This window comes from Scyliorhinus torazame, chromosome 29 (genome assembly GCF_047496885.1).
Source record: "Scyliorhinus torazame isolate Kashiwa2021f chromosome 29, sScyTor2.1, whole genome shotgun sequence".
Lineage (NCBI taxonomy): Eukaryota > Metazoa > Chordata > Chondrichthyes > Carcharhiniformes > Scyliorhinidae > Scyliorhinus > Scyliorhinus torazame.
This window is the reverse complement of record NC_092735.1, coordinates 33,003,924-33,144,295: the sequence shown is the minus strand read 5'-3', so window position 1 is coordinate 33,144,295 and position 140,372 is coordinate 33,003,924. Positions and strand designations below refer to the sequence as shown.

Genomic DNA, 140,372 nt, shown 5'->3' with positions numbered 1-140,372 from the left:
TAGCTAATGCTCTCCATACCGGGCAACATCCTGGTAAACCTCTTCTGTACCCTTTCCAAAGCCTCCACATCCTTCTGGTACTATGGCGACCAGAATTGTAGCAATATTCCAAGTGTGGCCTAACTAAGGTTCTATACAGCTGCAACATGACTTGCCAATTTTTATACTCAATGCCTCGGCCGATGAAGGTAAGCATGCCGTATGCCTTCTTGACTACCTTCTCCACCTGTGTTACCCCTTTCAGTGACCTGTGGACCTGTATGCACAGTTCTCTCTACCTGTCAATATGCCTTCGGGTTCTGCCATTTACTGTATATTTCCCACCTGTATTAGACCTTCCAAAATGCATTACCTCATATTTGTTCAGATTAAACTCCGTCTGCCATCTCTCCGCCCAAGTCTCCAACCGCTCTATAATCCTGCTGTATCCTATGACAGTCCTCATCGCTATCCGCAATTCCACCAACCTTTGTGTCGTCGGCAAACTTACTAATCAAACCAGTTACATTTTCCTCCAAATCATTTACACGAACAACAAAAGTCCCAGCACTGATCCCTGTGGAACACCACTAGTCACAGCCCTCCATTCAGAAACACACCCTTCCACTGCTACTCTCTTTCTTCTATGACCGACCCAGTTATGTATCCATCTTGCCAGCTCACCTCAGTATGACTTCACCTTCTGTATCAGTCTGCCACGAGGGACCTTGTCAAAGGCCTTACTGAAGTCCATGTAGACACCATCCACTGCCCTACCTTCATCAATCATCTTCGTCACTTCCTCGAAAAACACGATCAAATTAGTGAGACATGACCTCCCCTTCACAAAACCATGCTGCCTAGTTTGAATAAGTCCATTTGTTTCCAAATGTGAGTAAATCCTGTCCCTGAGAATCTTCTCCAATAATTTCCCTCTCACTGACATAAGGCTCACCGGCCTGTAATATCCTGGATTATCCTTCCTACCTTCTTAAACAAAGGAACATCATTGGCCACACTCCAGTCCTCTTCTGGGCTCTCACCTGTAGCCAATGAGGATACAACGATTTCTGTCAAAGCCCCAGCAATTTCCTCCCTTGCCTCCTGTAGTATTCAGGTGTAGATCCCATTCGGCCCTGGGGACTTATCTACCTTAATGCTTTTTAAGACGCCCAATACCTCCTCCTTTTTGATACCAACATGACCCAGACTATCTACTCCCCCTTCCCCAGACTCATCATCCACCAAGTCTTTCTCTTTGGTGAACACTGATACAAAGTATTCAATTAGCCCATTTCCTCTGGCTCCTAGCATAGATTCCCTCCCCTGTCTTTGAGTGGGCCAACCCTCTCCCTGGCTACCCACTTGCTCTTTATATACGTCGGGTAGATGGGTTCTTGGTAGGTGTCCGCTCTCCCTCTGGCACCTCAACTTCACCTCCTCGCATTCCCGACAAAATCTCCCGACGCGTTTGGTGTCTTCCCGAATGAACCCTCCCCATTTTGGTCGGTCCCAAGGGACTCCCATGACTTGACGGGAAGATGTGACCTCATCAGGGATGGTTGAGGACATCCCTTAAGCATTTCTGTCGTCGACCTGGGGGTTGCTGCCGTAACCGGGTTTCGAATGAACATAACATGGGCCAGCAGGTTGAATCTCAAACTGCAAAATCCTTCCAAACACGCCAATGGCTGGCGGTGAGAGCGGGAGAGACTCCTGGTCAGCCACTCTTGCTGTGGAGTTGTGCCCCTCTATCTATAGGCCCCTGGCGACAGACACTCTAGGATTATCTAACTATGGAAACAGGAGAAAGAAGAAGATTTCCCCATTTCAATCACTGTATTTTCTGATGGTTAAACCAGCAAGTACCTGGGACAGCTTTTCTGCTGTGTTGATTAATATGGCAATAATGTTGACTCAGTATTCTGGTTAGCAACACAATTCAAATCCTGTTGTAAATCACAGCGTAAAAATAATTAACTGATTAGATCAACCTTTGGAATTCCATGTTTGAACCTTCGCCTTGTGGACCCGGCAATTAATTCCAACTTTATCCCTCGTAAACAACGTAAATTGTCCACTTCTTTCTCGATCTTTTTGCAAAGTTCTACTAAAAGATCCATTGGGCGGGATTCTCCGCTGCTGAGACTACGGGCTGGATTCGCTGCCGGCGGGACCCTCCGTTTCGCCGGCAGCGCACACACGCCCGGGGATTTCCCGAGGGCATGGGGGTGCCCACAGTGGAAACCCCATTGGCCGGCTGCCAGGACGGAGAATCCTGCCCTAAGTGTTGATGCCAGGGCAGGATTCGTGGACTTCATCAGGGTGGTATATACCCCATGCCAAGTCAATAGATTTCAGTTCAAGGATATTGTTTTTGTTGTGTTGCTATCTCATATGTAATGTTTTGGAACAACTTTCCAAATAGCAGAGGAAGTTGCTCTCAATGTAGACTGCCAATAAAATTACTAGTTTTTAAAAAAATGTATTCTTTCATAGGACAGAGGGCATTTCTGGCTGGACCAGCATTTACTGCCAATCTCTAATTGCCCTTGGTCTGGAGTCACATAAAGGCCAGACCAGGTAAGGACAGCAGATTTCCTTCCCTAAAGCCAGATGAGTTTTTATGACAATTGGCAATGGTATCATGGTCATCATTTAGACTTTCAATTCCAGGGGCGCGATTCTCCGACCCCCCACCGGGTCGGAGAATCGCCGGGGCTGGCGTGAATCCCGCCCCCGCCGGTTGCTGAATTCTCCGGCACCGGATATTCGGCGGGGGCGGGAATCGCGCCGCGCCAGTTGGCGGGCCCCCCCCGGCGGTTCTCCGGCCCGGATGGGCCGAACTCCCGCTGCTAGGATGCCTGTCCCGCCGGCGTGGATTAAACCACCTCTCTTACCGGCGGGACAAGGCGGCGCGGGCAGGCTCCGGGGTCCTGAGGGGGGGGCGCGGGCGATCTGGCCCCAGGGGGGGCCCTCACGGTGGCCTGGTCCGCGATCGGGGCCCACCGATCCGCGGGCGGGCCTGTGCCGTGGGGGCACTCTTTTCCTTCCGCCTTTGCCACGGTCTCCACCATGGCGGAGGCGGAAGAGACCCCCTCCACTGCGCATGCGCGAGGATGCCGTGAGCGGCCGCTGACGCCCCCGCGCATGCGCCGCCCGGCAATGTCATTTCCGCGCCGGCTGGCGGGGCACCAAAGGCCTTTCCCGCCAGCTGGCGGGGCGGAAATCAGTCCGGCGCGGGCCTAGCCCCTCAAGGTTAGGGCTCGGCCGCTCAAGGGGCGGAGGATTCCGCACCTTTGGGGCGGCGCGATGCCGGTCTGATTCGCACCGTTTTTGGCGCCGGTCGGCGGACATCGCGCCGATACCGGAGAATCCCGCCCCAGATTTTGATTGAATTCAAATTTCACCATCTGCAGTGTCGGGAATGGAACCTGGGTCTTAGTATTATTAGTCCAATGACTACGCCACTGCCTCCTCCCTGCCCGCCATAAGTTCATAAGGTATAGGAGCAGAATAAGCCCATTTGGCCCATCGAGTCTGCTCCGCCACTCGATCTTGGCTGATCTCATCCTGGCCTTAACTCCACCGTCCTGCCCGTTACCAATTAAAAATCTGTCTAACACCTCCTTAAATTTACTCACTGACCCAGCATCCACTGCACTCTGGGGTAGTGAATTCCACAGATTCACAACCCTTTGCACGGTAGCATAGGGCAGCACGGTAGCACAGTGGTTAGCACAATTGCTTCACAGCTCCAGAGTCCCAGGTTCGATTCCCGGCTTGGGTCACTGTCTGTGCGGAGTCTGCACGTTCTCCCCGTGTCTGTGTGGGTTTCCTCCGGGTGCTCCGGTTTCCTCCCACAGTCCAAAGACGTGCAGGTCAGGTGGATTGGCCATGATAAATTGCCCTTAGTGACCAAAAAGATTAGGAGGGGTTATTGGGTTACGGGGATAGGGTGGAACTGAGGGCTTAAGTGGGTCGGTGCAGACTCGATGGGCCGAATGGCCTCCTTCTGCAGCTGTATGTTCTATTTTGGAAAGTTCAGTGATTTTTAAATTGTAAGTTGCCCCTGGATGTCAAAGTAGGCACTCAGTGGTACACCCGTCAGAAAGAGTTTAGGGAGAACTATTTCAGCGAACTGGTCACCGGCAGATGTTAGGGGGAAGTGGGGGGTGGGGGTTCTGGCTACGTTTTGTTTGCTTTTGAGGGGATCGTAAGCTCAACTTGAAGATGTCCACAGTTTGGAATCTATAAGATTTGGTGGTTTAGAGTTGTATTTGTGAAGTGGATTTGCTGTTTTATAATGGAAAATGTTCTCACTAAAAATATTTTTAAAAAGAGGATTCAGACGGAACATTGATCACAGAGTGTATGTCAATCGTCCCTGATTGTTCCTCATTGCCAGTCAGGACTCTGTGTTACTGTTATTATCTCCAATTTTGCTAATCCAGTTCCCTCAAGTTGCTGAGTCACTCTGAGTAACACGTCATTCGAGTTTGCAATGTCACATTGTTGAAATGTCAGGAAGATTCCATTAGATTTGGCAATTCTGGGTGCATCGGCAGCGCGATTGTTTTTGTGGCCTAGCAATTTTTTTTTTTAGATTTGAAACCGTGGACATCTTCGCGCTGAGCTTACGGTTCCCACAGAGGCCGGTGCAGACTGCCCCTCAGTTGGAGAAGATGAGCCAACCCGCCCCGCTGGTAAAGGACTTAATCTCCACCGTTGACATCTCGCACCAGAGTCCCGGGTGCCACTTTACTCCTCTGCCCAGCCTGTACTGTTCTGCCGTTCTTGGTGTCTGAAGGTGACACGGCGACGTATACCTGCAAGCCCGTTTCCAGTTTGGGGGAGGCGGATAAAAGATGGGACGAGTGCAGAAGGTGACCTGTGAGCAGCCTTTCATGAAATCTTCCACCCTTACGCAACAGGTTTTTGTTATTACAGATCCTCACAGGCAGACTGTCTAAAAACACGTCAGCGATGAGTCATTGCCAGTAACTGTCAACACTGACTGTGCAATTTTTGTGTCAGCTCCAGAATGCAATGTTAAAACATTTTAGCTAAAATCTAACACCACGTTTGTTTCAGAATCAGCTCCTACATATGTGCAGTGTGTCAATTAAGGGGCAACAATTTCCTCCCATTTAGCCCTGTACATCTCATACATATGTGGGTCTCTGCTTGTATGTGTGTGTGTGTATATTTGTGTGTGCATGTGTGTGTGTATATCTGCTTGTATGTGTATGTATCTGCTTGTATGTGTGCGTGTATATTTGTGTGTGCATGTGTGTGTGTGTATCTGCTTGTATGTGTATGTATCTGCTTGTATGTGTGCGTGTATATTTGTGTGAGTATATGTATGTGTGTGAGTGTATTTGTGTGTATCTGCTTGTACATGTGTATGTATTTGTGTGAGTATATATGTATGTCTGTATATTTGTGAGTGTATCTGCTTGTACGTGTATGCGTGTGTGCATCTGCTTGTATGTGTGTATATGTGTGTGCGTGCATTGCTTGTATGCGTGAATGTGTTTGTATGTGTGTAAAGGTCTGTGTGTATGTATCTACTTGTATGTATGTGTATGCTTGCATGTGCACATGTGTATGTGTATGCGTGTAGGATTGTATGTTTGTGTGTGCTTGTATATGTGTTATGTGTTTGTGCATGTATGCTTGTGTGTGTATATGCTTGTGTGTGTGCATATGCTTGTGTGTGTGTGTATATGCTTATGTGTGAATGCACTAGTGATGTCTCTTGAACATGTAGTTAGGCCACAGCTAGAATCCTGTGTACAGTAAATGCTGTACAAGGAGGATGTGATGACATTAGAGAGGGTACGGAGGAGATTTGCAAAGAGGCAGCAATTGGAGAATCTTCACTATGAAGAAATGTTGGTTAATGCTGGGACCAAGGAAGCTGAGGGAAGATTTACTTGAGGTGTATAAAATTATGAACAATCTAGATAGAGTGGACAGGAAGGTTCTGTTTCTATTAGCAAGGAGCTCAATCATCAAGGGCCATAGAGTTAACAAAACTGATCGAAGAGTTAGAGGGTTGCCAATCCTCCAGGATTGTTGGCCTGGAGTCTGCCGGAATTGAAGATCGATCTCCAGAACATGGCTGTGCGCGAAAAATCATCGGGACATTAAGAAATATGTGGGGGGGGGTTTCATTTCCTTTGAACATTTCTCTTTATCAGATTTTTAAACTATTGAAAATAGGAAATAAAGGCTGTTTCACGGACAGAAGAGCATCGTCCCATTGGGTAATGAGTCTCTGTTTTCCGATTGGCGAAGGAAGGCCGTGCGTCACGAGGGTGGATGTGTTGGCGGCTAAAGGGTGGAGCCTGGGGGCAGGTCTTGTGATGAAACCTCCAGGAATACACTTGGGGGGGGGGGGATTGTCCCACCTCCCAGCCACATGTCTCTTGGCAACGGGAGCCGGCACGCCATTCGCTGGAGACTGGATTCTCTACTCCTGCCGCTGCCAATGGGATTTCCCATTGATGCCACCCCACGGAGCCGGGAAACCCTCGGGCGGGGGTGTGTTCCCGGCGGGAACAGCGAATCCCACAGTCAGCGAACGGCCGGTGGATTCTGGCTTTAATCACAGTTGGCAACCTGGGTATCTGTGCCAGTGTAACGTGCACACCAAGTTTTTTTTTCCAATTAAGGGGCAATTTGGCGTGGCCAATCCACCTACGCTGCACATCTTTGGGTTGTGGAGGTGAGCCCCACGCAGACACGGGGAGAATGTGCAAACTCCACACGGACAGTGACCCGGGACCGGGATCGAACCCGGGTCGTCGGCGCCGTGAGGCAGCAGTGCTAACCGCTGTGCCACCGTGCCGCCTCGTGTACGCTACGATAAAGGGAACAATTCCTTCCAATGGCTTGAGGGAACCCCACCACCTGGAGGGTCCCCTCCGAGTCACTCACCACCCCGAATTGGAAATATATCAGCCGCTCCTTCACTGTCGCTGGGTCAAAACCCTGGAACTCCCTCCCTAACAGCACGGTGGGTGTACATACACCTGAAGGACTGCAGCAGTTCAAAAGGCAGCTCACCACCACATTCTGAAGGGTAACTAGGGATGGGCAATAAATGCTGGGCCTAACCAGCGACGTGCACATCACGTGAATTAATTTTTTTTAAAGATTCATCGAGCAGGCCTATGCTTCCGATTCACTAAACAATTGGTCATCTCTGATTCTTCGACCCCTCTCTGGTTTTTATTCTCACTTAATTTACTGTGAGATCAAAAGTCAACTTCCCGACGTCAGAATTAACTTTTGGAATTTTGATCTTGGGACCACAATAATAATCTTTATTAGTGTGAGTATTTATCATTAGTATTATTATTATTATTCGTGTCACAAGTAGGCTTACATTAACACTGCAATGAAGTTACTGTGAAAATCCCCCAGTTGCCACATTCCGGCGCCTGTTCGGGTACACAGAGGGAGAATCAGAATGTCCAATTCACCTAACAAGCACATCTTTCGGAACTTTGTGGGATGAAACCGGAGCACCCGGAGGAAACCCACGCAGACACGGGGCGAACGTGCAGACTCCGCACAGACAGTGAGCCAAGCCGGGAATCGAACCCGGATCCCTGGCGCTGTGAACATTGAACATAGGACAGTACAGCACAGAACAGGCCCTTCGGCCCTTGATGTTGTGCCGAACATTGTCCGAAACCAAGATCAAGCTATCCCACTCCCTGTCATTCTGGTGTGCTCCATGTGCCTATCCAATAACCGCTTGAAAGTTCCTAAAGTGTCCGACTCCACTATCTCAGCAGGCAGTCCATTCCACACCCTAACCACTCTCTGAGTCAAGAGCCTACCTCGGACATCCCTCCTACATCTCCCACCCTGAACCTTATAGTTATGCCCCCTTGTAACAGCTACATCCACCCGAGGAAATAGTCTCTGAACGTCCACTCTACCTAACCCCCTCATCGTCTTATAAACCTCTATTAAGTCGCCTCTCATCCTCCTTCGCTCCAAAGAGAAAAGCCCTAGCTCCCTCAACCTTTCCTCATAAGACCTATCCTGCAAACCAGGCAGCATCCTGGTAAATCTCCTTTGCACCCTTTCCAATGCTTCCACATCCTTCCTATAATGAGGTGCCCAGAACTACACACAATACTCCAAATGTGGTCTCACCAGGGTCATGTATAGTTGCAGCTGTGCTGCCATATCGCCATAAAGGCAGGCTAAAGTGGAGTCAAATTTCCTGGCAAACAATGTCGGGGAAATTTCCTTCCGCCTGCTTTATCATGTCGTGCTCGCTCTTTGAAAGGTCACCTCTCCGGAATTAATTCATTTCCCCGCAAAATTAATTCCCCGCCTGTGGGAAATTGGGATCTTCATTGTGTGTAAATGGTGAGCACCTGGCAAGTAGAGGCTACGTTCGCATCCCATGAGGTAAAGGTGGGGAGGGCAACATCTCACCCATCGGTGAGGTTCGCCGTGGTCCGCACTGGTGCATTAATGAGCTGAAGAGCGCAAGATCGCACGTGTCCAGCCGTTCTGCGTCCCCAGGAGCAACCATTCCTACTTAAACGCCTGGTACCAAATTTAGATTTCAGAGTGTAAGATTCCACCCAATGTTGACCCTACATCAGATCAGATCAGCCATTTACACATTCTTTATACTTTCTAATGGTTTTGATTAATTCAATGTTTCTACCGACAGCTGAGTTAAAATTTAATCTCAATCATTTACATTTCCTATTATTATTTTTTTAACATAAATTTAGAGTACTCAATAAATTTTTTCCAATTGAGGGGCAATTTAGCGTGGCCAATCCACCTACCCTGCACATCTTTGGGTTGTGGGGGCGAGACCCATGCAAACACGGGGAGAATGTGCAAACTCCACACGGACAGTGACCCAGAGCCGGGATCGAACCTGGAACCTCGGCGCCGTGAGTCATCAGTGCTAACCACTGCGCCATCCTGCTGCCCCCACATTTCCTATTATTAATTCGAGTAAATCAGAGTTAATTCCTGTCTCTATCATTCCCTTTCACCTTGTTTACTCAGTACCCATCTCTTTCATAGACATAGACATAGAATTTACAGTGCAGAAGGAGGTCATTCTGCCCATCGAATTTGCACCGGCCCTTGGAAGGAGCACCCCACTTAAGCCCACACCTCCGCCCCGTACCCGTAACCCAGCAACCCCACCCAAACACTTTGGATACTAAGGGCAATTTAGCACGGCCAATCCGGGGAACACAAGGACACAAGAACTAGAAGCAGGAATAGGCCACCAGACCCTTCAAACGTGCCCCGGCATTTAATACGATCATGGATGATCGAGGCCTGCCTCAACTCCTTTTCTGTGTCCCAACAGCCCTCTCCGTCTATCAAATATTTATCCGCCTCCACTTTAAATACTCTGAATGATCCAGCCTTCATCACCCTCCGGGGCAGGGAATTCCAGAGATTCACCACCCTCTGTGAGAAGAAATTTCTGCGCACCTCAGTTTTTAATGACCAGCCCTATATCTTGTCGCTCTGTCCCCTTCTTCGGGACTCTCCCACTAGTGAAAACATCTCACCATCTACCCTGCTACAGCCCTCCCAGGATCTTATCTGTTAGAATCAGGTCACCCCTCACTCTTCTAAACTCCAAGGATTACATACCCAGACTATTTAGTCTCTCTTCATAGAATCATAGAATTTACAGTGCAGAAGGAGGCCACTCGGCCCATCGAATCTACACCGGCTCATGAAAGAGCACCCTACCTAAGCCCACACCTCTACTCTATCCCCGTAACCCAGCAACCCCACCTAACATTTGGACACTAGGGGGCAATTTAGCATGACCAATCCACCTAACCCGCACATCTTTAGAGGAACCCGGAGCACCCGGAGGAAACCCATGCAGACACGGGGAGAACGTGCAGAGCGTTTTACAATTCATCTACATTGGTGGCACAGCGGTTAGCACTGTTGCTTCACAGCGCCAGGGTCCCGGGTTCGATTCCCGGCTTGGGTCGCTGTCTGTGCGGAGTCTGCACGTTCTCCCCGTGTCTGCGTGGGTTTCCTCCGGGTGCTCCGGTTTCCTCCCACAAGTCCCGAACGACGTGCTTGTTCGGTGAATTGGACATTCTGAATTCTCCCTCTGTGTACCCGAACAGGCGCCGGAGTGTGGCGACTAGGGGATTTTCATAGTAACTTCATTGCAGTGTTAATGTCAGCCTACTTGTGACACTAATAAAGATTATTATTATTAATTGGCCAGTTCCTCTGTCTTTTCTCATCGAGGTTAGACTGAAGGTTTCAGAATGCAAGATAGGTGGTATCAGTTGATAGCCGGGGAAAATCTAGTCAGCACTGGAGAAGGATGTCAGCATGATTCAGCGAAAACGTTATGCGTTCAAGCTCCACTCAAGGACTTGCCCGAATAACAAAATTCCCAAATAGTGCCGATGCTGATAATCTGAAAGAACAGAGCATGCTGGAAAGACTCAGTGAGTCCGGCACCATCTACGGAGAGAAGGTATGGTCAACGTTTGAGATCGAAAGGTTATCGATCTGAAACTTTTCCTCTCTCCTTCAAAACAGCTTGGCGTGCTAGCGCTCCCTGGATGATCTATTTTCATTTCAGCATTGAAAAATTGTAAGATTGAGGAGTTTTAAAATTTATTTATAAATTCAGAGTACCCAATTCATTTTATTTTCCAATTAAGGGGCCAATCCACCTACCCTGCGCGTCTTTGGGTTGTGGGGGTGAAACCCACGCAGACACGGGGAGAATGTGCAAACTCCACGCGGACAGTGACCTGGGGCCGGGATCGAACCCGGGTTCTCAGCGCTTAGGAGGCAGCAGTGCTAACCACTGCGCCATCCTCAGATTCAGGGATTGGGTGGAGTGTTCATCCAAAGTGTTGTCAGTATTGTGAGTATTGCGGATAAAAAAGGCCCGCTGGTGAAGTTTTTCATCTCGCACTCGACAGGACAGACGCGAGAATACCAAATTTCAAAGGGAACAACAATTTATACCGCATGAGCAAAAGGATGCTGATTGGTTGGCAAGTCAACTCTGGTTGGTCAAAGCATCGCCATGGAGAATGCACCAGGGAACTATTGTCCCCAACACTTTTGTTTAATTTAAAAAAGGCACAATATCTGGACATGTTCCTTTTGCCTGCACAGGACAGGTCTCTGCGTATGAATATGTGTAACTTCCAGCAAGAAGACGTGAGCCACATCAGAAACCCGACTGATAAACTTAAATTGGTTATTAGCGTGAGTCTTGGCACACTCAGGATTGCTCAGCATGTGCTGTCCAATCATGAAATCACATCTAATGTTAGACATTGGCCGGTATTCACCAGCCTTCCCGTGGTGGCAGGATTCTCCGATAGTGCCGGCAGTGGAACTTCGCCCGCAGGTTTCCAGGTGGGGTGGGGTGGCTTAAAGGGGAAGTCCCATGGACAGCGGCGGGAACAGAGAATCTCGCCACCAGCGACCAGCGTGTCGCCTCCCGCTACCGAGAAACACGCGGCTGGGAGGCCGGACAATCCCACCCACTATGTTCTGAGGGGCTGGTTGAGTACAGTCAATATTCTGCCTTTGCGGACATTCGGGTTCTATTCTACCAAGTGCCTACTATCCGTGAGGACTTCGTTGAGACAGGAAGGTTGGAATCGCCGAAGGATAGTTAAAAGGCATTTTGTTTAACTCAAGTAAGAAGATCCACTGATATGACACATTATTATGTCTTGTGCGACGATAAATAGTGCCGAGTCTGACCATATCTATTCTGTACGTTCAGTTTATTGTGAGGTAAAGGAAAATGGTGGGCCTCAGTTTAACAACTTATTTGAAATGAGAATAAATAAGCAGTTAATTTATTTCAGGTGATGTTGATTCGGGGGGGGGGGGGGTGAGTGTTGGGCTCTTCGAGTTCCCCACTCTTTCTTTTCAGAGTGCCGTGGGGATCGTTTATTCCGTGGACATGCAGACAGGATTGTGGGGTTAACGGCTTGGCCAAACGACGGCACCTCTGACACTACAGCACTCCCTCTGTACTGCACCAGAAACCATACTTGGATTATGTGGCCACGCCCTCGCTTAAAGCTGCAACTCATGATCTTATGACTCCCCGATAGGAATTTAAGAAACCGAGACATGCTGACGGTCCTTTATTTCTCAATGCTGGCTCGGCAGCTGATATCAGTCAGATTGCACACTGAAAATTATGGACTTAATAAAATAGGGCATATTAAGCGGCGTTATATGTGCTGGTGACCACCTGTGTGTTAAACATGTTTGCAATCACATACGGCACCCACTGTAAATATTTACGACCCATTAATCAGTTTTGTACTCTGAACATTTGTGTTTGCTGCTGACACAGTCACTTGGCTCGGATATCTTTAAGGAAAGAATATTAAGTGCCTTTCACATCCTTCTGCCACCTCAAAGTGCTTCACGCCCACTAAATTATTTTGAAGTGCCGTCTGTTGTTTTATAGGCAAGTGCAATAAATCAAAGCCTCTGGGGCAGCAATTTGATGAGTAACCCCATTATTAACCTGGCCCCGTGCTTGTGGGATAAACGTTTCCCACAAATTTGGGAGATCCCCCCCTCTCGTTTTTCATTCCTGGTCTCTTTTGTATCCCAAGTTTCAAGTTGCCGGAGGGTATCTTATAAAAGAAGAAAGGTTTACATTTAGAAAGTACCTTCCACAACCTGAGGATGTCCCAATGGTCACTTTTGATGTGTAGTTACAGTTACAGTGTCAGAAAAGTGGCAGCCAATTTGTGCACAGCAAGCTCCCACAAACGGCACTGTGATCATGACCTGATATTCTGGGGGGTTTTGGATTGTTCACTGAGGGTTTGGCCGGGAACTGGGGAGCACTCCCCCGCTCTTCTTCCAAAATAGTGTCATGGGGGTCACTTACATCCACTGAAGAAAATGTCCCAGAAACAGCACCTCCTACAGTGCAGCACTCCCTCAATGCTGCACTGTCAGCTGACATTTCAGTGCTCAATGATGCGGGACTTGAACTAACAACCTGTACCTCATTGGTGAAAGAGCCGCGCACCTTTGTGACGCAGCTAACACAAATCATAGAATCATCGAACTTACAGTGCAGAAGGAGGCCATTCGGTCCATCGCCTCTGCGCCGGCCCTTGGAAAGAGCACCCTATTTAAGCCCCCACCCCCACCCTATCCCCGTAACCCAGTAACTCCACCTAACCATTTTTGGACACTAAGGGCAATTTAGAATGGCCAATCCACCTAACCTGCACATCTTTGGACTGAGTCTTCATTGTGATTGGTCAGTCTATAAGTGGTCAGAGCCTCACGCTTTTATGGGAACTGGACATGTTGCTATATTTATTTAACCACAGTATGACCCAGAGGTGCATCCATTTCCCCATTCTGCTTGCGTATGTGATATTTTTCAGTTATGTAAAAAGAGAGAAAATTGCTTAATGCTTATTCTGACGGGGGAAACAGCTTCTGTTTAGAGTATTAACCACCTTTTGTCCAGATACTTCATTTTTTGAACTTGCAAGGATGCACTTTGCTTAGAAGAACTCCTAGGTTGAACATAGAACATACAGTGCAGAAGGAGGCCATTCGGCCCATCGAGTCTGCACCAACCCACTTAAGCCCCCACTTCCACCCTATCCCCATAACCTTTTTGGTCACTAAGGGGAATTTATCATGGCCAATCCACCTAACCTGTACGTCTTTGGACTGTGGGAGGAAACCCACGCAGACACGGGGAGAACGTGCAGACTCCGCACAGACAGTGACCCAGCGGGGAATCGAACCTGGGACCCTAGCGCTGTGAAGCCACAGTGCTATCCACTTGTGCTACTGTGCTGCCTAGGTTGGAAGTAGCTAATTTCCCCCGCCGAATTGAAACAGCAAGTCCTGACTCATTTGATAAATGAAGCATTTTAACAAACCCTCTTTCTCCCAGTTTGACACTGAAGGTCAGTCTAGATCGGGAGTGGGGGCCCAGGGGCCACTCACGACCCATCAGGGTTCCGAGTGTGGCCCTTGGGACATTTTGCTGACAGTTGCCCACGCGCAGAGTTGCAACATTCCGCTTGTTTCCACCGTGTAGCTCTTTTCATCCCACGTAAGGTGATACGCAGGTAAAGCAATGGGAAGTGAAGTGAGGTGCGCGCTGGTTGCTCCCAACATTGACTGTGAGAGGCGTGCGCTCCCTCTGTGCAAAGATTTCTTTTGTTTTTACCACTGGACTTTGATGACGGTTCTATTTTTTAAAAGAATATTTGTATTCTCCTCCATTTTCACATTTTCTCCCAAATCTTCACCCACCAACAATAAACAATAAGCAGTAACGAATATAATGTCAACCCCCATATCAACAACAACCATCCCATCCTCCCTGCCAGCATGTTAACATAAACAAATGATAAAAAGGAATCAGGAATCGCCCATAGTCACCATTAACACACACCGCCCCCCTCCCCCCAACCCCCCTAATGTTCGGTGTTATCCAATTCTTGAAAGTGCATAATGAATAACTCATGCCCATGAATTGTAGAACCCTTCCATCCTTCCCCTCAGTTCAAACTTAACCTTCTCAAGAGTCAAGAATTCCAACAGGTTCTGTTAATATATGAATGATTAAGCATTTCCTATAACTTGTTCTGAAATACCCGGCGTGTATTTAATCTTATTCATAGGGTCATGGTTCGTGTACAAGCCCCGACGTCAATCTTGCGGCCCGCTGCGAGGGAGGGCCGTTTGTGCGGCCTACTCACTGGCCTAGGTTGCTGATCCCTGCTCTAGATTTACAGGTTGGGGTTAGGCGGAAGGGGGCTGGTATTTACAAATGACACCTGCTCTGTTTAGAAGGCAGTCAAACGTGGCAAGGAGCAGATAGGTCCCCTTCGGAGGCCGAATGTGCTCCTGTAAATGGGTGGTCAGCACTTTTTCATGCCCGAAATCAGCGCGAGGCTACAGGCCACATATTCTTGGTCATTCTCGCCTTGATTAGTCACAGTTACTCAGATGTTTTATGTGAATGCAGTCTGGTGTCACTTGAGGGCAGGTGCGATCCACTCTGCTGTTCTTTCATAGATAGCTGCCTTACCCCAACCTTCACTACTGTTTGGGGCGTTGCAAATGACTCATGGAGTCCGAGTTGCGGTGGCAACGCACACTTTTCAAATCCATCTGGAGCTGGAGATAGTGATGGTAGAATATAGATTCATAGAATTTACAGTGCAGAAGGAGGCCATTCAGCCCATCGAGCCTGCACCGGCCCTAGGAAAGAGCACCCTGCTTAAGCCCACACCTCCACCCGATCCCCATAACCCAGCAAACCCACCTAACCTTTCTGGGCAATTAAGGGCAATTTAGCGCGGCCAATCCACTGAACCTGTACATCTTTGGAATGTGGGAGGAAACCGGAGCACCCGGAAGAAACCCGCGCAGACACGGGGACAAAGTGCAGACTCCGCACAGTGACGCAAGCCGGGAATCGAACCTGGGACCCTGGAGCTGCGATGCAACAGGGCTAACCACTGTGCTACCGTGCCGCCCAACATTCGTTCCATCGCACGGCTGACCTCTGTCATCCTTACTGTCTGCCCTTGGTGTGTGTTGGAAGGATTTTCAGGTGGATATCCCGTTTGACCGGGGTATGTACACAACCTCCCGTGGCGATTGAGACCTGGGGTGGGACTCGAACCCGGATGTGATTGTTCCCAGGTGCTGCTGTTCCTTCGCTGTCGCTGGATCAAAATCCTGGAACTCCCCAACAGCACTGCTAGTGCCACCACACCACAAGGACGGCAGAGGTCCAAGAAGGCAGCTCACCACCAGCCCCTGCGCCTCCGCCACCGACAAATCCCACATTGCCTGCCATCTACAGAAGTCAAACAATAACAGAATTAAGAAGTAAAATGAATGTGATATCCCGCGCGGGATCTGCGGGGTGAGAATGCTTGTTTTCCCTGTGCTCCTTGCGGAGGCCGAGCTCTCCCGGCTAGAGGGTGGGATATCTCTATTGCCCAGTGTGTATAAGGTCGGGCAGTAAGTCACCGACAAGAGAAGTACCCAGTCGGGATCAACCAGGGGGCGTAAATATACTGTTTGTAAATAAAACTTTTTTCTTACTTTCACTTGGTTTAGATTCCCGTGTCCTCATTAAAATGATGAGATTTAAGAATAGCCCAATGCCATATCCCAGGGACCAAATTAATCAGCTCTAATGATAAGGCAGCACGGTGGTGCAGTGGTTAGCACTGCTGCCCCACGGCGCCGAGGTCCCAGGTTCGATCCCGGCTCTGGGTCACTGTCCGTGTGGAGTTTGCACATTCTCCCCGTGTCTGCGTGGGTTTCGCCCTCGCAACCCAAAGATGTGCAGGGTAGGTGGATTGGCCACGCTAAATTGCCCCTTAATTGGGAAAAATGAATTGGGTACTCTAAACGTACAAAAAAGATCAACTCGAATGATTTTTAAACATTGAACCCTGACCTAGACGATATTTTACTCTGCGTTTTTTTCTACCTTCTACTGTGTTTTTTTCTACCTTCTATTGTTTTTTTTATATTTTACTTGGGAAAAATGATTGATTGTAAAATTTGGTCCTCGCCCACGATGGAAGTTGATTTTAACTGAAGAGATGAATGACACGGAAAGGGTCCTATGCCAGGCAAAAGGGCAGCAGTTTACAAGCAGAATTAGTTTGCAACTTTCAAGTACAGATGAGTACAGTGTGCCCGTTCACACTGGTTGGGGGGGGGCGGGGGTAGCCAAAGCTGTTTCTTCCTGGCCCACAAATATATTGTGGATAGCCACCCACCTTTACCCCTGCCCGCTTTTTTATAAGGAGCAATTTAGCGTGGCCAATCCACCTACACTGCATATCTTTGGGTTGTGTGGGTTGTGGGGGTGAGACCCACACAAACACGGGGAGAATGTGCAAACTACATGCGGACAGTGACCCAGAGCCGGGATCGAACCGAGGTCCTCGGCGCCGTGAGGCAGCAGTGCTAACCACTGCGCCACCGTGCCGCACACTCATTCCCACCTTGTAATACATACGAACATACATACAAATTAGGAGCCAAAGTAGACCACTCGGCCCCTCAAACCTGCTCCACCATTCAATAGGATCATGGCGGATCTGACTCCCAGCTCAACGTGCTCGTTAAGTCACTGGATATTTAGTACCGCCTGGGTAGCTCTTACTGCCTCGAGCATTTTCTGAGCACAGGGCGGTTTGCCGACTGGATTCTGCAAATGGTTTGGGTCAGAGCAGAAGGTGCGCCAGCCATTTCACACCCCTTTTTGAGCATAGATCTAAAATCACCGCTGTTCACCGAAATCCTCGAGTGGGTCTTGAACACCCACTCAGAGGTAAAGGTGAGGCAGACCAACCCAAGCGTGCCTGCCTCGTACTGGCAGCATCGCAGCAGTGATTTAAAAAAATTCTTTCTTGGGATGGTAGAATTCCTGGCAAGGTTGGTATTTATCGCCCGTCCTTAGTTGCCCCGTGAGAAGGTGGCGGAGAGCCACCTTCTTGAACCGCTGCAGTCCTTGTGGTGTAGGTACACCCACAGTGCTGTTAGAGAGGGAGTTCCAAGATTCTGATCCCGCGATGCTGTGGGAATGGCTGATGTGTTTCCAAATCAGGATGGTGAGTCGTTCAGAGGGGAACTCACAGGTGATGGTGTTCCCCAAGCATCTGCTGCCCTTCTCCTTAATAATTATTAACAATAATCTTGATTAGTGTCACAAGTAGGCTTACATTAACACTGCAATGAAGTTACTGTGAAAATTCCCTCGTCGCCACATATCCGGCACCTGTTCGGGTACACTGAGGGACAATTCAGGATGTCCAATTCACCTAATCTGACTGCATCACAGCCTGGTATGGCAACTGCTCGTCCCAAGACCGCCGCAAGAAACTTCAGTGAGTCGTGAACACCGCCCAGTCCATCACACGAACCTGCCTTCCATCCATTGACTCCGTCTACACCTCCCGCTGCCTGGGGAAAGTGGGCAGTATAATCAAAGACCCCTCCCACCCGGCTTACTCACTCTTCCAACTTCTTCCATCGGGCAGGAGATACAAAAGTCTGATAACACGCACAAACAGACTCAAAAACAGCTTCTTCCCCGCTGTTATCAGACTCCTCTTATGGACTGACCTGATTAACACTACACCCCTGTATGCTTCACCCGTGCCGGTGCTTATGTAGTTACATTGTATACCTTGTTTTGCCCTTTTATTTCCTTTTCTTCCCATGTGCTAAACGATCTGTTTAAATTGCTCGCAGAAAAATACTTTACACTGTGATGCACGATCAATCACTACTGAGGCGAGATTGTCGTCCAATTGAAGGCTTTAATGAACAAGTAGTTACCCCAGCAGCTCTGGTATAGAATGACTGCTGTGGGTGAAACACAGACTCTTATGCTCCGCCTGCTGGGCGGAACCAGCAGGCAGGTTCTATCACTCATACTACAGTATAAGGTACATCCCACCTAGGTACCGCGATACCCCTAATATAGCCTACCACACACTGTACCTCGGTACACGTGACAATAAACAAATCCATCCATCTTTCAGGACTTGTGGGAGGAAACCGGAGCACCCAGAGGAAACCGACGCAGACATGGGGAGAACGTGCAAACTCCCCGCAGACAGTGATTCCAAGCCGGGAATCGAACCTGGGCCCCTGGCGCTGTGAAGCAACAGTGCGAACCACTGTGCCACAGTGCCGCCTTGTAGGTGGTAGAGGCCATGGGTTTGGCAGGTGCTGTCGATGGAGGGTTTGCGCTGAGTTGCTGCAGCGCATCTGGGCGACGGTACACACGGTAGGCACGCTCGGGTCCGATGACACCGCTGTATAAGAGGCACATATCAGAGCTGCAAATAACAGTAACCCTGTCCCCACCCAGTGGGTTAAAGCAAGGAAGTCAGAAACCCAGCACTCGAAGAGTTAACCAATTTGTGCTGAATCATCCCGGTGGGGCGGGAACAAGGTTGTAGGCGGCGACTTGCTGGACATATAAGAGGTGTTGTTGGAGGAGCAGCAGCTCAGAATCCGGGTTGTATTCTTGCTTCAACAGTGTTTGAACGGAATAGAACCCAAACTTCGATACCACGAACTCCCCTTTTAGTTTGAAAAAAACATTTTTTTTTTTTTCAACACTTTGCCAACAACAACAACAGCAGCAGGATGGCTTCTCAAATCCGCCAGAATTATCACCAGGAGTGCGAGGCAGCGATGAACCGCCAAATCAACATGGAGCTGTACGCTTCCTATGTCTACATCTCGATGGTGAGGCCAGAGACACTTACAATGTGGAGAGACGGGGGATTCTGAATTTTGGGGGGGGTTATTGAGCTGGCTGGGGCATTCTGTTCAATTGTAACCACCGACTGCAGGGGGTGGGGTAGGGAGAGTTGGATCTTGCGGGGAAACCCTCTTGTCTCGAAGGGCGTTGTTGCTTTTGTCTCCAGTACAAAGACTAGTCCCAAGGCAGCAGCCTGGTCGGCCTCTCGCACAGAAGGTGCGTGTTTAAAGCTTTAAAAATACTCAGGTGAAAACCCTAACAGGGTGGAGAGCTGTGGCTGGGCTTGTATCAATCCCACTGGGTCAATTTCAGTGAAAACCTTAACAGGGGTGGAGAGCTGTGGCTGGCCTTGTGTCAATTTCCGCTGGGTTAATTTTCAGTGGATTGGGAAATTGAACGAGTCTCCATGGCATTTGGAGGAGTGTGTGTGTGTGTGTGTGTGTGTGCGTGCTAGGTTCCAGACAACTCACTTTTTTTCTCTTTCTCTTTGTCCCTCTCCCTCCCTCCCAGTATGCCTTCTTCGACAGGGACGATGTCGCCCTGAAGAACTTCGCCAAGTTCTTCAAAAACCAGTCCCACGAGGAAAGGGAACATGCAGAGAAGCTGATGAAATTCCAAAACCAGCGTGGGGGACGTGTTATCCTGCAGGATGTCTCGGTTAGTACAAAGGACTGACTTCCCACATGCCATGCCTCACTCGAGTCTGACTCTTGTGTAATCTGAATTTTTTTTCTCTCTCTTTCTTTCCCCCCCCCCCTTTTAGAAACCTGACCGTGATGAATGGAGCAATGGTCTCGAAGCCATGAGGTGTGCTCTTCACTTGGAGAGAACCGTGAATCAGTCTCTCTTGGACCTCCATAAGCTGGCTTCTGACAAGATCGATGCGCAAGTATGTATGGGCCTCCTTCTGATTCCTTTGTTCTACCCAAGGCCAGTTCTCGTTTTATTTTAACCCCTCCCCCCCCCCCCCCCCCCCCCCCTCCGAGGTTCAGTGTGGACTGTAGACTTTTTTTTTAAAATCCAGCAAGTTTGTAAAAAAAAAAAAAATGAGTACTTTTTTTTTTACAATTCCGTGTGGCCAATCCATCTAACCTGCACATCTTTGGGGTGTGGGGGTGAAGCCCACACAGACATGGGGAGACTGTGCAAATTCCCCACGAACAGTGGGCTGGGATTCGAACGTGGGTCCTCCATGCTGTTGTCCCAGTGCTAACCATTGTCACCTGCTGACCTTTACCTAGCAAGTATTGTCTTTTTTTTTAATAGACTGTTGTTTTTTAAAAAAATATCAAGCCAAGGGACCAGGCTACTATCTACTTGAACCCAAGATTTTTCTTGAAGCAGAGGTTGGAATAATGCTGAAATTGTTTAAAATCCATCATTTTATGCTGACAAATCTAAATTGTCTTCTCAGGACATTAAAGACTAACTGGTTATGTGTTGTCCAGCATTTAATCAAAGACTTGATTAAATACTGTACTAGCTGAACAATAAGTGACTGAGGTTCAGTAAAGCTGTGCATATTAACAACAGACTTTCTTTTTAAATTTCTTCCAGATGTGTGATTTTCTGGAGACTCACTACTTGGATGAGCAGGTCCAGGCTATTAAGAAGCTTGGCGATTTCATCACCAACCTGGTCCGTCTGGGGGCTCCCCAGAATGGCATGGCTGAGTATCTGTTTGACAAGCACAGTCTGGAAGAGAGCAGTTAATGCCCACTGCCTGGAGATCAACAGTGTGCCTACGTTGCCACCATTTCTCTACTATCAATGCTTTTTCACTTATTGGGTGACTGTCTACCTTTTTTGTTTGCGTCAGTTTTGATACTATCTTTAATGGGTTATTAACTTGGTTGTGAATTAAGCTTGTAAAGGTTAAAATCGTGTCTGAAGTGTGGATTGTAACGTTTCTATCAAACTGTAAAACTGGCACAACTGGATAAGAAAATAAAAAGCTGTCAAGTGTTAAACTGTTTCTTGTAGTCTTTGCTCTTTTGGGGAGGAATCATTCTCTCAAACCCCCCCCCCCCCAAGCTAAATTAAGTGCTACTATATACACAAGCTGTAGATAACTCCACAATCTTGAGTTCCATGGCTTTGACCCAGTGAGGGAATGGCGAGTTCTGATTTCTTGATTAAATATGGGGATGAGAAAAATATCAGCCATGATTGAATGGTGGAGCAGACTCAATGGGCCAAGTGGCCTAATTCTGCTCCTGTCCTGTGCAGTTCCAGGGTTTTGATCCAATGAGTGCTCCAGTTTGCTCCCACAGTACCAAAGATGTGCCGGTAAGGTGAATTGGCCATGCTAAATTGCCCCTTCAGTGTCCAAAAGGTTAGGTAGGGTTACGGGGAGTAGGGTGGAGGTGTGGACTTTCCAAGACACTCTAAATAGTTCATTTCATCAACCACCTTTTCTTTCCAAGTGCCATGGGTGTCACTGTCTCGGATGGCATTTGTTGCCCATCCCTAATTTCCCTTGTACTGAGTGGCTAAGAGTCAACCACATTGCTGTGGGCCTGGAGTTACGTTGGGCAGACTGGGTAAGGATGGTGGATTTCCTTCACTGAAGGTTGTTAACAAACCAGATGGGTGTTTTTAAAAAAAAAAAAAAAAAAAAAAAAAAATCAAATGATTAGTTTGAACCAGTGTTTTCCTGAGCGTTAGTTTTGGTCACTGGATTACTAGTCCCAGTGCCATTACCACTACAGCATTGCATCCAATGTATTTATGCATATCTTGTGCAAATAATTATTGCGACTGCTTGTCCAAAGATGGTGGTTAACGGTTGGTTATTAATCAAATGGAGTTTAGAACATTACAGCGCAGTACAGGCCCTTCGGCCCGCGATGTTGCGCCGACCTGTGAAACCACTCTAAAGCCCATCTACACTATTCCCTTATCGTCCATATGTCTATCCAATGACCATTTGAATGCCCTTAGTGTTGGCGAGGCCACTACTGTTGCAGGCAGGGCATTCCACGCCCCTACTACTCTGAGTAAAGAACCTTCCTCTGACATCTGTCCTATATCTATCTCCCCTCAATTTAAAGCTATGTCCCCTCGTGCTAGACATCGCCATCTGAGGAAAAAGGCTCTCACTGTCCACCCACTGTCTCCTCTGATCATCTTGTATGCCTCAATTAAGTCACCTCTTAACCTTCTCTCTAACGAAAACAGCTTCAAGTCCCTTAGCCTTTCCTCATAAGATCTTCCCTCCATACCAGGCAACATATTCTGGTAAATCTCTGTACCCTTTCCAATGCTTTGTTACGTATCAGCAAAATTGTACTGCGTGAAGCCTGTTACAAACATGCCTGGGTAAACTGTTCAAATCTTACTTTCCACAAATCATTTTCCTGTTTGAATGAACAGGCACTTCTAAACGTTTGCGAATCAGTGTTACCTGATTGTTCCTGAGTGACTTGCATCTTTCGTGTTGGTAAAACTAGCTTTCCAAACCTGTGACCTCCACCACCTGTTCGTTCAAGCCCCACTCTAGGGGTAAGTCATGTCTGACACTCCCAGTGCAGTTTGGAAGGAGTGCTGCACTGCCCATGCAGCTGTGTTTGTGGACGTTGAACCTCAAGTGGGCATCGGGTGGTTGAATTCCCCTAGTGTCTTGGCCAACATTCGTCCCTCAAGTATCATCTAGTCATTTATCTTTTTGCTCTGTACAAACTGGCTTCACCCCTGGTCATTTATCTTTTTGCTCTGTACAAACTAGCTTCACCATTTACCGACAGAAGTGTCACACCACTTCTACAGTTCTTCATTTTTAAAATTCATTTGCAGGATGTGGCCATCGGTGGCTAGGCCACCATTTATTGCTCATCCCCTAATTACTACAGTCCTTGAGGTGTATATAATTCCAAGGTTTTAAAAAAACTTGAGTATCCAATTAATTTTTTCCAATTAAGGGGCAATTTAGCGTGGCCAATCCACGTAGCCTGCACATGTTTGGGTTGTGGGGGCGAAACCCACGCGGACACGGGGAGAATGCAAACTCCACATGGACAGTGACCCAGGGCAGGGATCGAACCTGAGACCTCAGCGCCGTGAGGCATCTGTTAACCACTGCGCCACCGTGCTGCAATATAATTCCAAGTTGGCTGTGAAAGACTTTTATACAAGTGTAAATTCTTTTGAGTTGTAAGTGCAGGTGCCTTGTTTCTTTAAGCATTCTGGCAGGGTTCCTAAGTGCATTGTTAGGTGTGAGACAGAACCATATAGATCAGGAGGTTTTCCAGTTCAGTTTCACGTCTGGTGTGCACATAGTAAGTGAGAGCACAAGGTGGGCCAAGTACCCCCGAGGTTTGTGTGAAATGGGTTCAGAAAAAAGCACACTTTCTCGATCACTGTATAAAAAAAATGACAGCCCGAAAAGACAGGAGGGATCACCAAAAAGGCTGGTTGTTTGGGCATATTACAAGAGGACAACTAGCACTGATGCTTCACAGCACCAGGGTCCCAGGTTCAATTGCCGGTTTGGGTCACTGTCTGTGCGGAGTCTGCACGTTCTCCCCGTGCCTGCGTGGGTTTCCTCCGGGTGCTCCAGTTTCCTCCCACAAGTCCCGAAAGACGTGCTTGTTGGGTGAATTGGACATTCTGAATTCTCCCTCAGTGTACCCAAACAGGGGGCGGAATGTGACGACTAGGGGCTTTTCACAGTAACTTCATTGCAGCGTTAATGTAAGCCCACTTGTGACAATAAAGATTATTATTATTAGCTACCCAGTCAAGCACCTTCAGGGGGAGCTCATCCACATTCTCGGTAGGTGCAACGCTCTCCATGTGAAAAGGGACCCAAGTCTTTCCCTGTGGATCTGAGAAACATTAAGAGGCAAAAACGGCGACGGTTTAAGAACTTTTATTTGGGAACAGATTGTAAAGTTGTTCTTTCCAGAATGATTGTCCAGTGCATTTTTGTGGCCAGATGGGATCAGTTTAATGCCACGGCCATTTTGGTAGAAACAGTGTTATAACTTAACATAGAGGACAACTGGATCGATCGCCCTGTTGAACAATGGAATCCCTTCTGACCAATCAGGATGGCGAGCTTGCAAAAAAAAACGAAGGAAGGCAGACCTAACAGATGCAAGTCTAATGAACCAAAGTTGGCCAAACATAACCTCTCCTTAACTGCTCTCCCCCAGGGTGTGCTTGTCGAACAGGTACTCCCCCATGCCATTCTCGGGAGCTCCCAATCGCTTCAAGTTAGTAATATGCTCTCCAAGTCTCCTAATGGCCACAATTTGTTCAGTCAAGTAGTTTGATTCCAGGAATTCGCATAGCTGAAACAGAAAGGAAATGCGGTCTCTCTCCATACTGTAACTTACTTCGCCAACCTGGCACACTCCAGCTTACAGCTCCCAGACCCTGCTGATGGGTTTGGGGTTACCAGCCTCAATCCCAATTACGTTATCCAGTTGAATAAGGAAGCAAATTTCAAGGCAGGAATTGTTCACAGCCAGTTAGATGGTTCTTTACGACCACATCCAGCCTCTGAGTCTCCCAGTACGGTAAAAAAGAACCCTTGGAGGTCTTGACTCTCCTCCAATTCTGGCCTCTTGCAAACCCTGATTTCATCACTCCAACTCTGGTAAACCCTCAGCTGCTTCGGCCCCAAGACCTGGAATTCCCGCCCTTAACCTCTCCTCCTTTTGGATGCTCCTCACAACCTCTTTAATTTATTCTTTCACGGGCTGTGGGTGGCGCTGGCAAAGTCGGCATTTATTGCCCATTCCTAATTACCCTTGAACAAGTGACTTGCCAGACCATTTCAGGGGACAGTTAACATTGAACTGGAGCCATGTGTAAGCCAGAGCAGGGAAGGACAGCAGATTTCCTTTCTGCCAGGGCATTAGTGAACCAGAGACTTTTTTTAAAAAAATAAACTTAGAGTACCCAATTATTATTTTTTCTTCCAATTAACGGGCAATTTGGCGTGGCCAATCCACCTTACCTGCACGTCTTTGGGTTGTGGGGGTGAAACCCACGCAGACACGGGGAGAATGTGCAAACTCCACATGGACAGTGACCCAGGGCCGGGATTCGAACCTGGGTCCTCAGCGCCGCAGTCCCAGTGCTAACCACTGCACCACCAGAGACTTTTATGACAATTGGTGATAGCTTTATGGTCAGCATTACTGAGCCTAGCTCACAACTTGAGATTTTATTAGCTTACTTTTTGAGATTTTATTGATTGCATCTTTTTAAATTTAGAGAACCCAATTAATTTTTTTTCCAATTAAGGGCCAATTTAGCGTGGCCAATCCACCTATCCTGAACAACTTTTGGGTTGAGGGGGCGAAACCCACGCAAACACGGGGAGAATGTGCAAACCCCACATGGACAGTGACCCAGAGCTGGGAATTGAACCCGGGACCCTGGAGCTGTGAAGCAACAGTGCTAGCCACTGTGCTACTGTGATGTACAGGTTGGATGGTTTGGCCATGCTAAATTGGCCCTTAGTGTCCTTAGTGTGCAGGTTAGGTTACAGGGATAGGGCGCGATGGGCGGGGGAGGGAAGTGGACCTGGGTAGAGTGCTCTTTCGGGCCGAATGGCCTCCCTTTTTACTGCTGGGATTCTGTGGTTATATATAAATGAAAGCTGTTGTATTTGCCCGCATGTGAATCCGCGTTTGAAGCAGGTTTGTTAATTCCTGGGTGTGACTATGTGGGGGATTTCCGCCCTTTCTCAGTGGAACGTCTCTCCACACCTTACAAAGTAAACGACGGACAGGATCATGTGCTCCCCTTCCTGATCCACCAGCCATCAATCAATCACGGGGCATTTTAATAATCTTTACCCTATCCAAGAGGAGCAAAGCAGGGCAGTCACAAAGTATACTCTTGGTTAGATTCTCCCCTCTTATGTTTAATATGAAAGCTCTACAGGTGAGGATGAGGCTGTTCAGCCTTTCGCCCCTGTGCTGGCCCGATGGGCGAGTTATCTAATTCCATCCCACTCCCCTACCCGTTCGCCGAACTCCTTCGAAACTTTATTTTTTCAAGCATTCAGGTAAGGTAAGGCCGCACTTGGAATATTGCACACAATTCTGGTCGCCACACTACTAGAAGGATGTGGAGGCTTTGGAGAGGGTGCAGAGGAGCTTTACCAGGATGTTTCCTGGTCTGGAGGGTGTTAGCTATGTGGAGAGGCTGAATAGACTCGGACTCTTTTTATTAGAAAGACGGAGGTTGAGGTGCGACCTGATAGAAGTCGATAAGATTATGAGGGGCATAGATAGAGTGGACGGGCAGGTACTCTTTCCCAAGTGGAGGGGTCAGTCACCAGGGGGCATAGGTTTAAGGTCCGTGGGGCAAAGTTTAGAGGAGATGTGGGAGGTAGATTTTTTACGCAGAGGGTAGTGAGTGCCTGGAACGCGTTGCCGGGGGAGGTTGTGGAAGCAGATACATTTAACGGCGTTCAAAAGACATCTTGACAAACGCATGCATAGGATGGGTAGAGGGATACGGCACAAGGAACTGCTGAGGGTTTTGGCAAAGATTGGTATCATGACCGGTACAGGCTTGGAGGGCCGAAGGGCCTGTTCCTGTGCTGTATTGTTCTTTGTTAAGTAAAAAAGCAAATCACTGCAGACGCTGGAATCGGAAACAAAAGCAGAAAATGCTGGACAATCTCAGCGAGTCTGACAGCATCTGTGGAGAGAGAAGGGAGCTAAAGTTTCGAGTCTGGCTGACTCCTTGTCAAAGCCAGAGAGAACTGGGACTGGGCTGAGATTTATACTGTTGTGGGGAAGGCGTGAGCAGTCGGGGCAAATCATGACTCGCTGCCTTAAATGTCTTTAATCCTCATCTACCCCTGTTTCTTTCTTTAATTATCTTAAATCTATGTCATCCGGTTACCGGCCCTCCCGCCAGTGAAATAGTTTCTCCTCATTTATTCCACCCAAACATCTCATCATTTTAAACACAAGAGATTATTGTGCAAGATTAAAGCGCATGGGATTGGGGGAAGTGTACTGAGGTGGATAGAAAACTGGTTGGCAGAGAGGAAACAAGGAGTAGGAATTAATGGGTCCTTTTCAAATTGGAAGGCAGTAACCAGTGGGGTGTCACAGGGATCGGTGCTGGGATCCCAGCTATTCACATTACATATTAATGATTTGGATGAGGGAACAAAAAATGTAACATCTCAAAGTTTGCAGATGATACCAAGTTGGGTGGGAGGGTGAACTGTGACGAGGATGCAGTGATCCTGCAGCATGATCTGGACAGGTTGGGTGAGTGGGCAAACCAATGGCAGATGCAGTATAATTTGGATAAGTGTGAGATTATTCACTTTGGAAGCAAAAACAGGAAGGCAGATTACTACCTGAATGGTGGTAAATTGGGAGAGGGGAGTGTGCAGCGGGACCTGGGTGTCATTGTGCACCAGTCGCTGAAGGTAAGAATGCAGGTGCAGCAGGCGGTAAAGAAGGTGAATGGTATGTTGGTCTTCATTGCGAGAGGTTTCGAGTACAGGAGCAGGGATGTGTTGTTGCAGTTGTACAGGGCCTTGGTGTGGCCACACCTAGAATATTGTGTGCTGTTTTGGTCTCCTTTTCTGAGGAAGGATATTCTTGCTCTTGAGGGAGTGCAGCGAAGATTTACCAGACTGATTCCAGAGATGGTGGGACTGTCACATGAGGAGAGAGTGACTAGGTTAGGATTGTTCTCGCTGGAGTTCAGAAGAATGAGGGGGGGATCTCATACAGACTTATAAAATTCTAACAGAACTAGACAGGGTAGATGCAGGGAAGATGTTCCCGATGGTGGGTGTGTCCAGAACCAGGGGTCACAGTCTAAAGATTCAGCGTAAACCATTTCAGACAGAGACGAGGAGACATTTCTTCACCGAAAGAGTGGTGAGCCTGTGGAATTCATTACCACAGGAAGTAGTTGATGCTAAAACATTGAATATATTCAAGAGGCGGCTAGATGTAGCACTTTGGGGCAAATGGGATCAAAGGTTATGGGGAGATAGCAGGATTAGGCTATTGAGTTGGATGATCAGCCATGATCGTGATGAATGGCGGAGCAGGCTCGAAGGACCAAAAGGCCTCCTCCTGCTCCTATCTGCTAGGTATCTATGTAACATGTCGATCATATCTACGCAGAACCTTTTCTGCTTTTAAGGTTGGCAAATTTATACATCAAATCCGGGTGCCCAAGGTTTGGCGAGATTTGCACAACTCACAGAATGATCATCCTGGTCAGATGCCAGTTTGTGTAGGTCCAGGATACACTGGTTCACTTCCTTCTCCAGGTGCAGGGCCTGCTCCATCGCCTCTAAGCCGTTGCCCCATTCGTCCTGTTTGGGTTTCTGGAAATAAAGACAAAGTGGCTCATTGGAGCTGAAGGACATTTCTTAAAGTTGGGTGAAGCGGGTGGGAAGGGAAAGAAAAATGGACGGAGAGATCTCCCTCCCGCTAACCTTGATGTCCTTGAGGATGATGCGGCCTCCGCGCAGATTCTGAAACTTCATCAGCTTCGCAGCGTGTTCCTGCTCCTCGAGCGACTGCTCCAAGTAAAACTTGGCAAAGTTCCTCAGAGCGATATCATCCCGCTCAAAGTAGTAGGCCTGAAGCAAAAAAGGCAAGGGAGTGACGGCGGGACTCAGGGCACCCTCACTTCCATGGTGCGCACCCTCCCGACATGTACCCCACCCTTCTTTCTTTCAAACCTTACACTACCCAACACGATTGCTGAGCACGGGGACCTTCAGCCCTTCAAAATGCTATCCCACATCTTCTCAGGGCAAATAAGAATGGCTAAGGGTCAGCTGTGCCTCAGTGGGTAACCCTCTTACCTGACTTAGAAGGTTGTGGGTTCCCACCCACTCCAGAGAGGTGACGTTCCCCTTGTAGTTTGGAGCACTGCATTGTTGTGAGACACGAAACCGAGGTGGAATTAAAAGTTGCAATAGCGCTACTTTGAAGAGCATGAGAGTTATCTCTGGTGGCCTGGCTAATATTTATCCCTCAACCAAAATCACTCAAACAAATTCAGATTACATAGTCTTTCTCTCACTGATGTTTGTGTAAGCTTGCTGTATGCAAGTTTGCTGGTGAGCTCCCTACATGATAAGTGGTGACTTATCTTCAGTAAAGTACTTAATTGGCTGCTAAGTGCTTTGGGAATATCCTGAGGTTGGGAAAGAAGCTCTATAAATGCAAGTTCTTTCTTTAACAATGGAGGGGCAGGGGGCAGCATGGTGGCGCAGTGGTTAGCACTGGGACTACGGTGCTGAGGACCCAGGTTCGAATACCGGCCCTGGGTCACTGTCCGTGTGGAGTTTGCACATTCTCCCCGTGTCTGCGTGGGTCTCACCCCGACAACCCAAAGATGTGCAGGTTAGGTGGATTGGCCACGCTAAATTGCCCCTTAATTGGGAAAAGAAAATAATTGGGTACTCTAAATTTATTTTAAAAAAAAGAAAAACAATAGAAGTGCCGATGTAAACATGCCACACTGCTGTTACACCTTCCTGCCACTGGAGGCTCTGCATCTCTAGTAGGCGGAAGGGTGTATGTACAACATGACGAGCTTTCATACCTTATGAACAGGACATCGACCTGGGAGGAGTGTGAGTTGATGTAACAATATGAGGTAGTCCCCCTTGCAATTAAGGACAACAATACATTTTCCTTCCTCATCCCTTGCTGATTCTTGTACAAGGACATCCAGATCCCTCTGCACTTCAGCAGTCTCTCACTAGTTAAATAATAGTTTGCTTTTCTGCCAAAGTGGACCAGCTCATATTTTTCAACATCATACTTCATCTGCCAATTCTTTTGCCCACTCACTCAGCCTATCTAAATCCCTTTTCAGATTGTACCCTCCTCACATCTTGCATTCCTACTGATCTTTGTATCATCAGCAATTCTGGCTACGCCAGTCCCTTCATCCAAGTCATTAACATAGGGAGTAAATAGTTCAGGTCTCTGTGGCACTCCACTAATTAAGTTTGCCAACCTGAAAATGACCAATTTATCTCGATTTTCTTTTTCTTGTGTGACGATTGTAAGATGTTAGTAAAATTGGATGATTAATGTAGTGTGCAATTTAAAGGGTCAAACGCCTGGGGTTAGAATGTGTTTCTTTAAAAATAATTCTGTTCTGCGGGGCCCGGGTGGTTTAAGCGGCCAGCAAGTGAAATTGACAGAGGAATGTGTTTGTCAGTCTGGGTTAATGCATCATGGTTTGCCTGGGGAAGTTCCTGCGGAGTTAATGTGCTTTGCAGCTTGCACAGATAAACTGTTTTTCAGCTTGGAGAGATGAGGTCATTTCTGGCTGGAGCCCAGGAAGGCAGAGAGAGACATTTTGAAAGCATTAGAGAGGCAGCTGGTGGAGAAGCTCTTTGGAGAGAGGAGTTGCATTCTGATCTGCCTGATACCGAGTCCACAAATCTCCCGCGGTAAGTTAGATTGAGATCTGTATGTTTCTTTTCTTATTGTTTAATCGGAAATTGAGTAGCAACATTCAAGTTGTAAATTGTAAGCTGTTCTTTCTGGGTGTGAAGTTAAAATGTTTTAATATTGTAGTTATAATAAAGTTTTAAAACTAACCAAGCACTTCATGCAATCACCCCTGGAGCGAATCATTCTTTCCACAAATTAACTAAAATATTGGGGATTCGGTCCAGTATCCTAGCCACTGTTGGGGTCTGATCTGGGATCGTACTACTGAATCCATGCTAATATATCAACCACAAACCATGGGCCCTTATCTGGTGCAGTTACTTTTTACCTGGCACCTTATTGAATGCCTTTTGGAAATCCAAATACATTATATCTACTGGCTCCCCTTTATCCACCCTGCTTGTTACATCCTCAAAGAACGCTAATGAATTTGTCAAATGTTTCCCCTTCCACAAAAACGTACTGACTCTGCCTGTTGCATTTAGATTTTTCTAAATGCCTTACTACTATGTCCTTGATAATGGATTCCAGCATTTTCCCAATGATAGATGTTGGATTATAGTCTCCACCGACTCCACCCCCTCTCTTCAATAGTATACAAAACGCTAACTCTGTTTCTCTCTCCACAGATGCTGCCAGACCGGCTGAGTTTTCCCCCCAATATTTCCTGTTTTTATTTCAGACTCGCAGCATTAGAGGCATTTTGCTTTTATTATGGTTTCCTGCTTTCTGTCTCCCTCCTTTCTTGAATAAAGTAGTTACATTTGTGGTTTTCCAATCTGCTGGCTCCTTTCCAGAACCTGGGGAATTGTGAAAGATCACAACCAATGCATCCATTATCTCCACAGCCATTTCCTTGAAAGAAAAATCTAGGGTATGGTCATTGGGCGGAGGTCTGACTGGGTCCCTGTGCGGAGAACTTGGACTCTATGATGGCCATCAGGTCCAGGAGATGTATCAACCTTTAGTGCCATTAGCTTTCCTACTAGATCCGCTGTGCTGAGCGTATCTGTCCTGTCCCCTGCTGTCTGTCTGTGAGAGGGGGGGGGGGGGGGGGGGCAGTGTGTGTGAGAGAGGGGGGCAGTGTGTGTGTGAGAGAGATCCACTTGGGCAGCACGGTAGCATTGTGGATAGCACAATTGCTTCACAGCTCCAGGGTCCAAGGTTCGATTCCGGCTTGGGTCATTGTCTGTGCGGAGTCTGCACATCTTTTCCTTGTGTGCGAGGGTTTCCTCCGGGTGCTCCGGTTTCCTCCCACAGTCCAAAGATGTGGTTAGGTGGATTGGCCATGATAAATTGCCCTTAGTGTCCAAAATTGTCCTTAGTGTTGGGTGGGGTTACTGGGTTATGGGGATAGGGTGGAGGTGTTGACCTTGGGTAGGGTGCTCTTTCCAAGAGCCAGTGCAGACTCGATGGGCCGAATGGCCTCCTTCTGCACTGTAAATTCTATGATCATGATTGTTGTATGTTCCTCCTACCATTTGCCTTTTGATTACCAACTATTATTGGTATGCTTTAAGCAGATACCAAATATTTGTTCAAAATCTCTGCCATTTCTTTGTTTCCCATTATTAATTCTCCAGTCTCACCTTTTAAAGGGCCAATGTTTACTTTAGCTACTCTCTTTCCTTTTTATATATTTGCAGAAACTGTAATTGTCTGTTTTTATATTACTTCCTAATTTTCTCACATATCCCAATTTCTCTAGTCATCCTTCACCAGCTTCTAAAATGTTCCCAAACTTCTGGCACTAATCTTTCATGTTTTCTTTCAACTTGATACCCCCCTTAACCTCCTTCTACAAATGATGCACTTCTCGTAGCATCTTTCTTTATCAATGGACTATATCTTTCTTATGAAATACCTCCTTAAATGTCTGCCACCCCTTTTCTACCGTCTAATCCTGCACTGCTGGCCTCGCTCTGCATCACAACGCAACTGTCTAGCCAACTGAGCTATACAGCCCCCATACCGGCTGAGATTATTCATGAAGGTCCCACTTCCTCAACCTTGCCCCTCACCTGACGTGTGGTGATCCTCAGGTTAAATCACCACCAGTCAGCTCTCCCCCTTAAAGGGGAAAGCAGCCCGTGGTCATCTGGGACTATGGCGACTTTACTGTACCTTACAGTCTAACCTTTTAATGTTTTTTTGCCATTTCACTTTGGCCAACTCTGTTCTCATACCCTTGTAATTGCCTTTATTTCAGTTTCAGACAGCAGTTTCAGACACAAATTTCTCACCCTCAAACCGAATGTGGAATTCCATCATGTTATGATCGCTCTTACCTAAAAGATCCTTTACTATGAAGTCATTAATTAATCCTGTCTAATTACACATTACTAAGTCTCAAATGGCCTGTTCCCTGGTTGGTTCCAGAACAGCCCGGTAGCACAGTGGGTAGCACTGTTGCTTCACAGCTCCAGGGTCCCAGGTTCGATTCCCGGTTGGGTCACTGTCTGTGTGGACTCTGCACGTTCTCCCAGTGTCTGCGTGGGTTTCCTCTGGGTACTCCGGTTTCCTCACGAAAGACATGCTATTCGGTAATTTGGACATTCTCCCTCTGTGCACCCGAACAGGTGACAGAATGTGGCGACTAGGGGCTTTTCACAATAACTTCATTGCAGTGTACTGTAAGCCTACTTGCGACAATAAATATATTGTTCTAAGGAATTGTCGCAATTATACTCTGATGAACTTCAGGCTACTTCTGCCAATTTGATGCATCCAATCTTAAACAGTGAAGATCTGCTGGGATTCTGTCCTGAGATGTGTCAGTTGAATGGGATCTGCTGGATTTTCTCCTCACATAGTTAGGATTTTTTCATGGGACATCTTGGATTGAATGGAATACTCTGGAATTCCCTCCTGGAAAGTGTCACAGTTCCTTCTTGGGACGTGCTGTGACTGACGCATGTACTGGGATTTCCTGCTGGGAAGTGCATGCTCCCTTCTGTGGTGTGCTAAGATTCTATATTGGAAGGTGCTGCAATTCCCTACTTGGATAACCCTGAATTCTCCACTGGGATTCCCACTTCGGATGTGCTGGAATTCCCTTTGGGATGAGCTAGGATTCTCCATTGGGATTTGCTTGGATTTCCTGTGGGGATTCTTTATTGGGCTGTGCTGGGATTACCTGTTTGGATATGCTGGGATTGATATGCTCTGTTGGGATGTGATGAAATTCTGCTGGGGTGTGGCAGAATTCTGTTATGGCATGCTGGGATTATCTGTTGGGATTCCCTGTTGGGACATGCTTGAATTGCCCGCTGGGTGTACCGGGACATGCTGGGATTCCTTGTTTGGGTGCACTGGGAATGCCTGCTGGGCGTGCTGGTGGGGATGTGCTGGGATTGCCTTCTGGGTGTGCTGGGATTGCCTGAATATGCAAGGTAGGATTGCCTGTTGGGTATGCTGTGATTCCTTGTTGCAGTATGCTGGGATTCCCTGTTGCAGTGTGTTGGATTCCCAATTGGGGGTGTGCTGGGATTGCTTGTTGGGGGTGTGCTGGATTCTCTGTTTGGGGTGTGCTGGGATTGCCTGCTGGGGGCGTGCTTGGATTGCCTGCTGAGGGTGTGATGGGATTGCCTGCTGAGGGTGTGATGGGATTGCCTGCTGGTGGTGTGCTGGGATTGCCTGCTGGTGGTGTGCTGGGATTGCCTGCTGGTGGTGTGTTGGGATTGCCTGCTGGTGGTGCTGGTATTGCCTGCAGGGGATGCTGGGTGTGCTGGGATCGCCTGCTGGGGGTGCTAGGATTGCCTGCAGGGGGTGCTGGGATTGCCTGCTGGGAGCGTGCTGGTATTGCCTACTGGGAGTGTGCTGGTATTACCTGCTGGGGCTGCCTGCTGGGAGCCTGCTGGTATTGCCTGCTGGGAGTGTGCTGGTATTACCTGCTGGGGCTGCTGGGATTGCCTGCTGGGGGTGGGCTGGGATTGCCTGCTGGGGTGTGCTGGTATTGCCTGCTGGGGGTGGGCTGGGATTGCCTGCTGGGGTGTGCTGGTATTGCCTGCTGGGGGTGGTCTGGGATTGCCTGCTGGGGTGTGCTGGTATTGCCTGCTGGGGGTGGGCTGGGATTGCCTGCTGGGGTGTGCTGGTATTGCCTGCTGGGGGTGGGCTGGGATTGCCTGCTGGGGTGTGCTGGTATTGCCTGCTGGGGGTGGGCTGGTATTGCCTGCTGGGGTGTGCTGGGATTGCCTGCTGGGGTGTGCTGGTATTGCCTGCTGGGGGTGGGCTGGGATTGCCTGCTGGGGGTGGGCTGGGATTGCCTGCTGGGGTGTGCTGGTATTGCCTGCTGGGGGTGGGCTGGTATTGCCTGCTGGGGTGTGCTGGGATTGCTTGCTGGGGGTGCTGGGATTGCCTGCTGGGGTGTGCTGGGATTGCCTGCTGGGGTGTGCTGGGATTGCCTGCTGGGGGTGGGCTGGTATTGCCTGCTGGGGTGTGCTGGGATTGCTTGCTGGGGGTGCTGGGATTGCCTGCTGGGGTGTGCTGGTATTGCCTGCTGGGGGTGTGCTGGGATTGCCTGCTGGGGGTGGGCTGGGATTGCCTGCTGGGGGTGTGCTGGGATTGCCTGCTGGGGGTGGGCTGGGATTGCCTGCTGGGGGTGCTGGGCTCTCACCATGGACAGGTAGACGTAGGAGGCGGTCAGCTCCTGGTTGATCTGTCTGTTGATGCCATCCTCACATTCCCGCGGGTACTTCAGGCCGCTCCCTCCGCCGCACCGATGGCGCCCCTGCGGCCCCCTCCGGATCAGCAGCTGCGGACCGGCGGCGGGGGAGCGGCAGAGCGAGAGCGGGCCCGGCCGGCCCTGGAGCCGGCTCAGGAGACGGCAGCCGGGCTGCAGGCCCAGCCACAGGCCGGGGAGGAGGCCGCGCAGGCTGCCCATGGGAGCGCCGACAGGCCGCGCTGGGGGCGGGGCGGGCCGAGCGCGCGGCCGGCGGGGCTGTCGATTGGCCGCTGAGGCGGGCGCCATATTGGGAAGGGTGTGTGGCGGCGGGGCCGGGCGGCCGCCATTTTGAGCGGGACCACCCAGAGGGTCTCCTTCCTTCCGCCGTGTTGGGTGTGGCACACCCTCCGCCATGTTGGGTGTGGCAGACCCAGCGTCATGTTGGGTGTGGCACACCCTCCGCCATGTTGGGTGTGGCAGACCCACCGCCATGTTGGGTGTGGCAGACCCTTCGCCATGTTGGGTGTGGCAGACTCTCCTCCCAACAGGTTGGCCTCTGGCTGCTCTATGGAGAGGGCCACAGCACAGAAGGAGGCCACCCGGCCCGTCGTGTCCACGTCAGCTCACGGCCTGCGCAACTCACCCACACCCGCCCACCGCCCCGCGATCTATTTCTCTCCCAGAGCCCATTCAATTCCATTTGAATAATCACGATCGAATCTGCCTGTGTTCGGGCATTGCGCTCCAGATCTACATCACTTGCTGCCCGGTGAAAGTATTTCATAGGAATTAGGAGCAGAAGTCGGCAAATCAGCCCTTGAGCCTGCTCAGCCATTCAATCAGATCATGACCGATCTCTTCCTGGTCTCAAATCCACCTCCCTGTCTGTTCCCCAAAGAACAAAGAAAAGTACAGCACAGGAACAGGCCCTTCGGCCCTCCAAGCCCGTGCTGACCATGCTGCCCGTCTAAACTAAAATCTTCCACACTTCCTGGGTCCGTATGTATCCCTCTATTCCCATCCTATTCATGTATTTGTCAAGATGCCCCTTAAATGTCACTATCGTCCCTGCTTCCACCACCTCCTCCAGCAGCGAGTTCCAGGCACCCACTTACACTCCACTTCCAGGCACTTTTACACTCTGTGTAAAAAACTTACCTCGTACATCTCCTCTAAACCTTGCCCTTCGCACCTTAAACCTATGCCCCCGAGTAATTGACCCCTCTACCCTGGGAAAAAAGCCTCTGACTATCCACTCTGTCTGTGCGCCTCATCATTTTGTAGACCTCTATCAGTTCGCCCCTCAACTTCCGTCGTTCCAGTGAGAACAAACCAAGTTTATTCAACCTCTCTCCATATGCCTTTAACCCGTTTGAAAAAATTCAGAAACATATCTCCTTCTAGAAACCATTTAATGACTCAGATTCCACCGCATTATGGGGCAGTGACTTCCACACATTTACCACCCTCTGCGAGTAGTTCCTCCTCATCTCAGTTCTAAATCTACTGCCTTTCAACTTATATCCGTAACCTCTCGTTCTAGATTGCCCCACAAGGAGGAACGTTCTGTCTACGTTTACTTTATCAATCCCATATAGTATTTTCTAATAATAATAATCTTTATTCTCACAATTAGGCTTACATTAACACTGCAATGAAGTTACTGTGAAAATCCCCTAGCCGCCACACTCCGGCGCCTGTTCGGGTACACAGGGAGAATTTAGAATGTCCAATTCAACTAACAAGCACGTCTTTTGGGACATGTGGGAGGAAACCGGAGCACCCGGAGGAAACCCACGCAGACACTGGGCGAACGTGCAGACTCCGCACAGACAGTGTCTCAAGCCGCAAATTGAACTTGGGATTCGATCCCCTCTCATCTTTCTAAACTCCAGCGAGTATAAGCCCAAACAGTTTAAACACTCCTCATACCTCAACCCTTTCATCCCCGGAATCAATCTGGTGACCCTCCTCTGAACTGCCTCCAATGCCACTACACACTTCCTCAAATACGGAGACCAAAACTGGACACAATACTCCAGATGTGGTCTCACCAAGTTGGTGCCGCCATCGCTTCCTTGGACCATCATCTCGAATCGGTGTCATAGATTTCATAGAATTTACAGTGCAGAAGGAGGCCATTCGGCCCATCGAGTCTGCACCGGCTCTTGGAAAGAGCACCCTACCCAAGGTCCACACCTCCACCCTACCCCCATAACCCAGTAACCCCACCCAACACTAAGGGCAATTTTGGACACTAAGGGCAATTTATCATGGCCAATCCACCTGTCCTTAGGCTTTCAGCCCTTCTGCCAATGGGAATTCTCCCCACCTCCTCTGTCCATTCACCTCCTGATTTTGAACACCTCCGTCAAGACTCCTCTCAACATTCCTGAAATGAATGATCCAGGTTTGTCCAATTCAACCGCAACACACTGAGGCCGTGGCCCCTTTCCTGCTCTAAAGAAGAGGTGTGCGGACTTGAACCACTAACTCTGCTTGTCTCTCCACGGGCACCGACAGACCTGTCGAATTTGTCTCTGCCCTCATGTGATTCTTGTGAATCTTCTCCGAACCCTCTCGAAAGCCTTCACGCATACCTCCTAAAGTCTGGCGCCCTCAATTGGGCACAATACTCCATCATCATAATTTCCTTTCTCTTGTACTCGATTTATAAAGCCCCGACACCATATTGCTTTTTAACTGCTTTCTCAACTTGCCCAGTCACCTTCAACAAGTGTCTCTGTTTCTACAACCCCTTTAGAATTATACCCTTTAATTTACATCGCCTTCCTGTCCTTCCTGTCAAAATGGTGTCACTTTCTCATTTCGCTGAATTACATTTCATCAACTACGTGTCCACCCATTCCACCAGCCTTGTAAAGAACTAAATTCAATGTTTGTCCTTTAAAATCCAAAAGGAATTTGTGTCAGAGCCTGAGGAAAAGTAAGCACCATCTTGAGGTACGGACTCCATTTCAGAGGACCATAAAGAGTCATAGAATCATAGAATTTTAGAAGGAGGCCATTCAGCCCATCGAATCTGCACTGGCCCTTTGAAAGAGCACCCAACTTAAGCCCACACCTCCACCCTACTCCTGTAACCCCGTAATCCCACCTAACCCAACCTTTTTGGACATTTAAGAGCAATTTATCACGGCCATCCACCTAACCTGCACAACTTTGGACTGTGGGAGGAAACCGGAGCACCCGGAGGAAACCCACGCAGACACGGGGAGAACGTGCAGACTTCGCACAGACAGTGACCCAAGCCGGGAACTGAACCTGGGACCCTGGAACTGTGAAGCAACAGTGCTAACCATAAGAACATAAGAACTAGGTCATCTGGCCCCTCGAGCGTGCTCCGCCATTCAATGAGATCATGGCTGATCTTTTGTGGACTCAGCTCCACTGAGCTACCGTGCTGTCAACCATATTGCCGTGGATCTGGTCAAGAGACACATGTAGGCCAGACCAGATTTCCTCCTCTAAAGGACATTAGTGAATCAGATGTTTTTTTTTTGTAACGAAAACTGATATGGTTTCCTGGTAACCATTACTGAGACTAGCTTACAATTGCAGTTTTTAAAATTAATGAGTTGAATTTGATAAATTAATTCAAACTCCCGTCAGCCGCTGAGGTGTGATTTGTTCCCCAGACTGCCGGCTTGGGCCACTGGAGAGGTTACTCTGCATCCACCATCTTTCCCACATGATAGACAGACAGGAGGAGCTGAAAAGGACCTTCATGCAGCCTCAGGATAGTTCTGGAATGTCAATCGGAAGGCAGTGGGGTGGTTTGATACATTAGGACATGGCCAATAAAACAAGGAGCTGACATAGAAAGTTGCTGAGCTCAGTATTCATTCAAAGACTGCTGAAGCATAAACGCAGCCCAGTTTGTGCAAAACTACACAAAGGAATCTTTATATTTGTAACTTCTGCGATTGGGACATATCTTTATCTTGTAGACACATGCGATGAGGTGACATTTTTTAAAGAAAAGGTTAATTAGATGCAAACAATGCCCAAAAGCACCAAATATTGTGTGACAGGGGAATGGGCAGGTTGATAGCTCAGAGGCATGTTCAATTAACTGCTCAATGATCCCAACAGTACACTAAAAAAACAATTTGCGGACTTAATTTAGTTTAAAATTTAGTATTGTGTCCAGTTCTGTGCACCAGTCATTAGGAAGGATGTGAAGGCATTGGGGAGGTGGCAGAGAAAAGATCGTAAGATACAGGAGCAGAATTAGGCCATTCGGCCCATTGAGTCTGCTCCACCATTCGATCATGGCTGATATGTTCCTCATTCATGAGAATGGATCCAGGGTTGAGGAAGATTGGAGACGGTGGAGCTGGATTCTCTGGTGCTTCCGTTCACTGGGAATCCCGCCGGTTTTCATTGAAGACCATTCCACCGGGCGGGGGCGATCTGCCGGCAGAAATCCCAATGGCCAGAGAATTCCGGCTGTCGGGACTGTTTTCCTTAAGAGAAGGCTGAGAGGAGATTTTGATATTAGTATTCCAAACCATGAGGGGTGTGGACAGAAAAGATAAGGAGAAAGGGTTCCCATTGGCGGAAGGATCCAGAATCCAGGCCCTTTAAGATAATTGGCGACATGAGGTAAAACCTTTCCGCTCGGCGAGCGGTTAGGATCTGGAATGCGCTGCATCTGAGATGCTGGATCTGAGAGTGTGGCGGAGGCAGATTCAATCGTGGCTTTGGAAAGGGAATTGGATCATAGTCTAAAAAGGAAAGATTTGCAGGGTTCCACGGAAGAGGCGAGGCGTGAATTGCTCCTTTCGAGAACCAGCGTGTACACGACAGGCCAAATTGCCTTCACCTGAGCTCCATCCATTCCGTCATATAACACAACGCCTGTTCAAATTAGTAGACGTTCTTGATTTGTCTTTGAGGAACATTTATATGTGAAAAATTTGAACTCAACTTCAAAAAAAAACTTAAGACATGTTGTGTTTTGTAGTTTTTTAGGCTTTCCCCTTGCTGTTGTTCTGGACTCTCCCTAACTTATCCATGCTAAACGAATTCTGAGTTATACAGGGGAAACAGATGGCTGGGATCAAAGTCTATAGACCACTGGTTGACCATGCCTGTGTACAATGTCCAATGCTGCCCCCCGATATGCAAGACGCAGCGATGCAGAGAGGTGCCATAAGCCTGATTTAAATGCTGAGTGTCGATTGAAGAAACCTGTGCAACTCAACCTAGAAAGGGCAGCACGGTGGCACAGTGGTTAGCACTGTTGCTTCACAGCGCCAGGGTCCCGGGTTCGTTTCCCGGCTTGGGTCACTGTCTGTGCGGAGTCTGCACGTTCTCCCCGTGTCTGCGTGGGTTTCCTCCGGGCGCTCCGGTTTCCTGCCATAAATCCCGAAAGACGTGCTTGTTAGGTGAATTGGATATCCTGAATTCTCCCTCTGTGTACCCGAACAGGCGCCGGAATGTGGCGACTGGGGGATTTTCACAGTAACTTCATTGCAGTGTTAATGTAAGCCTACTTGTGACAATAATCAAGATTACAATGTGAGGCTGCAGTGTTAACCCCTGTGCTACCATTATATGCTAGTGGAAAATCGCTGAGCATGCTAACATGGTATTCCTCTGTCCATTCTTTAGGGGATGGTGTTAACTGAATTAATATAAACTAGTCAATGCCTTTGGTAAGGTGACCAACCAGAACACTGTCACACCAATATATTGTTCCTTTCCTGCTGATTTCACCAGGAAATAATTATTTTCCAAACTTTAATCTAGGCAAAATGACAAAATAAAAAATTTTCCTGCAGGCCATCACAAATTAATTTTTAGCCTTACAGTTTAAAATAAGAAGGGAAGACTTTGAGATTCTCCATGCGGAGACCTCCTGAGCAATTAGGCAGCAAGAAGAGAATTAGGAAGCAGCCAAGCAGACGTGCCACTCACTTCCAATCCCTCGCGCCATCGTCCCATCCCTCCCTCCTGTCAGCACCTGAGCCAAAGCAGCTGGCCTATCGGCCGGAGGAGCTGCCTCACACAGAGCACGCAGCAACCTATGAGTCAAAGCCGATGCTGTACCTGAACAATATAAATTCAGGTGTGCCTGAGATACACTTTCACACTGCTGCCTCTGAAATGCCCCTCAGCTGCAGCTAGCGATCTCTGTCACGCCAGAAGACTGTTTGAACATCGGTTATTTTATCCTGCATTGAAAGCGTGTTCAGCATGGACCACAATATGCGTTTGAACTACCACAAGGACTGTGAGAGTGCTGTCAATCGCATGATCAACATGGAACTCTACTCTTCATATTTTTACCTCTCCATGGTGAGTTCTGCACCCAAAGCAAATCTCTTTGAGCTTGAAGCTTGAGTGAGTTCATGTAGGTGTTTTCAAAAAGTACCGTTTCACTTTAAAGAGCGTGATGGCCTGCAGGAAAAGTTTTCATTTTGCCTAGATTAAAGTTTGGAAAATAATTATTTTCCGGTCCTGTCCATGTGGTTAACTCCGGTTGCCCACTGTTTGGGGCGATGACAAAATCTGGGAAGAATGCATTCCGAACGTCGAAACTGTTTTTAATGTACTCATCCTTGGGTGTGCTGTTTCACACTGTAGCTAATGTCAGGCAGCTCCTGCTCAAATTAACATTCCAGGGACATTACGAGTGTGTTAAATGGTCAAACCTTAATCTTGCTGATCAATCTTGCAGATCAGTTTATCTAAAGTTAGGAATTTTTATTCCTGTGTCTTCAGTAAAAAATTAAACGTAATTATAAATTGCAGAATGCCCACATCACAGCCGTGACTATACGGGGCTGGTTTAGCACAGGGCTAAATCGCTGGCTTTGAAAGCAGACCAAGGCAGGCCAGCAGCACGGTTCAATTCCCATACCAGCCTCCCCGAACAGGCGCCGGAATGTGGCGACTAGGGGCTTTTCACAGTAACTTCATTTGAAGCCTACTTGTGACAATAAGCGATTTTCATTTCATTTCACATGTCAAAAAGCACTTCCTAAGCACTACCCGGTGGGGTAAAGCGGCGTAGTAGTATTGTCACTGGACTAGTAATTCAGAGACCCGGGGTAATGCTCTGCGGTCCTGGGTTCGAATCACACCACGGCAGATGCTGGAAATTGAATCCAAGAAATATCTGTAATTAAAAGTCTAATGATGATCATGAAACCATTGTCGATTGTTGTTAAAAACCCACCTGGTTCACTAATGCCCTTTAGGGAAGGAAATCTCCGTCCTTACCCGGCCTGGCCTACATGTGACTCCAGACCCACACACAGCGATGAGGTTGACTCTTAACTGCTCCCCCTCCGAAACGGCTGAGCAAACTGCTCAGTTCAAGGGCAATTAGAGACGGGCAACAAACGCTGGCCCAGCCGGCGACGCCCATTTCCCAAGAATGAATTTTTAAAAAAAGAAACTATGTAAATGCAAGTATTTATTTTTCTTTCATGCTGCCTTACACCCACGAATTTGCCTACGTGACGTAAGGAAGAAGATCCTCCGCTGATCGAAAATCCCCCTCAAAACAAAGCCAATCCATCTAATGATCATTTTCAAGCAATGTGTATTCTCAAGCCATCATTTATGGATGTAATTTTCCCAAATTCTGAACAGAGTAACAACTGATCAGTGGGGGAAAAAAAATCCAGTCTTCTCTTAATAGGTCGTGTCATGTTATGAACTAATTTAGTCACCTCACGAACTGGTGGAGGTTGGGTCACTCTTGTCGTTATGTCTTGGTAATCATCCATCAATAATATCTGCTCTAATAAAAACAGAAAAATCTGGATAAACTCAACAGGTCTGGCAGCATCTGCGGAGAGAGGAAACAGAGTTAACATTTCGGGTCCAAATTATTCTTCTACATAATAACTAGGGTGGCAAGGTGGCGCAGTGGTTAGCACTGCTGCCTCACAGCTCCAGGGTCCCAGGTTCGATACCGGCCTCGGGCGACTGTCTCTGTGGAATCTGCATGTTCTCCCCGTGTCTTCGCGGGTTTCCTCCAGGTGCTTCAGTCACCCCCCCCCCCCCCCCCCCAACCCCCCACCCCACAGCCCAAAGATTTGCAGATTAAGTGGATTGGCCATGATCCAGGCGTGGGGGTAGGGTGGGGGAGTGGGCCCAGGGTAGAGTCCTTTTCTCGGTGCGTCAGCTGAATGGCCTCTTTCTGCACTTTAGGGATTCCACGGACTCTTCCCGATATAATGAGTTGACAATCTAATCACAATTACTGAATATGAAGATTTGCGGCTACGTCTCCTTACGTACTGATCCGAGCACGTCATGGAGACATAGGGCAGGATTTTCCAGCCGTTCCTACCAGCGGGATCGTCCGGTCCTGCTGAAGACCCCCCCCCCATCCCCCCCCCCCGCTTTATTTCCATATTTCTGTAAGTATATTTGACTGACGAGTCTGTCATATTCCCTTTCGAAATGATTGACCACCTCTGCTTCCTCTTCCCTCCTAGGCAACAAGTCCCAAGTCAGTATTATTCGCTGCATTAAAGTTTCTGTCCCCTATCCCCCCCACCCCACCCAACCTCCAGCTCAAAACCAGAAATCTGTGTCCCGCAGAACCATCAGCTAATTCTTACTTTACCAGCCAAACCTGTAATTATCTTGACCAGCTCTATCAGATCACCCACGTTCCAAGGAGAACGACCCCAGCTTTTGCGACCTAGCCTTTTAGGGAAAATCCCTCATCCCTGAATTCCGGTATATTTCCCTCTCCTCCCTTTCCTCTTTAGAAAAATAATTATTTTGGGATGTGGGCATGATTGGCCTGCTGGCATTTCCCCCCTCCCCCCCCCCCTCCCCCCTCCAATTTAGCCTGAGAAGGTGGTGGTGAGCTGCCTTCTCGAACCGCGGCCGACCATGTGACGTAGGAACACCCACAGTGCTGGTAGAGGGTGGTTTTGGGATGTCGACCCAGCGCCAGGTCTTTGATATTCTCCGGTGCTTGAACCTGCTGGGCATGATTCATTTGGCGTCAATGGGGCCATTTCTGCCACTTTGTATTCCACACTGCCCCCCCTCCCCCACTCCCCCCCCCCTTCCGCCCCCCTAAATCCATGAGTTAATTTGGGTACATGAAGAAATACATTTCTCATTAAACTGGAAACGCTTAATTCTTCTTCTGAACACTTGAATTTACCAGAGAGTCACACGGACAAAATTCTAGAAAAAGGACACATTTTGAGGCCTAACCTTCGCTCAGAGAGAGCACTGGGTTGTGGGTGGGGGGTGTGGGGAGGGGGTGGGTGGGTATTGAGATGGTTACAAATAATCAAAAGGCTATGTCTGTGTGGGTCTCACCCCCAGAACCCAAAGATGTGCAGGGTAGGTGGGTTGGCTACGCTAAATTGCCCCTTAATTGGAAACTTTGTTTTAGAGAAAGCTAAGTCTACCTAGTAAAGGAAAGTCGCCCAGATGACCATAGGCTGCTCTTTGAGGGGGAGAGCTGACTGGTGATGATTTAACCTGAGGGTCACCACACCTCAGGCGAGGGGCAAGGTTGAGAAGGCGGGGCCTCCATGAATAACCACAGCCGGTACGGGGATTGAACCCACGTTGCTGCATCACGAACCAGCTGTCCAGCCAACTGAGCTAAACTGGCCCCCTGATCTTAGCTCTCTGAGACAACACTGCCTGAAATAATCCTTCCCTCTTCTTGCTCAGCTGATAGGAACTTGGTTTTTTGAGAACAACCTTTTCTCCTTTCTCATTGGACAAACTAGATGTGCATCCGTTGGAGTTTAGAAGAGTAAGAGGTGACTTGATTGAAACATTTAAGACCCTGCGGGGCATCGACAGGGTGGATGTGGAGAGGATGGTTCCTCTTGTGGGAGAGTCTAGAACTAGGGGCAACTGATTAAAAATAAGGAGTCGCCCATGTAAGGCAGAGGTGAGGAGATTCTTTTCTTCTCCGAGGGTTGTTGGACTTAGGAACTCTCTCCCTCGAAAGGTAGTTGAGAATGAGTCTGATCATTTATAAGGCAGAAGTAAATAGACATTTGGTCACCAAGGGGGTGAAATGATATTGAGGGAGGGCAGGTACCTGAAGCTGAGGTTAAAATTAGATCTGCCATGATGATATTGAGAGGCAGAGCACGCTGGAAGTGTGGGTGGCCTACTTCCGCCCCTACTTCATAAGTTTGTATTGACCTAACAGATCCTAAAGTTGTCAAAATCATCTCCAATGCTTCGACTAATACAAAGAGAACCTCAGACCACGCCTGTGCATTTTAAAAACTGGCTGTCCTGTCACAGTTGAATGAGAATGAGAAAGTCTTGTTAGTAATTAAATGGACATTGACCTATTTTGGGCGTGTGCTAATTGTATGAATTCCCAGTAGCATGGATAGGGTCGGGTATATGTTTCTGAGATGGGCAGAACCTGACTAAATGATAACAGCTGGTGAGCACCCCTAGACCCGAGGGAGCAGGGACATTTTTGTTTTGATATGTGTTGTGATAATTAGCTGACCATTAATAATCTTAGAATCCCCACAGTGCAGAAGGAGGCCATTCGGCCCATCGAGTCGACACCGACCCTCCAAAAGAGCACCCTTCCTAGACCTGATCCCCCGCCCTATCCCCGTAACCCCACCCAACATTTGGTCACTAAGGACCAATTTTTTTTTTTTAGCACCCACCTAACCTGCTCATCTTTGGACTGTGGGAGGAAACCCACGCAGACACGTCGAAACATGCAGCCTCCGCACAGACAGTCACCCGAGCCGGGAATCGAACCTGGGACCCTGGAGCTGTGAAGCAACAGTGCTAACCACTGCTACCGTGCCGCCCATCAAGATACTACTGAAATGTTCCTGATTCTAAAAGAGCATTCATTTCTTGATAATGAACAATAGAAATGCAGGGAAATCAAAACATTTTATTTTGCTAATTCCCCAATCCAAAGACATTTTGCAGAACAGTGATAAGACGTTTATCATGGAACAAAGGAACAGTAACATAATGATAATGTTATTAGACTAGAAGTCCTGACTCCCCACTAATGTTCTTGAGACATCAGTTGAAGTCCCGTCATGGCGGAAGGGAGAATTTAATTTCAATTAATTAAGAAATCTAGAATAAAATGCTAGACTCAGCAATAATCATCATGAAACTGCTGAATTATTGTGAAAAAACCCACCCCATTTGGTTCCTTAGTGACCTTCCGAGGTGGGAAATCTGCCAATCTCACATGGCCTGGCCTACATGTGACTACAGCCGCATTGCAATCTCTTACTTGCCCCCTGCACCACATGGACGGCAGTAATTTGAGAAGGTACCTCACCAATACCTACTCGAGTGCAATTAGTGATGAATGGTGGCCTTTTCAGTGACATTCATGTTGCACGATAAAAGTTGGAAGCTTTGCAGCCCCCTCTGTATTCTTCTATTCTGGGAAGAAGATCATCTCATTTTAGTAACCCACTGGATGCAGTTTTCATTCATCTTTCACCCCCTCCCCGTCCACTATTTTGCAGTCATATTACTTTGACCGAGGTGACATTGCTCTGGACAACTTCATGAAGTTCTTCAAGAAGCAGTCAGACAAGGAACGTGAGCAAGCGGAGAAGCTGATGAAATTTCAGAATCAGCGAGGAGGTCACGTTGCCCTGCAGGATATCAAGGTTAGTGTGTAGAAAACAACTGTTTGGAATGTGCTTTCGTGACATCTGTCCTGTTGAGTCCTGGGTAAAAAACTTTGACAGCACGTCTCTTTTCAGCAACAATAATCGTATTCTGTACTACCAAGTGATTCAGCGTCTACCTACTTGTCTCAAAGGTCGGGAGCCTCTAGTACCGCCAAAGTCTATGGCTGTTTATGGTTCTCGCCGGCTGCGGTACTGGGGAACCGTCCGTGGGTTGCTCTCCTGGGATAAGCATTTTGGTAACAGAAGTCCCGTGCTTCCTCTGTTTTCAGAGAAATCATAGAAAAGTTACAGCACAGAAGGAGGCCATTTGGCCCAGCCTGTCCATGCAAGCCCTCGGATGCCCAGCTGCCCTTTCTAATCCCATCTTCCAGCGCCCGATCCATAGCCCTGTAGGTTAGAGCACTTACGGTGCAGATCCAGGTTCTTTTTAGAAGAGTTTGGACTCTCTGCCTCCACCACCAACTCGGGCAGCGAATTCCAGACTCCCACTGCCCTCTGCCTGCCTGTCAGTGCCCCTAACTATTGAATCCCCGATCACTATAACCCTGCCACTTGCTTTACTCCCACCCACCTGGGCAGAAGTGCCACCCACGGTGCCATGGATTTGGCTGCTGTTGCTTTCCCCTGAGAGGCCATGCCCTCCCCAACAGTGTCCAAAGCGGTATATCTGTTTGCGAGGGGGGTGTCCAGATGGGGTCTCCTGCACTGCCTTCCTGAGTCACTTACTGTCTCCTCCTCTGATGTAGTTCACCACTGAATTTCCGTGTTATTTCTGCTTTCCATTCGACTGGAACAGCGCATGTGGGGTTTTGAGATTTTGGTATCTAATTGTAAGCAAAGTGGGAAAGCTTTCATTCCACAATGCTCCTGCCCACCGCCTCAAAGTCTACGCATTTACCCGCACCATAAAGCTAGCTGTGACAATGGATAAGATGCCCATGTAGGAACATAAGAAATAGGAGCAGAAGCAGGCCATTCAGCCCCTCGAGCCTACTCCACAATTCAGTAAGATCTTGATGGATCTGATCTTGGCGTTGACACCACTTCCCTACCTGCCCGCCCACCCTCGTTATCCTTGGCTCCCTTGTAGATCAAAGATCTGTCCAACTCATCCTTGAATATATTCAATGCCCCAGCCTCCACTTTGAGTTATAGAAGTCTAAAGATTAACAAGCGACCCTCAGAAGGAAGAAATTCCTCCTCCCTCATCGCTGTTTTAACTGGGAAACCCTTTATTTTGAAACTGGTGCCCCCTAGATCTAGACGAGGGGAAACATGCTCCCACCTTCTACCCCTCCTCAGAATCTCATATGTTTCAATATCTCATCCTCCTAAACTGTACAGGCCCAACCTGCTGAACATTTCTTCATAAGCCACCCCCTTCATTCCTGGAATCAACCAATTGAATGCGGCACGGTGGCATAGTGGTTAACGCTGCTGCCTCACAGCGCCAGGGACCTGGGTTCAAATCCGGCCTTGGGTGACCGAATGTGTGGAGTTTGCACATTCTCCCCGTGTCTGTGTGGGCTTCCTCCGGGTGCTCCGGTTTCCTCCTACAGTCCAAAATGGGCAGATTAGGAGGATTGGCCTCAATTGATCAAGTGTCCTTTAGTGTCCAGGGATGTGTAGGTTAGTTTGAGGGGTTATTGGGATAGGGTGGGGAAGCGGTCTTGGGTGGAGTGCTCTTTCAGAGGCTCGATGCTGACTCGATGGGCTGAATGGCCTCCTTCTATAGGGATTCAACGATAACCTGGATTCCATGGAATTTTGTGCTTCCTTGAATGCAAATCTGACTACTACTAACCATGCTATACTACCCTGTCTAGAGACCAGATCAAGAAGACTGGGACAATGGTCTTCAGGCAATGCAATGTGCTCTACAATTGGAGAAGAACATTAACCAAAGCCTGTTGGAGCTATACAAACTGTCCAAGGATAGATCAGACCCGCATGTAAGTATTCAGAAAATAAAAAATCTGGTTTTGGGAATTCAACATGCATTCTGAAAGATGTTGGTGGAAAGAAATTTAGATTTATGTCCAAAATTGATGCGGCGACCATTTCCGAATTCCTTGTTACCAGGAGTTCAGAATTCTGCATTGGGTGCAGTTTTGGAATTGGTTCTCTTTTCGTTGTAAGTTCAACTGCGCCGACAAGGCACAGGAGCTTTCACAATTAGTTACTAAATTAGAGAACTCATTGGGTTCTCTAATCTCATTTTAACTCAACATGTGAAGACGCGCTACCCCGTTCGGCCTACTCTTTATTTGGACAAGTGAACCGAATGCTTTACTTGATGTGGGCTAAGGAGATGTAATATTTTGGAATTAGCCAAACGTGGTGACAGCTGTGTTCTAAAACTGTTAATTCGGTGATAAGTAGAACGCATAGGCGAATTGGGCGGCACGGTAGCACAGTGGTTAGCACTGTTGCTTCACAGCACCAGGGTCCCGGATTCGATTCTCGGCTTGGGTCACTGTCTGTGCGGAGTCTACACGTTCTCCCCGTGTCTGCGTGGGTTTCCACCGGGGGCTCCGGTTTCGCCTCACAAGTCCTGAAAGACGTGTTTGTTAGGTGAATTGGACATTCTGAATTCTCCCTCTGTGTACCCGAACAGGCGCCGGAGTGTGGCGACTAGAGGATTTTCACAGCAACTTCATTGCGGTGTTAATGTAAGCCTACTTGTGACACTAATAAAGATTATTATTATAGTAGAAATTACCAACGAGGTTTATTTCAATACAATTCGAAGACTCCTCCACTCCCCAAAGGGTCTCTTTCCCCGACCTGCACCTGGGCCGTGTTTTTATGCAGCTGGGGAGGGAAAGCCCCACCCCCTTAAAGGGGAAGTTCATATTCCGGGGAGGTCATGGGAAATCGTATTGTCCTGATCCCAGGACCTCCAACAAAAACGTAAGGGCTTTTGGAGGGAGGAAATATTTTGTTTGACACCAGATGTTAGATCCGTTGTTTGAGTAGAATGGGCCTGTAATGGTTGAGTAGAGTGGGATTATATTCTTTGAAGTTTAGAAGAATGAGGGATGACCTTATTGAAATGCACGGAATTCTAGTGGGCTTGACAGGGTGGATGCCAAGAGGCTGGTTCTCTGGCTGGTGAGTGGAGAGCCAGGGGGGGGGGTGTGGGGGTGGGGGGGGGGGGGTCATAGTCTCAGGGTCAGAGGTCAGCCATTTTGGAATACGGTGAGAAGAAATTTCTTTACTCATAGGATTGGGAATCTTTGGAATCCTCAACCTCCGGGATCCATGGATGTTTAGTTGTTGAGTATATTCAAGACTGAGATTGTTAGACCTTTGGGCATGATATGGAGATAGGGCAGTAATGTGGAGTTGATATGAAAGGTCAAGAATGATCTTATTGTCTGCTTGAGCAGGGTTCAAGGGGCTGTTTTGTCCTCACCTGCACCTATTTCCCTTGCTCCTCTCACAATACGAGGCATGAACAAACTTGTATAATTTGCCCCGAGTGGATCACGCTTGAACAACGCGATTATTTTTCAGCCGCAAAGCATTTAATACTTTGCGCACAATAAACTGTGCCTGGTTTCATTCTCTTCCAGTTGTGTGACTTCCTGGAGACTCACTATTTGGAAAAGCAAGTGAAGACCATCAAGAAACTTGGGGACCACGTCACCAACCTGCATCGTCTCGGTGCCCCCCAGAATGGCACGGCCGATTACCTGTTCAACAAGCACACCTTGGGGGCAGAGTAGATAACGCGACAGCCCGGGAATATCGACTTGTCAACAAACGTTCTCCAGGTCCCCCCCCACCCGAATAAATATTGACTAGTTCCAGAATTCTCTACCATTTGATGTCTGTTACAAAATGTCTCACTGTTTAGCAAAGTTTACTTTTGCAGCTACTATTGCTGGGTTGTATGAATGCTCTCGTTGTCTAATTTGGCAGCAAGGTCAATACAAACCCCTGGAATTGGACTGAATAAATAAATGTCTCACATCGCACATTCGAAGAAATGTTGCCAACGGTTACAGGCCAATAAGAAGCACAAGACATATGCTCAGGTGTAGACCAAGTGGACTCTCGAGCCTGTTCTGCCATTTAATATGACCGATCTTCCATCTCGCCTCAATTTTCCTGTCAGCTACTCAAATCTCTTGATTCCCTTAGGCCTAGAATTTCAGATCCCGCCCACCGCAGGAATTGTCGCTGGCGAGATGGAAAATTTGACGAGCCGACTAAACATCCGTTGACTGGGGATTGCGGGTCTCGTGACAAGCGGACTGAAAAATCCTGTCCGTGGCGTCCACGGACCTATCCATCTCAGTCTTGAATGTACTCAATGACTGAGCTTTGATGCCCCTCAGTTGCAGGGAAAATTGGAAGAGGTGTGCGTGAAGCCGCTCACCCACAACTTGACCTGACATCGAGGGCATGACTGACAGCTGTTCTCTCCCAGTTGACTCTAACCTCGTCCTACCCTGTCAAAATTGATTAATAAGGGGATCAGGGGTTATGGGGAGAAGGCAGGAGAATGGGGATGAGAAAATATTAGCCATGATTGAGTGGCGGAGCAAATTAAGGAAATTCGGCATGTCCACATTAACCCTTACCAACTTTTACAGATGCACCATAGAAAGCATCCTATCTGGCTGCATCACAGCCTGGTATGGCAACTGCTCAGCCCAGGACCGCAAGAAACTTCAGAGAGTCGTGAACACCGCCCAGTCCATCACACAAACCTGCCTCCCATCCATTGACTCCATCTACACCTCCCGCTGCCTGGGGAAAGCGGGCAGCATAATCAAAGATCCCTCCCACCCGGCTTATTCACTCTTCCAACTTCTTCCATCGGGCAGGAGATACAGAAGTCTGAGAACACGCACGAACAGACTCAAAAACAGCTTCTTCCCCACTGTCACCAGACTCCGAAATGACCCTCTTATGGACTGACCTCTTTAACACTACATTACACCCTGTCTGCTTCATCCGATGCCAGATGCCAGTAGTTACATTGTATATGTTGTGTTGCCCTATTATGTATTTTCTTTTATTCCCTTTTCTTCCCATGTATTTAATGATCTGTTGAGCTGCTCGCAGAAAAACTTTTCACTGTACCTCGGTACACGTGACAATAAACAAATCCAATCCAATCCAATCCAACTCGATGGACCAAGTGGCCTAATTCTGCTCCTATGTCTTATGGTCTTATGGTCTAAAATTGCAACATGGAAACAGACCAGAAGGTCCATGTTGGTGTTTACACCCCCTCCTCCCTTCCCCCAGAAGTAACAAGATATATACTTTATAAAATCCAGACGGTGATGCCAGTGTAAAATTTGGATGTCGTGCCAAGAGAGATCACTAGACCTGTAACCAGTAACGAAGCAATCACTGCCATCAAATGTAATTCAAAGAATTTATCAATTAAAACCGGGCCATGGAAGCTTTGTTGTTGAGTGTTTATTTTCGGTAATATGACCTGTTGCTGTAAACGTTCTTGCCTCCATTACCTGTTGGTGACTTGATCGGGTAGAATTGGGTCACTGTCCGTGCGGAGTCTGCAAGTTCTCCCTGTGTCTGCGTGGGTTTCCTCCGGGTGCTCCGGTGTCCTCCCACAGTCCAAAGATGTGCGGGTTTGGTGGATTGGACATGCTAAATTTCCCTTAGTGTCCAAAACAGTTGGGTTGGGTGGGGTTACTGGGATAGGGTGGCGCTTAGGGTAGGGTGCTCTTTCCAAGGGCCGGTGCAGACTCGATGGGCCGAATGGCCTTCTTCTGCACTGTAAATTCTATGATAAAGTCCAAGATTAGTCATGGCATCTCGCGGCAGAGTATCCACACCATCGTAAACACCGTCGCGTTTTACGACGATGTGAGTGGACCGTTGCCAGGAGTAATTCTGGCCCCTACAGGGGGCCAGCACGGCGCTGGAGTGGTCCGCTCCATTCTGTTTGCCTACACCTTATCCTGTACAGCTCTGAATCAGGAGGATACAAGAACACAAGATATCGGAGCAGGAGGAGGCCATTCAGCCCATCAAGCCTGCTCTGCCAAGATCATGACTAATCTTGGCTTTATCATAGAATTTACAGTGCAGAAGAAGGCCATTTGGCCCATCGAGATTGCACCGGCCCTTGGAAAGAGCACCCTACCTAAGCCCCACCCTATCCCAGTAACCCCACCCAACCCAACCTTTTTGGACACTAAGGGCAATTTAGCATAGCCAATCCACCTAACCTGCACGTCTTTGGACTGTAGGAGGAACCCGGAGCACCTGGAGGAAACCCACGCAGACACGGGGAGAACGACCTGATAGAAGTCTACAAAATTATGAGGGGCATGGACAGGATAGATGGTCAGAAGGTTTTTCCCAGGGTGGAAGAGTCAATTATTAGAGGACATAGGTTTAAGGTGCGAGGGGCAAAGTTTAGAGGAGATGTACGAGGCAAGTTTTTTTACACAGAGGGTAGTGGGTGCCTGGAACTCGCTGCCGGAGGAGGTGGTGGAAGCAGGGACGATAGTGACGTTTAAGGAGCATCTTGACAAATACATGAATAGGATGGGAACAGAGGGAATCGGGACACAGAAGTGTAGAAGATGTTAGTTTAGATGGGCAGCATGGTCAACGCAGGCTTGAACCCAAGTCCTTGGCGCTGTGCTAACCACTGTGCCACCCGAAGGCAAGAGACTTAAATCTGATAAGCTCTAGTTACCAACTTCTGCCAATGCAAATTGTTTCTCTTCCAAAATCCTTCCGAATTTTGAACGCCTCTATTAAGTCTGCCCTTAACCTTCTCTGCTTTAAGGAGAACATCTTGTCCAGTCTTTGCACATAACTGAAGTCCCTTAACCTCGCTACCATTCTAGCAAACCTCCTCCCCACCTTCTCCAAGGCCTTGACGTCCTCCAGGCGTGGCACAATAATTCAGCTGAGGCCTAATTGCCAAAACTAATGATCGTTTTATTTGCTAATGGCTGGTTTCTTCTGAGATCCATTCTCATTCATCTTGGTGAAGTTTATTTTCCAAATTTCTTATGAATTCAGATGGTTCATCCCTCCGCACCCACGGAGAGCTGTCACTGCTGTGGCCCACTGGTGTCAAGTCAATTACTGCCGTGACTCTGATGGCTGGGTTTCAACAGGAGCTCTTTGTTCTTAATCTACCCTTAAGGTCTGATGATTGGAGGGTGTAGCTAATTCTGTTCTAAGGTTCCTTAATGTGCCGGATATTTGGAACTCATTGCATTGACACCAACGTCATTGGTAATTCTGACATGACAGATTGATATTTATTCATTTGAACATCTTACCACATTTTTCCAAGTCTAGTTTTCAAAGCTACAAAAAGAACACTATTATTTTAAACCTTTCATGGAAGGGCATCACCGTTAAGGACAGCATTCATTGCCCATCCCTAATTTTCCTTGAGTGGTTCACTCGGGCGAGAGTCAACCACTTTGCTGTGTGGCTGGTGTCATAGGCCAGACCGGGTAAGGGCAGCAGATTTCCTGCCATCAAAAATGCATGAATGTACCAGATGGCTTTTTACGACGAACCAATGACAGTTTCCTGATCACCATTACAGAGACTTTCAATTCCAGACTTTCAGAAATTAATTAATTGGATTTAAATTGCACCAGTTGCTGTGGTGGGATTTGAACTCGCGTCCCCAGACCTTTCACCTGGGCTTCAGGATTACTAGCCCAGTGACATTACCATTAGGCCGCTGTCTCCCCTAAATTGTTCTGTATGTGGTGCTGTGCCTCACTCTCTATATTCTTCATTTTCTGTAGAGATTTTTGACCAGGCTGTGGATAGATCCAAGAAAAATTACAGTGGGCAGGGACATTTGGCCCAATTGGTATTTACGCTACTTACAAGCATCCTCCCAACATCTCACTCTATCGGCATATCCTTCCAGTCCATTCTACCTCAAATGCTTATTCTCCGCGGTCACGTGAACACCTCCATGTTATTCACCTCAACCGAAAACAGAGGCGCCTGTGCAGATTCTGCACGTTCTCCGTGTCTGTGTGGGTTTCCTCCGGGTGCTCCGGTTTCCTCCCACAATTCCTGAAAGACACGCTGTTGAGTGGGAATTCCGAATGTCCAATTCACTTGTGCACCCGAACAGGCGCCGGAATGTGGGAACTAGAGGATTTTCTCAGCAACTTCATTGCAGTGTTAATGTAAGCCTACTTGTGACACTAAGAAAGATTACTTACAGGAAACAGAAAGAGACAGGGGCAGCTTACTATTTTTGCAGAACTTGTAAATTAATTTACTGGATGAACTGATAGTCCGCCCCCCAGATAAACTTTCCTCCCCCCACTCCCCCAGATAAACTTGAAGTATTTGCCAGCTGCTTGTCAAATCAATCACTCTCCCACTGTGTTGAAGAACCTTTCGGCAAATGGAATTTATGATTTGAAGGTTGGGTATTGCAGGGTGTAACCATTTTTTGATGCAAGCATGAATAATCAGACAAGATTTGGCAGACCCACTAATTGCAATACCAACATTACACATCAGGTTGTGATATGTGAAGGAGCCCTTTCAAGTGCAACTAAGTTTTGAGAAGATTGCTCAATTTGGTAAAGATCTTGCTGTGGAGATATCAGAATGAATGTTAGTTCTCATCAACACTCGGACCGAAGCTGAGTATGTATGCTTGGTGACCCCATAGGAGTGTTAATACTGGCTAAGCATTTGTACCATGTCTGTGGGCAATGCCATCAGCCCCATGCAATGTGGGCAGAAATGCCACAATGGCCAATGCAAGGCCAGATCTATTTGATAGTCTGGCAGCCCCTGCCCTGTGTCAGCTACAGCCGACTGGTCCACCACCACAGCAGACCATTCAGCACCAGTAGCAAATCAAAGGGGTGTAGGGTACAGCCTGGAAAGGGAGAAAATGGCATCCTGGATATAAAAACTCCAGAGCATGATGAGTAAAAGTTTGACAAACACAATGAGGTCTGCATTCATCCTTTATATGGCACAGCAGGAAGGGCCGAATGGCCTCCTCCTGCACCTATTTATTTTCTATTCTCCATACATTTTGCTTCACTAACAAACGACATACTCCACAAACAAACCTGCTCACTGTGGAAGCGGTCAGCAATTGCATTCATGTGTCAAATCAAATATTCCATTTGTCAAAGGCTTTAAAAAAACAAAACAAATCCCAATTCGAGCAGCATCTGTAGAAATCTTGGATGAATAGAAAGATTGGATACTAGGCCAATTCCAATTAACTAGTATCACCAGTTATCATGTTTCCCACAAAAGGAAAACTTCTAGCCCCAAAATTAGACATTCCTAGTCATGGAACAGCAAACCAAGAGAATATTTGGTAGGTTAAGAGTCAAGAGAAGACACTGGTGTAGTGGCAATACCACTGGACCAGTAATGATTCTTGGGGAGATTTCTGCAATAGCAGATTCAATAACTCAGTGAAATCTCGGGCCGTCTGCCCCACCCACAGCAAGATCGCCACGGGCGAGATGCAGACAATGGAAAAGTCCATGGACTTCTGCTCTCCAGGTGCACGTGACCAGAGAATCCCACCCTAGTCTCACACAAAGACCTGTTCAGATTGTTGGAAAACCCATCTGGCTCACCTATGCTTTAAGGGAAGGAAATCCACCACCCCAACTTGGTCTGGCCCACATGTGACTCTGGGCCCACAGTAGTGTGGTGGACTCCAAAATGGGCCAAGCAAGCTACTCTGTTCAAGGGTGATTATGGATGGAGAACAGTTCTGGTTTTTAACCAGCAACACCCACTGACCACAAGAAAGTACTGTAGAGATACAGGGCAAGACCATCATCTCAAACCAAATGTGGTTCAATAAGCTAGTTGGGAAGACTTTGGGTTAGAATGATAAACCCACGAGAACAATTGAGATATTTTAGGAGCAGTGAAAACCAGTAATATCTATGCTGGAGAAAGTCACGCAAAACGAAAGTGCTATAAACTCTACTAAACGGATTGAAATAATGTTCAATTGCTTTTATTTTAAACCTATTGACAGTTGGAAGCATCTCCCAAGATACTGTTCAGTGATTCAGGTGGCCATTCCATTATAGACCACACTCCTGCAGTATATTTAGTCAGTCACACTTCCCCAGGGTGAGCTTGTCAAACAGGTACTCTCCAGTGCCATTCTCAGGGGCTCCCAGTCTCTTCAGGTTGGTGATGTGATCTCCGAGCTTCTTGATCATCTTCACTTGCTCATCCAAGTAGCGAGTCTCCAGGAAGTCACAAAGCTGAAAAAGGAAGAACCAAATGAGCCTTGGAAATAGGAGTACACCATCCAATTTTAAAAAGTGGGAATCCTTTTTTGCTATATTTGACAGACTGCTCAAAATGATTGAATAAAGAATAAATATTGCACAAGTTTGCCAATGGTTGTACATTTAAACAGTTGTATTCAATGGCTCAAAATGACAAGCTGCAAGGGCATAATCAATCAGGAAATCTCAATCAGTCAGAGCATCAAACACTCACATGAGGGTCGGTGTTCCCAGAGGAGAGTTTGTGCAGATCCAGCAGACTCTGGTTCACATTCTTCTCCATCTGCAGAGCTCTCTGCATTGCCTCCAGACCGTTGCTCCACTCATCCTGCTCTGGTTTCTGAAAATAAAAAAATAAAAAAGTTATGGAAGGTTCTACTGCAAAACTATGAATTTGAAGACTGCAACAACCGCAAAAAAAAAAGGTTCCTATCTAAAGCAGTGGGTTACAGAAAGGAGGCTAGTCTAATGGAGTAGATGATTGGGAACAGCGCAATCTTAAATGAACCTCAACTCCAGCATCTCGAAGTGCATGGGTCGAAGATACTTAAATCTCACTGGGGAAAATGGGATGTGGGAGTCACTGGCTGGGCCAGCATTTATTGTCCATTCCCAATAGCCACACCCCCCCCCCCCCCCCCCCACCCCACCAGAGAAGGTGGCGGTCAGCTGCCTCTTGAACTGCTGCAGTCTGTAGTATAGGTACACCCAAGTGCTGTTAGGGAGGGAATGTGGCCCAGCACCAGTGAAGGAACAGTTTGGCAAACAAAACTTCCTGCTGCTCTTGCTCTTCTAAATGGACATGTTCATGGGGCAAATGGGTGCCAACCAAGGCGGCTTTCTCCTGGAGGTAGTCAAACTTCTTGTGTCACTGGGCACACACCCAGGAAAGTGGAGTGACTTATACATGGGTGGGACAGGCAGGTGGAGTGTTAATTGCACAGGAATCCAAACCTCTGACCTGGTCTTGTTGCCACAGTATTTATATGGCCAGTCCAGTTGAACAGTAACCATAATGGCAGGTTCAGTGATGGTAATGCCATTGGATGGTCAAAGGGTGATGGTCATTACCCAGCATAAAAACATCCTGACAGCCCAAGACACATATAAACCCACGGAGAATGTGAACTCATGGTCAACATCAGCAAACATCCCCACCCATGACCTTAAACAACAGTCATTGATGAAGCAGCTGGGCTGAAGACACTATCCCAAAGACTCAATTGGAGCATGGATTCTAGAATCAACTTTGCAATAGCATTGCTGTTTTAGACTCAAAATTGAAGTTTTCCCCACTCCCAAAATTCCAGTACAAGATAAGGAAGCTTAAAAGGATACCTTTATATCCTCCAGGATGACACGGCCTCCACGTTTATTCTGGAATTCCATCAGTTTCTCAGCTTGTTCGCAGTCCACATGTGACTGTTCCTTGAAGAACTCAGCAAAGTGACGCAGGGCAACGTCATCCCGGTCAAAGTAAAAGGACTGTGGGGAGAACAGAAGTTTACCCAGGGTAAAATGTCACAACAGAAATGGTGGTGTAGTGACCACTTACTAAAATGTTTGATCAAAGAGGTTGAATATTCTTACCTTCACATTAACAAGCCGACCAATTTAGTCAATGGGCAACTTAATTGGAAAACCAAGGCTTCAGTCAAACCTTTTCCACTAGTGGAAAGTAAAATTACTACGGATTCCAGATTTAAACTGGGAAGGAGCAAGTGTAAATTCACCAATTCCCTGCTGCAGGAAGTTTATAACTAGTAAACTATTCTCAAGCTAGACTAGCCAGCTTATGAGTAATTGCAATCACTAATTGAAACATTGCCCTTCTAAAAAAGTGACATTAATTTGGATAAACCTCCAGTCAAACTAGAAGCACATGAAATGGTTCCCATTGCAAGTTTTAAGTCCCCATGAGGCAACATCTACATTTCCAATGTAAAGGCTGGCTTGAGATGGAAGTCACTCAATAGAAAAATGAAAAGTTACCTACCATGGAGAGGTAAACATAGGAAGAATAGAGCTCCAGGTTGATCTGCTTGTTAACAGCATCCTCACAGTCCTTGTGGTAGTTCTGACGCACTTGGGAAGCCATTGTGCTGTCTAGTGGGCTGATCAGATCAGTCTACTAACCCAACTTATCCACTCCAACCATTATGGCAGTAAGAACCAACATATTTAAACACATGGGCTAGCCAGAATTTGCATAACAGATGAGTGACAATTATTGGGAGCCAATCACTAACACACCTCAAGCAAGCAATCCTCAAACTTATTAATTAATGAAGTGAGTAGCATCAGAACTTTGAAAGTAACTTTATCTGTTAATTATTCAGTTGAACTACCCGAAAACATTCTGCCCTTCAAAATATTTTGTTTAAAATGTCTTGAACTTATTGAATATATAGTTCCACCTTTCTGCTGGCAAATCTGTGAGTTTAGGAATTCAGCTCAATTTGTGAGAAAACTAGAGATTTGCTTTCTTATTTTGGGTGTCAAAGCCACAGTGTAATATCGAGAGGTGTCCCAGGGATTGTCTGCACTATCAGCAGATAAAGAAGAAGGAAATTAAATTCTAAATTTGTCACAAAAATACCCGATGTGCAGAGAGGAAGTAAGTTGTTGAGTATCTTTCTTTCAATTTAAGACACGTTTTATGTGGTGCTTAATCCAGTATAGGTTTGTACTTGGGTTAGGTTCACAGCCTGTGACTAGGAGGAGAGGGTAGTGTAGTGGTACCATTATTGCACGAGCAACCTCGTGGTTTAAGGTGGTGTTTGTAGGTTCAAATCCCACTACGCTGGTGTCATTTAATTATTAACGTTTTGAGAATTAGTCTTAGTGATGATGCAGCTATAGTTTATTGTTGTAAAAGTCACAGTAGCACAGTGGTTCGCACAGTTGCTTCACAGCTGCAGGATCCCAGGTTCAATTCCCGGCTGTGTCATAATATCCACGCATGTATATAATGAAGTGCAGACAGGCAGTGATTGACACACAGGATGACCAGTAAGCACACAGCACAGTGCAGCCAATCACCAGACAGGACACTACCACTATAAAGCCAGAGGTCACTAGGTTTCCCGCTCCCTCGGGACCCAGCCACTGAGACAGTCAGAGTCCACGAGCTAGCACAGTGCAAACACCATGCGGTAGCTAGTAAGTCTGGTCAGGCTACTACAAGGTCTTCAGTCAGTTCAGTATAGTGTTGACCCACAGTTAAATATGTATGTTAGTTCTATCATTCAATAAAACCGTGTTGGAACTCTACAGTGTTAGAGGTCTGTTTCTCGCATCGCTGCACCAAGTGCAGTCCACACCGAACCAACCTGCGTAACACATCATGGTACCACGGAATGATACTGAAAATTGACGGACCAACCTTGAATAAAGCAACATCGACCAGCAGGCAGCCATCTGATGACATGGAAAACATCCAGCCTCCTCCGCAGCTCCACATCTCCGGCAACCTCGGCGCAAATTGGAAGCGCTTCAAGCAAAAGTTCCTCTGGCACATCGAGGCCTCCGACCTCGAAGCAGCATCGGATGCCAGGAAGATCGCGCTATTTCTCTCCAACGTGGGGGAACCACGCCATCCACATCTACAACTCCCTCATGTTCGCTGTCGGCGAAGACAAAATGAAATTCGAAACAGTCCTGCTGAAGTTTGACAGCCACTGCGACATTGAGGTGAATGCGAGCTTTGAACGGTACATTTTCCAGCAGAGGCTTCAGGGTAAGGATGAACCCTTTCAGTCCTTCGTCACCCATCTCCGCATCCTCGCGCAGTCATGTAACTATGACTCGACGGCTGATTCCATGATCCGGGACCAGATCGTTTTCGGGGTCCACTCCGACTCTCTTCGGCAGCAGCTCCTGAAAGTCAAACAGTTGACCCTCTCTGTCGCTATCGAGACGTGCGTTGTCCATGAGCATGCTAAGAATCGTTACTCCCACATCAGGGCGGCAGAAACTGCGAAGCTGGCCTCCCACGAGGCGGAATGGGTGCAGGCCATTGCACAAATGCAGGGCCTGAGCATTGAGGAAAGTGGTCGTTTCGCACGCTTTTCCCGGGTCCCTGCACATGCGCGCCACGACCGAGTGGACCACGAGCCCGACAACCGGACTGCGCAGGTGCGTACGTTGACCAACCGCACTGCGCATGCGCGATGGCTCGCGGAACGCCGCTGACGTTGGCGTCATGACGTGTCTGAATTGTGGCTCCGCCCATTTAAAGCGGCAATGTCCGGCAAAAGGACGCCGGTTCTACAGTGTGGCAAGCTTGGCCACTATGCAGCCCTTTGCAGATCTGCTCCACCGCTCAGCAGCCAGCGATCCCAGCTGCGGCGCAGAAGTGTCCGCTCAATACAACAAGGCATGCCAGATTCTGATCCCGACAGCCCAACGGACCCTGATGCTGACTGCCTCAAGTCCCCATACAGGGTGGGCATCATAACTACACATGAGCTGGCCTCCACCACACCTACGCAACGCCTCTCGAACTTCAGTGTGGATCCCTTTGACAAGTGGTCTGCTGTCCTCACAGTGAACCAGTCCCGCATCCGGTTCAGACTGGACACCGGTGCATCGGGGAACCACATCACGAAATCCGATCTCGACACCATCCGCGCCAAACCAAGCATTCGTCCACCGGCCTGCCAGTTCCTTGACTACAATGGCAATGCCATAGCTGCCAGTGGCGAATGTCAACTAGGGGTATCCAATAAGGCGATCAAGGTGACGCTGCGGTTTGAAATCGTCGGGCCTGACAGTGCGTCCCTGCTCGGTGCTCGCGCCTGCAAGCTCCTGAACCTGGTTCAGCGAGTCCACACCATGTCATCGTCACCGGCGACGGCCTCGCCCGATGGAAACTTGCAAGCCGACATAGATGACATCATCACGCAGTACCACAGGGTGTTCGACGGAATGGGTACGCTCCCATACCGATACAAAATCCTGCTCAAGCCGAACGCCACCCCTGTAATTCATGCACCTCGCCGGGTGCCGGCACCCCTTAAGGATCGTCTGAAGAAGCAATTACAGGACCTCCAAGACCAGGGCATCATATCAAAGGTTACAGAGCCCACAGACTGGGTCAGCTCCACGGTCTGCGTCAAGAAGCCGTCAGGGGAGCTTCGCATTTGCATTGACCCTAAGGATCTAAACCGCAACATGAGGGAGCATTACCCAATACCAAAACGAGAAGAGTTGACCAGTGAGATGGCTCATGCCAAATTCTTCACTAAGCTGGACGCCTCCAAGGGTTTTTGGCAAATACAGCTGGACGCGTCCAGTCGCAAGCTGTGCACGTTCAACACCTCGTTTGGTCGCTACTGCTACAACCGGATGCCTTTTGGCATCATATCTGCCTCCGAAGTATTTCATCGCATCATGGAACAGATGATGGAGGGCATCGAGGTGGTGCGATTGTACGTTGACGATGTCATTATCTGGTCCACAACGCCCCAGGAACACATCGCTCGCCTCAAGAAGGTATTCCAAAGAATCCATGAACATGATCTTCAGCTCAACAGGGCCAAGAGCTCATTTGGTCAATCGGAGATCAAATTCCTCGGTGACCACATCTCGCAGCAGGGCGTACGGCCAGATGCCGACAAGGTCTCGGCGATCAACGCCATGCCGACCCCGGAGGGCAAAAAGGCGGTCCTCCGCTTTCTCGGAATGGTCAACTTCCTCGGGAAATTCATTCCCAATATGGCATCCCACACCACGGCCCTCCGCCATCTCGTCAAAAAATCGATGGAATTCCAGTGGCTGCCCACACATGAAGCGGAATGGCGTGAGCTGAAAGCAAAACTCACAACAGCCCCAGTTCTAACGTTCTTCGACCCAACCAAGGAAATCAAGATATCAACTGATGCAAGCCAGGACGGCATTGGGGCGGTGCTCCTTCAGTGGGATGACTCCGCGTCCTGGGCCCCAGTGGCGTATGCCTCCAGGGCCATGCCGCCCACTGAGCAACGGTATGCCCAGATTGAGAAGGAGTGTCTGGGCCTCCTAACAGGGATAGTCAAGTTCCACTACTATGTTTATGGCCTGCCGAGATTCACGGTAGAGACGGACCACAGGCCTCTAGTCCACATAATCCAGAAGGATTTAAATGACATGACACCTCGGTTACAGCGAATTCTTCTAAAGCTACGCCGCTACGACTTCGAACTGGTCTACACGCCAGGTAAAGAGCTGATCGTTGCAGATGCCCTGTCCAGGTCCATTACCACACCGCATGAACAAAGTGGCTTCATCTGCCACATAGAAGCGCAAGTGCAGTTGTGTGCCTCGAACCTTCCGGCCTCTGATGAACGGGTGGTCCAAATTCGTGAGGAAAGGGCCAAGGATCCTCTGCTGCAGCGCGTGATGCAGCACCTCAGCAATGGCTGGCAGAAGGGACAATGTCCCCAGTTCTATAACGTAAAAGACGACCTGACGGTGGTGGAGGGAATCCTTCTGAAACTCGACATGATCGTAATTCCTCAGAGTATGCGTGCTATGGTGCTGGGCCAACTCCATGAGGGTCACCTTGGGGTCGAGAAATGCCGACGCAGAGCTCGGGAGGCGGTTTACAGGCCGGGCATTAATCAGGATATTGCCGACACAGTCCTCAACTACCCTACCTGTCAGAAGTTTCAGCCAGCTCAACCCAAAGAAACGTTGCAGCAGCATGAGATTGTGACCTCTCCGTGGTCCAAAGTAGGTGTAGACCTTTTCCACGCCAAGGGGCATGACTACATACTCCTGGTCGACTACTTCTCCAGTTACCCAGAAGTGGTGAAACTGTCCGACCTCGGGTCGAAGGCGGTAATCAAAGTCTGCAAAGAAACGTTCGCCAGGCACGGGATACCGCTCACGGTAATGAGCGACAACGGTCCTTGCTTTTACAGCCAGGAATGGTCTGACTTCGCACAGTCCTACAACTTCCGGCACGTTACCTCCAGTCCCCACTACCCGGGAAGGCCGAAAAAGGGGTCCACATTGTAAAGCGGTTGCTGTGCAAAGCTGCAGACTCAGGCTCCGACTTCAACCTGGCGATGCTGGCATACAGGGCAACCCCACTGTCCACTGGGTTGTCTCCAGAGCAGATGCTCATGAATCGCACTCTGAGGACCACAGTTCCAGCCATCTACGTTCCTGACCTTGACCACCTCACGGTCCTACAGAAAATGCAGCAGTCACGGGCCCAACAGAAAGCCACGTACGATGTCCATGCCACGGATCTGCCCGAGCTGGCCCCAACTGATCATGTTCGTGTCCAGTTGCCTGAGGGCGGCTGGTCAGCCACAGCTGTTGTGATCAAACAAGTGGCCCCAAGATCGTTCCTTGTCCGCATGGCTGATGGCTCCCTGCTACAGCGCAACAGACGGGCACTGCGAAGAATTCCACGCCCGCTACCTGACCGAAGTGCCCCGCCGCCTACGATGCCTCCTCCGGACGTACCCGTCCACGAGGCCACCAATCTACCAGCAATCCTGCCGGTTCACGCGACCACCGCGTTGCCAGCGATCCCGCCTATCCAAGCGCAGGCGGCTCCTAATCCGCCTCTGCGGCGATCAACAAGAATTCGTCGCCCACCACAAAGACTAAATCTATAGACTGAGCTTTTGTACATTTTTGTGACTTCATCGATTGGACCGTTCTAAATATCGTTTTGTTTGCCATGTATCTGCACTATCGCAACCTTCCTATGTATATACGTTTGTTTAGACATCTTTCTATATATAGTCAGGCACATACACATATATATATATATTTATAAGCAGCCACACCTTAGTATTTTTTTTTTAAAAGGGGGGGGAGATGTCATAATATCCACGCATGTATATAATGAAGTGCAGACAGGCAGTGATTGACACACACGATGACCAGTAAACACACAACATAGTACAGCCAATCACCAGACAGGACACTACTATAAAGCCAGAGGTCACTAGGTTTCCCGCTCCCTCGGGACCCAGCTATTGAGACAGTCAGAGTCCACGAGCTAGCACAGTGCAAACACCATGCGGTAGCTAGTAAGTCTGGTCAGGCTAGTACAAGGTCTCCAGTCAGTTCAGTATAGTGTCGACCCACAGTTAAATATGTATGTTAGTTCTATCGTTCAATAAAACCGTGTTGGATCTTCTACAGTGTTAGACGTCTGTTTCTCGCATCACTGCATCAAGGGCAGTCCACATCGAACCGACCTGCCTGACACATCAGGCTGGGTCACTGAAATGAAATGAAATGAAAGTCGCTTATTGTCACAAGTAGGCTTCAATGAAGTTACTGTGAAAAGCCCCTAGTCGCCACATTCCGGCGCCTGTTCGGGGAGGCTGGTACGGGAATTGAACCGTGCTGCTGGCCTGCCTTGGTCTGCTTTAAAAGCCAGCGATTTAGCCCAGTGTGCTAAACCAGCCCATGTCTGTGTGGAGTCTGCACGTCCCCCCCCGTGTCTGCGTGGGTTTCCTCCGGGTGCTCCGGTTTCTTCCCGCAGTCCAAAGATGTGCAGGTTAGGTGGATTTGCCGTGCTAAATTGCCCTTAGCGTCCAAAAATGTTGGGTAGTGTTACTGGGTTACAGGGATAGGGTGGAAGTGTGGGGTGAAGTAGGGTGCTCTTTCCAAGGGCCGGTGCAGACTCGATGGGCCGAATGGCCTCCTTCTGCACTGTAAAATCTAAAGCCTCCATTATGTTCACTATTTCCACCTCGAATGAAGAAAATCTGACACCTGGTCTGGCCTCCATGTGACTCCAAACCCACAGCAATGTGGTCGACTCTTAACTGCCCTGTGAAATGGCCCAGCCAGGCACTCGGTTCAAGGGTGCACGTCCATGAAAGAATTCTAAAAGGTGTGCTGTGGCCAGCCTGGTTAATAAATCTTAACCCTTATTGTCAAATGCCCAGGTCTAAACTTGACAATATTTAAAAAATGTATTTACTCATTCATAGAATTTGGGAATCACCAGCTAGGCCTTCCCTCTTCTGCTCTGGCACCGGTGATGGTGAGCAGTAGCTCTGTCTTTTCAGCATCGGCCACGTCTTGTAGGTCGGCGGCTACCAGGAAGATTTCAAACTTTTGCCGGAATACCAGCCAGTTTTCGCGGAGATCGCCGTGGCACTGGCGCCGCTGCGGAACCTGGATCTCGAACATCTTGCCTGGGTATCGTTGCTGGTTGTCACTGTACGCTGAGGTATGGCTATGTGGATTGAAACAGTTCACTGCTGGTACCATGTCTTGTTATGCTCTAGGTGTAGCATAAGCAGCTTCCTTGTGGTGCACATGCCCGCCATCCGATGGCCACCCCTACTTTGGCCTTGAAGGCGGTGGTGAACCTTATTCTTGACCTGCTACACCTCATGTGGCAAAGGGACTGGCAACAGTGAAGGGAGCTCTGGGAATTTAAGCCAGGGACAATGAAGGGACCTCTGGACTGGTGAGGGCGTTTGGCCCAGCTCTGTGCTGGACATCCAATGTTACGAAAAACCTTCTAAAATGTGTGTTGGCGGTTTAAAAAATATAAATTTAGAATAACCAATTCATCTTTTCCAATTAAGGAGCAATTTAGCGTGGCCAATCCACCTAGCCTGCACATCTTTGGGTTGTTGGGGAGAAACCCACGCAAACACGGGGAGAATGTGCAAACACCACACGGACAGTGACCCAGAGCCGGGATCGAACCTGGGACCTCGGCGCCGTGAGACAGCAGGGCTCACCCACTGCACCACCCGGCCGCCCTTAAACTGAATATTTCACAGGGCAGCAAAGAGTCAACCATATTGCTGTGTGTCTGGAGTCACGTGTAGGCCAGACCAGGTAAGGAGGGCAGATTTCCTCCCCTAAAGGACATTCGTGAACAAGGTGGGATTTTACAACAGCCAATTAAAGTTGTCATGCTTGTCATGATATACATCAGCATATCATGGTGCAATCACACACACTGATGGACACAGTGGGACCAACCAGCATACACAACATCGCAGCCAATCACCAGTGAGAGCACACGCACTATAAAGACAGGGGACACCAGAGTTCCCGCTCATTCTAGCAGCAGCCAGCTCAGAGCACAGAGCTCACAGCCTGCCTCTCAGACATTCACCATATGCGGAGTGCCTCACCTAGATAGTGATAGGACAGGGTCCACAGATAAGCTTGGGTACGTGCATTACCAGCTTATGTTATTACAGTTGAGTTGTTTAGAGTTACATCATCCCCAGCCGTGTTGACCTGTTTGTAGACCAGAACACCCAACACGACAATGCTCGCCCCCTTATTCGCACACGTTGAAGTTGGAATGTGGAATGTATCTAGACTAGCTGAAGTTGGGATGTATCTAGACTGGCTGATAACACCAAAATGGGCAGGAAAGGCAGCAGCAAAACATTAGGCAGATTTTATACAAATAGAGGTATGAATTAGGCCAGGTGGACTAGAATGTGGAGAAAATGTGAACTTGTCCACTTGAGCAGGTAGAACAGGAAAGTAGCATATTGTTCAAATGGCAAGCAATTGCTGAGCTCATGGTATGGTACAGACAGATGTGCGGGTCATGGTACATGAATTACAAATGTTAGCATGAAGGTACAGCAAGTGATTAGGAAAAATGAAATGTGTTTACTGCAAAGGAAATCGAATAAAAACACAGACTGGGTGGTAACAAATTGAGTTTTGGGTTACAGGAAGGTTTGGCTGGGATGGTTAAATGGGCGGATAAGTGGCAGGTGGCATTTAATCCTGAAAATTGTGACGTGATACACTTGAGGGGTAGTAATTTGACTGAAGTATTCAATGAACGGCATGACCGTCCATAGATCTCTGAAGGCGGAAGGGCAGATTAACAGTGGTGAAAAAGGCAATTGAGACACTTGCCTTTATCAATCAGGACATAAAAAGCAGGGAGATCAGAGTTGTATTGAACTTTGGCAAGGCCAAACCTGGAGTACGGTGTGCAATTCGGGGGGGAGGGGTTGCCACATTATAGGAAGGATGTGATTGACCTGGAGGTACAGAGGCCATTCACCAGGATGTTATCTGGGATGGAATGTAACATTAAAGTTTTTAAAACTGTATTTTTTTGGGAGTACCTAATTTTTCCTTCTTCCATTAAGAGCCAATTTAGTGTGGCCAATCCACCTACTCTGCATATCTTAGGGTTGTGGGGGGTGAGCCCCATGCAGAATATTTGCAAACTCCACACAAGACTGTAGAACATTGGAGTAATAGAGTGGAGTTGGTTCCATTGGAGCAGGGAAGACAGAGGAGTGACATGGTCAAGGTGTACAAGATGGGAGGGGCATGGACAGGGAGCAGCTGTTCCCTTAGAGAATGAGGGGACACCTTCAGGCAAGGGAATTTTAAAAGAAACCCAGAGGATAGTGACAGTCTTGAACACTGCTTGGGATGGAGAGAGAGGCAGGTTACCTCACATCCTTCAAGTACCTGACGAATGTGATATAAAATAGTTACTTTAGAGTTACTAGTTAATGTAATGTAGAAATAAGCCACTTTGATTCTGGCAGTTAGGGACAAAGGGGTTTGAGACCGCATGGAAAAAGCAGGAAGAGGTGTGTCTATGAGAGTGATGCTGCATTGATAGGGGCCAGAGAAAGGGATTGGAAGTGAGCCAATCAGAATAGATCGAACAGGTCAGGAGGGACAGAGGCTGACCTATGTCCGTCGAGTATGTGAAACTTGATACCATTTGAATTGATTTTGCAGAGATCCCTTTGTCTTTTAGTTCAGTCGTTTTCTGGGGTGTAAGAGGCTGGATGTCTCTTACGTTTCTGTAAGATGATTCAAGCTTGCAAGCTAAATAAATAACTTCTTTTTACGTGCGAATCCATCTCAACTTTTATTGAGGCCAGACTGACAGAGAAAGAAATTTGGGGATCAACATTTGGTGCCGAAAACCGGGATTTCTCTGGGCGATCCTGATCCAACTGCGAAATCAGAATTAGACTGATTATGAACAGGAGGATGGGGAACAAAGGGCCCTCAATATAGAACTGGAAAACGACCGCGCATTGATTGTTCCCCTCTTCTTATCGTCTGATTAGTCTGGTCACTCGCGGTTGGCACAGAAAGACCGCCTCGACGAAATCACAGGTCAGTCTGGGGATTAGCACTTTAATTGATGGGATTTCATATTGTTGTTTCGGCTTGGGTTAGGGTTTTGGGCTGATGGGACTTTAATAATGAAGGTTCAGTCTATTATATGGGTTCAGGGGCTGATGTGACTTCATTAATGAAGGTTCAGTCTATTATATGGGTTCAGGGGCTGATGTGACTTCATTAATGAAGGTTCAGTCTATTATATGGGTTCAGGGGCTGATGAGACTTCAATAGATGGAGGTTCAGTCCAGTATAACTGTTTTTAAATCTGAAGATGGTTCAACTCTATGTGTGAGTGTTTTAAATATATAGTTGATTAAGCTAAAATTGTCTCCTTGGACTGTAAAGTTCCGAGGTCTAGTTGAGATTGTGAGGAATGCTGCATATTGGTTGAAGCAGAAGTCTCTCAAAGGGTTAACAGCAGCAGGCGGAGTTGAAAACAGACAGTGCTTCTCACTCAGGCTTTGAGATAACAGCAGCAGCCGTAGTGTAATCGGATACCTTTCCTTTGAGTCAGTGAACACCAGCAAAGTTACGTTTTGAATTAATTAAAGGAAACCAGTGGGTTTCTCCACCTCTTTGATAAAAGTTATTATTTTCGAAAGCAATTGATTGAAATTGCCAGAATCTTAAGTTTTACTTACTTGAAATAAGGTTTATCTCATTTTATCTGGAGATTAATAGAAACTTAAAGAAGATCATGGACACCATTTTAAAAAGTGTCAATCTGGAGATGATAGTTGATTTTGCTAATACTTATGTGTATGTAAAAGAAAAAAAACTTGTTAAAAGAAAAATTGTTAAGATAAAGAAATAATTAAGTTGTAAATGTTATACAAGTTTGTGTTAAGCAAATTGTAAATTTAGTTCTGAGTTGAGATCAGAGCTAAGCTTGCAAGTTGCAGTAATTCAATTTGAATTTTCAAACATTTTTAAGTTTTAAAAAAAAAGAGAGCAAATAGAGAAAAGAAGGACACAGATCTTGAATGCGTTGAATAGCACATTTCAAAGGCCCATAAATCTTTCTGTTATCTTAGACCTAAAACCTAGGAAGATTGACGAGCCAGAGGAATTTCTGGAGCGTTTTAATGAAATCTACCGGGGGCAGTCAGGCGATTTGCTGTATCAAAATGGTCAGAATTCCCCTCAATACTGTGCTATGTTAATGCATTGCCTACCACCTTCTGTGGTTACTGCTGTGAAATGTAATAACATGAATTGGACAGAGAACGACCCTTCCCAGATGGCAAGGGCAGTCAAATTTTACTGGAAGGAGGGTGTAGGCCAAGAAGGAGGCTCAGTTACAAAGGTTAAGACTGAGTATGTAATGAAAAAGGATGATCTGCGACCCCAACAAGCGGCAGAAATGGTAGTTTACCAGCAGGAGCTCCAATATAGTGACTTTGGGTGGGTGGATCAGCGAAGAGGAGGATGAGACAACAGTGCTATATTTCTATCACCCCCCAGTGGTGGACGTTAGACGTTGAACAGTCACTGCATCACGTTACCCTGGCCTATGACAGAACTGGACGAAACAGGGAGTTGGAGGACAAATACCGGCCATTACTTGAGACCGAATGGCCAGTCAAGGTTACAGCCACAGTCACGGGAAAAGAAGGTACAGCCGATTTTGTTACAATATCACCACATTTATGGCCACAGTCAGCTTCGGTAAGCCCTCATATTACACGTCAGGTCCATGACCAGTACCATGCCAGGGATATGGGGCGAATGGTCAGCATCTTACCGCAGCTCGTCAGAATAGGTATGAGATATACCTTTTGAACAATCCACGTCTGACATTTAAATACTGTACCACTATCAATCCAGCCTGTTTTCTTAGTGGTCCCCCTGTCCATGAAGACGCACCTGGCCACGACTGTTTAGCCTTGATTCAGGAAACTACCACAATAAGGGGCGATTTGAGTGACATTTCGTCAGAACAACCTGACATGATTATGTGTGGTCAAATATCCCACCGGGGTTTAGTTAATGACCTACTGCAGGCCCTCCTTATGCCCGCGCAGATTTCCGTTATTAAATGCGCTGCCCACACGAATGGTACAACCCCAGTTGACGTTGGTAATGAACGAGCAGATCGTGCAGCGCGCACAGCTGCACAAATTCAGCAAGTGATGGTGCCTAAAATGTTAAGTCAGACTAAACGATCTACTATGAATATGTCTGCTTCTGACAAGCGAATGCCAACCATCCAAGACGTCATAAGGTTACAGGAGGACGCTCCTGAGAGTGATAAACAAATGTGGAAACGGTTAGGTTGTACATATGATTCTGTTTCCTCTTTATGGACCACGCCTGCACATCAGACTTGTATGTCTGATGCGCTGGCTTTATGGGTCATTGAATGTGTACACTTTGCAACTCATTGTGGGGCTCGAGGGACTAGTGATTTGTTGCTTGACACTTGGTGGCACCCTAAAATGCAGGGGTTGGCCCAAAGTATCAGTAATCAGTGTTTGATTTGTCAGCAATATAACACCGGAAAAGGTATCCCTTGTGGGAAGGGGCAAACCCCATTGCCCAGTGGTCCCTTTGAGACGCTCCAAATGGATTACATTGAGTTGGAAAGGTGTCAATGTTACAAATATGTTTTGGTGTTCAGCAGATGGGTCGAGGCGTATCCGACTATCTATAGTAAAGCTGCTCCTGTGGTTAAAGTCTTGATGAGGGAAATCATTCCCCGGTACGGTATACCAGCTCAGTTAAGTTCTGATAATGGGCCTCATTTTATTGGACAAATTAACAAGGAGTTTTGCTCCCAGTTGGGCATACGCCAGCAGTTACACTGTGCTTACAGACCGCAGGCGGCCGGGTTGGTTGAGAGACACAATCAGACCCTCAAAACTAAATTGGCAAAATTAAGAGCAGACACGGGACTGACATGGCTTAAGTTGCTCCCCGTTGCCCTCTTCCAGCTGCGGGTTACACCTGCGGGACCAGCCCGGCTCTCTCCCGCCGAGATTCTTTATGGCAGGCCTCTTAGAACTCCCTGGAGCCTGCAGGTTCCCAGACTGGTTCAGTTTCATCAGATGACTGAAGAAATGACCACCTATGTTCTAGCCCTTACGCAAGTGCTCAAGGAACTCCATGGCCAAGTCCGCGCGGCTCACCAGCCATTGCCCCAGTACCTAGCTCACTTTCAGTCCAGCCCGGTAGTTATGTCATGGTCAAAAATTGGACTAGGAAGGGGTCGGAGCCGCGATGGGACGGGCCCTTCCAAGTTCTCCTTACCACCCCCACAGCAGTTAAAGTGGAGGGGCGAAGTGCTTGGTTCCACCTACATCACTGTAAATTGAGTCCATCTCCACTACTGTAAAAGGTCGGATACTAACCTGCCTCCCTTCTCCAGTGCTATTTTACAGGTGTGGAGCATGATGGAGTGGCTACGCATCGTCTGTCTGATATTTGGCCTCACTTCGCTTGGCGTGTTATTGGCGATGGATATGGAAAAGGGGAATATTATGTATCTGTGTAGCCCCAACCAATCTACAAGGATACATCACCTATGCAAAGGTGATGTTCTTCGCTGCCCCCATATACGAGGACATGGTATCGACTCATGGAAGGTCATCAAAGTTAAGGAGAATGCAGGAGTCATGAAGCAGCTGCACCGGTCCCGGCGATGGGAAGGGAACATTATATGGACATTGCCTTGTTTTTGGAATACAGGTAAATTTGATTTTGGATGTGTTAAAAGTGGTACAATAAAAGGTAAAATCAGGCTGTCAGAAGTGTAGGAAGAGACCATGAGAAAGAGAAAGGGACTAGAGAGAGGACGGGGCGTGTGAGAAGGGAAGTACAGCTAGAACGTAGGTTACCGGGAGATACACTTAAGTTAGTTAAAGGCCAAACTGAGGAAAACCCGGGTAGTAAACCTTGGGAGCCCTCGGGGCAATAACCAAGGAGTTGTCTCAGCTATGGTTGTTTGCAATGCAGAACCGGCATGCTCTTGACTATCTTCTGGCCCGTGAGGGTGGGGTATGCGCCATAGTACAGGGCAAGTGTATCATGGGTGTTCAGGACTTGACCGCTAACATCACTAAATTTATGGATCGCATACGGGATCACTTGGACGGGATGCAGGATCCTGACTCTTGGGGTAACTGGGGATTTGGAGGATGGAAGGACTGGTTGATAAATATGGCCATGTATCTAGTGGTAGCTATCGGCTGCATCTTTGTGGGCCTGGCCATCCTTAAATGTGTGATGGGTAGAATGCGGGGTGCACTAGATCAGATCACCGCCCCAATCACCGAGAAAAAAAATTTAACTGTTAAAATCCATGAGGGTGAGGCAGATGAAGGGGGGCTAAGACAGGAATTGGAAATGCAGCGACGGATCTTTTTAGATGAGGAACCGTAGCTATGGATTGGATAGTTCGGTTATCATGGAATGATAAAAGGAGGGAATGACGAATGTGATATAAAATAGTTACTTTAGAGTTACTAGTTAATGTAATGTAGAAATAAGCCACTTTGATTCTGGCAGTTAGGGACAAAGGGGTTTGAGACCGCATGGAAAAAGCAGGAAGAGGTGTGTCTATGAGAGTGATGCTGCATTGATAGGGGCCAGAGAAAGGGATTGGAAGTGAGCCAATCAGAATAGATCAAACAGGTCAGGAGGGACAGAGGCTGACCTATGTCCGTCAAGTATGTGAAACTTGATACCATTTGAATTGATTTTGCAGAGATCCCTTTGTCTTTTAGTTCAGTCGTTTTCTGGGGTGTAAGAGGCTGGATGTCTCTTACGTTTCTGTAAGATGATTCAAGCTTGCAAGCTAAATAAATAACTTAGTTTTACGTGCGAATCCATCTCAACTTTTATTGAGGCCAGACTGACAGAAAGAAATTTGGGGATCAACATACCTGGATGAGCACTTGGCTCATCTCCTTGAATGTCACGTGCTGGTAAATGGGATTGGTTAGGTACATGGAGCTATTTCACTCACGGAGCTATTTCACTCACAGGATGAAGTCTTATCCTATAATACCCAAGTTTAGAGCAATTAAGAGGGAATCATTGAAACACAAGATCCCAAGGAGACTTGGTGGATATAGTCTTTTGGATAGAACTTGGTTATGGTTATGAAGCCCAGACAGATTAAGAGTGGAGAATCAAAATAGGCATCATTGTCAATGAGCCCAACATTTTGCAATTGGGTCACCACCTCAAATTCAGGACTAATGCAAGTTTATCAAATGAATGATCAGCTGCATTAGCTCACTGCCAGCCTTTACAAAATTAATAATTATTTTGTAACAAAAACAGTCATTCAGCAATGGTGAATAATGTCATAGGCCTGTGCATGTTGGATAGGAATAATTAGTTAGCGCACACTTACTGCCTCAATCAAACCACTTCAGCACATGTCGAGATGAATCCTTAAAGCACATTGAAGAGGTTCAACATTTAATAGCTTTTATTTGCAGCAACAGGTCACCAAGATTACAGAGTGAAAAGCCAATCCTCATGTACGAGAGAGAACCTATAGAAAACAAGCTGTTGGATCTTACACAATGTAGACCCAGACCTGTGGCAAGTTCAGTCACTCTCCCCCAGGGTGAGCTTGTCAAACAGGTACTCTCCCGTGCCATTCTCAGGGGCTCCCAGTCTCTTCAGGTTGGTGATGTGATCTCCGAGCTTCTTGATCATCTTCACTTGCTCATCCAAGTAGTGAATCTCCAGGAAGTCACATAACTAATATGGGGCAAGAAACAGCAAATTTAATCAACAGTTCATTTTCCTCTTTAGTTTTAATAGCTTAGACCCATATTACATCCACATTATTTCCCCAAAGCCTATTGAGCAAACCACAAGTGGCTTCAAAACAATTTGTTCATGGGACATGGTTGGTTGCTCATCCCTAGTTGCAAGTTAAGAGTCAACCTCATTGCTGTGGGTCTGGAGTCACATGTAGGCCAGACCAGGTAAGGATTGCAGATTTCCTTCCTTAAACGACACTAGTGAACCAGATGGGGTTATGACATCAACCATGGTTTCATGGTCATCATAATTCCACATTTTTTTTTGATTTCAAATTCCATCTGCCATGGCAGGATTCGAACCCAGGTCCCCAGATCATTATCCTGGGTTTCTGGTTAATAGTCCTGTGATAAAACCACTGCACCACCACTACCTCCAAGAATGCAGGAGACCTCCATCCAAACATGAAGCTGTCAGATGTTTTGACAAGTGCAAGCATAGCAATATTCCAGTCTTCCCAGCATCTCACATCAAGGCATCAAGAACTTACGTGAGGGTCAATGTTCTCAGTGGAGAGTTTGTGCAGATCCAGCAGACTCTGGTTCACATTCTTCTCCATCTGCAGAGCTCTCTGCATTGCCTCCAGTCCATTGCTCCACTCATCCTGCTCTGGTTTCTGAAAGGGGAAGGCGGACAGGTCATTATAGGAGAATAAAAAAACCTTCAAATGAAATTGGTGGGAGAAGTGGCCAATGACCATTTCCAGCCTTCTTTTAAATATACAATTGCAAATGGTGGCCACTGCTACCTTTTAAATGAGAAAGAAAAGAGGCTGTGTGCAGCCTCCTGGCCAGAGGTGGCAGCAGTGCACCATGTATGGGTGGGATTCTCCCAGCTTGGTGCCAGGCCAGAGAATCCCTGCAACTGGGCCACACTGCCCCAACACTGGCACGTTTGGTGTGGCACCAGTTGCGGGCCACTGTACACGGCCAGGCTGCCAAGGCGCAGCCGCTTGGCCCATCCGCTCTAAAAAGGCAGAGTCCTGCCGGCGATGTCCATACCTGGTCGCAGCAACTCTGCCTGCGATCAGGGCCCACTGATCGGTGGGCCGGCGTCGCTCCCTGGGCCTATTTTCTTCCACACCGGCCCCTGAACCCCCGTGCCATGTTGCGTTGGGGCCGGCGCGTTGAGGGAGGCCATCGCGCATGTCGTAGTTTGCGCCAGGATGAGGGGCTGGAGCAGCGCCGTGCTGGCCCCCTGTAGGGAAGTCAGTACTCCTAATGGCCCATTCACAGTCATGAAACGCAACGGCGTGGACACTGCCGCAAGATGGGAGAATCCTGCCCCTCGTAAATTTGGTGCCAAAATACAGGAGAACCATTTTCTAGCTGCTAGCAAGTAAAGAGGACTGAAAATTACAGTTCTGCTACAGAGACTCAAACTGGCCAGGATCTGGAGCACGACACTCCAGGTGTTAGGGCAGGGCTTACAGTCAACAAGATTTTGGGATAAAGATGGATCCCTTATGGATGGTTTTGTTAATTGTGCCAATGCAAATGTAGTTTCAGATTGTAGTGAAAAATGGAGATTGGAGAGAGCCAGTTTATAACTTAGTTGACTCCAATGGAGACACTACGGCACTGTACCCGACCTGAACACAAGCCCCAACATTCTGGCGTAGCATCTCCCAGGCATCCAGTGCTGTAAAACAACAGCATTTTGGCCAGCAGTGGCACAATGGTTACTGCTGCTGCTTCATGGTGCCGAGGTCCCAGGCTCAATCCCAGCTCTGGGTCACTGTGGAGTTTGCACATTATCCCCATGTTTGCATGGTTTAGCCCCCACAACCCAAAGATGTGCAGGGTAGGTAGGTGGATTGGCCACACTAAATTGCTTCTAATTGGAAAAAAGGGATTAGGGTACTCCAAATATTTTTTAAAAACAGCTCTTGCTCTTCACAATGGCCAACAAGAGGTTAGATTTTCTATTCTCAACAAAGATGACACACAAAGCAGACCGACCTCTGCACGCTCTGTAAACCCAATTAGAGTGAGCTCGTAAGGACCAAGCATTAAAGGGGAGCCAAGGGCAACCAGTAGTAAAAGAGGGTCCCAGGAAAAAAAAAAAAAGATTGAATGTGAAGAAATTAGGACAGGAAGTGTTATTCATAAAAATCCAACCTTGATATCCTGCAGAATGATCCGGCCTCCACGTTTATTCTGGAATTCCATCAGTTTCTCAGCATGTTCCTGTTCCTCATGTGACTGCTCCTTGAGGAACTCAGCAAAGTGACGCAGGGCAACATCATCCCGGTCAAAGTAAAAGGACTGTGGAGAGCATTTAAATCTTACACCAAATTAAGATCACCAGAAAAAAAACCTTCCCCTCTTTGGGAATTGGTGTCACAAGTAGGCTTACATCAACACTGCAATGAAGTTCTGTGAAAATCCCCTAGTCACCACAAATGAAAATCACTTGTCACAAGTAGGCTTCAAAGTTCACATAACAACTGGGCTATTCCACATTGGGTTGTGCACACTATTCTTCACATTATACCAGAAAAACACATGGGCAAGTGTTCCAAATTACCCTCATTTATCAGTTTATTCCAATAGTTTAGCAGTGGTTCCAACAGTGCAAACACCAAGGAGCTCCACTTCACAACTTAATGAGTCAAGTCATTCACCAGCCTGGTCATTCTATTGAAACAAAGCTTTTACCCAGTTTTAACAATCACAATCCTGACCAAGTGCTAATATTGATTCATAAGGGGAATGAGAAAAACATCAGCCAAGACTGAATGGTAGAGCAGACTCAATTAGGCAAATAGCCCAATTCAGCTCCTGTTTTATTATGGTCAAATCATTAAGTTACAAACTCCAGGAGCAGTTGAGCCAACTTCATATTAAACACCACATAAGAGAGCAGCTGTTAGAGAGAGTATCCATTCACTGAAAGTCACCCCATGTTACACACACTGCTCAAAAGCCTTGTTCCTTCAGGTTTAAAAAAGAATACATGGTATAAAGCCAGCTCTTTTAGTGGAAATAAAATCCATCATCACAGGAATACAAAACTCACCATGGAGAGGTAAACATAGGAGGAATAGAGCTCCAGGTTGATCTGCTTGTTAACAGCATCCTCACAGTCCTTGTGGTAGTTCTGACGCACTTGGGAAGCCATCTTCACTGTTGTTATCGCCTAAAAAGTTCTAGAACTGGCCCTGCCTAACCACAAGCTCTTGTATTTATACAACTGGGAGAAAATGTCATCACCAATGATGATTGCCAATTCCTGATAGCCAATCAGGAATCTGACACGAATTCCAGGTACCAATTAACAAATAAGAGGGTGCTGGAGGGAGGGGGAGGAGGGGGAAAATGAGTCTCAGGGCCAATCAGAGCTTTGGAATGCAGACAGGGTTGGCAGATTAGTCTTGACAATGTCACAATCTTTGACCACATTGACCATCTTCACACCTGAAATAACCTGATTAATGCTAGGGACCCACAGCTAATAATAAAGTGTTATCTTTGCTGAAGTAGTTTCTTCAAAATCTAGTCAAGTTTGTTACTAAGGAACTGTAAAGCTGATACCATTTTCAAAGCAATCAAGTCGCCTTAAATGAACTTGCAAACCAACCATTGGATAGGGAAATGGGAATACCACTCTGCAGGTAGTGAGAACTAGCTCTGGTCCTAATTTAGGGAATGGGCTTTCTGTCTGAGGATTGGCTGCTTGGAGGTGTTAACTGCGGAAAGGATAGTGGGATGCAGCAACTTTATTTTATATTCTGATGAGATGCTGTCTTGTCAAATTCAGCGAGTATGAGAGGGAGTGAACATCACTGAAGCCACTGTCACCCACAGACTCCATTTCCTGCACCGTGTTTTTGGACAAGCTTGATGGAGCAGCTGTGCTTTTCCTGATTGTTGTAGGTCAGATGAATCCTTTTATATAAATTTTCAATGTGGCTAAAGGTTATTTGAATCTGATTGAAATGATGAGATTCGGATGTTCCCGAACTCTCAGGCTCATCTTGAACTCACCATAGATTTATAAAGTATTGAAAGGAGGCCTTTCTTTTTTAAAAAAAAAATATATTATATTCAAATTTTTCGGTCAAACAAAGACAGTACAAAATTTTCCCCTTTTGCAACTTTAAAACAATATAAATAATAATGATGACCGTTTTTTAAAAAAGAATAAATAATATATTAACTAGATGGCAACTGCCAGCAACAAAAATAAAAACTAGCCAATATCCAAAATAATAAAGTCACAAAAACCAATATAAATAACTCATATACAAACACCTGTACAAAACCCCTGAGGGCCTGGATGGGCCCTCCCCTCCCCCCCTCCCCCCTCCCCCCTGGGTTGCTGCTGCTACCTTTCCCATTTCCTTTATCGTTCTGCGAGATAGTCGAGGAACGGTTGCCACCGCCTGGTGAACCCTTGCGCCGAACCTCTTGGTGCGTATTTTATCCGCTCCAGTTTTATAAACCCCGCCATGTCATTTATCCAGGCCTCCACTCCTGGGGGTTTAGCTTCTTTCCACATAAGTAATATCGTTCGCCGGGCTACTAGGGACACAAAGGCCTAAAACATCAGCCTCTCTCGTCTCCTGCACTCCCGGCTCGTCCGCAACCCCAAATATCGCCAACCCCCAGCCTGGCTCGACCCGGACCCCCACCACCCTTGAAAGCACATTCGCCATCCACACCCAGAACCCATGCAGTACCGGGCATGACCAAAACATGTGGGTGTGGTTCGCTGGGCTTCCCGCGCATCTCCCGCACCTATCCTCCACTCCAAAAAATCTACTCAGCCTTGCTCCCGTCATATGCGCCCTGTGTAGAACCTTGAATTGTATCAGGCTGAGCCTGGCACACGAGGACGAAGAGTTTACCCTACTTAAGGCATCTGCCCACAGCCCCTCCTCAATCTCTTCCCCTAGCTCCTCTTCCCATTTTCCCTTCAGCTCCTCCACCATCGTCTCCCCCTCGTCTCTCATTTCGCTGTATATATCTGACACCCTACCATCCCCCACCCATGCCCCCGAAATCACTCTGTCCTGAATCTCTTGCGCCGGGAGCCGCGGAAATTCCCTCACCTGTTGCCTCGCAAAAGCCCTCAGTTGCATATATCGAAATGCATTCCCCGGTGGCAACCCATATTTTTCTGTCAGTGCTCCCAGACTCGCAAACGTCCCGCCTAGGAACAAATCCTTCAATTTCACAATCCCTGCTCTCTGCCAGACTTTAAATCCCCCATCTATCTTCCCCGGGACGAACCTGTGGTTGTTCCTTATCGGGGACCTCACCGAGGCACCCGTCACTCCCTTATGCCGGCTCCACTGCCCCCAAATTTTCAGCATTGCTACCACCACTGGACTTGTGGTGTATTTCTTCGGGGAGAACGGTAAAGGCGCCGTCGCTAATGCTTTTAGGCTGGTTCCCCTACAGGACGCCATCTCTAGTCTTTTCCACGCCGCTCCCTCCCCTTCCCCCATCCACTTGCATACCATTGATATGTTGGCGGCCCAATAATAGTCACTTAAGCTCGGCAGTGCCAGTCCCCCCCTATCCCTACTACGCTGCAGGAACCCCCTCTTCACTGTTGTGGTCTTCCCAGCCCATATAAAACTCATAATGCTCTTATCCACTTTCTTGAAAAAGGCCTTTGTAATCATCACAGGGAGGCACTGGAACACAAAAAGAAACCGCGGAAGGACCACCATTTTAACTGCCTGCACCCTACCCGCCAGTGACAGGGGCACCATGTCCCATCTCCTAAAGTCCTCTTCCATCTGCTCCACCAATCTGACTAAATTAAGCTCATGCAAGGTTCCCCAGTTCCTGGTCATCTGGATCCCTAGGTACCGAAAATCCCTTGTTACTCTCCTCAACGGCAAATCATCAATTCCCCTGCCCTGTTCCCCAGGGTGCATCACAAACAGTTCACTCTTCCCCATATTCAATTTATATCCTGAAAATTCCCCAAACTCCCTGAGTGTCTGCATTATCTCGGGCATCCCCTCCACTGGGTCCGCGACATACAACAACAAATCATTCGCGTATAGTGACACCCGGTGCTCTTCTCCTCCCCTAAGTACTTCCCTCCACTTCCTAGAGCCCCTCAGCGCTATGGCCAGTGGCTCAATTGCCAACGCAAACAGTAACGGGGACAGAGGACATCCCTGTCTTGTCCCTCTGTATAGACGGAAGTGGTCAGATCTCTGCCTATTTGTAATCACACTTGCCACCGGGGCCCTGTACAGGAGCTGAACCCATCCAATAAACCCCTCTCCAAATCCAAATCTCCTCAACACTTCCCACAGGTAATCCCACTCCACTCTATCAAATGCTTTCTCTGCATCCATCGCCACCACTATCTCCGCCTCCCCCTCCGGCGGGGGCATCATCATCACACCCAACAGCCTCCGTATGGTAGTGTTCAATTGTCTCCCCTTAACAAACCCCGTTTGATCCTCGTGAACCACCCCCAGGACACAATACTCCATCCTCGTCGCCATCACCTTGGCCAGAAGCTTGGAATCTACATTCAGGAGGGAGATAGGCCTGTAAGACCCGCACTGCAGCGGGTCTTTGTCCCTTTTCAAGAGCAGCGATATCGTCGCCTCCGACATCGTCGGGGGCAACGTCCCCCTTTCCTTGGCCTCATTAAAGGTTCTCGTCAGAAGCGGGGCCAGCAGGTCCACGTATTTCCTATAAAATTCCACCGGGAACCCATCCGGTCCCGGGGTCTTCCCTGCCTGCATGCTCCCAATCCCTTTTACCACCTCCTCCACCTCAATCTGTGCTCCCAGTCCTGTCCTCTCCTGCTCCTCAACCTTCGGGAATTCCAACTGGTCTAGGAAGTGCATCATTCCCTCCTTCCCTTCCGGGGGCTAAGCCTTATACAGCCTCTCATAAAATGCCTTAAACACCCCGTCCACCCTTTCCGCTCCCCGTTCCATCTCACCCTCCTCGTCCCTAACCCCTCCAATCTCCCTCTTCCTCAGTTGTTGGGCCAGTAACCGGCTCGCCTTCTCTCCGTACTCATACTGCACTCCCTGTGCCTTCCTCCATTGTGCCTCCGCCTTGCCCGTGGTCAACAAATCAAATTCCGTGTGCAACCTTCGTCTTTCCCTGTATAGTCCTTCATCCGGGGCCACCGCATACTGCCTATCTACCCTCAAAATTTCTCTCAACAATCTCTCCCTCTCTTTGCTCTCTTGTTTCCCCTTATGGGCCCTTATGGAAATCAGTTCCCCTCTGACCACCGCCTTCAGCGCTTCCCAGACCACTCCCACCTGAACCTCTCCATCGTCATTAATCTCCAGATACCTTTCGATACATCTCCTTACCCTTACACACACCCCCTCGTCCGCCAACAATCCCATATCTAATCTCCACAGTGGGTGCTGTTCCTTTTCCTCTCCTACATCCAGATCTACCCAATGTGGGGCATGGTCCGAAATGGGTATAGCCGAGTACTCCGTCCCGGCCACCTTCGGGATCAGCGCCCTTCCCAGGACAAAGAAGTCTATCCGAGAATACACCTTGTGGACATGGGAGAAGAAGGAGAACTCTTTACTCCTAGGCCTAGTAAATCTCCAGGGATCCACTCCTCTCATCTGCTCCATGTAGTCCTTGAGCACCTTGGCCGCTGCCGGCCTTCTCCCGGTCCTAGACCTGGACCGGTCCAGCCCTGGATCCAGCACCGTGTTGAAGTCTCCCCCCATTACCAACTTTCCCGCCTCCAGGTCCGGGATACGCCCCAGCACACGCTTCATGAAGTTGGCATCATCCTAGTTCGGGGCCTATACGTTCACCAGAACCACCGCCTCACCTTGCAATCTGCCACTCACCATCACGTATCTACCCCCACTGTCCGCCACTATGGTCTTCGCCTCAAACAATACCCGTTTCCCCACCAGTATTGCCACCCCTCTATTTTTCGCATCCAAGCCCGAGTGAAATACCTGTCCCACCCATCCTTTTCGTAATCTGACCTGATCCGCCAGTTTCAGATGCGTCTCCTGCAGCATGACCACATCTGCCTTTAATTTCTTTAGGTGCGCAAGTACCCTTGCCCTCTTAATCGGCCCATTCAGCCCTCTCACGTTCCACGTGATCAACCGGGTTGGGCCCCCCCCCCCTCGTCGACCAGCCATCCCCTTTTTTAGACCAGCTCCTCACCCGGTTCCCACGCACCCACTTGTCCCCCCAACGGTGTCCTCCCGTCCCGACCATCCCATCCCGTAGCAGCTCCCCCTTCCCCTTAACAGCAGCAACCCAGTTACCCCCCCCCCCCCCCCCCCCCCGCTAGATCTCCCTCTAGCGTGATTGCTCCCCCATGTTGCTTCCAGAAGTCAGCAAAATCTGGCTGACCTCGGCTTCCCCCGTTTATCCTCAGCCTCCCATTGTCTATGGCTCCCTCCTTCCTGCGCCCCCTTTTCCCGCCACAATTACCATAGCGCGGGAGCAAAGCCCGCGCTTCCCACTCGGCCCCGCCCCTAATGGCGCAGCTCCCTCTCTCCTTCCCCACCAGCGCCCACAGTTCACCATACCCCCCCCCCATCGAGGGGAAGAAATTTTTTTCCCCCCCTTCCGATTCCCAGTCCCATGCAATCACACCACTGCTTTATTACAAAAGTTCTTTCTCTCTCCAGTCTAGTCCAGCTTCTCCTCTTCAATGAATGTCCACGCCTCTTCTGCCGTCTCAAAGTAGTGGTGTTTCCCTTGATGTGTAACCCACAGTCTCGCCGGCTGCAGCATACCAAATTTAACTTTCTTTCTATGGAGCACCGCCTTGGCCCAATTAAAACTCGCCCTCCTTCTCGCCACCTCCGCACTCCAGTCCTGGTACACGCGGATTACCGCGTTCTCCCACCTGCAGCTCCGTGTCTTTTTCGCCCATCTCAGGACCATCTCCCTGTCTTTATAGCGGTGAAACCTCACCACTATAGCTCGAGGTATTTCTCCCGCCTTCGGTCTTCTCGCAAGGACTCGATATGCTCCCTCCACTTCCAAGGGGCCCGTCGGGGCCTCCGGTCCCATTAAGGAATGAAGCATCGTGCTCACATATGCCCCGACGTCCGCTCCCTCTGCACCTTCGGGAAGACCCAAAACTCTTAGGTTCTTCCTCCTCGAGCTATTTTCCAAGGCTTCCAGCCTCTCCATACACCTCTTATGCAGTGCCTCGTGTGTCTCTGTCTTCACCACCAGGCCCTGTATTTCGTCCTCATTTTCGGCAGCCTTTGCCTTCACGCCACGAAGCTCCAATTCTTGGGTCTTCTGTGCCTCCTTTAGCCCCTCAATCGCCTGCAGCATCGGGGCCAGCACCTCCTTCTTTAGCTCCTCAACACATCTCCGAAGGAACTCTTGCTGTTCCGGGCCCCATACCAAACGGCCTCCCTCCGCCGCCATCTTGCTTCGTGCTTCCCTTCCTTGCCGCTGCTCCAGAGGATCCTCTGCAATCCGGCCACTATTATCTCCTTTCTCCATGTACATCCGGGGGGGATTCCCTTCTGTTTCACCGCACAATGGGTTTAGCCATCAAGAATTGCCGTTGGGGCTCCCAATAAGAGCCCAAAAGTCCGTTCAAATGGGAGGTGCCGAAACGTGCGACCTAGCTGGTCATCGCCGCACCCGGAAGTCCCCGAAAGGAGGCCTTTCAACCTGTGGTAGCTATGCTATCTCTTTGAAACAGCTCTCTAATTAGGCCCGGTCCCCGTCACAAGTAGGCTTACATTAACACTGCAATGAAGTTACTGTGAAAATCCCCCCGTCGCCACATTCTGGCGCCTGTTCGGGTACACAGAGGGAGAATTCAGAATGTCCAATTCACCTAACAAGCACGTTTTTCGGGACTTGTGGGAGGAAACCGGAGCGCCCGGAGGAAACCCACGCAGACACGGGGAGAATGTGCAGACTCCGCACGGACAGTGACCCTAGCTGGGAATCGAACCTGGGACCCTGGCGCTGTGAAGCTACTGTTTGCATGAGATTCCCATGTTCACATTTGGCTTCTCTACAGAAGTGAGTCAGTCCTGGATTAGGTGGTGAGGTGCGTTTCCTTGGACTAAATGTCTGGTTTTGATGGTCAGGTGGAGATGGCAGTGATTCACATCGGGAGACACCAGTCACACGGCCAGCACGAGTCTCTTGGGGGCGATGCCATGGATGGGCACAGTTGACCCACCTGAAGAGAAAATGTGTTTGGGTATTCACACTGATTCTGGTGAAAAAGAATTCCGAGTGAACCTCCTGTGGTCACAAAGGGCTTTGCCCAAACTGAGGGACATCACATGGTCACTCCTGATGAAAGCTTGGTTCTGAGGGAACTAACTATTGATTGTTCCTTTCCACAAGAAAATCTGTGAATTCAGTATCGCCCCTGTCGGGAGTAGGGATGATCATCGGTATGAACGCAATTCTCAACTAAGTTCCTAAAATTAACTGTGTGATGCTATGTGTATATTTTTAAATTTCTATTATTATGGATATATTCTGTGGAGGTAAGGGTAAAAGTTGTGTCGAGGTGCCCGGAGTCAGATTGTCTGTGGAATCTAAGGGTTGAAAGATTAAAAGTGTTATCTTTTTGCATTTTGCAATGAGGCCTTATGGTGGGTCTTAACTTGCACGTAACAAGGAGTCTCAAAGGCGCCAAAGAACATTTGCATTTCATAGGAGATTCATGAGCAAAAGGGCAGGCATTTTAAAATTTTATTGACACAAAATAGAGGTAAAATAGGAATATGAGAGGTTTTAATATTTGGGAATCTGAGTTTCCAAAGGGATGTTTGAAGACAATGCAGAGACAAGGGGTGGAAAGGTTGTTTATGAGAACAGGGGGCGCTATTCTCCCCCTCCACGCCGGGTGGGAGAATCGTCGGGGCGCCGCGCGAATCGCGCCACACCGCCCCGACCCCCGCACGCGATTCTCCCAGCCCCCGGAAACCAGCGGCGCGCGATTCGCACCGGCCTGCTCGGGGAACCGGCGAGCGCCGATTCTCCAGCCGGGTGGGCCGAGCGGCCGCTACGACACGAAGGTTCCCGCCGGCGCCGTCCACCCCTGGTCGCTGGCGGCGGGAACTCTGCGGGAATGCTGGGGGGGGGGGGCAGCCTGTGTGGGGGGGGGGGTTGGGGGAGGGGGTGGGGGGGAGGGGGGGGGAGGGGGGGCTCCTTCACCGGGGTGGCCTCCGATGGGGTCTGGCCCGCGATCGGGGCCCACCGATCGGTGGGCCGTCCTCTCCCCCCCCCACCCCCCCCCCCCCCCCCCCGGGCTTACCTCCTTCCGCACGCGGCCCCAGAACACCGGCACCAAGTTGGTGAGGGGCCGGCGCGGGTAAGACGTTCCCCGCGCATGCGCAGGATTGGGCTGCCCCAACTGCGCATGAGCGGGTTGGCGCGACGCCCATTTGGTGCCGCGTAAGGACACTGGAGCGGCGTGAACCGCTCCAGCACCGTGCTGGCCCCCTGTAGGGGCCAGAATAGGTCGTGTCCGGGCCCTGTTTGCACCGTCGTGAAACGCGACGGCGTTCACGACGGCGTGAACACTTGGCCTCAATATCGGAGAATCGCCCCCAATGTTTCTGTGAGTTCCTGTGGGGGGTATGTTATAGAATTTACAGTGCAGCAGGCCATTCGGCCCATCGAGTCTGCACCGGCCCTTGGAAAGAGCACCCAACCCAAGCCCACAACTCCACTCTATCCCCGTAACCCAGTAACCCCACCTAACCTTTTACGACGCTAAGGGGCAATTTAGCATGGCCAATCCACCTAACCGGCACATCTTTGGACTGTGGGAGGAAACCGGAGCATCCGGAGGAAACCCACGCAGACACGGGGAGAACGTGCAGACTCCGCACAGACAGTGACCCAAGCTGGGAATCAAACCTGGGACCTGGAGCTGTGAAGCAACTGTACTAACCCCTGTGCTACCGTGCCGTTCCACTCAAAGCCAGCTCCTGTGTGTTTCTGAGTGTGTGAAAAACTCTGAAAGACTTTTGTTGAAGGAAAGCAAATAATTGTCTTGAGGTAAAGTGTGTTAAATGCCCTTTGGAAAAATCACCAGCATGGATTAAATCTGGGAAGTCGTGGAAATGTACTTTTGTTTAAAGTGAAAGCAATTTCTCGGTTTTAGGTAATATTTCCCTGGATTTTATGGTTAAGAGTCTATAAGGACCGATGCAGGAAGTTGGAAGGTAGTAAAACAGGGACAGAAACAAAAGGCAGTAAGGGGGAAAGTGTAAGGCAGAGAAGCCATAGTCAAAAATCAAAAAGGGCGACAGTACAAGGTAGAGTGACTGAGGGGAGCTCAGTGAATAGGACCAGGAATACTAAAAGGAATAAAACGGGAAGTGAAAACATTAATGGTAAGCGACGCGGCAGGTTGTTACATGAAGATATGGGTTCAACGACAAGGAAAATTAGGAGAAAGGTTAAGAGGAAATACAACTTAGGAGAGGTTAATGATCGAGGTGTTAAGATTCAGAACAGAGGTAAAAAAGCCAACATAAGTATACTTTACCTGAATGCTCGTAGTATTCTTCGTGAATGACTATGATTTAGTGGCCATTACTGAAACATGGTTAAAGGATGGTCACGACTGGGAGTTAAATATCCGAGGGTATCAAACTATTCGGAAGGACAGCGTGGATGGCACTCTGTTATTTAAGGATGACATCCGGGCAACAGTAAGGGATGACATCGGTGCTATGGAGGATAAGGTTGAATCCATTTGGGTGGAAATCAGGAATAGTAAGGTGAAAAAGTCACTGATAGGAGTAGTCTATAGGCCACCAAATAGTAACATTATGGTGGGGCAGGCAATAAACAAAGAAATAACTGATGCATGTAGAAATGGTACAGCAGTTATCATGGGGGATTTTAATCTACATGTCGATTGGTTTAATCAGGTCGGTCAAGGCAGCCTTGAGGAGGAGTTTATAGAATGTATCCGCGATAGTTTCCTAGAACAGTATGTAATGGAACCTACGAGGGAACAAGCGGTCCTAGATCTGGTCCTGTGTAATGAGACAGGATTGATTCAGGATCTCATAATTAGGGATCCTCTCGGAAGGAGCGATCACAATATGGTGGAATTTAAAATACAGATGGAGGGTGAGAAGGTAAAATCAAGCACTAGTGTTTTGTGCTTAAACAAAGGAGATTCCAATGGGATGAGAGAAGAATTAGCTAAGGTAGACTGGGAGAAAAGACTTTATGGTGAAACAGTTGAGGAACAGTGGAGAACCTTCCAAGCGATTTTTCACAGTGCTCAGCAAAAGTTTATACCAACAAAAAGGAAGGACGGTAGAAAGAGGGAAAATCGACCGTGGATATCTAAGGAAATAAGGGAGAGTATCAAATTGAAGGAAAAAACATACAAAGTAGCAAAGATTAGTGGGAGACTAGAGGACTGGGAAATCTTTAGGGGGCAACAGAAAGCTACTAAAAAAGCTATAAAGAAGAGTAAGATAGATTATGAGAGTAAACTTGCTCAGAATATAAAAACAGATAGTAAAAGTTTCTACAAATATATAAAACAAAAAAGAGTGGCTAAGGTAAATATTGGTCCTTTAGAGGATGAGAAGGGAGATTTTATAATGGGAGATGAGGAAATGGCTGAGGAACTGAACAGGTTTTTTGGGTCGGTCTTCACAGTGGAAGACACAAATAACATAACTGATGGAAATGAGGCTATGACAGGTGAGGACCTTGAGAGGATTGTTATCACCAAGGAGGTAGTGATGGGCAAGCTAATGGGACTAAAGGTAGACAAGTCTCCTGGCCCTGACGGAATGCATCCCAGAGTGCTAAAAGAGATGGCTAGGGAAATTGTAAATTCACTAGTGATAATTTACCAAAATTCACTAGACTCTGGCATGGTCCCGGCGGATTGGAAATTAGCAAATGTGACACCACTGTTTAAAAAAGGAGGTAGGCAGAAAGCGGGTAATTATAGGCCAGTGAGCTTAACTTCGGTAGTAGGGAAGATGCTGGAATCTATCATCAAGGAAGAAATAGCGAGGCATCTGGATGGAAATTGTCCCATTGGGCAGACGCAGCATGCGTTCATAAAGGGCAGGTCGTGCCTAACTAATTTAGTGGAATTTTTTGAGGACATTACCAGTGCGGTAGATAACGGGGAGCCAATGGATGTGGTATATCTGGATTTCCAGAAAGCCTTTGACAAGGTGCCACACAAAAGGTTGCTGCATAAGATAAAGATGCATGGCATTAAGGGGAAAGTAGTAGCATGGATAGAGGATTGGTTAATTAATAGAAAGCAAAGAGTGGGGATTAATGGGTGTTTCTCTGGTTGGCAATCAGTAGCTAATGGTGTCCCTCAGGGATCAGTGTTGGGCCCACAACTGTTCACAATTTACATAGATGATTTGGAGTTGGGGATCAAGGGCAACGTGTCCAAGTTTGCAGACGACACTAAGATAAGTGGTAAAGCAAAAAGTGCAGAGGATACTGGAAGTCTGCAGAGGGATTTGGATAGGTTAGGTGAATGGGCTAGGGTCTGGCAGATGGAATTAAATGTTGACAAATGTGAGGTTATCCATTTTGGTACGAATAACAGCAAAAGGGATTATTATTTAAATGATAAAATATTAAAACATGCTGCTGTGCAGAGAGACCTGGGTGTGCTAGTGCATGAGTCGCAAAAAGTTGGGTTACAGGTGCAACAGGTGATTAAGAAGGCAAATGGAATTTTGTCCTTCATTGCTAGAGGGATGGAGTTTAAGACTAGGGAGGTTATGCTGCAATTGTATATGGTGTTAGTGAGGCTACACCTGGAGTATTGTGTTCAGTTTTGGTCCCTTTACTTGAGAAAGGACGTACTGGCACTGGAGGGTGTGCAGAGGGGATTCACTAGGTTAATCCCAGAGCTGTAGGGGTTGGATTAGGAGGAGAGGTTGAGTAGACTGGGACTGTACTCGTTGGAATTTAGAAGGATGAGGGGGGATCTTATAGAAACATATAAGATTATGAAGGGAATAGATAGGATAGAAGCGGGCAGGTTGTTTCCACTGGCGAGTGAAAGTAGAACTAGGGGGCATAGCCTCAAAATAAGGGGAAGTAGATTTAGGACTGAGTTTAGGAGGAACTTTTTCACCCAAAGGGTTGTGAATCTATGGAATTCCTTGCCCAGTGAAGCAGTTGAGGCTCCTTCATTAAATGTTTTTAAGATAAAGATAGATAGTTTTTTGAAGAATAAAGGGATTAAGGGTTATGGTGTTTGAGCCGGAAAGTGGAGCGGAGACCACAAAAGATCAGCCATGATCTCATTGAATGGCGGAGCAGGCTCCAGGGGCCAGATGGCCTACTCCTAGTTATGCAAGAGCGGTTGCCAAAAAGGTCTGTGTACCTTGATAAAATATTTTCTAAGCTATTTTGTAAAACGTTGCTCACTGTGTATAGTTTATCGTGTGTTTAAGCAACGCTTCAATTTTTCAAATTAAAGGTTTTTGCTGGAATCCTGTGCTTTTGGGTTCAGTAGCTTTCCCTCTTCGTTTCGACAGGATACAAATCAGAAGAGACGGATTCAACCCAAGATCTGGAAATAGATACTTTTCTGGGGGGGGGGGGGGGTTGTAAATTGATGGAGCAAGCCCATAGTTAGCTGGTGGGAAGGAAAAAGTATTAACTGAAAAGCTTTTCTCAAGGTAATCACTGGGCTCATAATCCAGCAGCCCAGGATAAAGCTCTGGGGGACATGGCTACAACTCCCACAATAGCAGCTGGCAGCATTTAAACTCAATAAATGTAGCATGTAAAGCTAGCCTCAGTAATGATGGCCAGGACAACGGTCATGGTTTACTAATACCAGTTCGGGAAGGAAATGTGCTGTGTTTACCTGGTCTGTTCTACATGTGGCACCACCTGTAGGACTCATGGCACCAAGGACCCAGGTTGACTCATTACTGTGAAATGGTCGAGCCAGCCAGTTAAAGGGTCATTGGTTATGCTCAGGTCCCACAGAAGACCCATTTGGTGTTATTTGCATTTTCTTCACATTCAATCCTTCCTGAAGGCTTTTCCTAGAGTACAAAATATTCAATTTGGAGCCTAGAGACAGATTATCAGAACAAAAAAAAAAAAAAAAAAAAAAACACTGCTTTGGCTGGATGAGTAAATTGACCATGTCAGGTGGCATTGCCCATTGACCCAATTGATTCCAGTACCAACAGAGCTCTCAGGCTGTTACATGCCCAACAGAGTACTGAAGGAGCAGGTGTAGGGTACTTTATGCATGTGGTCTCCTTCACAGCATTTCTATGCACACATTACTGCTCCAACGACACTGGAAAACATTTAATTTCTGCTGCCCAGCTTGACGAATTCAAGCAAGACTACCCAGTGACGATTTCCTGTCCAGAACCACACATTCAATCCTTGCATATTTCTATTATGGTTAGAACAAAAATGCACAGAAGAATTAAGGATTACAATGAAGTTAGACCATCAACATGCAATAATGGACCAACGATAAGCAGTAACACTAAGCATTTCCTAATCTGAAAATAGACAAGACAACAGGCCAATAAGTTTTATTTACAGCTAGTGCATTTCACTTGTAGCCTCGGTCCTAGCACAAGCATAAAGGACAAATTATACAAACAACGGCAGTCAGTTCAGTCACTCTCCCCCAGGGTGAGCTTGTCAAACAGGTACTCTCCCAGGCCATACTCAGGGGCTGCCAGTCTCTTCAGGTTGGTGATGTGATCTCCGAGCTTCTTGATCATCTTCACTTGTTCATCCAAGTAATGAGTCTCCAGGAAGTCACATAACTGAGGATGAGAAGGGTACAAATTAGCCAAGAGGAATTTTTAAACCAAGGGTCTGATCATAGGGAATTAGGGCAGCACAGTAGCATGGTGGTTAGCACAATTGCTTTACAGCTCCAGGGTTCCAGGTTCAATTCCGGCTTGGGTCACTGTCTGTGTGGAGTCTGCACATCCTCCCAGTGTGTGCATGGGTTTCCTCCGGGTGCTCCGGTTTCCTCCCACAGCCTAAAGATGTGCAGGTTAGGTGGATTGGCCATGCTAAATTGCCCTTAGTGTCCAAAATTATCCTTAGTGTTGGGTGGGGTTACTGGGTTATGGGGATAGGGTGGGGGTGTGGGCTTGGGTAGCGTGCTCTTTCAAAGAGCCAGTGCAGACTCGATGGGCCGAATGGCCTCCTTCTGCACTGTAAATTCTATGAAATTCAATGAATGTTCTTGGGACAAGAGCGGACTTGTACAAGTGCAGCAGAGATATTGGTGGATCATCAAGTCTTATTCCAGGGGTAAGGTTATCAATTTAGGCATGCAAAACCCCAGTTCCCATTTGCTTCATGGATTGTCCCATCTTAAAAATCAGTGTGGATTAGCAAAAGCCTAAAACACAAGTCTCACCTCATCTACAACAAACAGGGTATTTGCAAGCTATGGCTCATAGGCCTGGGATTGATGCACATAATCCAGGCCAATATGCTTCACTGCATCATGGCTACCCTGTCAGGTGCAATCATGCAAGATTATGATCTAGTCAGCCTTTAGCTGGCAGCAGGATACATTATATTATTATTGTCAGAGTAGGACTGTAGTTTCTGTGGTGATCAGCCTATGAGCCATATCATAGTTGGATGGTATGAGACCTCCCTACCAGCAGGTGGTGGTACAGACACCATGTGGTCTCAAGACCAAGGTCATGTGACCCGGAACCAGTATTAGAAAGAGGCACATCCTGAGAACAGGAGATAGAGGGTAATAAGACGTACATGTTACCAGGTCAGCAGCAGTTGAAAATTCCAGAGTAGTGAGACTTCATGATAACATGCTCTGTATCAGATGACCAACCTACCACATGACACATAGAAGTTAGGAGCAGGAGGAGGCCTTTTGGTCCTTCGAGCCTGCTACGCCATTCATCACGATCATGGCTGATTATCCAACTCAATAGCCTAATCCTGCTTTCTCCCCATAGCCTTTGATCCCATTCCACAAGTGCTATATCTAGCCACCTCTGGCATATATTCAATGTTTTAGCATCAACTACTTCCTGTGGTAATGAACTCCACAGGCAAGAAAGGTCTCCTTATATCTGTCTGAACACAATAAAAGGATCTTGTTTTGGACAGATTAGGTGTTGGGAGTTTTTCCATAGTAGTACAAGGGACCAAACAGTGTCCTGAAGAATATTTATCCAATTGTTATCATAACCTGGTTCTTTATAGGACTTCCACATTTGATATTATATCACAATAACTACAGCAACTGGGACACGAGGGTAAGAATGTTTTGTTAAATGGGACATTAGGAACTCACATGAGGATCGGTGTTCCCAGAGGACAGTTTGTGCAGATCCAGCAGACTCCGGTTCACATTCTTCTCCATCTGCAGAGCTCTCTGCATTGCCTCCAGACCATTGCTCCACTCATCCTGCTCTGGTTTCTGGAGTTTGGGGAGAAAGAAAGAGCTTGGGTCAGTGGGTGAAATTGGTTAACAAGAATCAATGAGTTATCCCCAAGCATTTCAAGAGTTAGCAACATTCTCCCTGTCCACACCCTGACGGTGCACATCTGTTTCTGTAGCTAACCATTCCAGGAACAAGTCACTAGTCTATCACTAGGGTTTACAGCGTGAGGGGTTTACAGCACGAGGGACATACGAGTGGCAAAGGGAAGCTTTAGCAGTTAATCCACCTCACCAGAGTCTTTGGACTGTGGGAGCAAACTGGGTTTAGTGAAAACCCACAGTCATGAGGACAACATGCAAATGTCACAACCCAGGTCCCAGTACCAAGTAATTTCAATAGCCGATCCAGACTGCTCTCCCCCTCCTCCCTCCCACCCCCCCCATATCTTGGGCTGCTCAAATATTATGCTTAAAGGTGGAGTGTCTTTGAGGGATAATCCAAATGCAGAATATTTAGCATTGATGAAAGTTATATTCTTTACCTTGGACCACCAGATTGGATGGCCTGCAAATATGAAAGAGAATGAGTTTGCAACCACCTCCTCCAATTAAATCATTAGACTCAAGTTTAGCTTGCATATCATCCCAATTGTCTGCTGCTGGTGTCCAATTTCAATGGGATGATGTTGCTTCCAATGTAATGCCTTTCTAGTTTACTCAACAATCTCTAGCTTTGTAATACACAAGTTAGTAATCCTCCTCCAGCCTAATCTCCAATCGGTTAGTCAATCCTTCCTAGCATTATACTAAAAAAAAAGTTAACCCAACCTTGACATCTTCCAGGATGATGCGGCCTCCACGTTTATTCTGGAATTCCATCAGTTTCTCAGCGTGTTCCCGTTCCTCATGTGACTGCTCCTTGAAGAACTCAGCAAAGTGACGCAGGGCAACATCATCCCGGTCAAAGTAAGAGGACTGCAGGTGAAGACACAATTTGGGGGGGGGGGGGGGGGGGGAAAGAAAAGAGGAAAGAGTCAGAACCAATCTCATGCATGGTTAGTCCAAAAGAAAGAGTAACCTCTTCCCAAATGGCCTCACATTGAAAAAAGTTTTTGATCTTTTTGAAAGCATTGAAAATTTCTCCTTGTAGGAGGAGAATAAAGCAAGCACCACCTTTATTACATAGTGCAGAAGGAGGCCATTCGGCCCAGCAAGTCCGCACCAATCCACTCTGAAGCCCTCACTTCCACCCTATCCCTGTAACCCAATAACCCATCCCAACTTTTTTTTTGGTCACAAGGGCAATTTATCATGGCCAGTCCACCCAACCTGCACGTCGTTGGACACGCAGCAAACTTGCAGACTCTACACAGACATTGACCCAGCAGGGAATCGAACCTAGGACACTGGCACTGTGAAGCCACAGTGCTAGCCATTACATGAACTTTCAGTCCACACAAGCCAATTTCAGTTAGCTGTAAATACATCCTTTCAAATCCAACAGTTCACCCACCTTACCACTTGGACCCAATTAGGACAGTCAAGCCAGCTAATGTTTCATATGATTTAGTTGAGTCAACTAAGTTTACACATCTTCAAGTCAATTCCACTGTCCAGGGAACCCAGTTAGCTGTAAATAAGCTATCTGGAACAGTCAACACCGCAGGCCTATATTAAGAATGGTCATTGGATTAAGTCTGGGGAGGATTGGCCAAGAGATAGAGTCTGAAGCCCAATTCATTGACCTAGAGCAATTCTACTTGTCCACACTACAATAATGCCATAACTTTAATTCTGAAACTAGACCCAGAAAGACAAAACTCACCATGGAGAGGTAAACATAGGAGGAATAGAGCTCCAGGTTGATCTGCTTGTTAACAGCATCCTCACAGTCCTTGTGGTAGTTCTGACGCACTTGAGAAGCCATCTTTACTGTCACCTAAACAGTTCTAAAACTGACCCTTGCTGACACGAGCTCTTGTATTTATACAACTGGGACATCCTGTATTCAAACAGAGAATGACATCACCAATGATGATTGACAATCCTCGATAGCCAATCAAGAATCTTCGATGCAGCAGGCACCAATGAAAGGTTTGGGGTGGAGTGTGATACCCAGAACCAATCAGAGCTCTGGAATGGAGATTCAGATGATTGTTCTGTGATTGGAGCATAAGTGGAGGAGGAGACCATTAAAGTGCCTCAAGTATTTGTTTTATAATTAAATGTTTATAGGATGTGGGCTTTGCTGGCAAGGCTAGCATTTGTTGCCCCATCTCTAATTGACCTTGGGAAGGCGGTGGTAAGCTGCCTTCTTGAACCACTAGTCCCTGTAGTGTCGGTACACCCACAGTGCTGTTAGGGAGGGAGTTCTAGGATTTTGACTCGGTGACAATGAAAGAACGGTGATATATTTCTAAGTCAGGGTGGTGAATGACTTGGAAGGGGAGCGCCAGGTGGTGGGGTTCCCAGGTATCTGCTGCCCTTTTCCTTCTAGATGGCGGTGGTCGTGGGTTTGGAAGGTGCTGCCTAAGGAAACTTGGTGCGGTGCTGCAGTGCATCTTGAAGCTGGTACACACGGCTGATACTGTGTGCCGGTGGTGGAGGGAGTGAATGTTTGTGGAAAGGGTGCAGATCAAGTGGGCTGCTTTGTCCGGATGATTTCTTGAGTGTTGTTGGGACTGTACTCATCCAGGAAAGAGGGGAGTATTCCATCACATTTCTGACTTGTGCCTTGTAGGTGATGGAGACGGTTTGGGAGTCAGGAGGAGAATTGGTTGCGGCAGGATTCCTAACCTCTGACTTGCTCTTGCAGCCACAGTATTAATATGGCTGGTCCAGTTCAGTTTGGGGTCAATGGATGACACCCCAGGATGTTGATAGTGGGGGATTCAACGATGGTAATGCCATTGAAAGTCATGGGCGATTGTTTGATTCTCTCTTATTGGAGATGGTTATTGCCTGGCACTTGTGTGGCGAATTACCAACAAACATCCCCAAATGATGTTGGAAGGTCATTGATGAAGTAGCTGAAGATGATTGGGCCTCAGACACTACCCTAAGGAACTCTGTTCCACCATTCAATCAGATTTCGGCTGACCTGTATCTTAACTCGCTATCTCTGCTTCCATAGCCTTCTACAACCTTACCTGACAAAGATCTAACCATTTCAGATTTGTCCAAGTGCCCCTCAGTTTCTGGTGGATAGGTGTGACTTCCAGATGTTCATTATCATCTGTATGAGGAAGTGCTTCCTGACATTACCCCTGAATAGTTTAGCTCCAAACCAAAGATTTTGTTGCCCCTGTCCTGGATGAACCAAGAGATAATAATTTCTCCTTATCTAACCCATTAATCACCTTCAACGTTTCAATTATCATCATCCCTTAGTCTTCTCTATGTGAGGGACTACAAGATTAGCTTGTGAAAACTGCCAACATAATCAAACCCCTTTGGCACTGGTATCATTCTGGTGAATCTGTGCTGCATTGTTTCCAAGGCCAATGTATCAGAACTGAACCCAACACTCCAGATAATAATAATAATCTTTATTAGTGTCACAAGTAGGCTTACACTGCAATGAAGTTACTGTGAACATCCCCTAGTCGCCACATTCCGGCGCCTGTTCGGGTACACTGAGGGAGAATTCAGACTGTCCAATTCACCTAACAAGCACGTCTTTCGGGCTTGTGGGAGGAAACCCACTCAGACACTGGGAGAACATGCAGACTCTGCACAGCGAGCCAAACCGGGAATCGAACCTGGGACCCTGGCGCAGTGAAGCAACAGTGCTAACCACTGTGCTACCATGCCGCCCTATCCCAAATATACCTATCCCTAATTTTGTTTCCTACCACCTAACCAATTCCTCACCTGTGTACCAAATCATTCCGTCCCCCCCGGTCAGTCAGGTGATTGATTTTGGTTTCTTTAACTTTCCTCAAACTGAATCTGTCACAACATTGGCGTTTACTAATGGAAACGCCAGCTTGTTAATGTCAAACACAACCAGACCCCATCTCTCGGAGAATTCAAAGTCAGAATGCACCGGAAAGTCTGCAATGAATCCGCAAACTAACCAAGTTGGAGGAAATGGAAAACTGTAATGTTGCCCATCCCAAATTGCCCACTGAGTTGGCTTGCTGGAGCAGTTATCGGTCAACCACATGGCAGTGGTCTGGAGTCCAGGTCAGTTAAGGATCTCACAGTGTAGAAGAGGCCCTTTGGCCCATCGAGCCTGAACCGACACATGAAAGACAGCTGGCTGGTCTCCTTAATCCCATTATCTAGTCAAGTCAAGTCGCAATACCAACACCAGCTCCCCTAGAGGGAAACTCCAATACAGAACACTAGATCCATCACTGTAAAGTGTAAGGTGGAGTTTTATCCCAATCAAAAAAAAGAGCTGTTAACTATCCCAAGTTTAATTTGCTTGTTCTTTTGCCAAAGTCCATTGTGGGGAAAAGTTTATCGACTCATTTTTAAATATCAAATATCTTACTTTCCCCTGCCTGCCCCATCATGCAGGCACAATAGGCATGACTTGCACATTGCTAAGTTATGCCATTTTTAAAATAAGGTGCATAGGTAAGTGGACCAGTTTAAAAATAAGGTGCATATATAAGTGGACCATACACAAGCTGTGCCTGGAGGCAGGTTAAAGGTGGTCAATGCTGTATTGTGTATGCAGGTCACAGATTAGCACAGAATTAAAGACTGTGGGAAATGTGTTCCTCATGGTCTAACGAGGCCCTGTAGACTGAAGAGAGGGTATGACGAAGAAATTAGTTCTGAATTTATAAAATAAGTCATCAGATGCAAAAAATGACAAACAAACCTCATGTCCTGCAAATCCCCCTTAGTGAGGATTAGGGTGTAAGTAAAGACCATGGACAGGCATTGAAGCTCCACTGGCAGAGAATGTCTAGATCTTTCATGATCTGAATAAGTCACCTACCAAATCATACAGACAAATCAGTTGCATGATAAATACTTTAATTAGATGTGCATGTTCCCTCATTGGCAAAGTATTCATTTGAATAGTGAAAAAAGTGGGTGCAAATGTTAGTCTAGGGTGAGCTTGTCAAACAGGTACTCTCCTGTGCCATTCTCAGGGGCTCCCAGTCTCTTCAGGTTGGTGATGTGATCTCCGAGCTTCTTGATCATCTTCACTTGTTCATCCAAGTAGTGAGTCTCCAGGAAGTCACAAAGCTGAAACAAGGAAACAAAATTGGCTCATAGGAGAACAGATTTTGATCTATACCTCCCATTTAGATTTGTACATGTTATATGTCTTGTCCTCCAGTAGTGTTGACAAAGATCCTAAAAATTATACATTTAACACAAATTTATTTTACACTAACTTTAGTAGGTTCACACTTCTTAACATGTCCTGAATCTGTGATAAATAATCCAATATGTAAACTACACAAAATCCAACCTCACTATCCTTCTCCATCAGCATGCCTAGAGATGCAGCCTTTTATATGATCACTCTGACACCATCTAGTGCTGATATACTAGATGCAATCGCTCTTGTTACACATATAACCTAGCGAACAACTTGCTGTCGGGAGCAAAAGTTGCTATCATGGTGGATGGGGGAAAAATAAAAAATTATTCTGTTCTGACCCTGTCAATACTCATCTTTCAATTTAACTGGAATTTGGTCTGCTATTATTGGTGCAGCCTCTTTCAAAATTACAATTCTGCACTGGGACAGTTGCAGTCAAAACAGAGACAGTAACTCACATGAGGGTCGGTGTTCCCAGAGGAGAGTTTGTGCAGATCCAGCAGACTCTGGTTCACATTCTTCTCCATCTGCAGAGCTCTCTGCATTGCCTCCAGACCATTGCTCCACTCATTCTGCTCTGGTTTCTGGGGGGTTTGGGAGGTGAAGGAATGGAAAACAGTTATTCAACATTGCATTTGTCGGTGGTTCAATAAGTAAGAGAGAGAATAAAGTCCATATGACCTCTCCACAGATGCTGCCAGACTAGAGTTTTTCCACACTTGTTTTAGTTAAGAATACCAGCATTCACAGTACTATCCCAAATTTAGCAGGACCACAAGGCAAAGCCACTTATAGTAATGAAGGTTACTTCGGATTTAGCCAATCTGCTCACTGAAAGAAGGCCCAGGCAGGGGCTAGCTTGTGACTCATCAGGTCTGCACTGACCCACTGAAAGAGCACCTAACCTAGGCCCACTCCCCCAGACTAACTCTGTAACCCCACCTGCACATCTTTGGACTGCAAGAAACTGGAACAACCAAACACAGGAAGTGCAAACTCCGCACAGTCACCCAAGGCCGGAATTGAACCTGGGTTCCTGACGCTGGGAGGCAGCAGTGTCAACCACCAGTTATCTGATCAGTATGAAGGTGGGGAATACATATCTCACACAAATATACTCCCCACAGATGAAGCCACCATATATTTGCAAGCTGGTTTACAATGTCATCTAATCCTAGACACCCACCAGCTTACCGATACTCGCAATGTTCCATCTGAAGCAGACTAACTAATTTAAATTATTTCCATGCCAATCCACAGATCACATTCCAAATCCAACCTTGACATCCTCCAGGATGATGCGGCCTCCACGTTTATTCTGGAATTCCATCAGTTTCTCAGCTTGTTCCCGTTCCTCATGTGACTGCTCCTTGAAGAACTCAGCAAAGTGACGCAGGGCAACGTCATCCCGGTCAAAGTAAGAGGACTGCAGGTAGAGACAGTGGAAAAGAGGCAGGTCAGACCCCCAGCTATCAGATTCACCTCACCCTTCCTGGACCTCAATACTGGTCTCCAATTAGGGGTCCAGAGTTTTGGTTTTTATTGAAAACAAAAATTGCTTTATCAATGTTTTCCTCAGTATGTTGAAACCCATCCCTGTGGATGGTGGGAGGAAACCTGACCCGGAGTAAACCCACACAGTGGGTCATCAGAGGGTTCCTGCCAATGAGGCAGCAGTGGTAACCACTGTGCAAGTAATAATGCTGTTTGGATTGAAGTTTGTTGACCACAATGAATTGCATCCTTTCTCACACTGATGGAAAATAGAAAATCCTTCAAATTCAGTACATCAGCCAGCCAATTACATTTAATTGCTCCTCAGTGCACAAGGAGGTCATTCAGCCCATCAAGTCTGCACCAGCTCTTGGAAAAAGCACCCAACCCAAGGGCAACACCTCCCCCCTAACCCCATAACCCAGTAACCCCACCCAACACTAAGGGCAATTTATCATGGCCAATCCACCTAACCTGCACATCTTTGGACTGTGGGAGGAAACTGGAGCAGCCAGAGGAAACCCACGCAGACCCGGGGAGAACGTGCAGACTCCACACAGACAGTGACCCAAGCCGGAATCGAACCTGGGTCCCTGGAGCTGTAAAGCAATTGTGCTATCCACAATGCCACCGTGCTGCCCAGGGTACCTTCAAACTAAGCATTCTACCAGAAATTAAACAGAATCCTGGAGTTAATTATAGATCCAAACTCAAAACAGCAATTCTAAAATTGGGACAAACACCAGCCTGGAGTGTTCAATCTATTCAGTCTGGGGAGGGAATATATCTAAAGCCAACTCATTAACCTAGAGAAACTCTACCTGCTCAGAAAGCAACAAAGCCACAGTCTTAAATTGAAAATAGGACTCCCAAAAATGTAAAACTCACCATGGAGAGGTAAACATAGGAGGAATAGAGCTCCAGGTTGATCTGCTTGTTAACAGCATCCTCACAGTCCTTGTGGTAGTTCTGACGCACTTGGGAAGCCATCTTACTGGTTAAGGGTCAAACAGCAACAACATGACCTCAGTCCTCACAAGCTCTTGTATTTATACAACTGGGACATCCTGCATTCAAACAGGGAATGACATCACCAATGATGATTGACAATCCCTGATAGCCAATCAGGAATCTGCCATGAATCGAGGCACCAATTAATCAATGAGAGGGGGTTGGGTGTGATACTCAGAGCCAATCAGGTCTGTGGAATACAGGAAAGATCAGGATGGTTACTCTGTGATTGGGCCATTCAACCCTTCAAACATTTTCCACCATTCATATTGTGACTGGATTGAATTCTAACTCTGTAAACACGTCTCAGTCCCATTTGCCCCACACACAACAAAAATCTAACAACCTCAGCGTTGAAATGTTAAAAAGACCTCTGACATTTTGGGTGACAGAGTTCCAGATTTCCGTAATTCTTTGTTGAATAAATGCTTCCGAGCTTCACTCCTGAACAAGCTGGTTCTGACGTAAAGGCTGCGCCTCTCTTCCCACCTGGGGAAGGCCTCCTTCTGCCATGTGGAGATTCTCTGATTCTCTCTGGTTTTGCTCTATCCACCCTATCAAATCCAATAATCATCTTCAACACGTCCCCTAATTCTAGACTCTGTGATTGAAAGACCAGTCGATGCAAACGGTCTTCACCATTTAACCCTTTTAGCGATGATTCCGTCCCGGTGAATCTTTTCTGGATCTCCACCAAAGCCAATTTCTCCAAACTCAACACTGTTCCTGATGTGGTCTAAGCTGCTCTTTACACGGCTGTTTCAGAACCTCTACCTCTCTCTATTCCAGCCCCCATTAGATGAAGAATAAAATTACATTTGTTTTTGTAGCCGTCACGCAAACTTCTGGACAAGGAGGTAGAGTGGACCATTCGGCCCCTCGAACCAGCACCACCATTTAATAAGGTCTTGACTGATCTGATAAAGACATCAAACCTCCCCCCGATAACCTTTGATCCCCCTGTTCCCACCCCCGCTTACCAAGAATCTATCTACCTCTGCCGTAAAAATATTCAAAGATTGTGTTTCCCCACTTTTTCAGGAATAGAGCTCCAAAGACTCGTCTTCCGTCCACTGGTTTTTGAGGAATTTCTGTGCGTGGACAGCGTTGAGCAGAACAGATTGGACGAGGCTGACCTGCCCCAGACAAGCCACAGAGAATACACAAACCAGCTGACAAATTGGGGCAATGCGAAATGGATTTGTGGCGAATATCAAACAGAAAGCTATTGCTCAGTCACTGTTAAATGGGATGTGGAGCTTTATCCCCAAATCTAAGAACTGTAGACCTTTTATATGGTCTTACTACTCTAATTTAACAGATAAAGAATATTTTTGTTTCTGTGTTTTGTCTTTTTTGTGGTGTTTTGTTGGTGAATTGATGACCTGTACGTTTATCTACACGTACAGGAGTTAAGCCAGCATCCGCCACTGACACTGGCGTGACGCTGGGTGTGACAACCAAGCAAAAGAACATAAAGTAACTGATGGATAAAACAAACGAGGGGAGTGCCCCAAAACAACGGGTGGAGCACAGCCCAAAGAGAACGAGAAAGGAAACAAAAACTTATCAAACACCCGTCAAATTAAAGTGTGAGAATCGGGGTGGATAAGGCAATCCAACCCCTGCGGTGCCCACCGAGCACGTAACGCCTCGAGTGTGCCCGTGGACACCGCATGCTCCCGCTCCAGGGACACCCGGCCGCGAATGAGGCCACGGAAGATGGGCTGACAGTCAGGCTGGACGACCCCCTCGGTCGCCCGTTGCCTGGACCTATAAATGGCAAGTTTGGCCAGGCCCAAGAAATGAAATGAAAATCGCTTATTGTCACAAGTTGGCTTCAAATGAAGTTACTGTGAAAAGCCCCTAGTCGCCACATTCCGGCACCTGTTCGGGGAGGCTGGTACGGGAATTGAACCGTGCTGCTGGCCTGCATTGGTCTGCTTTCAAAGCCAGCGATTTAGCCCTGTGCTAGCAGGTTCACAAGGATGTCCTCCGCCTTCCCGGCCCCCTCCGCACCGGATATCCGTAGATCAGGAGGGTGGGGCTGAAGTGCAAAGAAATCCTCAACAACAACACTGTCAAGAAACCAAAAAGGGAGTGCAGCCTGGGACAGACAACATAAACGTGCTCCACGGTCTGCACCAGGCTGCAAAAGTGGCAGGTCTCTGGCAAAGCCGTGAAGTGGTTCTAAGGGCTGTAGACACCAATGATTTCCCCCTTGTCTCAAAACTTCCGAATCTTTTTTCTTGGCTTATTAATTTGTGGGCCGTGGTTGCTGCTTGCAAGGCCAATACTTGTTGCCCGTGGCTTTCTCGGCCATTTCGGAGGAGCATTTATGGGTCAACCACATTGCTGTGGGTCTGGTGTCACATGTAGGGCCAGACTGGGTGTAAATAGCTGCCGTGGACATTTTAATCACAGAAAACGGTTCAATTTTCAAGGACTAAGAGCAGTCTGGGAGAATTTGTGTTTTAACAGACACCAGCAGGAAATTCCGGTCCCACGCCGGCCCCCGGGCGTCCCGGCGACGAGGAGAGAAGTCAGCGGGTAATCCAATTGACAACAGCGGGACCGGTAGAAAAATACCGGGGCCACCTTCCGCCCCCCCTCCCCAACACACAAAAACCAAAAAAAACACAGCGGGCCTTCGGTCAACCCCACCCACTGACTCTTAAAGATCAATGCAAGACTGACCGCTATTCCTGGAAAAACAGCTTTTTAACCAGAAAGATAACCGTAGTGAAGGTAAACACTTGGCAACATGGACGGGACTGTTGTACAGTGGTTAGCACTGTTGCTTCACCGACACCAGGGATCGATTCCCAGCTTCAGTCACTGTGGGTGAAGTCTGCACATTCTCTCCGCGTCTGCGTGGGTTTCCTGTGGGTATTCCGGTTTCATCCCACGCATTCCAAAAAATGTACTTGCGAAGTGAATTGGACATTCCGAATTCTCTCAGTACACCCGAACAGGGGCTGAGTGCGGCAATTATTGTGGTGTTGGGTGCTCTGGTGCACAGATGAGCCAACACAGTTGTATGTGGTACAACTCTATTTTATTTTAACTCTTATAATACAGTTCGTTCTGGATACTCTGCACGTGCTGTCTCCCTGAGTATGTTTGGTGGCAGATGTGTCCTGGTCCTGCTCTGCAGCTAATACTGACCACCGGGGGTCGTGTCTGTGCTTTTATATCTTTCTGTCATTGGTTGTGGTGTTGTGTGTTCTGATTTGTCTGTTGGTGTGTCTATCATGATGTGTATGTTTGAATATCATGACATCCCCCCTTTTTACAAAGATATGTGCCTACGTGGTTATAAATATAAGTGTGTCGTGAGTGCATCTAAGAGTGTGTGTGTGTGTTGTGTACAGCGTGTGTATATGACGTAACTATTTACATGGGGCGATGTCGGGTGCGTCACACTAACAAGGTTGTACCATAACAAAACTTGGATACGAGAGAGAAAAAAACGTGAACATTGGTCTGGTCAGACGATATCTGGAACAATAAACAACAACAGGTTATAATACAGAAGTATTTGACTTTTTGAACGTATGAACAGCGTTATAAGTCCAGTCTAATGGGTGACCGCCTCAAGAATGGGCTGGTCCTCAAGCCGGTTCAGCTGTGGAGATTTGGGGTCACACTGGTTCACCTTGGACTGTTGGAGGTGATGCTGTTGCCGAAGTCTCTACTTTACCATTTGTTGTTCTTCGTGCAGTGCTTGGTTTTTTCATTCGTGCAATTATAACATTCAACATCTTTGTTAGTGGTGCCTTGGCTGTGGTTTGGTTCTGGTGGCGATGGAAGGGGCATGATCCGTGGCATCTCCACGAAGTCATCCTTGGGAACCAGTGGAGGATCCGGCGTGTGCGTACGGTTCAGTTGCGAGCGTGGAAGGCGACGCAAAGCTCGCTGATTGCGCCTACGCACCAATCCATCCGCCCTGCATGCCAGGAACAAGGTGGAGTCTGTTTTCTTTTTATGTTTGTGGTGGACGGCATCTTGTAGCCGATGGGTCATTGCCATCGAAGTAGCACCATCACTAATATCATGCAAGGCGATGACTGTGCCAGATGTGGAAGTTGGCCGAGACCGTGCACGCTGGTTCCGGCCACCTGCTGTGCCGGAAGGGCGACTCCGCAGAGAAACGTCGAAGCATGTCGCCTTGGAGAGAGAATTGTTGCTCGCATCAACGTCTGGCGATGGCGCGAATTGGTGTGTCCATCTTGGACCGCCGGTGCTGGTTGCCACTGCCGACCCAGTGGGACTGCCACGCGATCCATTCCCTGTCGCCGTGGCATCCGCCGTCACCCTGAGCGTGCCATCACCGAGGCCGCGACACCGCCCGTCCGGAGCAAGGTCTGGCGTGCGCAAATCAGAGTCGGCGCTTGGCTGCTCCCCATCTGGAGTCCGGTCTGCCTTCCGTCGATGCCCCCCGTCCGGAGTCCCAACAGGTTCACTGGAGGCAGCCGAGATTCCCTGAAGCTGCACTTCTGGAGTCGGAACATGCAGGAATGCACCAACCAGTGGAGAGGCTCGAGCCATCGAGGGTGGAAGCGGTGCGCCGCCACCGCAGTCGTCAGTGGTCCCACCGTGATCGTCGAGTGCCTCGGTACGCACTAGGCGAGGTCTGTCACCTTGCACCTTTTGCATGGGAAGTGGGATGCTGTCGTCACTCGTCTCACATCCCGTGGATAGATCCTCATTAGCAGCTTGCTGTTCACTAGGGTTGGATAAATTGTCAGAGTTTTCATCTGGTGGTGCACACCATGTCGGTGGACTGTCATTGTCTTGCCGTTGTCCTTCATTTGGGCTTTTCTTCTTTGGAATTTTAAATCTTCCCCCAGACATTGCAGAACCTTGTTTATTACCCCCAAATTCTCCCATATGTATGGTCTCGAATATAGGATCCAATGTTTCTATCGACATTGTACTATTTTCCAAAGAACATTCCGTTTCACTTTTCTTCTCAGGTACCTCATATGTATCTTTGTCTAATGTACATGCCTTCATGGTCTCTGGGTCTGATTTTGCTGGGACTGGCATGGTCACAGTCTCTCTTTTACTGTTCTCAATTGCCCACATTATACTCCCCATACATAACTGCTTAATCACTGGGGTTAGTGTGGTACAATGGATAATCGGGTCGACCTTATCTGCATCTTCACCATTAGTGGAAAGCACACTTGGTTCACTTGAAACTGCTGTGGGTTTTAAATTCGTTATCTGGCTACTCGATGTCGGTGTCCTCAGGATTCTTGCTCCAATGTTCTGCTCATTTATCAGTGGAGTGTGTATAGGTTCAATGCAATTAATGTTCCCCTCAAGGTTTGAAGAGTCATTACTGACTAACTGCTGGTCTCCGAAGTTGGGATTTTGCGGCGTTGTGTTGAAGGGAGACATTTGTCCCTGCTGTAGATATGATTCAGGTTGTGTTATTTCCATTACCTGAGGATCAATGTCTTGTCCATTTTTTCGATCCGTACTAAAACACTGGCAATTCTCAGTCTGCTCCTTGCAAGTTAAACATTCAATAAATTTCTTTAGCAAATCCTCAGCATCCTTCTGTGGCCGTGCAGCATTATTAATCTCTGTTCGGCTATAATGATCCTGAAGGTCAGCGCATAAACCTTTTTTCTTCGGGCTTGGATGAGGCGATTCCTTTGGCTTGTCTTCAGTTGGGCTTGAACAGTCATCAGCGCTGTGCCCTTCATTGTAGCATGAGAGACCTTCATGGTCATGCTGCTGTGTAGTGGAGCATGGTAGGCTGTTATAGCCTTCTTGCTGTTCACGTGAGCATGGCAGACTTGCATCATCTACCACTGGTTGGTCAGGAGAGGTTGCTAGACCCTCATGGTCTTGTTCCTGCAAGGACTGCACATTGGAGTCTTGCGTTGCTTCTATCGTGGAGGCTGTCCACGAGCTCTCTGTGGAGGCTTGTGACACTGGAGTCACTTCTTGTTCGTGCAAGGACTGCGCTCTGGAGTCTTGCGTTGCTTCTATCGTGGAGGCTGTCCACGAGCTCTCTGTGGAGGCTTGTGACACTGGAGTCACTTCTTGTCCGTGCAAGGACTGCACTCTGGAGTCTTGCATGTCTTCTTTCATAGAGTCGGGAACGTTGAGCGGGACGTGGACCACGCTCTGTGTGGCAGCAGGGCGCTCTCCGTGTGCTTGCACCGCTCCCTGTCTGTTAATGTCAGGCTGCAGCATCATCCGGTACTGATAAGTTGGAACGTCATATCTGCTGGATTGAAGATCCTCAAATCCGAAAAATGAATCCGCATCTGCGTCGGATTCAATGTGGGGGCCGCCAATGTGCAACACGAAAGGTTCGTCCGAGTCATAGTCGTATAGGACCACGGAGCTATCATTGGGCTCGCGAGGTCCGGAAACACTGTAAAGATCGTCATCGAAGTATTCGAGGTCGGAATCATCGGCTTGTGCGTAGGTAACTGCTTGTCGGAGGGTTCTTCGGAGGTCAAATTCATCTCCTGGGTCAATTTGCGGCACTGTGCTGTCATTCCAGGTGAGGGAAGGTTGTTTTACAGCTTTAACAGATTTTTGTTTTTTTGATTTGGGACGTTTCCCTTTTAAATTGGATTTGGGATGTTTCCCCTTTAAATTGGTGCAGTCTGGGGCCTCTAACATCCTGACGCTCGGTATGTAGCACGTAGGAAGCGACTGCGCATGCTCAGCTCGCTGTTCCTTTACCGATGGCCGTTTTCTTGACTGCGCATGCGCAGCATCTCGCGCCTGCGCAAACGATACTTCCGGTTCTGCGCACTGCTCGCACAACTGTGCTAGCGTGATACCTTTAGCAAGATGGCCGCCGACCTCGACCCAGCCCTCTCTCAGGCCCGGGATTTCGGCCTCTGGGAATTCGGGCTCCGGGATCCCAGCCACGAGGTGAGTACTGCAGCTTTTCTTACCTTTATTTGCCGATTGGATTGCGTTTTCTTCACAGTACTTGGAGAATTTGTCCAGGACTGCCTGGTAATCGTACCTTTGCTGCCTCCTGAAGAACCTGAACCTTGCGAATATTTCTCTTGCCCTTGCACCGGCGATGGTGAGGAGAAATTCAATTTTTTCGCTATCATCCAGGTCTTGGAGTTCAGCTGCCACCAGGAACAATTTGAACATTTGCCGGAATCGCCGCCAGTTTTCGCGGAGGTCGCCGTGGCACTGGAGCGGCTGCGGAACCGGGAGCTCTATCATTTTGCCTGGGCACTGCTGGTTGTCTGTGTACACTGAGGTATGCCGGCAGGTATCGATCCACTCCTGTACCATGTGGTGTTGGGTGCTCTGGTGCACATATGAGCCAACACAGTTGTATGTGGTACAACTCTATTAATACAGTTCGTTCTGGATACTCTGCACGTGCTGTCTCCCTGAGTATGTTTGGTGGCAGATGTGTCCTGGTCTGCAGCTATTACTGACCACCGGGGGTCGTGTCTGTGCTTTTATATCTTTCTGTCATTGGTTGTGGTGTTGTGTGTTCTGATTTGTCTGTTGGTGTGTCTATCATGATGTGTATGTTTGAATATCATGACAATTATCACAGCAACTTCATTGCAGTGTTAATGTAAGCCTGCTTGTGCCAAAAGTCAAGATTATATTTTAGTGTCAGAACTGAACATTTAAACTGTGACTGTTAGAATAGGGGGGGGGGTGCAGGACTTGATCAACTGTGCACACCTCCCACCCCAGTGATTAACAGGCAGAGCTACTTTCCCCAAACTGGACAGTCCAGATGTTGTCTAAACTGCTCCTTGTACAGCTGTTTCAGATCCTCTACCCCCTCTCCATTCCAGCCCCTCTTGGGGATAAATAATAAAGTTTGATTAGCCCTGTTAGACAGCTAGAAATCTTTGTGAACCAATCATGTGAGCTACAGAATTACACAGGGAAACAATCTGGTCAGTGACATTTATTTTCAAATGCAGCAACATGGCAGAACAGAAATTTAACACAAAAAAGAAACTACACACACAAGTTGGATCACTCTTCACTGCAAAAGGATTAAAGTCAGTCAATCCAGGGTGAGCTTGTCAAACAGGTACTCTCCCATGCCATTCTCAGGGGCTCCCAGTCTCTTCAGGTTGGTGATGTAATCTCCGAGTTTCTTGATCATCTTCACTTGTTCATCCAAGTAGTGAGACTCCAGGAAGTCACAAAGCTGAAACAGGAGAACAGAAGAGAAATTAGTGTGGATCTTCCCCAGATGAAACTTCTCCTCCTCTCATACCCTCTCCCCTCTCAAGATGGTAAATCTGATGCACGTGGGTGTTGTGGGCAGATTTAGCCAGAACTACCCACAAAAGTGGCAATTCACCCATTCTCCTGGGGAGTGAAAAATTAATGCCTCAGGATGGAATTTAGTCAAACCCAGCAATGGGAAACCTAAAATAATTCTGCAAATGACCAGATTCCAACATCACTGGATAAGGAAACAAAATGCAACTCACATGAGGGTCAGTGTTCCCAGAGGAGAGTTTGTGCAGATCCAGCAGACTCTGGTTCACATTCTTCTCCATCTGCAGAGCTCTCTGCATTGCCTCCAGACCGTTGCTCCACTCATCCTGCTCTGGTTTCTGAAAGGGGAAAGAGAGAAAGGTCTTTTTTGTGCTGCACTAAGAATGTGTAATGTGCGTTTAAATCATGGAAGGTAACATTGGAGACCATTAGCTCTCGGGGGTAAAGTAAAAAAGGCAGGATGATCAGCCACGATGGTAATGAATGGCAGAGCAGGATCGAAGGCCGAATGCCTCCTCCTGCCTTTATTGTCTATGTTTCCATTGCTGGCAGTAGATCAGTCCATTGGCTTGGCAGAGCTAAAGAAACTCCATTCCTGCTAAGTCAATGTCTTGTGAAGTCCTGACTTTAATCAATGAGTCATAGCGAGAGCCCACATTTTCCACACTATTCCTAGTTTAGCCCCACAATGGCTCCAAAAAGTATTGGTTCAACCAACCATTTATTGATCCTCAGTATTCACTCGTTCAAGTGCGTCAAAGGTGAAATCATCTTTTATCTATCGTCACACACTCAATTTTACTGCTGCTCACATTCTAGAGGGTGGACTAGCAAGATTTGGAAGTTTAAAAAAAAAAAAAGACACTTAAATTGCATCACCACAGAAGACTGTTACATTCCAACCTTGACATCCTCCAGGATGATGCGGCCTCCACGTTTATTCTGGAATTCCATTAGTTTCTCAGCGTGTTCCCGTTCCTCATGTGACTGCTCCTTGAAGAACTCAGCAAAGTGACGCAGGGCAACGTCATCCCGGTCAAAGTAAGAGGACTGCAGGTAGAGACAGTGGAAAAGAGGCAGGTCAGACCCCCAGCTATCAGATTCACCCCACCCTTCCTGGACCTCCAATTAGGGGACCAGAGTTTTGTTTTTTATTGAAAACTAAATTGCGTTGTCAATGCTTTTCCTCAGTATGTTGAAACCCATCCCTGTGGATGGTGGGAGGAAACCTGACCCGGAGTAAACCCACACAGTGGGTCACCAGAGGGTTCCTGCCAATGAGGCAGCAGTGGTAACCACTGTGCAAGTAATAATGCTGTTTGGATTGAAGTTTGTTGACCCCAATGAGTTAGGTCCTTTCTCACACTAATGATGGAAAATAGAAAATCCTTCAAATTCAGTACATCAGCCAGCCAATTACATTTAATTGCTCCTCAGTGCACAATGTCGATTTAGAGTCGATTTCGGCGGGAGAATCAGCTGGTGAGTCAGTTTCAGCGGGAGCAGTGCGGAAGTGGCTGCTGGGAGGCAAGTCTGTCCTTTAAAAGCACTTGTCTTTGCAGGGGCAGGCCAGTTGATTTCGGCGGGAGTGGAGCTGGCTGGTTAGTCAATTTCAGCAGGAGCTGAGAATTTTTTTTTTTTTTTTTTAAATTAGTGTTTTAGGCGGGAACAGGAAGTCAACCCGCGGACGTCTGGGAAGACCCTCACCAATAAATTCTGGTGGAGAGGAAACCCAAGACACTACACGTGTAGTGTCTCCCACCCGCCCTCCTCCTCCTCTAACCTAATAATAAAACCCATTGGTCTGAGGGAAGTACCATATTTTATTATTTTATTATATTATTATTATTTTTTATAAAAAATGTAATTTAGTTGTTAGCCAGATCTTGGTAGAAAGTTAGAGGAATGGCAGGGAAGGGAGTGCAATGTTCCTCCTGCAGGATGTTTGAGGTGAGGGATGCAGTTAGTGTCCCTGCTGATTTTACCTGCAGGAAGTGCTGCCATCTCCAACTCCTCCAAGACCGAGTTAGGGAACTGGAGCTGGAGTCGGAAGAACTTCGGATCATTCGGGAGGCAGAAGGGGTCATAGATAGCAGCTTCAGGGAATTAGTTACACCAAAGATTGGAGATAGATGGGTAACTGTAAGAGGGACTGGGAAAAAGCAGTCAGTGCAGGGATCCCCTGCGGTCATTCCCCTGAGAAACAAGTATACCGCTTTGGATACTTGTGGGGGGGACGACTTACCAGGGGTAAGCCATGGGGTACAGGCCTCTGGCACGGAGTCTGTCCCTGTTGCTCAGAAGGGAAGGGGGAAGAGGAGCAGAGCATTAGTAATTGGGGACTCTATAGTCAGGGGCACAGATAGGAGATTTTGTGGGAGCGTGAGAGACTCACGTTTGGCATGTCGCCTCCCAGGTGCAAGGGTACGTGATGTCTCGGATCGTGTTTTCCGGGTCCTTAGGGGGGAGGGGGAGCAGCCCCAAGTCATGGTCCACATTGGCACTAACGACATAGGTAGGAAAGGGGACAAGGATGTCAGGCAGGCTTTCAGGGAGCTAGGATGGAAGCTCAGAACTAGAACAAACAGTTGTTATCTCTGTGTTGTTGCCCGTGCCACGTGATAGTGAGATGAGGAATAGGGAGAGAGAGCATTTAAACACGTGGCTACAGGGATGGTGCAGGCGGGAGGGATTCAGATTTCTGGATAACTGGGGCTCTTTCTGGGGAAGGTGGGACCTCTACAGACAGGATGGTCTACATCTGAACCCGAGGGGCACAAATATCCGGGGGGGGGGGGGGGGGGAGATTTGTTAGTGCTCTTTGGGGGGGTTTAAACTAATGCAGCAGGGGCATGGGAACCTGGATTGTAGTTTTAGGGTAAGGGAGAATGAGTGTATAGAGGTCAGGAGCACAGATTTGACGTCGGAGGAGGGGGCCAGTGTTCAGGTAGGTGGTTTGAAGTGTGTCTACTTCAATGCCAGGAGTATACGAAACAAGGTAGGGGAACTGGCAGCATGGGTTGGTACCTGGGACTTCGATGTTGCGGCCATTTCGGAGACATGGATAGAGCAGGGACAGGAATGGATGTTGCAGGTTCCGGGGTTTAGGTGTTTTAGTAAGCTCAGAGAAGGAGGCAAAAGAGGGGGAGGTGTGGCACTGCTAGTCAAGAGCAGTATTACGGTGGCGGAGAGGATGCTAGATGGGGACTCTTCTTCCGAGGTAGTATGGGCTGAAGTTAGAAACAGGAAAGGAGAGGTCACCCTGTTGGGAGTTTTTTTTATAGGCCTCCTAATAGTTCTAGGGATGTAGAGGAAAGGATGGCGAAGATAATTCTGGATAAGAGCGAAAGTAACAGGGTAGTTATTATGGGAGGCTTTAACTTTCCAAATATTGACTGGAAAAGATATAGTTAGAGTACAATAGATGGGTCGTTTTTTGTACAGTGTGCACAGGAGGGTTTCCTGAAACAATATGTTGACAGGCCAACAAGAGGCGAGGCCACGTTGGATTTGGTTTTGGGTAATGAACCAGGCCAGGTGTTGGATTTGGAGGTAGGGGCGCACTTTGGGGACAGTGACCACAATTCGGTGACGTTTACGTTAATGATGGAAAGGGATAAGTATACACCGCAGGGCAAGAGTTATAGCTGGGGTAAGGGCAATTATGATGCCATTAGACGTGACTTGGGGGGGATAAGGTGGAGAAGTAAGCTGCAACTGGTAGGCACACTGGATAAGTGGGGCTTGTTCAAGGATCAGCTACTGCGTGTTCTTGATAAGTATGTACCGGTCAGGCAGGGAGGAAGGCGTCAAGTGAGGGAACCGTGGTTTACCAAGGAAGTGGAATCTCTTGTTAAGAGGAAGAAGGAGGCCTATGTGAAGATGAGGTGTGAAGTTTCAGTTGGGGCGATGGATAGTTACAAGGTAGCGAGGAAGGATCTAAAGAGAGAGCTAAGACGAGCAAGGAGGGGACATGAGAAGCAGGAAGGATCAAGGAAAACCCAAAAGCTTTCTATAGGTATGTCAGGAATAAGCAAATGACTAGGGAAAGAGTAGGACCAGTCAAGGACAGGGATGGGAAATTGTGTGTGGAGTCTGAAGAGATAGGCGAGATACTAAATGAATATTTTTCGTCAGTATTCACTCAGGAAAAAGATAATGTTGTGGAGGAGAATGCTGAGCCGCAGGCTAATAGAATAGATGGCATTGAGGTACGTAGGGAAGAGGTGTTGGCAATTCTGGACAGGCTGAAAATAGATAAGTCCCCGGGACCTGATGGGATTTATCCTAGGATTCTCTGGGAGGCCAGGGAAGAGATTGCTGGACCTTTGGCTTTGATTTTTATGTCATCATTGGCTACAGGAATAGTGCCAGAGGACTGGAGGACAGCAAATGTGGTCCCTTTGTTCAAAAAAGGGGAGCAGAGACAACCCCGGCAACTATAGACCGGTGAGCCTCACGTCTGTAGTGGGTAAAGTCTTGGAGGGGATTATAAGAGACAAGATTTATAATCATCTAGATAGGAATAATATGATCAGGGATAGTCAGCATGGCTTTGTGAAGGGTAGGTCATGCCTCACAAACCTTATTGAGTTCTTTGAGAAGGTGACTGAACAGGTAGATGAGGGTAGAGCAGTTGATGTGGTGTATATGGATTTCAGCAAAGCGTTTGATAAGGTTCCCCACAGTAGGCTATTGCAGAAAATACGGAGGCTGGGGATTGAGGGCGATTTAGAGATGTGGATCAGAAATTGGCTAGCTGAAAGAAGACAGAGGGTGGTGGTTGATGGGAAATGTTCAGAATGGAGTACAGTCACAAATGGAGTACCTCAAGGATCTGTTCTGGGGCCGTTGCTGTTTGTCATTTTTATCAATGACCTAGAGGAAGGCGCAGAAGGGTGGGTGAGTAAATTTGCAGACGATACTAAAGTCGGTGGTGTTGTCGATAGTGTGGAAGGATGTAGCAGGTTACAGAGGGATATAGATAAGCTGCAGAGCTGGGCTGAGAGGTGGCAAATGGAGTTTAATGTAGAGAAGTGTGAGGTGATTCACTTTGGAAGGAATAACAGGAATGCGGAATATTTGGCTAATGGTAAAGTTCTTGAAAGTGTGGATGAGCAGAGGGATCTAGGTGTCCATGTACATAGATCCCTGAAAGTTGCGAAGAAGGCCTATGGAGTGTTGGCCTTTATTGGTAGAGGGATTGAGTTCCGGAGTCAGGAGGTCATGTTGCAGCTGTACAGAACTCTGGTTCGGCCACATTTGGAGTATTGCGTACAGTTCTGGTCACCGCATTATAGGAAGGACGTGGAGGCTTTGGAGCGGGTGCAGAGGAGATTTACCAGGATGTTGCCTGGTATGGAGGGAAAATCTTATGAGGAAAGGCTGATGGACTGGAGGTTGTTTTCGTTGGAGAGAAGAAGGTTAAGAGGAGACTTAATAGAGGCATACAAAGTGATCAGGGGGTTAGATAGGGTGGACAGTGAGAGCCTTCTCCCGCAGATGGAAATGGCTAGCACGAGGGGACATAGCCTTAAACTGAGGGGTAATAGATAAAGGACAGAGGTCAGAGGTAGGTTCTTTACGCAAAGAGTGGTGAGGCCGTGGAATGCCCTACCTGCTACAGTAGTGAACTCGCCAACATTGAGGGCATTTAAAAGTTGATTGGATAAACATATGGATGATAATGGCATAGTGTAGGTTAGATGGCTTTTGTTTCGGTGCAACATAGTGGGCCAAAAGGCCTGTAATGTTCTATGTTCTAAGGAGGTCATTCAGCCCATCAAGTCTGCACCAGCTCTTGGAAAAAGCACCCAACCCAAGGGCAACACATCCACCCTAACCTCATAACCCAGTAACCTCACCCAACACTAAGAGCAATTTATCATGGCCAAGCCACCTAACCTGCACATCTTTGGACTGTGGGAGGAAAGCCACGCAGACAAGGGGAGGATGTGAAGACTCCGCACACAGTGACCCAAGCCAGAATCGAACCTGGAGCTGTAAAGCAATTGTGCTATCCACAATGCTACCATGCTTCCCACGGTACCTTCAAACTAAGGATTCTACCAGAAATTAAACAGAATCCTAGAGTTAATTATAGATCCAAACTCAAAGCAGCAATTCTAAAACAAACACCTGCCTGGAGTGTTCAATCTATTCAGTCTGGGGAGGGAATATATCTAAAGACAACTCATTGACCTAGAGAAACTCTACCTGCTCAGAAAGCAACAAAGCCACAGTCTTAAATTGAAAATAGGACTCCCAAAAATGCAAAACTCACCATGGAGAGGTAAACATAGGAGGAATAGAGCTCCAGGTTGATCTGCTTGTTAACAGCATCCTCACAGTCCTTGTGGTAGTTCTGACACACTTGGGACGCCATCTTACTGGTTAAGGGTCAAAGGCAAACAGCAACAACAGGACCTCAGTCCTCACAAGCTCTTGTATTTATACAACTGGGACATCCTGCATTCAAACAGGGAATGACTTCACCAATGATGATTGACAATCCCTGATAGCCAATCAGGAATCTGCCATGAATCGAGGCACCAATTAATCAATGAGAGGGGGTTGGGTGTGATACCCAGAGCCAATCAGGTCTGTGGAATACAGGAAAGATCAGGATGGTTACTCTGTGATTGGGCCATTCAACCCTTCAAACATTTCCCCCCGTTCATATTGTGACTGGATTGAATTCTAACTCTGTAAACACGTCTCAGTCCCATTTGCCCCACACACAACAAAAATCTAACAACCTCAGCGTTGAAATGTTAAAATGACCTCTGACATTTTGTTTGACAGAGTTCCAGATTTCCATCATTCTTTATTGAATAAATGCCTCCGAGCTTCACTCCTGAACAAGCTGGTTCTGACGTTAAGGCTGCGCCTCTCTTCCCACCTGGGGAAGGCCTCCTTCTGCCATGTGGAGATTCTCTGATTCTCTCTGGTTTCGCTCTATCCAACCTATCAAATCCAATAATCATCTTCAACACGTCCCCTAATTCTAGACTCTGTGATTGAAAGACCAGTCGATGCAAACGGTCTTCATCATTTAACCCTTTTAGCGACGATTCCGTTCCGGTGAATCTTTTCTGCATCTCCACCAAAGCCAATTTATCCAAACTCAACACAGTGTTCCAGATGTGGTCTAAGCTGCTCTTTATACGGCTGTTTCAGAACCTCTGCCTCTCTCTATTCCAGCCCCCATTAGATGAAGAATAAAATTCCATGAGCCTACTTAATTTGTTTTTGTAGCCATCACACAAACTTCTGGACAAGGAGGCAGAGTGGACCATTCGGCCCCTCGCACCTGCACCGCCATTTAATAAGGTCTTGACTGATCTATTAAAGACCTCAAATCTCCCCCCGATAACCTTTGACCCCTGTTCCCACCCCCACTTACCAAGAATCTATCTACCTCTGCCGTAAAAATATTCAAACATTGTGTTTCCCCACTTTTTCAGGAAGAGAGCTCCAAAGACTCGTCTTCCGTCCACTGGTTTTTGAGGAATTTCTGTGCGTGAACAGCGTTGAGCAGAACAGATTGGACGAGGCTGACCTGCCCCAGACAAGCCACAGAGAATACACAAACCTGCTGACAAATTGGGGCAATGCAAAATGGATTTGTGGCGAATATCAAACAGAAAGCTATTGCTCAGTCACTGTTAAATGGGATGTGGAGCTTTATCCCCCAATCTAAGAACTGTAGACCTTTTATATGGTCTTACTACTCTAATTTAACAAATAAAAAATATTTTTGTTTCTGTGTTTTGTCTTCTTTATTATTTTTTGTGGTGTTTTGTTGGTGAATTGATGACCTGTACGTTTATCTACACGTACAGGAGTTAAGCCAGCATCCGCCACTGACACTGGCGTGATGCTGGGTGTGACAACCAAGCAAAAGAACATAAAGTAACTGATGGATAAAACAAAACCCATCAAATTAAAGTGTGAAAATCGGGTTGGATAAGGCAATCCATAAGTCCATAAGACATAGGAGCGGAAGTAAGGCCATTCAGCCCATCGAGTCCACTCCACCATTCAATCATGGCTGATTTCAACTCCATTTACCCGCTCTCTCTCCATAGCCGTTAATTCCTCGAGAAATCAAGAATTTATCTACTTCTGTCTGAAAGACACTCAACGTCCCGGCCTCCACCGCCCTCTGTGGCAATGAATTCCACAGACCCACCACTCTCTGGCTGAAGAAATTTCTCCTCATCTCTGTTCTAAAGTGACTCCCTTTTATTCTAAGGCTGTGCCCCCGGGTCCTAGTCTCCCCTGCTAATGGAAACAACTTCCCTACGTCCACCCTATCTAAGCCATTCATTATCTTGTAAGTTTCTATTAGATCTCCCCTCAACCTCCTGAACTCCAATGAATATAATCCCAGGATCCTGAGACGTTCATCGTATGTTAGGCCTACCAGTCCTGGGATCATCCGTGTGATTCTCCGCTGGACCCTCTCCAGTGCCAGTATGTCCTTCCTGAGGTGTGGGGCCCAAAATTGCTCACAGTATTCTAAATGGGGCCTAACTAATGCTTTATAAAGCTTCAGAAGTACATCCCTGCTTTTATATTCCAAGCCTCTTGAGATGAATGACAACATTGCATTTGCTTTCTTAATTACGGACTCAACCTGCAAGTTTACCTTTAGAGAATCCTGGACTAGGACTCCCAAGTCCCTTTGCACTTCAGCATTATGAATTTTGTCACCGTTTAGAAAATAGTCCATGCCTCTATTCTTTTTTCCAAAGTGCAAGACCTCGCACCTGCCCACGTTGAATTTCATCAGCCATTTCTTGGACCACTCTCCTAAACTGTCTAAATCTTTCTGTAGCCTCCCCACCTCCTCCATACTACCTGCCCCTCCACCTATCTTTGTATCATCGGCAAACTTAGCCAGAATGCCCCCAGTTCCGTCATCTAGATCGTTAATATATAAAGAGAACAGCTGTGGCCCCAACACTGAACCCTGCGGGACACCACTCGTCACCGGTTGCCATTCCGAAAAATAACCTTTTATCCCAACTCTCTGCCTTCTGTCTTGACAGCCAATCGTCAATCCATGTTAGTACCTTGCCTCGAATACCATGGGCCCTTATTTTACTCAGCAGTCTCCCGTGAGGCACCTTTTGGAAGGCCTTTTGGAAGTCAAGTTAGATAACATCCATTGGCTCTCCTTGGTCTAACCTATTTGTTTTCTCTTCAAAGAACTCTAACAGGTTTGTCAGGCACGACCTCCCCTTACTAAATCCATGCTGACTTGTCCTAATCCGACCCTGCACTTCCAAGAATTTAGAAATCTCATTCTTAACAATGGATTCTAGAATCTTGCCAACAACCGAGGTTAGGCTAATTGGCCTATAATTTTCCATCTTTTTCCTTGTTCCCTTCTTGAACAGGGGGATTACAACAGCGATTTTCCAATCCTCTGGGACTTTCCCTGACTCCAGTGACTTTTGAAAGATCATAACTAACGCCTTCACTATTTCTTCAGCTATCTCCTTTAGAACTCTAGGATGTAGCCCATCTGGGCCCGGAGATTTATCAATTTTTAGGCCTCTTAGTTTCTCTAGCACTTTCTCCTTTGTGATGGCTACCATATTCAGCTCTGTCCCCTGACTCTCCTGAATTGTTGGGATATTACTCATGTCTTCTACTGTGAAGACTGACGCAAAGTACTTATTTAGTTCCTCAGCTATTTCCTTGTCTCCCATCACTAGATTACCAGCGTCATTTTGGAGTGGCCCAATGTCAACTTTTGCCTCCCGTTTGTTTTTAATGTATTTAAAGAAACTTTTACTATCATTCCTAATGTTACTGGCTAGCCTACCTTCATAATTGATCCTCTCTTTCCTTATTTCTCTCTTTGTTAGCCTCTGTTTGTTTTTGCAGCCTTCCCAATCTTCTGACTTCCCACTACTCTTTGCCACATTATAGGCTTTCTCTTTTGCTTTGATGCATTCCCTAACTTCCTTTGCCAGCCATGGCTGCCTAATCCCCCCTCTGATATTCTTTGGGATGAACCTCTGTACTGTGTCCTCAATTACTCCCAGAAACTCCTTCCATTGCTGTTCTACTGTCTTTCCCACTAGGCTCTGCTCCCAGTCGATTTTCGTCAGTTCCTCCCTCATGCCCCTGTAGTTACCTTTATTTAACTGTAACACCTTTACATCTGATTCTACCTTCTTTCTTTCAAATTGGAGATTGAATTCTACCATATTATGATCACTGCCTCCTAAGTGTTCCCTTACTTTAAGATCTTTAATCAAGTCTGGCTCATTACATAACACTAAGTCCAGAATGGCCTGTTCCCTCGTGGGCTCCATCACAAGCTGTTCCAAAAAGCCCTCCTGTAAACATTCAATGAATTCCCTTTTCTTGGGTCCACTGGCAGCATTATTTACCCAGTCCACCTGCATATTGAAGTCCCCCATGATCACTGTGACCTTGCCTTTCTGACATGCACTTTCTATTTTGTGGTGCATTTTGTGCCCCCGGTCCTGACCACTGTTAGGAGGCCTGCACATAACTCCTATTATGTTTGTTTTGCCTTTGTGGTTCCTCAACTCTACCCACACAGACTCCACATCATCTGGCCCTATGTCGTTTAGTGCTATTGATTTAATTTCATTCCTAATTAATGCAACCTCGTCTCTGTGATGCCTACCACATCACACCTGCCAGTCACAATCTGGGCCACAAGCTCATCTACCTTGTTCCATACACTGCGCGCATTTAAATATAGCACCTTTAATTCTCTATTGACCGTCCCTTTTTGTTTTCTTAGTGTGGTGGACCTTGGTTTACTGAGCCTTTCCATACACTGTCATATTTTGTGGGATGGGGACTATCGTAACCTCTCCTGAGTTCTGTCTTTGCGTGCTTTTTTGTATTCCTAAGCAGCTACGCTTCCCACTGATTACTTCCCCCCCAACCTCTAGTTTAAAGTCCTATTGACCACCCTATTTACTCTTTTCGCCAGAACACTGGTCCCAGCTCGGTTCAAGTGGAGACCATCCCAACGGTATAGGTCCCCCCTGTCCCAAAACTGATGCCAGTGTCCCATGAAAAGGAACCCCTCTTTCAGCCACGTGTTAACTTCCCTTATTCTTGCCTCACTATGCCAATTTGCACGTGGCTCGGGCAGTAATCCGGAGATTATGACCCTTGAGGACCTGTTTTTTTAAAATTTGAATCCTAGCTCTTTATAATCTCTAAACAGGTCCTCTTTCCTAGACTTGCCTATGTTGTTGGTACTGACATGGACCACAACAACTGGATCCTCCCCCTCCAGTATCCTTTCAAGCCGGTCAGAGATGTCCCGCACCCTAGAACCGGGCAAGCAACATACCATGCGGGACGCTTTACCATGCTCACAAAGGATACTATCTATCCCCCTGATAATAGAATCCCCTACAACTACAACTTGCCTATTTACTCCCTCCCCTTGAATGGCCTGCTGAACCATGGTGCCTTGGTCAGCGGACTCATCCTTCCTGCAGCCCTGTTCGCCATCCACACAGGGAGCAAGTGCCTCATACCTGTTGGACAGGGTCAAGGGCGGAGGCTCCCGAGTTCCTGAGTGCTGGTTCCCTTGACCTGTCTGACTTGCAGTCACATCCTGCTGTCCCTGGCCACTGGCAGGATTTAAACTACTTACTCTGACAGGTGTGACTGCCTCCTGAAACACAGTGTCCAGGTAAGTCTCCCCCTCCCGGATGTGCCTCAGTGTTTGAAGCTCAGACTCCAGCTCATCAACTCAGTGGTTAGCACTGTTGCTTCACAACACCAGGGACCTGGGATTGATTCCCGGCTTGGGGTACTGTCGGTGTGGAGTCTGCACATTCCCACATTCCGCTGGGTGCTCCAGATTCCTCCCACATGTCCCAAACAAAGTGCTTGCTAGGTGAATTGGACATTCCAAATAGTCTCACTGCAGCCGAACAGGGGCGGGAATGCGGCAGTCTTCACAGTAACTTCTTTGCAGTGTTAATGTAAGCCAACTTGTGACAATAATAAAGATTATATTTTGGCGATACTATTGAACATTTAAACTGGGACTGTTGGATTAGGGGTGGGGGGTGCAGAGCTTTACCAACTGTGCACTCCCACCCCAGTGATTAACAGGCAGAACTACTTTTCCAAACTGGACATTCCAGATGTTGTCTAAACTGCTCTTTGTACAGCTGTTTCAGATCCTCTACCCCTTCTCCATCCCAGCCCCTCTTGGTGATAAAGAATAAAGTTAGATTAGCCCTGTTAGGCATCGAGAAATCTTTGCGAACCAATCATGTCAGCTACAGAATTACACAGGGAAACAAATCTGGTCAGTGACATTTATTTTCAAATGCAGCAACATGGCAGAACAGAAATTTAGCACAGAATAAAACAACAAGTTGGAGCACTCTTCACTGCTAAAGGATCAAAGTCAGTCAATCCAGGGTGAGCTTGTCAAACAGGTACTCTCCCGTGCCATTCTCAGGGGCTCCCAGTCTCTTCAGGTTGGTGATGTGATCTCCGAGCTTCTTGATCATCTTCACTTGTTCATCCAAGTAGTGAGTCTCCAGGAAGTCACAAAGCTGAAACAGGAGGACAGAAGAGAAATTAGTGTGGATCTTCCCCAGATGAAAATTCTTTCCCCCCCCCCCCCCCCCCCTCAAGATGGTAAAGTGGGTGTTGTGGGGAGATTGAGCCAGAATTACAAAAGTGGTAATTCACCCATTCTCCTGGGGAGTGAAAAGAAATATTGATGCCTCAGAATGGAATTTAGTCAAACCCAGCAATGGGAAACCCAAAATAATTCTGCAAATGACTCCAGATGCCAACATCACTGGAGAAGGAAACAAAAAGCAACTCACATGAGGATCAGTGTTCCCAGAGGAGAGTTTGTGCAGATCCAGCAGACTCTGGTTCACATTCTTCTCCATCTGCAGAGCTCTCTGCATTGCCTCCAGACCGTTGCTCCACTCATCCTGCTCTGGTTTCTGAAAGGGGAAAGAGAGAAAGGTCTTTTTTGTGCTGCACTAAGAATGTTGTGTAATGTGGGTTTAAATCATGGAAGGTAACATTGGAGGCCATTAGCTCTTGGGGCTAAAGTAAAAAAGGCAGAGTGAAATCATCTTTTATCTGTCGTCACACACTCCATTTTACTGCTGTTCATTCTAGAGGGTGGAGTAGCAAGATTTGGAAGTACAAAAAAAAGTCACTTCAAATTGCATCACCACAGAAGACTGTTAAATTCCAACCTTGACATCCTCCAGGACCATGCGGCCTCCACGTTTATTCTGGAATTCCATCAGTTTCTCAGCGTGTTCCCGTTCCTCATGTGACTGCTCCTTGAAGAACTCAGCAAAGTGACGCAGGGCAACATCATCTCGGTCAAAGTAAGAGGACTGCAGGTGGAGACAGTGGAAAAGAGGCAGGTCAGACCCCCAGCTATCAGATTCACCTCACCCTTCCTTGACCTCAATACTGGCCTCCAATTAGGGGTCCAGAGTTTTGGTTTTTATTGAAAACAAAATTGCATTGTCAATGCTTTTCCTCAGTATGTTGAAACCCATCCCTGTGGATGGTGGGAGGAAACCTGACCTGGAGTAAACCCACAGTGGGTCACCAGAGGGTTCCTGCCAATGAGGCAGCAGTGGTAACCACTGTGCAAGTAATAATGCTGTTTGGATTGAAGTTTGTTGACCCCAATGGGTTACATCCTTTCTCACACTAATGATGGAATATAGAAAATCCTTCAAATTCAGTACATCAGCCAGCCAATTACATTTAATTGCTCCTCTTAACATAAGAACATAAGAACTAGGAACAGGAGTAGGCCATCTGGCCCCTCAAGCCTGCTCCGCCATTCAATGAGATCAAGGCTGATCTTTGTGGACTCAGCTCCACTCTCCGGCCCGTACACCATGTCCCCGAATCCCTTCTTTCTTTAGAAAGATCTTTTTCTTAAAAATGTTTCAAGAAGGAGCCTCAACTGCTTCACTGGGCAAGGAATTCCAGAGATTTGTGGGCAGCACGGTAGCACAAGTGGATAGCACTGTGGCTTCACAGCACCAGGGTCCCAGGTTCGATTCCCTGCTGGGTCACTGTCTGTGCGGAGTCTGCACGTTCTCCCCGTGTGTGCGTGGGTTTCCTCCGGGTGCTCCGGTTTCCTCCCACAGTCCAAAGACGTGCAGGTTAGGTGGATTGGCCATGCTAAATTGCCCTTAGTGACCAAAAAGGTTAGGAGGGGTTATTGGGTTATGGGGATAGGGTGGAAGTGAGGACTTAAGTGGGTCGGTGCAGGCTCGATGGGCCGAATGGCCTCCTTCTGCACTGTATGTTCTATGTTCTATGTTCTATGTAGATTCACAACCCTTTGGGTGAAGAAGTTCCTCCCAAACTCGGTCCTAAATCTACTTCCCCTTATTTTGAGGCTGTGCCCGCTAGTTCTGCTTTCCCCGACCAGTGGAAACAATCTGCCCGCATCTATTCCCTTCATAATTTCATATGTTTCAATAAGATCCCCCCCGCATCCTTCTGAACTCCAATGAGTACAGTCCCAGTCTACTCAACCTCTCGTCATAATCTAATCCCCTCAACTCTGGGATCAACCTAGTGAATCTCCTCTGCACTCCCTCCAGTGCCTATGTCCTTTCTCAGGTAAGGAGACCAAAACTGAACACAATACTCCAGATGCGGCCTCACCAACACCCTATACAATTGCAGCATAACCTCCCTAGTCTTGAACTCCATCCCTCTAGCAATGAAAGACAAAACTCGATGAGCCTTCTTAATCACCTGTTGCACCTGCACACCAACCTTTTGCGACTCGTGCACCAGCACACCCAGGTCCCTCTGCACAGCAGCATGTTTTAACATCTTACCGTTTAAATAATAATCCATTCTGCTGTTATTCCTCCCAAGATGGATAGCCTCACACTTGGCAACATTGAATTCCATCTGCCAGACCCTAGCCCATTCACCTAACCTATCCAAATCCCTCTGCAGACAAAGAACAAAGAACAAAGAAATGTACAGCACAGGAACAGGCCCTTCGGCCCTCCAAGCCCGTGCCGACCATACTGCCCGACTAAACTACAATCTTCTACACTCCCTGGGTCTGTATCCTTCTATTCCCATCCTATTCATATATTTGGCAAGATGCCCCTTAAATGTCCCTATCGTCCCTGCTTCCACTATCTCCTCCGGTAGTGAGTTCCAGGCACCCACTACCCTCTGTGAAAAAAAAGTTGCCTCGTACATCTACTCTAAACCTTGCCCCTCTCACCTTAAACCTATGCCCCCTAGTAATTGACCCCTCTACCCTGGGGAAAAGCCTCTGACTATCCACTCTGTCTATGCCCCTCATAATTTTGTATACCTCTATCAGGTCGCCCCTCAACCTCCTTCGTTCCAGTGAGAACAAACCGAGTTTATTCAACCGCTCCTCATAGCTTATGCCCTCCATACCAGGCAGCATTCTGGTAAATCTCTTCTGCACCCTCTCTAAAGCCTCCACATCCTTCTGGTAGTGTGGCGACCAGAATTGAACACTATACTCCAAGTGTGGCCTAACTAAGGTTCTATACAGCTGCAACATGACTTGCCAATTCTTATACTCAATGCCCCAGCCAATGAAGGCAAGCATGCCGTATGCCTTCTTGACTACCTTCTCCACCTGTGTTGCCCCTTTCAATGACCTGTACTCCTAGATCTCTTTGACTTTCAATACTCTTGAGGGTTCTACCATTCACTGTATATTCCCTACCTGCATTAGACCTTCCAAAATGCATTACCCCACATTTGTCCGGATTAAACTCCATCTGCCATCTCTCCGCCCAAGTCTCCAGACAATCTAAATCCTGCTGTATCCTCAGACAGTCCTCATCGCTATCCGCAATTCCACCAACCTTTGTGTCGTCTGCAAACTTACTAATCAGACCAGTTACATTTTCCTCCAAATCATTTATATATACTACAAAGAGCAAAGGTCCCAGCACTGATCCCTGTGGAACACCACTGGTCACAGCCCTCCAATTAGAAAAGCATCCCTCCATTGCTACCCTCTGCCTTCTATGGCCTAGCCAGTTCTGTATCCACCTTGCCAGTTCACCCCTGATCCCGTGTGACTTCACCTTTTGTACTAGTCTACCATGAGGGACCTTGTCAAAGGCCTTACTGAAGTCCATATAGACAACATCTACTGCCCTACCTGCATCAATCATCTTAGTGACCTCCTCGAAAACCTCTATTAAGTTAGTGAGACACGACCTTCCCTTCACAAAACCGTGCTGCCTCTCACTAATACGTCCATTTGCTTCCAAATGGGAGTAGATCCTGTCTCTAAGAATTCTCTCCAGTAATTTCCCTACCACTGACGTAAGGCTCACCGGCCTGTAGTTCCCGGGATTATCCTTGTTACCCTTCTTAAACAGAGGAACAACATTGGCTATTCTCCAGTCCTCTGGGACATCCCCTAAAGACAGCGAGGATCCAAAGATTTCTGTCAAGGCCGCAGCAATTTCCTCTCCAGCCTCCTTCAGTATTCTGGGGTAGATCCCATCAGGCCCTGGGGACTTATCTACCTTAATATTTTTTAAGACACCCAACACCTCGTCTTTTTGGATCACAATGTGACCCAGGCTATCTACACCCCCTTCTCCAGACTCAACATCTACCAATTCCTTCTCTTTGGTGAATACTGATGCAAAGTATTCATTTAGTACCTCGCCCATTTCCTCTGGCTCCACACATAGATTCCCTTGCCTATCCTTCAGTGGGCCAACCCTTTCCCTGGCTACCCTCTTGCTTTTTATGTACGTGTAAAAAGCCTTGGGATTTTCCTTAACCCTATTTGCTAATGACTTTTCGTGACCCCTTCTAGCCCTCCTGACTCCTTGCTTAAGTTCCTTCCTACTTTCCTTATATGCCACACAGGCTTAGTCTGTTCCCAGACTTTTAGCCCTGACAAATGCCTCCTTTTTCTTTTTGACGAGGCCTACAATATCACTCGTCATCCAAGGTTCCCGAAAATTGCCGTATTTATCTTTCTTCCTCACAGGAACATGCCGGTCCTGTATTCCTTTCAACTGACACTTGAAAGCCTCCCACATGTCAGATGTTGATTTGCCCTCAAACATCCGCCCCCAATCTATGTTCTTCAGTTCCCGCCTAATATGGTTATAATTAGCCTTCCCCCAATTTAGCACATTCATCCTCAGACCACTCTTATCCTTGTCCACCAGTACTTTAAAACTTACTGAATTGTGGTCACTGTTACCGAAATGCTCCCCTACTGAAACATCTACCACCTGGCCGGGCTCATTCCCCAATACCAGGTCCAGTACCGCCCCTTCCCTAGTTGGACTGTTTACATATTGTTTTAAGAAGCCCTCCTGGATGCTCCTTACAAACTCCGCCCCGTCTAAGCCCCTGGCACTAAGTGAGTCCCAGTCAATATTGGGGAAGTTGAAGTCTCCCATCACCACAACCCTGTTGTTTTTACTCTTTTCCAAAATCTGTCTACCTATCTGCTCCTCTATCTCCCGCTGGCTGTTGGGAGGCCTGTAGTATACCCCCAACATTGTGACTGCACCCTTCTTATTCCTGATCTCTACCCATATAGCCTCACTGCCCTCTGAGGTGTCCTCTCGCAGTATAGCTGTGATATTCTCCCGAACACGTAGCGCAACTCCACCTCCCCTTTTACATCCCCCTCTATCCCGCCTGAAACATCTAAATCCTGGACCGTTTAGCTGCCAATCCTGCCCTTCCCTCAACCAGGTCTCTGTAATGGCAACAACATCATAGTTCCAAGTACTAATCCAAGCTCTAAGTTCATCTGCCTTACCCGTAATGCTCCTTGCATTAAAACATATGCACTTCAGGCCACCAGACCCGCTGTGTTCAGCAACTTCTCCCAGTCTGCTCTGCCTCAGAGCCACACTGTCCCTATTCCCTAGTTCTCCCTCAATGCTCTCACCTACTGACCTATTGCTCCCGTGCCCACCCCCCTGCCATACTAGTTTAAACCCTCCCGTGTGACACTAGCAAACCTCGCGGCCAGGATATTTATGCCTCTCCGGTTTAGATGCAACCAGTCCTTCTTATACAGGTCACACCTGCCCCGGAAGAGCTCCCAGTGGTCCAGATAATGGAAACCCTCCCTCCTACACCAGCTGTTTAGCCACGTGTTTAGCTGCTCTATCTTCCTATTTCTAGCCTCACTGGCACGTGGCACAGGGAGTAATCCCGAGATTACAACCCTCGAGGTCCTGTCTTTTATCTTTCTGCCTAGCTCCCTGAACTCCTGCTGCAGGACCTCATGCCCCTTCCTGCCTATGTCATTAGTACCAATATGTACAACGACCTCTGCCTGTTTGCCCTCCCCCTTGAGGATTCCCTCTACCCGTTCGGAGACATCCTGGACCCTGGCACCAGGGAGGCAACACACCATCCTGGAGTCTCTTTCACGTCCACAGAAGTGCCTACTTTTTTTAAATTTCAAAGTTACTGTCAACTATCTGTTTCCTAGCACTAGATTTCTAATATTTCTAGACTTCCGGTATCCTCTGCACTTTTTGCTTTACCACTCACCTTTGTGTCGTCTGCAAACTTTGCCACATTGCACTTGGTCCCCAACTCCAAATCATCTATGTAAATTGTGAACAACTGCAGGCCCGACACTGATCCTTGAGGGACCCCACTAGTTACAGGTTGCCAACCAGAGAAACACCCATTTATCCCCACTCTCTGCTATATTAGTTAACCAATCCTCTACCCACGCTACCACTTTACCCTGAATGCCATGCATCTTTAGTTTATGTAGCAACCTTGTGTGGCACCTTGTCAAAAGCTTTCGGGAAATCCAGATATACCACATCCATTGGCTCCCCGTTATCTACTGCACTGGTAACGTCCTCAAAACATTCTACCAAATTAGTCAGACACGACCTTCAATTGGAAAGAAGAGGTTTAGGTACCTTCAAACTAAGCATTCTACCAGAAACTTCACAGAATCCTGGAGTTAATTATAGATCCAAACTGGAAACAGCAATTCTAAAATAGGGACAAACACCTGCCTGGAGTGTTCAATCTATTCAGTCTGGGGAGGGAATATATCTAAAGACAGCTCATTAACCTAGAGAAACTCTACCTGCTCAGAAAGCAACAAAGCCACAGTCTTAAATTGAAAATAGGACTCCCAAAAATGTAAAACTCACCATGGAGAGGTAAACATAGGAGGAATAGAGCTCCAGGTTGATCTGCTTGTTAACAGCATCCTCACAGTCCTTGTGGTAGTTCTGACGCACTTGGGAAGCCATCTTACTGGTTAAGAGTCAAAGTCAAACAGCAACAACAGGACCTCAGTCCTCACAAGCTCTTGTATTTATACAACTGGGACATCCTGCATTCAAACAGGGAATGACATCCCAATGATGATTGACAATCCCTGATAGCCAATCAGAAATCTGCCATGAATCGAGGCACCAATTAATCAATGAGAGGGGGTTGGGTGTGATACCCAGAGCCAATCAGGTCTGTGGAATACAGGAAAGATCAGGATGGTTACTCTGTGATTGGGCCATTCAACCCTTCAAACAATTTTCAACATTCATATTGTGACTGGATTGAATTCTAACGCTGTAAACACGTCTCAGTCCTATTTGCCCCACACACAACAAAAATCTAACAACCTCAGCGTTGAAATGTTAACCTGACCTCTGACATTTTGGGTGACAGAGTTCCAGATTTCCATCATTCTTTGTTGAATAAATGCCTCCGAGCTTCACTCCTGAACAAGCTGGTTCTGATGTTAAGTCTGCGCCTCTCTTCCCTCCTGGGGAAGGCCTCCTTCTGCCATGTGGAGATTCTCTGATTCTCTCTGGTTTCGCTCTATCCATCCTACCAAATCCAATAATCATCTTCAACACGTCCCCTAATTCTAGACTCTGTGATTGAAAGACCAGTCGATGCAAACGGTCTTCATCATTTAACCCTTTTAGCGACGATTCCGTTCCGGTGAATCTTTTCTGCATCTCCGCCACAGCCAATTTATCCAAACTGGACACAGTGTTCCAGGTGTGGTCTAAGCTGCTCTTTATACGGCTGTTTCAGAACCTCTACCTCTCTCTATTCCAGCCCCCATTAGATGAAGAATAAAATTCCATGAGCCTATTTAATTTGTTTTTGTAGCCGCCACAGAAACCTCTGGACAAGGAGGCAGGGCGGACCATTTGGCCCCTCGAACCTGCACCACCATTTAACAAGGTCTTGACTGATCTGATAAAGACCACAAACCTCCCCCCGATAACCTTTGACCCCCTGTTCCCACCCCCATTTACCAAGAATCTATCTACCTCTGCCGTAAAAATATTCAAAGATTGTGTTTCCCCACTTTTTCAGGAAGAGAGTTCCAAAGACTCGTCTTCCGTCCACTGGTTTTTGAGGAATTTCTGTGCGTGGACAGCGTTGAGCAGAACAGATAGGACGAGGCTGACCTGCCCCAGACAAGCCACAGAGAATACACAAACCTGCTGACAAATTGGGGCAATGCGAAATGGATTTGTGGCGAATATCAAACAGAAAGCTCAAAGAGACACCGCATGCTCCCGCTCCAGGGACACCCGGCCGCGAACGAGGCCACGGAAGATGGGCAGACAGTCAGGCTGGACGACCCCCTCGGTCGCCCGCTGTCTGGACCTATAAATGGCAAGTTTGGCCAGTCCCAGGAGCAGGTTCACAAGGAGGTCCTCCGCCTTCCCGGCCCCCTCCCCACTGGATGTCCGTAGATCAGGAGCGTGGGGCTGAAGTGCAAAGAAATCCTCAACAACAACACTGTCAGGTGTGGTAAACCACTGTGTTTCTATATTAAGGGTTGTACGGTAGAACCTGCACTACAGGTTCACCTGGGCCCCTGCATGCTCGCTCTAAAATCTTCCCGCTGATCCAGGATGCGCCCAATTACGCCGAGGAAATGACTCGACTCAAAGAGAATTATGAGCAGAAGACGAACACGCTCTTCCCAGTCACGCGCTCGCAATGCGTACTCAACTACCTGGTGAGTCAATCGAGGACTTCTGGAGGGCCCTGATCCCACTAGTTCGGGAATGTGACTGCCAGGACGTTACAGCCAAGGAGCACTCAGATCTTCTTATGAGGGACACTTTTGTAACTAGGATTGGGTCCGATGTTATCAGGCAACGGCTCCTAGAAGGGCCTCGCAGAGACTAAAACACTTGCGCTTTCCATGACGGTCGCCCTGCGCAATGTACAGTCCAACGCCGCCAACCGCGCTGCCCACTCCTCCTATGCTTCATGGGCCCCACAGGGAGCCGCCCCAGCAGGGGCGCTACCTACATAATATGCCTGCGCTACGCACCAGCCAGTGATCTCCGGGGGCCCCGATGCTATTTTTGCGGCCAACAAAGACACCCCCGCCAACGCTGCCCGGCTCGCGCTGTCCTTTTTAAGGCCTGCGGGAAGAAGGGCCACTATGCAGCGGTGTGCCAGGCCTGCTCAGCGGCAGCAGTCACCCCCCCCCCCCGCCCCGCCCCCCCCCCCCCCCCCCCCCGGTCACGGACACCGCTACCCTCCCTCCTCCCCAGGCCATGTGCGAGCAATGGACGCCGCCGTCTTCTCCCCGCACAACATGTACGTTTCATGGGCCCCGCCATCTTGCTCCACCCCCGCAACATGCGTTCCATGGGCGCTGCCATTTTGTGACCCCCCCAGGACCTCCGGGCGCCGCCATCTTGTCCACCCCGCAGCACATGGAGACCAACGGCGTTTCAGGACCCCGACGCAGCGGCCGCCTCACTACCCGACGATCAACCACGACTCGCATCCATGGCAATCGACCAGTCCTGACCACACACTCTGACCAACGCATCCACCAGCGTGAAAGTCAACGGCCACGTGACCTCCTGCCTACTGGACTCCAGGAGCACCGAGAGCGTTGTACATCCAAATACGGTAAGGCGTTGCTCCCTTAAGGTACACCCTACCAATCAAAGTATCTCCCTGGCCTCCGGATCCCATCGTGTAGCGATCCAGGGGTACTGCACGGTCATGCTCACAGTCCAAGGCGTAGAGTTCCACGGTTTCCGCCTCTACGTCCTCCCTAACCTCTGCGCTGCACTTATCCTTGGCCTGCATTTTCAGTGCATCCTTCAGAGCCTGACCCTTAAATTCGGCGGACCCTTACCACCCCTTACTGTGTGCGGCGTCGCGACCCTAAAGGTCGATCCTCCTTCCCTCTTTGCCAATCTAGCTCCAGATTGCAAACCCGTCGCCACCAGGAGTAGACAGTACAGCACCCAGGATAAGGCCTTCACCAGGTCCGAGGTCCAGCGGTTGTTTCAGGAGGGAGTAATCGAGGCCAGCAACAGCCCCTGGAGAGCTCAAGTGGGAGTGGTTAATTCTGGGGAGAAAAATTGAATGGTTGTGGACTACAGCCTGACCATCAACAGGTACACCCAGCTCGACGCGTACCCCCTCCCACGCATATCTGACATGGTTAACCAGATTGCACAATACCGGGTCTTTTCAACTGTGGACCTGAAATCCGCTTACCACCAGCTCCCTATCCGTAAATCGGACCGGCCATACACCGCCTTCGAGGCAGACGGCCGTCTATATCACTTCCTTAGGGTCCCCTTCAACGTCACCAATGGCGTTTCGGTCTTCCAAAGGGAGATGGACCGAATGGTCGACCGGTACGGCTTGCGAGCCACGTTTCCGTACCTAGACAATGTGACCATCTGCGGCCATGATCAGCAGGACCACGGCGCCAACCTCGCTAAATTTCTCCGCACCGCCACTCTCCTCAACCACACGTATAACGAAGAGAAGTGTGTGTTCCATACAAACCGCCTAGCCATCCTCGGCTACATGGTCCAGAACGGAGTTCTGGGGCCCGATCCCGACCGCATGCACCCACTCATGGAGCTTCCCCTCCCCCACTGCCCCAAGGCCCTCAAACGCTGCCTGGGGTTCTTCTCGTATTACGTTCAGTGGGTCCCAAACCATGCGGACAAGGCCCGCCCTCTCATACAGTCCACTCATTTCCCCCTGACGGCAGAGGCCCAACAGGCCTTCGCCCGGATCAGAGCTGAAATTGCCAAAGCTGGAATGCACGCTGTAGACGAAACACTTCCTTTCCAAGTAGAAAGCGACGCGTCGGACGTCGCCCTTGCCGCCACTCTCAACCAGGCAGGCAGGCCCGTGGCATTCTTTTCCCGCACCCTCCATGCCTCCGAAATTCAGCACTCATCCGTCGAAAAGGAGGCCCAGGCTATCGTTGAGGCTGTGCGATATTGGAGGCATTACCTGGCCGGCAGGAGATTCACTCTCCTCACTGACCAACGGTCGGTAGCCTTCATGTTCAACAACACACAGCGGGGCAAGATCAAAAATGACAAAACCTTGAGATGCAGAATCGAGTTCTCCACCTATAACTACGAGATTAAGTATCGCCCTGGCAAACTCAACGAGTCTCCAGACGCCCTATCCCGAGGTACATGTACCAGCGCACAGGTAGACCGACTCCGGACCCTGCACGACAGCCTTTGTCACCCAGGGGTCACTCGGTTGTACCACTTCATTAAGGCACGATATTTGCCCTACTCCGTCGAGGAAGTAAGGATGATCACCAACGACTGCCAGGTCTGGGCGGAGTGCAAACCGCACTTCTACCGGCCGGACCGCGCGCACCTGGTGAAGGCGTCCCGCCCCTTTGAACGCCGTGCGTGGATTTCAAAGACCCCCTCCCCTCCTCCGACCGACACACGTATTTCCTCAGTGTGATCGATGAATACTCCCGTTTTCCCTTCGCCATCCCATGCCCCGACATGACATCTGCCACCGTCATTAAAGCCCTTAATTCGATCTACACTCTGTTCAGCTTCCCCGCCTACATCCACAGTGATAGGGGATCCTCATTCATGAGTGATGAGCTACGCCAGCTCCTGCTCAGCAGGGGTATCGCCTCCAGCAGAACGACGAGCTACAACCCCCGGGGAAACGGACAGGTAGAAAGGGAGAATGGGACAGTACGGAGGGCCGTCCAGCTGGCCCTACGGTCCAGAAATCTCCTGGCCTCCCGCTGGCAAGAGGTCCTCCCTGATGCCCTACATTCCATTCGCTCATTACTTTGCACTGCTACTCACAGTACACCGCATGAACGTCTTTTTGCCTTCCCCAGGAAGTCCACATCCGGGGTGTCGCTCCCAACTTGGCTCACAGCTCCGGGAACCGTGATTCTCCATAAACATGTGCGGCTCCACAAGGCGGATCCGTTGGTGGAAAGGGTGCACCTGCTCCACGCAAACCCACAGTACGCCTACGTGGCGTTCCCCGACGGCAGCCAGGATACCGTCTCCCTCAGGGACCTGGCACCAGCAGGTTCCACCCCTGGCGCCACCCTCCCATCTCCCGCCGCCCCCATCACCCCACTAGGACTGTTCGTCCTCCCCCTGGCTATCCCTGTTGATCAAGAGGATTTTGGCACGCTCCCGGAGTCAACTTCGACCACGACAGCACCAACATCGCCGGCTCCACTTCGTCGATCCCAGAGGACGATCAAGGCGCCGGACCGGCTGAACCTCTGACCGGCCCACCGGATGACCAGAGACATTTTTTTCACTGTTCTGTAAATATTAAAGATTGCAAATTGTATATAGTTATCCACCACCCCCGCCAGACTCAATTTTAACAGGGGGTGAATGTGGCAAACCACAGTGTTCCTATATTAAGGGTTGTACGGTAGAACCTGCACTACAGGTTCACCTGGGCCCCTCCAGGAGCCGGGTTATAAATATGCGTGGCCTTCAGCTCGCAGCCATTTCATCAGCTGCTGTAGGAGGCCACACTTCAGATACTAATAAAGCCCGAGTTTGAATACTAATAAAGACAGAGTTTGAATTCAACTTTGTCTCCAGCCAAATTGATCGTGCCTCGCGAGGTGGTCCTCCGCCTTCCCGGCCCCCCTCCGCACCGGATGTCCGTAGATCAGGAGCGTGGGGCTGAAGTGCAAAGAAAACCTCAACAACACTGTCAAGAAACCAAAAAGGGAGTGCAGCCTCGGACAGACAACATAAACGTGCTCCACGGTCTCCACCAGGCCGCAAAAGTGGCAGGTCTCTGGCAAAGCCGTGAAGTGGTTCTAAGAGCTGTAGACACCAATGATTTCCCCCTGGTCTCAAAACTTGCAAGTCTACTTTTGTCTAGGCTTATTAATTTGTGGGCCGTGGTTGCTGCTTGCAAGGCCAATACTTGTTGCCCGTGGCTTTCTCGGCCATTTCGGAGGAGCAGTTATGGGTCAACCACATTGCTGTGGGTCTGGTGTCACATGTAGTGCCAGACTGGGTGTAAATAGCTGCCGTGGACATTTTAAAATCACAGAAAGCAGTTCAATTTAAGGACTAAGAGCAGTCTGGGAGAATGTGGGTTTAAAGACACCAGCCGAAAATCCCAACTGACTCTTAGCGGTCAGTCTTGCACTGATCCGTTATTTCTAGAAACACAGCTGTTTACCAGAAAGGTAACCGTAGCGAAGGTAAACACTTGGCAACATGGACGGCACTGTTGCCTCACAGCACCAGGGACCTGGGATTGTTCCCCAGCTTGGGGCACTGTCCTTGTGGAGTCTGCCCATTCTCTCCGTGGGTTTCCTCCGGGAGCTCCGGTTTCCTCCCACATGTCCCGAAAACTTGCTAGGTGAATTGGACATTCCGAATTCTCTGTGTACCCAAACAGGGGGCAGAATGCAGTGATTAGGGGATTGTCACAGTAACTTCATTGCAGTGTTAATGTTACTTGCGACAAGAATAAAGATTATATTTTGGTGACAGAATTGAACATTTAAACTGACCGTTAGAATGGGGGGGGGGGGGGGGGGGGGGGTGCAGGGCTTGATCAACTGTGCACACCTGCCACCCCAGTGATTAACAGGCAGAGCTACTTTCCCAAACTGGACATTCCAGATGTTGTCTGAACTGCTCCTTGTACAGCGGTTTCAGATACTCTACCCCCTCTCCATTCCAGCCCCTCTTGGTGATAAAGAATAAAGTTCTATTAGCCCTGTTAGACATCTAGAAATCTTTGTGAACCAATCATGTCAGCTACAGAATTACACAGGGAAACAAATCTGGTCAGTGACATTTATTTTCAAATGCAGCAACATGGCAGAACAGAAATTTAGCACAAAAAAGAAACTACACACAAGTTGGATCACTCTTCACTGAAAAAGGGTTAAAGTCAGTCAATCCAGGGTATTAAAGTCAGTCAATCCAGGGTGAGCTTGTCAAACAGGTACTCTCCCGTGCCATTCTCAGGGGCTCCCAGTCTCTTCAGGTTGGTGATGTGATCTCCGAGCTTCTTGATCATCTTCACTTGTTCATCCAAGTAGTGAGTCTCCAGGAAGTCACAAAGCTGAAAAAGGAGGACAGAAGAGAAATTAGTGTGGATCTTCCCCAGATGAAGATTCTTCCCCCACCTCCTCAAGAAGGTAAATCTGATGCACATGGGTGTGATGGGCAGATTTAGCCAGAATTACCCACAAAAGTGGCAATTCACCCATTCTCCTGGGGAGTGAAAAGAAACATTGATGCCTCAGAATGGAATTTAGTCAAACCCAGCAATGGGAAACCCAAAATAATTCTGCAAATGACTACAGATTCCAACATCACTGGATAAGGAAACAAAATGCAACTCACATGAGGGTCAGTGTTCCCAGAGGAGAGTTTGTGCAGATCCAGCAGACTCTGGTTCACATTCTTCTCCATCTGCAGAGCTCTCTGCATTGCCTCCAGACCGTTGCTCCACTCATCCTGCTCTGGTTTCTGAAAGGGGAAAGAGAGAAAGGTATTTTTTGTGCTGCACTAAGAATGTTGTGTAATGTGTGTTTAAATCATGGAAGGTAACATTGGAGACCATTAGCTCTTGGGGCCAAAGTAAAAAAGGCAGGATGATCAGCCACAATGGTAATGAATGGCAGAGCAGCCACGAAGGCCGAATGCCTCCTCCTGCCTTTATTGTCTATGTTCCCATTGCTGGCAGTAGATCAGTCCATTGTCTTGGCAGAGCTAAAGAAACTCCATTCCTGCTAAGTCAATGTCTTGAAGTCCTGACTTTATCAATGAGTCATAGCGAGAGCCCACATTTTCCACACTTCCTAGTTTCACCCCACAATGGTTGAACCAATACTTTTTGGAGCACCTATTTATTGATCCTCAGTATTCACTCGTTCAAGTGCGTCAAAGGTGAAATCATCTTTTATCTGTCGTCACACACTCAATTTTACTGCTGCTCACATTCTAGAGCGTAGAGTAGCAAGAGTTTAAAGTACAAACAAAAAAAAGACACTTAAATTAAATCACCAAAGAGTGGAACTGGAAGAAAGACTGCGGACTGTGTTTGAGCGGCTGGAAAATGTACAGATGTTACAACTTTCTTGTTACTGATTTGTATTGAAATTTACTTCTCTTTGCATTGTTAGAGTTCAAGTTAATGGTGTTCTGTGTTGTGACAGTTAAATGTTATGTTAGTGAATTGTAGGGGTTGGATTGGTGAGTTTGTTTTGGTGTTTCTTTCTCTGGGACTGGGCGGAAGGGGGCGAGAGGTATTGGGGGAGCCATCCACGCTAGCTAACTAGAGTCTGTTAGTGAACGGGGGTGAGGAGAGAGGAGGACTGTGGATGTTGGGGCCTGGATAGCAGGCTTCAATGGGCCTATGAGGCGAGCAAGAGGGGGTGGAGGGAGGGATGTTGGGGGGATGTTTTTGTAGGGGGGGGTTCTTGGGAGGTGGGGGTAAAAGGGGTTCGATGTTTACAATGGACAGGGGCAGGTCAGGCTTATGGGGCAGGGCCCAGTGGTATGGTGATGGTGGTGACGCTTCCAGATGGAGAAGGTGGTGGCAGATAGGTGATTGTGACAGGGGCATGGGAGGGGAGATCAGTGGCGCTGTTAAGTGTATACGGCCCCAATTGGGACGATGTGGAATTTGCGAGGAAGGTGTTTTGGGCTATTCCCGACTTGGATATGCATGAGCTGATTGGGGACGGTGGGGGGGGGGGACTGTGTGGACTAAGGGTGACTATGGGTAATCCCGGATTCCTTTGTGCCATTTCTTTATGTAAACATGTGGGCTGAGGTTTGGGGGTTGGTGGGCGGATGGGTTCGTTGTTATTATGGGGACTGACATATCTTGCTGATTATTGTTTATCGTTGATGGGTGTAAATGTGGGAGAAAATGTGAAAAAGGAGAATTTTTAAAAAAATGAAAAAATTGCATCACCACAGAAGGCTGTTAAATTCCAACCTTGACATCTTCCAGGAAGATGCGGCCTCCACGTTTATTTTGGAATTCCATCAGTTTCTCAGCGTGTTCCCGTTCCTCATGTGACTGCTCCTTGAAAAACTCAGCAAAGTGACGCAGGGCAACGTCATCCCGGTCAAAGTAAGAGGACTGCAGGTCGAGACAGTGGAAAAGAGGCAGGTCAGACCCCCAGCTATCAGATTCACCTCACCCTTCCTCGACCTCAATACTGGCCTCCAATTAGGGGTCCAGAGTTTTGGTTTTTATTGAAAACTAAATCGCTTTATCAATGCTTTTCGTCAGTATGTTGAAACCCATCCCTGTGGATGGTGGGAGGAAACCTGACCCAGAGTAAACCCACACAGTGGGTCACCAGAGGGTTCCTGCCAATGAGGCAGCAGTGGTAACCACCGTGCATGTAATAATGCTGTTTGGATTGAAGTTTGTTGACCCCAATGAGTTAGGTCCTTTCTCACACTAATGATGGAAAATAGAAAATCCTTCAAATTCAGTACATCAGCCAGCCAATTACATTTAATTGCTCCTCAGCGCAGGAGGCCACCATTCAGCCCATCGAGTCTGCACCGGCTCTTGGAACAAGCACCCGATCCAAGGTCAACACCTCCACCCTATCCCCATAACCAAGTAAACCCACCCAACACTAAGGGCAATTTTGGACACTTAAGGGCAATTTATCATGGCCAATCCACCTAACCTGCACATCTTTGGACTGTGGGAGGAAACCGGAGCACCCGGAGGAAACCCACACAGACACGGGGATGTTGTGCAGACTCCGCACAGACAGTGACCCAAGCCAGAATCGAACCTTGGACCCTGGAGCTGTAAAGCAATTGTGCTATCCACAATGCTACCGTGCTGCACACGGTACCTTCAAACTAAGCATTCTACCAGAAACTTCACAGAATCCAGGAGTTAATTATAGATCCAAACTGGAAACAGCAATTCTAAAATAGGGACAAACACCTGCCTGGAGTGTTCAATCTATTCAGTCTGGGGAGGGAATATATCTAAAGCCAACTCATTAACCTAGAGAAACTCTACCTGCTCAGAAAGCAACAAAGCCACAGTCTTAAATTGAAAATAGGACTCCCAAAAATGCAAAACTCACCATGGAGAGGTAAACATAGGAGGAATAGAGCTCCAGGTTGATCTGCTTGTTAACAGCATCCTCACAGTCCTTGTGGTAGTTCTGACGCACTTGGGAAGCCATCTTACTAGTTAAGGGTCAAAGTCAAACAGCAACAACAGGACCTCAGTGCTCACAAGCTCTTGTATTTATACAACTGGGACATCCTGCATTCAAACAGGGAATGACATCCCAATGATGATTGACAATCCCTGAGAGCCAATCAGGAATCTGCCATGAATCGAGGCACCAATTAATCAATGAGAGGGGGTTGGGTGTGATACTCAGAGCCAATCAGGTCTGTGGAATACAGGAAAGATCAGGATGGTTACTCTGTGATTGGGCCATTCAACCCTTCAAACATTTTCCACCATTCATATTGTGACTGGATTGAATTCTAACTCTGTAAACACGTCTCAGTCCCATTTGCCCCACACACAACAAAAATCTAACAACCTTAGCGTTGAAATGTTAAAATGACCTCTGACATTTTGGGTGACAGAGTTCCAGATTTCCATCATTCTTTGTTGAATAAATGCTTCCGAGCTTCCCTCCTGAACAAGCTGGTTCTGACGTTAAGGCTGCGCCTCTCTTCCCACCTGGGGAAGGCCTCCTTCTGCCATGTGGGGATTCTCTGTGGTTTCGCTCTTACCACCCTATCAAATCCAATAATCATCTTCAACACGTCCCCTAATCCTAGACTCTGTGATTGAAAGACCAGTCGATGCAAACGGTCTTCATCATTTAACCCTTTTAGCGACGATTCCGTTCCGGTGAATCTTTTCTCCACCAAAGCTAATTTATCCAAACTGGACACAGTGTTCCAGATGTGGTCTAAGCTGCTCTTTGTACGGCTGTTTCAGAACCTCTACCTCTCTCTATTCCAGCCCCCTATGATGAAGAATAAAATTCCATGAGCCTATTTAATTTGTTTCTGTAGCCGTCACACAAACTTCTGGTGAAGGAGGTAGAGTGGACCATTCGGCCCCTCGAACCTGCACCACCATTTAATAAGGTCTTGACTGATCTGATAAAGGCCTCAAATCTCCCCCCGATAACCTTTGAGCGGGGGTACCGACCCCCGCTTACCAAGAATCTATCGACCTCTGCCGTAAAAATATTCAAAGATTGTGTTTCCCCACTTTTTCAGGAAGAGAGCTCCAAAGACTCGTCTTCCGTCCACTGGTTTTTTAGGAATTTTGTGCGTGGACAGCGTTGAGCAGAACAGATT

General features: G+C 47.8%; 10 protein-coding genes across 10 annotated transcripts; 2 read left to right on the top strand and 8 right to left on the bottom strand.

Annotated features, from left to right (window-relative positions):
- Positions 1-19,057: 19,057 nt before the first annotated feature.
- Positions 19,058-21,288, top strand: LOC140404025 (ferritin heavy chain-like). Its single transcript, XM_072492366.1, has 4 exons — positions 19,058-19,302; positions 19,829-19,975; positions 20,082-20,207; positions 20,876-21,288. Exons 1-4 carry the CDS (start codon positions 19,201-19,203, stop codon positions 21,029-21,031), a joined length of 531 nt encoding a protein of 176 aa, XP_072348467.1. The 5' UTR covers positions 19,058-19,200; the 3' UTR covers positions 21,032-21,288.
- A 2,884-nt stretch (positions 21,289-24,172) lies between these two features.
- Positions 24,173-35,642, bottom strand: LOC140404023 (ferritin heavy chain-like). The gene is made up of 4 exons (XM_072492363.1): positions 35,363-35,642; positions 28,761-28,907; positions 28,524-28,649; positions 24,173-24,612 (listed from the first exon to the last, which is right to left on the bottom strand). Exons 1-4 carry the CDS (start codon positions 35,627-35,629, stop codon positions 24,457-24,459), a joined length of 696 nt encoding a protein of 231 aa, XP_072348464.1. The 5' UTR covers positions 35,630-35,642; the 3' UTR covers positions 24,173-24,456.
- A 5,892-nt stretch (positions 35,643-41,534) lies between these two features.
- Positions 41,535-52,513, top strand: LOC140404022 (ferritin heavy chain-like). Its single transcript, XM_072492362.1, has 4 exons — positions 41,535-41,737; positions 46,918-47,064; positions 48,915-49,040; positions 50,667-52,513. The coding sequence occupies exons 1-4, from the start codon at positions 41,636-41,638 to the stop codon at positions 50,817-50,819; spliced, it is 528 nt and encodes a 175-aa protein (XP_072348463.1). The 5' UTR covers positions 41,535-41,635; the 3' UTR covers positions 50,820-52,513.
- Positions 52,514-57,069: 4,556 nt separating this feature from the next.
- Positions 57,070-59,502, bottom strand: LOC140404024 (ferritin heavy chain B-like). The gene is made up of 4 exons (XM_072492365.1): positions 59,365-59,502; positions 58,707-58,853; positions 57,583-57,708; positions 57,070-57,341 (listed from the first exon to the last, which is right to left on the bottom strand). The coding sequence occupies exons 1-4, from the start codon at positions 59,464-59,466 to the stop codon at positions 57,186-57,188; spliced, it is 531 nt and encodes a 176-aa protein (XP_072348466.1). The 5' UTR covers positions 59,467-59,502; the 3' UTR covers positions 57,070-57,185.
- A 15,396-nt stretch (positions 59,503-74,898) lies between these two features.
- LOC140403790 (ferritin heavy chain B-like) lies at positions 74,899-78,417 on the bottom strand. Its single transcript, XM_072491955.1, has 4 exons — positions 78,282-78,417; positions 77,381-77,527; positions 75,751-75,876; positions 74,899-75,194 (listed from the first exon to the last, which is right to left on the bottom strand). The coding sequence occupies exons 1-4, from the start codon at positions 78,381-78,383 to the stop codon at positions 75,039-75,041; spliced, it is 531 nt and encodes a 176-aa protein (XP_072348056.1). The 5' UTR covers positions 78,384-78,417; the 3' UTR covers positions 74,899-75,038.
- Positions 78,418-91,016: 12,599 nt separating this feature from the next.
- On the bottom strand, positions 91,017-95,554 carry LOC140404019 (ferritin heavy chain-like). Its single transcript, XM_072492360.1, has 5 exons — positions 95,452-95,554; positions 94,455-94,601; positions 93,537-93,662; positions 91,242-92,016; positions 91,017-91,108 (listed from the first exon to the last, which is right to left on the bottom strand). The coding sequence occupies exons 1-4, from the start codon at positions 95,551-95,553 to the stop codon at positions 91,861-91,863; spliced, it is 531 nt and encodes a 176-aa protein (XP_072348461.1). The 5' UTR covers position 95,554; the 3' UTR covers positions 91,017-91,108; positions 91,242-91,860.
- Positions 95,555-98,604: 3,050 nt separating this feature from the next.
- On the bottom strand, positions 98,605-101,443 carry LOC140404021 (ferritin heavy chain, oocyte isoform-like). The gene is made up of 4 exons (XM_072492361.1): positions 101,302-101,443; positions 100,199-100,345; positions 99,378-99,503; positions 98,605-98,837 (listed from the first exon to the last, which is right to left on the bottom strand). Exons 1-4 carry the CDS (start codon positions 101,401-101,403, stop codon positions 98,691-98,693), a joined length of 522 nt encoding a protein of 173 aa, XP_072348462.1. The 5' UTR covers positions 101,404-101,443; the 3' UTR covers positions 98,605-98,690.
- A 7,901-nt stretch (positions 101,444-109,344) lies between these two features.
- LOC140403789 (ferritin, heavy subunit-like) lies at positions 109,345-110,018 on the bottom strand. The gene is made up of 2 exons (XM_072491954.1): positions 109,896-110,018; positions 109,345-109,606 (listed from the first exon to the last, which is right to left on the bottom strand). The coding sequence occupies exons 1-2, from the start codon at positions 109,980-109,982 to the stop codon at positions 109,460-109,462; spliced, it is 234 nt and encodes a 77-aa protein (XP_072348055.1). The 5' UTR covers positions 109,983-110,018; the 3' UTR covers positions 109,345-109,459.
- An 11,994-nt stretch (positions 110,019-122,012) lies between these two features.
- LOC140403788 (ferritin heavy chain, oocyte isoform-like) lies at positions 122,013-129,025 on the bottom strand. The gene is made up of 4 exons (XM_072491953.1): positions 128,901-129,025; positions 122,937-123,083; positions 122,550-122,675; positions 122,013-122,270 (listed from the first exon to the last, which is right to left on the bottom strand). The coding sequence occupies exons 1-4, from the start codon at positions 129,000-129,002 to the stop codon at positions 122,124-122,126; spliced, it is 522 nt and encodes a 173-aa protein (XP_072348054.1). The 5' UTR covers positions 129,003-129,025; the 3' UTR covers positions 122,013-122,123.
- A 6,800-nt stretch (positions 129,026-135,825) lies between these two features.
- LOC140403787 (ferritin heavy chain, oocyte isoform-like) lies at positions 135,826-139,246 on the bottom strand. Its single transcript, XM_072491951.1, has 4 exons — positions 139,124-139,246; positions 137,998-138,144; positions 136,395-136,520; positions 135,826-136,110 (listed from the first exon to the last, which is right to left on the bottom strand). Exons 1-4 carry the CDS (start codon positions 139,223-139,225, stop codon positions 135,964-135,966), a joined length of 522 nt encoding a protein of 173 aa, XP_072348052.1. The 5' UTR covers positions 139,226-139,246; the 3' UTR covers positions 135,826-135,963.
- Between the last annotated feature and the right edge of the window lie 1,126 nt (positions 139,247-140,372).

Excerpts from the sequence above, each read along its gene's own strand:
- LOC140404025 (XM_072492366.1), top strand. The coding sequence starts at position 19,201 with ATGGCTTCTCAAATCCGCCAGAATTATCACCAGGAGTGCGAGGCAGCG. Across the intron at positions 19,303-19,828 it reads CCTATGTCTACATCTCGATG|TATGCCTTCTTCGACAGGGA; the intron begins GTGAGGCCAGAG and ends CCTCCCTCCCAG. Across the intron at positions 19,976-20,081 it reads TTATCCTGCAGGATGTCTCG|AAACCTGACCGTGATGAATG; the intron begins GTTAGTACAAAG and ends CCCCCCTTTTAG.
- LOC140404023 (XM_072492363.1), bottom strand. The coding sequence starts at position 35,629 with ATGGGCAGCCTGCGCGGCCTCCTCCCCGGCCTGTGGCTGGGCCTGCAG. Across the intron at positions 28,908-35,362 it reads CCTACGTCTACCTGTCCATG|GCCTACTACTTTGAGCGGGA; the intron begins GTGAGAGCCCAG and ends TTTTTGCTTCAG. Across the intron at positions 24,613-28,523 it reads CTGACCAGGATGATCATTCT|CTATGCGAATTCCTGGAATC; the intron begins GTGAGTTGTGCA and ends TTTCTGTTTCAG.
- LOC140404022 (XM_072492362.1), top strand. The coding sequence starts at position 41,636 with ATGGACCACAATATGCGTTTGAACTACCACAAGGACTGTGAGAGTGCT. Across the intron at positions 47,065-48,914 it reads TTGCCCTGCAGGATATCAAG|AGACCAGATCAAGAAGACTG; the intron begins GTTAGTGTGTAG and ends TACCCTGTCTAG. Across the intron at positions 49,041-50,666 it reads AGGATAGATCAGACCCGCAT|TTGTGTGACTTCCTGGAGAC; the intron begins GTAAGTATTCAG and ends ATTCTCTTCCAG.
- LOC140404024 (XM_072492365.1), bottom strand. The coding sequence starts at position 59,466 with ATGGCTTCCCAAGTGCGTCAGAACTACCACAAGGACTGTGAGGATGCT. Across the intron at positions 58,854-59,364 it reads CCTATGTTTACCTCTCCATG|TCCTTTTACTTTGACCGGGA; the intron begins GTAGGTAACTTT and ends TTCTCCCCACAG. Across the intron at positions 57,342-57,582 it reads CTGGGAACACCGACCCTCAT|CTTTGTGACTTCCTGGAGAC; the intron begins GTGAGTGTTTGA and ends TTCCTTTTTCAG.
- LOC140403790 (XM_072491955.1), bottom strand. The coding sequence starts at position 78,383 with ATGGCTTCCCAAGTGCGTCAGAACTACCACAAGGACTGTGAGGATGCT. Across the intron at positions 77,528-78,281 it reads CCTATGTTTACCTCTCCATG|TCCTTTTACTTTGACCGGGA; the intron begins GTGAGTTTTGTA and ends TGCTCTCCACAG. Across the intron at positions 75,195-75,750 it reads CTGAGAACATTGACCCTCAC|TTATGTGACTTCCTGGAGAT; the intron begins GTAAGTTCTTGA and ends GCCCCATATTAG.
- LOC140404019 (XM_072492360.1), bottom strand. The coding sequence starts at position 95,553 with ATGGCTTCTCAAGTGCGTCAGAACTACCACAAGGACTGTGAGGATGCT. Across the intron at positions 94,602-95,451 it reads CCTATGTTTACCTCTCCATG|TCCTCTTACTTTGACCGGGA; the intron begins GTGAGTTTTGTC and ends CTTCACCTGCAG. Across the intron at positions 93,663-94,454 it reads TCATCCTGGAAGATGTCAAG|AAACCAGAGCAGGATGAGTG; the intron begins GTTGGGTTAACT and ends CCCAAACTCCAG.
- LOC140404021 (XM_072492361.1), bottom strand. The coding sequence starts at position 101,403 with ATGGCTTCCCAAGTGCGTCAGAACTACCACAAGGACTGTGAGGATGCT. Across the intron at positions 99,504-100,198 it reads TCATCCTGGAGGATGTCAAG|AAACCAGAGCAGAATGAGTG; the intron begins GTTGGATTTGGA and ends CAAACCCCCCAG. Across the intron at positions 98,838-99,377 it reads CTGGGAACACCGACCCTCAT|CTTTGTGACTTCCTGGAGAC; the intron begins GTGAGTTACTGT and ends TCCTTGTTTCAG.
- LOC140403789 (XM_072491954.1), bottom strand. The coding sequence starts at position 109,982 with ATGCAGAGAGCTCTGCAGATGGAGAAGAATGTGAACCAGAGTCTGCTG. Across the intron at positions 109,607-109,895 it reads CTGGGAACACTGACCCTCAT|CTTTGTGACTTCCTGGAGTC; the intron begins GTGAGTTGCATT and ends CTCCTGTTTCAG.
- LOC140403788 (XM_072491953.1), bottom strand. The coding sequence starts at position 129,002 with ATGGCTTCCCAAGTGCGTCAGAACTACCACAAGGACTGTGAGGATGCT. Across the intron at positions 123,084-128,900 it reads CCTATGTTTACCTCTCCATG|TCCTCTTACTTTGACCGAGA; the intron begins GTGAGTTTTACA and ends CTCCACCTGCAG. Across the intron at positions 122,676-122,936 it reads TGGTCCTGGAGGATGTCAAG|AAACCAGAGCAGGATGAGTG; the intron begins GTTGGAATTTAA and ends TTCCCCTTTCAG.
- LOC140403787 (XM_072491951.1), bottom strand. The coding sequence starts at position 139,225 with ATGGCTTCCCAAGTGCGTCAGAACTACCACAAGGACTGTGAGGATGCT. Across the intron at positions 138,145-139,123 it reads CCTATGTTTACCTCTCCATG|TCCTCTTACTTTGACCGGGA; the intron begins GTGAGTTTTGCA and ends CTCGACCTGCAG. Across the intron at positions 136,521-137,997 it reads TCTTCCTGGAAGATGTCAAG|AAACCAGAGCAGGATGAGTG; the intron begins GTTGGAATTTAA and ends TTCCCCTTTCAG.